Source organism: Ammospiza caudacuta, chromosome 7, assembly GCF_027887145.1.
Source record: "Ammospiza caudacuta isolate bAmmCau1 chromosome 7, bAmmCau1.pri, whole genome shotgun sequence".
Classification (NCBI taxonomy): Eukaryota; Metazoa; Chordata; class Aves; order Passeriformes; family Passerellidae; genus Ammospiza; species Ammospiza caudacuta.
Genome location: NC_080599.1, coordinates 25,229,764 through 25,369,723, shown reverse-complemented (window position 1 = coordinate 25,369,723; position 139,960 = coordinate 25,229,764). Strand labels below are relative to the sequence as shown.

The 139,960-nt window shown below is 46.2% G+C and overlaps 4 protein-coding genes across 7 annotated transcripts in view; all 4 read left to right on the top strand.

Annotated features, from left to right (window-relative positions):
* NPL (N-acetylneuraminate pyruvate lyase) overlaps positions 1 to 6,234 on the top strand; it is an 8,493-nt gene extending 2,259 nt beyond the window's left edge. The window contains exons 4-12 of one of the 4 annotated variants that reach the window (XM_058808201.1): positions 118 to 205; positions 1,259 to 1,316; positions 1,397 to 1,472; positions 2,411 to 2,494; positions 2,805 to 2,953; positions 3,144 to 3,190; positions 3,980 to 4,064; positions 4,363 to 4,402; positions 5,493 to 6,234. In XM_058808201.1, the coding sequence (XP_058664184.1) occupies positions 118 to 205; positions 1,259 to 1,316; positions 1,397 to 1,472; positions 2,411 to 2,494; positions 2,805 to 2,953; positions 3,144 to 3,190; positions 3,980 to 4,064; positions 4,363 to 4,402; positions 5,493 to 5,644 (779 nt within the window). In that variant the 3' untranslated portion in view covers positions 5,645 to 6,234. Of the gene's footprint in view, positions 1 to 117; positions 206 to 1,258; positions 1,317 to 1,396; positions 1,473 to 2,410; positions 2,504 to 2,804; positions 2,954 to 3,143; positions 3,191 to 3,979; positions 4,065 to 4,362; positions 4,403 to 5,492 lie in introns of all 4 variants that reach the window. The other 3 variants (XM_058808200.1, XM_058808199.1, XM_058808203.1) reach the window with 3 other exon arrangements.
* Positions 6,235 to 8,561: 2,327 nt separating this feature from the next.
* DHX9 (DExH-box helicase 9) lies at positions 8,562 to 34,438 on the top strand. The gene is made up of 27 exons (XM_058808072.1): positions 8,562 to 8,728; positions 10,781 to 10,921; positions 11,951 to 12,065; positions 12,310 to 12,422; positions 12,771 to 12,916; positions 16,571 to 16,617; positions 17,029 to 17,159; positions 17,796 to 17,885; positions 17,980 to 18,141; positions 19,427 to 19,504; positions 19,824 to 20,015; positions 20,637 to 20,778; positions 21,268 to 21,350; positions 22,459 to 22,615; positions 22,787 to 22,887; positions 23,480 to 23,693; positions 23,887 to 23,981; positions 24,129 to 24,202; positions 24,823 to 24,975; positions 26,327 to 26,487; positions 27,946 to 28,057; positions 28,676 to 28,837; positions 28,924 to 29,051; positions 30,141 to 30,370; positions 31,858 to 31,973; positions 33,253 to 33,453; positions 34,180 to 34,438. The coding sequence occupies exons 1-27, from the start codon at positions 8,618 to 8,620 to the stop codon at positions 34,436 to 34,438; spliced, it is 3,714 nt and encodes a 1,237-aa protein (XP_058664055.1). The 5' UTR covers positions 8,562 to 8,617.
* A 16,766-nt stretch (positions 34,439 to 51,204) lies between these two features.
* On the top strand, positions 51,205 to 116,029 carry LAMC1 (laminin subunit gamma 1). The gene is made up of 28 exons (XM_058809010.1): positions 51,205 to 51,595; positions 94,355 to 94,659; positions 96,610 to 96,740; positions 98,180 to 98,346; positions 99,248 to 99,436; positions 101,354 to 101,471; positions 101,563 to 101,661; positions 101,768 to 101,904; positions 102,749 to 102,871; positions 102,959 to 103,148; positions 103,340 to 103,452; positions 104,727 to 104,948; positions 105,037 to 105,225; positions 106,537 to 106,782; positions 107,051 to 107,204; positions 107,638 to 107,780; positions 108,484 to 108,662; positions 108,817 to 108,973; positions 111,231 to 111,436; positions 111,827 to 111,906; positions 112,245 to 112,382; positions 112,571 to 112,715; positions 113,056 to 113,205; positions 113,593 to 113,707; positions 114,052 to 114,251; positions 114,476 to 114,634; positions 115,104 to 115,203; positions 115,561 to 116,029. Exons 1-28 carry the CDS (start codon positions 51,205 to 51,207, stop codon positions 115,815 to 115,817), a joined length of 4,803 nt encoding a protein of 1,600 aa, XP_058664993.1. The 3' UTR covers positions 115,818 to 116,029.
* A 7,425-nt stretch (positions 116,030 to 123,454) lies between these two features.
* Positions 123,455 to 139,644, top strand: LAMC2 (laminin subunit gamma 2). The gene is made up of 23 exons (XM_058809011.1): positions 123,455 to 123,530; positions 127,328 to 127,516; positions 127,702 to 127,831; positions 128,700 to 128,798; positions 129,255 to 129,391; positions 129,831 to 129,953; positions 130,064 to 130,253; positions 130,605 to 130,717; positions 130,987 to 131,205; positions 131,988 to 132,167; positions 132,622 to 132,855; positions 133,066 to 133,202; positions 133,483 to 133,633; positions 133,755 to 133,960; positions 134,230 to 134,309; positions 134,635 to 134,769; positions 135,525 to 135,669; positions 135,881 to 136,030; positions 136,496 to 136,610; positions 136,698 to 136,897; positions 137,441 to 137,599; positions 137,687 to 137,786; positions 137,995 to 139,644. The coding sequence occupies exons 1-23, from the start codon at positions 123,455 to 123,457 to the stop codon at positions 138,243 to 138,245; spliced, it is 3,519 nt and encodes a 1,172-aa protein (XP_058664994.1). The 3' UTR covers positions 138,246 to 139,644.
* Positions 139,645 to 139,960: the final 316 nt, after the last annotated feature.

The window sequence follows — 139,960 nt, the reverse complement described above, 5'->3', positions numbered from 1 at the left end:
GAAGACTGATCTGAATGATTCTTCCCAACTGAAAAATGTTAGTTCTTGTCTTCAGTGAAACCCATGTGTGTAGGTGAGGCCTCAGCCAGTGTGCTGTGTTTTGTTGTGTTGGAACAGTGAATGGCACAACAGGAGAAGGCCTATCCCTTAGCATCCAGGAGAGGAAGCAGTTGGCAGAAGAATGGATGTGCCAGGGAAAAGACAAGTAAGTAACTGAGAGGGAATGGGGGTTCCAGATCTTATGTTATAATAATGCCTGATTGGAAAATAAAGTGTGCTGATGCCTTTTTTTTTTTTTTCCTTGGTGTTGTGTTGCTGGGCTTTGTTCCCCATCTCCTTTATCACAGAAGTGTATTTTTGCCACTGCCAGTTAGCTGGTGTGTGTTCCTGCTGCTCATGAGCTTGTGAGAATCCTTCTCTTTGGTACACTGAGAGATGGGGGAATGAGAAAGGGCTTGGCCTTTTTATATATTACATTATTTGGTGTGACTGAAGCTGAGGTGTGACATGCCCTAAAGGTACAAAATTAGTAACAGAAGAAAGAATTCAGTCTGGATCTGCAGCTTTGTATCCAATTGCAGCTTCATTCTCCCTTTCTTGTACCAGTCACACCCTTATACCCCTCACTGCTGCCTTTTTCTTGGATGCTGGGTCAGAGGATGTGCAGAGGAGGAGGTGTTTTGGATATTGAGGAGAAATAAACTGGTGTGAAGGATCATGGCCTTCCGATCCATAGCCTTTATATCCATGTCTCCTATGGATATAAAGGAGAAAAACAGCAGTGGGGTTGATGGACTGGAGCATGGAGGATTCCCTTTGCAGGAGCAGACAAGCAGTCAAAGGTGCTGTTATGAGGTTGAACTCTTCTGGTAGGTCTAGAGAAATAGGTCTAGAAAGTAAAGATATGCTTTGATTCCCTTTAAACTTCCCAGCCTCCCCTTAAATCCTTTATGTCATAATTTCAAATTTCCTAATAAAATGCTAATATTCATCCCTCCTGACAGCCTTGCAAGCACTACAGCAAGAAGTCCAATGTGATTCATGTTTACAAATGTTTTTTTCTTTCTTCCACCAGCACTTGTCACTGTCAGCATTAATCCATGTTTCTGGTCATCAGGTCAATCCAGGCTCAACTCTTTTTTTAGGTTCTTCTTCTGTGGCTGCCTGGGCTGAAGCAAGTAATTTTGGCAGCCTGGTAGTTCATCATCACTGTACCCTCCCCAAAATCTTCTGAATTTTTTTTTTTTTTTTTGTGCAGATTGGACCACGTGATCATTCATGTGGGAGCACTGAATCTGCCAGAGTGCCAAGAGCTGGTGTGTATATATTTTTCACTCTGTGTGTGATAAATAGAAGCAGATGTACCATTAGATACTTTCCACTCTGTCTTTTATAGGCAAGACATGCAGCAGCCATAGGTGCTGATGGCATTGCTGTCATAGCCCCCTTCTTCTTCAAACCCACAAACAAAGGTGAGTAGATGAGATTGCTGAGGCCTTTTGGTCACAGATAAAGGATGAATGTCATGTGCTTTCTTTGGAAAATATTCTGATAATAATGTTTGTTCAACTGTAATGGAAAAGCAAAACCTGCAAGAAGCATTTTTTAAAGAGGAGAGATAGCAGAATTGTCCTGGTAAGAAATGGGAAGGATGTCTTTTGGGATGTATTTTGTTAGCTTTTTGTAAGAAGAAGAATTGCTTTTGGAAAGAATGGTCTAGTTAACTAGTCTGTGTTCTGAATGGATAGTTTGGTGTTCATGCTTGATCTGGGCCTCACTAAGAAGCCACTGGTTCCATGGTGACCCTTGCTGGGCACTGTCCAAGTTGAGCAACTGCTGATACACAGGTGTGGCTCTTGTTACTGAGGTGATCAGGCTTGGTTCTGTCTGTCTGTCTAAGGTTACCTCAAAACTTGCAAACTGAGTTTTTTGTCCTTAAGATCCTGACAATAACATAAAAGAACCACATGAAGTGGAGGGTTGTAAAAGAAATATTAGAAGTTGTCTGAATGAATTTGAATGGAAATGTGCATGTGAAAGCACCATACCGCAGGGAGGTGAATGTGAACTTGATCCCTTGTCCTCTGTTGCACACAAGTGATCCTGCTGAGGCCACTTGGCACACAGACCTGGCACATGTGAGAGCTTGTCTGAGTTACACCTGTAAGAGAATGAGTGGGAGCTACTGGAACTGGTTTGGTTTGAAAGAAATAATGTCTTTGCCTTTCTTAAGGTCCTCCCCTGATTTATGTCACATTTAATGTTTTATGACCTGTGAAGGGTTTTGTATGACTTGCTGTGTGTGTGCACAAGCTGAGGGCTCTCCACAGCCCCCGTGCTGTGAATCTGAACTGTGTCTCCCTATGGATGATCACCTTCTCTTACGGGATCCCTGCTGGTTTCCTTCTAGATGAGCTGATTGCTTTCATGCAGAAGGTTGCATCTGAAGCCCCTGAGGTGCCATTTTATTACTATCACATTCCTCCTCTAACAGGTGTGAAGAGTAAGTACAGAGTACAGATCTTTGGTCATTTGCTCTGGGAAGCAGGTTATATGGTGTTTCTGAAAGCATGGATTTATATTTAGTCTTAAATGTGTTGTTGCTGGTTCATTCCTAAACTTTTTCTGATCTAGTAAAACAGTTTTACTCTGTCTTACTCATTGTTTTGGAGCTGTGTAGTTTACTGGACTTAGGCTGAAAGTGAACAACTTGTAAAATATGAAGTCTTGCTCTTGGGGACAAGGCAGGGAACTGTCCCAGAACAGGCCTGTGTTCCCTCATATGAGATTGCTGTTCTGCACAGTTCGTGTGGAAGAGTTGCTGGATGGGATAAAAGCACAGATCCCCACCTTCCAGGGTGTGAAGTTCAGTGACACAGACCTCTTGGACCTGGCACAGTGCATACACAAGAATGAAACAGGGGAGTTTGAATTTCTTTATGGGGTGGATGAGGTAAGAAGCTTCTCTTAAAAGTAATTTCTTCTAAGGTACTCTCTTGCTTCAGCTTTGGGGAAGAAGTAACCCTGGACACTCAGTGCAAGGCAGTTTTGGTGCTCCCTCCCACCACCCCTTTTTTCCCTTTATTTTATTACATGAATAATTTTTTTTTTTACTTATTTTTTCTTCCTCCACCCCAAACTAGCAGCTGTTGGGTGCACTGGCACTAGGGGCAAATGGAGCAGTTGGAAGGTCAGTATATCTTGGACTCCTTCCCCTCACACATACACTGTGCTGTTTTATCTTCCACTACCTGCATAGTATTTCCTTGACTGTTTTCAGTCACAGCAATGGAGGACTTTGCAGGATAGGGATGTACAGAGGCAAACAGACTCACAATCTAGCTCCAGGCCTAGTGATGGGACAGTCATATAACCCAGGATCTCAGATGATGTTCCTTTGGATGATCATTGCTGTGGTTTCTAAGCTGACCCAAAGATTTCAATGTAATTTTTGTCCTCATGGCAACTTTTGAAGTAGGTAATCACTTCTATCTGCCCTGGGTAAGGAACAAAATCCCAGAGAGGGTAAAATTGTTAGTTCACATGAGCAGTCTGTGAAGAAAAGGGCTGTGCTGAGTTTAATTTCTAATTTATCCTCTGCCCGTCATATCAGGCTGATGAGATGATTACTATGTGATACTTGTGTTCCCATCTAGGCAATCCATTAAATCAACAAGCAACTGGAAAATTAAGTGATTGACTTTCCTTATTGCCCAATGATGTATTTTTATTTCTAGTTTTGGAAAGCAGTTCCATTTGGAAAGAACTGGGAAGAGAAATCAGCTCTCTTAATTCTTCCATGGAGCTTGGCATACTTCACATGCTTGACATTAGATTGCACCCCACATAAATTCCACTAATTTCTCTCATAATAATGACAATGTCAACAGCAAAAGCCTGTGGTTACTTCTTTTGTTTCACTGGTTTTAAGTTCCTTCTTTGCATTTACCAAATCTCTTTTGGTTTGCTGTTTTGGCAGTACATACAACTATTTAGGTCGACAGACCAATCTGATGTTGCAAGCCTTTGCAAAGCCAGACCTTGCCTTGGCACAGCAGTATCAGGTACAGCATCTTCCCCGGCCTCCCTGGGAGCAACCTTGTTTGTCTTTGAGCTTTCCTGTGGCTGTTCTCATCCATGCTGAGACAGCTTTATCAAAGAAAAATTCTTTCATCTCTGACCCCCCTTTTTATTATTCATCCCTCCACACTTTTTTGACCATTCTTCACTACCTTTTAACCACTTACCCTTCAACTCTGATCTCATCCATGCAAGTGAGCAATGATATAAATGTAGTAGCTTTAGATGCTTTTACACCTTCAAATTTGAGGGTGTTAATAAATTACTGTTGGTCTTTTCTAGTTTCTCACTGGGGAATTTCTCAACTTTGTCATCAAGCTGGGTAAGTAAACTGGGTAAACACTGCCTGTTTCCCTCACTATGTCTAAAAGTGCAAACTTTCTGCTTCTCAAACTCTCATGTTGCTGTACTCTTAGAACTTCCTTCCTGAAAGATTTTGCAGTGAAAAACTGTTGCATCTGCTGTTTCCCAACTTAGTACAGTTGGGAGCTCAACAAAGGGAGCTGACCAAGCATCCCTGACAGATTCCACTCTCCCTTCCTTCCTTCTGCTGTGAAATCTCAGAGGTTTAAAGCTGTGGCTCTGTGATTTACCCTTGTTCTTATCTTGACTCTTTCTGTGGGTTGATTTTTTTGTTAGGTTTTTTTTTTCCTTCCATCTCCAAAAGCTAATTTCCAGCTTTATTTCTACAGTAATTTTTCTGAAATGGTGGTGCCCAGGTAGAAGAATAGCTCTCATACTTCTCTCTCTTGCCTTGCTGTAATTAAACAGGAATTTTGTTGAAGACTGTACAAGGCCAAAACATTTTAAAATTAAATGATTTCTAGAAACAATATCAAGTTTAAATATAAAAAGCAATTAAAACCAGCAGAGTGATCTAGGGAGACTGAAACAGACAGGAAATGTTTACACTAAATTATATCAGACATTTAATGAAGAGAACTGTTTGCTGTGGGTTTGCTGTACGTACACAAGCCCTGATGAATCTCACCAAGCTTTGGAGCCTGTTGTATTTCTTGGGTTCAAAGCCAGAGGAATTGCATTATTTTTTAGCCTTTAGATGAAGAGGCAAACACTAAATATCCAAAGGTACAAAAGAAGTTGTGAGCTATGGCCAGAGAGCAGGATGCTGCTACTCCCAAGGCTTGGCTCTGTGTGAGTCTGCACTGGGGGATGCTTACCTATGAAAAAATGTAGTGAGTGGGTGTCATTTTTACTGTAATGCCATTCCTGTCTGCAAGCACAGTTACCTCTTTTCAGTTATCCTCTTCTCACTTCCAAGAAGTGCTTGAAGCCTGGTTGATACTGGATTACACAGAAAATCCACACTGCTGCTTTTTTGCACACCTGTATTGAGGCTGCTTGAAGGAAAGTGGTCTGCAAATGTCCTGATTTTGCTTTTGTCTGCCCAGGTTTTGGTGTTGCACAGACTAAAGCTGTGATGACCTCTGTTTCTGGCATTCCCATGGGACCTCCACGGCTTCCTCTTGTTGCTGCCTCCAGTGAGTTCATCATCAAGGCCAAAGCCAAGCTGGACAGCATTGTGTGGCCTAATGGTAACTGATCATGGAGTCATGGGGTCTTTACACTGAGAAGGACCTCTAGGATCATCAGGCCCAACCATTAACCTGACACTCCTGAGTCCAACACTGAGCCACATCCTCAAGTGCCACGTGTATGATGTTGTTCGTTGTTCACTTCCATGCCCATCTGGAGGTTTCTTTTCTGGGATTCTCTGCCATGTGACACATCCCCCCACATGATGGGCAGGATTTCTTTCAGGGAACTGGCACTGTGCCCAAGCTCCTTCCTGTTAGGGCTGGCTTTGCTGGGGCACATGTGGCCTGACATTTTACACTGCTCCCCTGGAGCTTTGCATGTTCCAGGACTGACTGGGATTGTTTAATAAAAAAAGGAAATGTTTCCCAGTTGGAGGAGAGGGCTGATGACTTTTGTCTAGAAAGGAGGAAGATCTGTCTCTACCCCCTCTCAGCTGTGTTTTGTTCTCTCCATGAGGACACTACATTGTGGGTTTAAACAGCAGTATGACACCATCATTGCTCAGGCTGGTATCTGTTCAGCAGAGTCACTGGGACACTGTATGTGCATGTCTGATCTGTGTGTTTATACACCTTAATGCAAAATTAAAAAGAGAAACCCCTTTTGTAACAGCAAGCTTTGGATCACTAATAAGCAGGTATTTCTCCCTTTTTTTTTTTTTGAGCTGTGCACCTCCATGTGTCAGTGCAGAATGCTGTCATGCAGGTTAGGAAGGCATAGAATCATAGAAACCTAGAATGATTTGGGATGGAAGGCACCTTAAAATCATCCCATTCCATCTCTTGCCATGGGCAGGGACACCTTGCACTATCCCAGGCTCCAAGCCTTGTTCACTATCCTTGCTCCAAGCCGTATCCAACCTGTTGTTGGACACTTCAGGGATGGAGCAGCCACAGCTTCTCTGGGAAACCTGTGCCAGGGCCTCCCCACCCTCACAACGAATATTCTTCCTAATATTCCATCTGACCCAGCCCTCTGGCAGTGGGAAGCCATTCCCCCTTGTCCTGTCCCTCCATCTCTTGTCCCAAGTCCCTCTCCAGCTCTCTTGTGCCCCTTTAGGCACTGCAAGGGGCTCTGAGGTCTCACCTGAGCCTCCTTTTCTCCAAGCTGAGCACCCCCAGCTCTCCCAGCCTTGTCTCCAGAGCAGAGGGGCTCCAGCCTATGGACAATCATCAAGGCCTTCTCTAGATTCGCTCCTGAAAGGGTTAAAAGCACTGTGTCCGGCATACTCGGGCAGGAATAAGATACATCGTAGCCAATATAGAAGCTAGCAAACATTAAGCCAGAAGCGAAGGATGAAATTTGGCAAGAAACAGGGACCAAAACTTGCATAAAGTGAAGGACAGAGCTTGCTAAACCCAGTGAGAAATCGCTGAAACAGCTAACAAGAGACTGCCCATGCCTAGAGGGGAAAGGTGAAAAGGGCACGGCGAGGAAGACGTCCTGCCTTCATCAAAGGAGCATCGAGGAGGATGCGGAGCCTTCCTCAGTGCGGCCACCAGGGTGCACTGCGCCTGCGCCTGTGCTAATGGTAATAATTCTAAGATTTACTTTGCATAACCACACCTTTTCTAAAGAAAACAATGAATATGCATAGTGTATAACCATATATTGTAGTTTGCTGCGTGCCTGGTGTGCACCGTTAGGAGGAGTGATCCCGGCGCGCTGAGTAAAGCAAATCCCCACGGTTTGGACTTTGGCTTGGAAGTGTCTCTTGGCCCGGGTTGGGGCGATTCAGCAGCTCCATGTCCTGATGTTGGGGGCCACAGAGCGGGAGGCAGCTCTGCAGGTGGCGTCTCACCAGAGCAAGTCATCCGATGTCACCTGAAAGGTGCATTTTGTTGTGTCCTGGGCTGATCCTCTTGCTGGCTGATGATCCTTGTGGCTGAAACACAAGGAGGCCAATGCCCTGATTACTCCTCGTGAAAAGAATGACTGCAGGGTGGCTGGTAGGAGGGAAGAGAGATCTGGGATGTACTGGGGCACTTGAGTGGTTTTGCCACAACCAGTGGCACCACGGATGACAACAACAGAATTGTGACGGATTGCCTCCAGAATTTTACTTTCAAAATTCTTCAGAGGTAAAGCCTCTCTCTCTTCTTGGATCTGGAAAAAAAAGTTCAGGACATTTCCAAAATCTCCAAAAAACAGTCTGTTCCGCCCCACATCTATACTTTGCCTCACTTTTCTACACTTTTCCCTTACTCAAAGGAAAAACTGCCAAAGAACAGGTCATAGTTTGTACTTTTTCCTGGCACAGCACAACTCACCCCCACATCCACCCCAGTGGAACACCCAGCACTGCTGAAAACGTGCTGTGTATTTGTGCTGAAATCCAGCCTGATACACTGTGTGTTACGTTCCAGCCCTTCTGGAAAATGCAGAGCCCATGGCAAGGATGACAGGTGACAGGACACACACTCACCCTCTGCAATTGCTGATCCTGCTCCAGGCGGTACATGAAATCACTTCTCAGCTCCGCGCTGATTTGCTCCGGAGTGAGCTGCAAGTGCAAGACATCACTTGGAGGCTTTGTGACCCCTCTTCTTATCTACAGCCTAGCTTCAGGATCAGATCAGTCACACCAACAGTGACCCCAAATATCCCTAAAGGATCATTTCCTGCAGAACTCCCTGAAGTCAGTTATGCGTCTGAGCTGTTTTTTTTTTTCACTCATTCCAGCGTATTAAACATTCATCTCCTCAGAAGTCTCTCAGAAAGACCGAGAACACTGAAAAACAACAATTGTTTAAATTGAAACATTTTGACCGCTTGAGAAACACACTCTATTCAGCGGCAAGCCAAGAAGGAGATGGTTCAGACGGAGCCGGCGGAGGGGCGCTGCAGGGCGGGCTGGGGGAACGGCCCGGCCCCTCCCGGCCGCCGTCCGGCCCCGCGCAGGCGCTGCCGTGCGGAGCTGCCGCGGGCCCGGCGCCGGCTGGAGCGGGCGGCCGTGCCCCGATGCCCCGGCCCGGCCATGGGGGACGTGAAGAACTTCCTGTACGCCTGGTGCGGCCGGAGGAGGGTGATGCCGGCCTACGAGATCCGCGCCGCCGGCGGCCGCGGCCGGCAGACCTTCCTCTGCGAGGTGCGGGCCTGCCCCGCCGGGGCAGCGGGCTGGCCGTGCTGGGGGCTGGCGGCTGTGAGGGGGTGTCTAGGGCTGGGCCGGGGACACAGAGCGGGACTGGCGCCCTCCGGGTGCTGGGCGGGCTCCGGCCGAATTGCCGGGGCTTTGTCGGAGATCTGGGGCCCTGCCGGGGGTTGTGCTGGGGACTGGAGGCCGCCACGGGAGCCTGGGCTCTACCGGAGGGAGCTTGGGCCGTGCTGCGAGCAAGGATTTAGCTCCGAGAGGGGCCAGGAGCTCTCCCGGGGGTCTGAGGACCCTGACAAAGGGAATGTGGGCCCTGCCGGGGATCTGAGGTTCCTGACGGGATCTGGGCTTTGCCGGGGGTCTCGGGAAGATGCCGAGGACCGTGCAGGGCCGGACCCGGGGCTCTGCCCCAGGGAACCTGGGGTCAGTGCCGGGGTCTGGGAGCAGGGCTGGCGGCTTGGTCGGAGGGAACCGTGGGCCATGCTGGGGGTGCTGCCGGGCTCTGGGCTCTGCCAGAAGAATCCTGGGGTCAGCACCGGGGGTCTGGGGTCCTGTCTGGGGTCTGGGCCGTGCCAGAAAGAACCTGGGGTCAGCACCGGAGTCTGTGGTCCTGTCTGGAGTCTGGGCTCTGCCAGAAGGAACCTGGGGTCAGCACCGGGGGTCTGGGGTCCTGTCTGAGGTCTGGGCCCTGCCCAGCCTGCGTGAGAATCACTGGAAGCCGAGTGCTTGGAGAGGGCTGGGGCACTTTGAGCCAGAGTGTCCTGGATGAGTGTGCACTGAGGTGTGAAATGAGTGAAAGGAGGGAAAAATCCCAAATGATGTTCTTAGCGGGAAAACAGATTGGTTTATTTAAGGGTGGTGTGTGTCTCTGCACTGTGTGTGACCCTTCTTGCACTTGGTGAGGGGTACTGTATGTCACCTTTGTCAAGAGCTTTGGTCTGCTCTTGAAGTTGAGGTGAAATGTATTAAAAGAATTTTTGCAGGAATGGTTGCTGCTCTGCACTGCTCTAATGGTAGTTTACTCCTGCCTGTATGTATTGGGGATGTGGGAGCTGTGAGGCCATGTGTAGAACAGATCAGTTCATGAGTGATGCCATGGATTTGCACTAAACACCTTAAATTTGTCATTTTACCCTTCCCTCCTCTATTTGTCTTCTGTGTCCATAAGAAAACAAAGAAACACAGTGGCATTAAAGGAATTTTCAAGGTATTATTACTGGTTAAGCAATACTCAGATGGAATGGTTGTGTGAATAGATATATTCACAGTATCATGGAATGGTTTGGGTTGGAAGGGACCTTAAAGCTCATCCAGTCCCACCCCCTGCCATGGACAGACACCTTCCACTATCTCAGGTTGCTCCAAGCCCCATCCAACCTGGCCTTAAGCAATTCCAGGGATAGGGCAGCCAGAGCTTCTCTGGGCAACCTGTGCCAGGGCCTCACAGGGAGCAATTTCTTCCTAATATTCCATCTAACCCTGCCCTCTGTCAGTGTGAAGCTGTTCCCCCTTGTTCTGTCACTCCATCCTTTTTGTAAAAAGTCACACTATACATATTGTGCATTATACAATATATCAGTATTGTAGTGGCTTTGATATGTTGACGTCCCATGATTATCCATGGAAGCTTAACAAGTGAAAGGATCAGTCTCACTGAAACACCTCTCACTGATTTTTGCAGCCTGGTAGGATGGCTGTGAATCCTGTATGGTTACTGTGTGGTTGGAGGTACCATTGTCCAGGGTATAGAATTGCTGTTTTAAAGTTTAAAAAATCAGAAATAAATCACATCTATGTAGTTGGAATAACATGGAGCTACGGCTGAGTGGACCCAGAGCCCTTGTGCTCTGAGAGGAGAAGTTCTCAGAATGTGAGGGTTTGCTTTTATAAACTTAGAGAAATATACAGCAATATATAATGATATGTAACAATAGTTAGCAATATTATTTCTCCTGCACTTAGCAGCAGCCAGGATTTGGTGCTCCTGTGGGTGCTGCTGGCCTCCAAGCCCCTTTCAGCTGCACATGAGCAGTGTGTTGTTCCTTGCAGGTCCGAGTGGAAGGCTTCAACTATGTTGGCATGGGCAACTCCACCAATAAGAAGGATGCTCAGAGCAATGCTGCCCGAGACTTCATCAACTACTTGGTGCGGGTGAATGAAATGAGGAAGGATGAAATCCCTGCTTTTGCAGTAAGCTGCTCTTTCTCCTTACCAAAGGCTACTCTGTTGTTGGGCTGCCATGCTCCTGGTTGTGTTTCATCCCTGGAGTTCAGTCTGGTGCCCATGTGCAGTGAGTAATGTGAGGGGGGCTGGGGCACATACAGAATATCGTGGAATTGTGGAATCATTTAGGTTGGAAAAGACCTTTGAGATTATCAGGTCCAATTGAATGTTGTAGGATGATCTGGCAAATACAGCTGCACGTTGTATTTACCAGATCAAATGATGCAAAGCTGATCAGGCTGGGAAGAATTCAGAGTGATGCTGTGAGGTGCAACCTGGCTTTCAAAGTGCTGAGTACTCACACCTGGCACTGTGAAGTCTTAGAGCCATGTTCTAATATACATATAATGTATATAATATATATAATGTATATAATGTATATAATATATATAATATATATAATTCTGTGTGATTTAAAAATAACTAAAGCCAAACCCAAAAGTAATAATCACATATATATCAAACCAGACATTGAAAATCTGGCATTTTAAAACCATAATTGCTTCAGGTGTGTAATGGGATCACTGCTTTTTGTGATGTTTTGTGAACACTCAGCAGTGACTATCATTTAAAGGCTGAGGAAGAGGAGGGTAACTCTGTCATTACAGCAAGTTTAGAGAAATAAACAAAGAGTGAAGTTATGTGTTACCTGTTGAGAGGGAAGGATCTTCCTCTAGTGCTCCATTGAGGATACATGAGTTTTCTGAGTAGAAGCAACCTCCCAGCCTCACCAGCCTAGGTGGAACTCAATGGGAACAGGACTGCTTGTTTTGGTTTTAGTGTGCCAATTAGTTTCTTTGCAGTTCAGTGTTAAAATATTTGCAGTTGTGTTACTATTGGGATTGCTTCTGAGTAGTAACTATTGCATATTTACTGGGGATAACTGTTGCATGAGGTTGCCTGAGGTCTTTAAACTTCCTGAACAGTTTCTAGCTAAGTTGTAAAATGATTGTTCTGCACCGAAGTGCTGAGGTTTTCCTTCATTCCCTTCCCTAGCCAGCAGCAGGTGATATCCTCACTGGAGGACAGCAAGCAGCAAGGGATGTCACTGGTTCCAGTTCAGCTGTGGGGGGACCTCTTCCTCCACATTTGCTATTAAAAAGTGACATAGGTAAGACTGAAAACTGTAATTTCTGTGTATTTGAATGTATTTTGGCAGTGTTTACTCCCCCAAATTGCATCACTCTGCAAACAGGCCACCAAAGTCATAGTTTTGAGGCAGAGGTGTGGGTGACTGCATGAGATCTGAGGGACTGGTCATGGCCTGTCAAGATAGCCAGGCAATGCCTCTCCATTGCTAAGAACATGTTTGGGGGACTTATTTTATTTAATTTATTTTTTTTTCTGTGTGGTAGGCAACGGACCAGGTGCAGCACCTGGAAACTGTGGCAGTCATGGAACTCAGTGGGATCGGGGTGCAAACTTGCAAGATTATTATTCCAGAAAAGAGGAGCAAGAAGGGCAGCAGGTAAGTCATGCAGAGGTGTTCTCCTTTACTTCTTAAACAGGTATCTTTCACCCCCTTTGTTATTTGCATTTATAATCTAGGTTGCAGTTTTCTTTTGATATTTTGCTGTTAGTTTAAGCTGTAGATTTATTTGTTGACTTTTAATGAAGTTAATTTGTTTAAGCTAGGGACAAATAAATCACTCTGGATAGTCTGAACATCCAGGACTTTGTATAGACACTTTATTCTGAAAATAAGAATTACTGAGGACTTTTTAGCATTTTCTGTGATGTCTTAATTATTTTATAGCATACAGGTGAATTACTTAATCTTTAAACTGGTAAACAATACTCTTTTTTTCCATATTAGACCTCAGAGTCAGAAGTGGACTTAAATGCAGATCTTCACGGGGGTTGGACCTTGGAAAATGCCAAGGCACGTCTGAACCAGTTTTTCCAAAAGGAGAAGATCCAGGAAGAATATAAATACACTGAAATGGGGCCTGATCACAACAGGTTTGGTAGTTTTAGTCACTGTCTGTTTATGAAAGATTCAAACTATTTTTGACAGTGGTTGTTCACACTTACTTGCCAAGCTCTGTAGAGCCATAGTGTTCTGTGCCAGGACCAATAACATCCCTAAATATTGATATGGGGGTGAGGAGCCTCAGTGCAGAGATCTGAGGGATTGTAGAAATTCCTGAGAAATTCTGGATATGCAGCTTTTAAACTGATTTCTGTCCTCTAGTCATCTGCTGGGGTGTCAGTTTCTGTGAAAAGAGCTCAACTGCTTGTGGTAATTGTTCTGTAAGTGTTGTTGCCTTTGTGCATTTTAAGTAAATATTAAATTTGCTTATGTAGCAATGTGCCTTAAGGACATTTCAGTTATATTTTTATTTTATATATATATAATTATTATATAATATGTATTTATTATAATTAACTTTTTTGGCAATAGAATCTTCTTTTGAAAAAAACAGTTTGGCAGAATCATCCCGAAGGAGTTCTGAGAGTCTTAAGTTTCAGTTAAGACCAACTGGATAATACTCTTTTTTGACTTTTAGTCTTTCCACCAGAGAATTTGCACGTGCTTCTCCCAAATGAAAGTAGTTCATAACAGATTGTGCTTAAAGAATTGATGTTTTTTTATTCTTTTATCTCTATTAGGAAGAGTCTTTACAAATCATCCAGATGTTAGGACACTATTATTTCTGGTGAAATACAATGATGTTTTGTGACTGGAAACAATGGCATGCTGCTGCTGCTGGATTCTCCTCATTAAGTTTGGGGTTGGGCTTTTTTGCATTATATAAATTCGTGTTCTGTGAGAGTTATATTTTTAGAAAGACAGGAGAATTTTCCTATTACAGCCTTTTCAAGAGAGTCTCACTTGCAGGACTTATAGTATTCTTTTGTTAATGAGTCTTTCAATCATTTGGAACATCTAAAACTGTCTGTTGGTACAGAAAGTTGTAAATTCTCATTTAAAAGTTGTCTTCAAGTCACTGCATCTCAATTTGTGTGTCTCAGGCAAGGCCATTTCCTTCACTCAAGTGAGTGACATAAAAAGTTAATTTGTACAGTACGAGGAATTTAAATTCTGCTTGTTGCAGGCATAGCTTCTGTACATTTCTTCTATCTTGTAGTGTGGGCACACAGTGTGTGGTGACTGGGAGTGGGGCTGGCCCAGCCTCATCCCCAGTGGGTGCAGCTGTGAGCAGCAGGTGAGCAGCACTGACAGCAACGAGCCATGGAGTGCCCAGGGGCACTGAGCAGCCACCAAAGGGAACAGAGGGCACACAGGGGCAGGGCACCAACAGGAGGGGATAAAAGGCTGGGCTGGAGAACAAGAAGGACAGAGGCTTGCAGCCTTCTGAAGTGACAGGGTGTTACCCTGTATGGGTGAATGCTTAAAGCCTTCTGAAATTGAATGATGACACTCTGTGTATCATGATCATCTCAACTTTGATATATGCTGTGACATTGTAGCTTAGGGATTATTTGTGCAGCTCATTTTTTGTTACACCTTCTGCAGCGTTAAACCCCATGTATTTAAATTTATCTAGTCTTGAGCAGAATGAAATTATACTGATGGCAGTATGTTTCTCAGCCTGGCTATTGTTCTCCTGGAGTGCATTTCAGAGTTTCCTATATACTTTTTGTTCAGGGAAGGGTGTGTGGATTGCCCTGGATGGAATGGCAGAAGGGGCTATTCACTACCTGCTGCAATAAATCAAATAGGCATGAAACAATCCTAACGTGTTATAGAGCTCATTGAGGGACTGTTGGATTTAACCCTTCTGGTGTGTGTAACAGGAGAGAGATGTTTTTGGAGTTTTGAGAGCATAATAAAGTTTAGGTTGTTGGGTGTTTTTAAAGAAATACTAGTTGTGCATCTTGCCACTCTGTTTTGGGTTTTTTTAAGGTAATGATCAGAGATATAGATTATAACAGATATGCCAGAGGTTTGTGGCCAATTAATCATACTCATGGTCTGAGAACTTAGTAATAGCTGGAAAATTTGAATTTGGAAACTTTAACTATGATAGGCGGGTATAAGTTGTAAATATAAAGATGGCTGTCCTAAAACACAAAGCGTGAGCTCATGTTAAGGGATGGGATGTGGCTTTTCTGTGTTGGGATGCCTCCTACTTTGCCTCCTCCTGTTCCTGCTGAAGACCTACACCACAGACCTGTGCCTGCTCACACATGGGCTGCTGAGGCTGGACTAGGGAATCATGTGGGATTCTGCTGCAAACTGATTTCTGGTGTTGCTGTTCTCCCCTCAGGTGGAGGAGAATGAGATTGAATGCTGACTGTAGGCCTGGCTGAGAAACATACTGTCATCGGTGTCTTAGGTGGCTGTTGTGTCCCTGAGAGCCAGTGGCCTTCCATCCCTGAAGCCACTGTGCCTGCAGGTCAGTTCACTGATAGCACAGGAAGGAGGGCTAACCTGAAATTTCAGTCACTCACTTAACCTTTTTTATTGTTTGTTTGCAGCAAAAAATGAAGGATGCAGGTGCAAGGCACAACCTCCACCTGTGCAAATGCCAAGCCCTAATTTCCAAAGAGGATCTCAGTCCAATAAATTCCAGTCATGCACCTTCAGTCACACTGGCCAGTTTAAATCCTGTCTTACAAGAATTCAGCTTTAATATTTCATGTGGCAAATACAGGCTTAGGTTTGGGATTCTTAAAAACATGAGTCATGATTGCTATTCTCCTCTGTTGAGGATTTTTTTAAAGCCTGAATTCTTCCCTGTGAGGGTGGTGAGACCCTGGCACGGGTTGTCCAGAGCAGCTGTGGCTGCCCCATCCCTGAAGTGTCCAAGGCCAGGTTGGATGGGGCTTGGAGCAAGCTGGGACAGTGGGAAGTATCCCTGCCCAGGGGATTGGAATGAGATGGTCTTTAAGATCCCTTCCAACCCAAACCATTCCATGATCCTATGATTCTTTGATGAATATGCTAGTTAACCTTTAACTGAACTGGTTACATGTCTACTAAGCAAACTGTTGGGTTTGCTAACCAGAGTTACCCTTGAGTAACTATTACTCTGTTACTCAAGTTTTGATGATTCTAGAATATGTCAATAAGGAAATGGAAATTCATGCAAATCCAAATAGTCTGTCTCCTGTTCAGATAAGTACCGTGGTTTTGGCTATATGACCTGGTTTGGTTTTGTTTATGCTCTGAGCTGATCAAGTGTGTGGTGAAAAGCAGACTAACCATATTTAATGTTGCATCTAGTCACTAAACACAGGCTGTTGGTGGGTTGCATTAGTGTTATACCAATATTTATGTGGCATACAGTTAATGGTACATTGGGATGCATGTTAATGTTACTTCCCACCTGCTTTATAACTGTTGCCTTAAACTTGGACAGCTCAGAGCATATTTCGTAATAATGTGGCTGTAAATTTCAGTGCTGAACAGTGGCATATTCAGAGCTCTTCTTATCAAATGTACTGGTTCTGTTGATGACAGGTCTATTACCTACTACCTTGGGGTTAAAGGGACTAAAAGCAGTAATACTTTACCTTGGTCATTGGTGAATTGAGAGTTTCTGACTGAGGACAGAGATCTTTGCCTAGAAATATTGGAAAGACTAAGTATGTTTGCAGAGTCAGCTATTGGTAGTTGTACCTTTGTGCTCTTTCTTTCTCTTGCAGGAGCTTTAATGCAGAAATGAATATTTATGTAAGGCAGCTGGGCAGAAGTAAGTGCTCCTATTTATTTTTTAACTTAGCAAGAGATGGGTGTTGGTATAGAGGAACATTTGTGGGTGCAAAGTTTATTATAGTTATGTGTTGGAGCCACTTCCAGAGGTAAAGGATCACTTGCATGATGCTGCTGGGTGTTATTGGGCAGTCATACTTCCTTAGGCACTGAATGCAGAAAAACTTCAAAGGATTATTTAGCAGGAAAGTAACATCACACAGCCAGTGTGAGCTGGGCAGAGGAGGGGCCTGGTTGGGGTTTATGTTGGAATTCTGGATTTATCAAGATTTGAGACTGTCCATGAAACCTGGTCTGAGTGTACAGTCAGAGAGCCCAGTTCAGAGTAGTGTCTTCTGTGGAAGCTGCCTGACTGCCCTGCTGCTCCAGCTGTGACCTTTGTGTGCTGCAGGGATTTTCAGTCGTGAGCACGGATCAAACAAAAAGCTGGCAGCACAGTCCTGTGCCCTTTCCCTGGTCAGACAGCTCTACCATCTTGGTGTCATTGAGCCTTACTCTGGGCAGAAGAAGAAAGGAGAATCGGTGAGTTTGGCAGGAGGGACAGGAATTATTGCTTTCATTTCATAACACAGAAGCACTCTCATAAACAGGGGTGAGTTAAGAGTTTGCTCTCCATATTTAACATCTTAGAAGTTATTAATAATTTTTATTCTTTAGCAACTGTTTCTGTTCTGGTGAGCGATTTGGATCAGAAATATAACTTCATGTGGTTAGAACAGTAACTAATTTTACATTCTCTTAAATGAAATAGGATTTGTAACAAATGCTATTTTCAGTATAATTTTTCTACAAGCTTGAATATTTCTGTTTAGGCTGGCTGTTTGGATTAATTGTCTGTTATGTGATCATTTCCTGGCAATTAATATATATATATATATATATATATATATATACATACCAAGGAATATGTGTTGCTTAGGTATTTGGTTGCAAGTTTGGGAACATGTTCCTCTGAAATAAAACTCAGATATTCTAAAATAGCCTACAAATCCTTATTCAATGAAAAGTTGGCAAAACATTCCAAGAGTGTGAATGCTGAACTGATGATACTGTTTGGCCTTGTTTCACAAGGAGGTGTTTGATGGTTCACCTGTAATAGCCCACAGTTCTGGCTTCCAGTGCCTGTATAATGACATGTAGTTTTTAAATATTTCCTAGTTGGAACCCTATGAGGTGTCGCTGTCTCCTGACTTAGAAAATAATCTGCAAAAGACTGTACGGGAGCTGTCCCTGGAGATCGTGCCTGTGGTGAGTGTGTGGTTCAATACTCGAAGGATGGAGCATCACACCTGCTCATTTAATCATTTATCTGTCTTTGCCCACTCTGCTTTTGGATTTCTAGCCTGAAGATCCCAGTAACCCAGTTCTGATCAACGTTGGGAAGTTGGCCCATTTCGAACCATCACAGAGACAAAGTCACATGGGAGTTGTTCCCTGGTCACCACCTCATTCCAACTGGAACCCTTGGACTGGCTGCAATATTGATGAGGGTCCACTGGCAAATGTAAGACAACTTAAAAAATGGTTCTGTTACTTGATTTTCTCATGCTTCCAGAACGTCTAAATGCTTCTCCCTCACCAAGATTTAAAGTATGAGCTGTTTCAAAGGAGAAGACAGTCCATTGGTAAATTTATTCCCTTCTTGACCTGGGGGCAGAGAGTTCTTTGTGTTTACTTCATGTGTTATCAGGTCTTGACCAGCAGTGTCTTGAGTGTCCCAATTTCACCTTCTGCCTGCTATCGTGCAGCCCACACAAAGTTCATAATTGAAATTACAAGGAAAGTTCATGGCCATGTCATTTATAATTCTCTGACCTTTCTTTCCCGTACTTCCATGCTCAGACCCTTGTTCTGGGAGGAGAAACTGCTCCAAGCCAGTGCCACTACACAAGTAACCAGCTTCCTTTTTGTCATTTCTAGTCCCATTCAGCACAAAACAAATGAAAAGCAACAGTGTGGCATGGTAAAATTAAGGTGAAGGGAAAGAGTGACTGGTTTGCCAAGTTCAGAGAGTAATTTGGTCTGATTGGAATAAACTGGTCAGAAAAGACTCTTAGGGCAGGAACTTGATTTTCCTACAACATTCAGATTGCTTATGGCCATAATAATAATTTAATTATTTCTCTACTGGAGTTTTTTGTATAAGTTACATTGATTTAGTATTGATTGTTATATGTTGGATTTTTTTAAATTATAGAGAAGTAAGGTAAATTTAGATGTTGCTGCATGAAATACATAATCAATATGGACATTGCAAATTGAGTTGATTTCAAATCTCTGCAGGATTTTCCTGTACAGGTCCTGACTGGAACAGCTTATTTGCTCTAAAAACAACTATCCCTTTCATACCAAATTTGCATTTCTTCACATTTCTTTTGCAGTTGTTAGACAGGGTTTGCCTTATGAATTCTCTTCAAACTTTTACCTTTTCAGCTACTGTTTAAAGGGTGGATTTGTGTTTACATTAGGTCGTTACTTATATTAAAAACTCCTGTTTAAATCATCTTCTTCTGGGCTTACTGAACAGAGATGTTTCTCAAGCAGTCTAAGTATTTCAGTTTAAACAATTGTTAATTTCAGTGTTGTTGGTCTTTCTGAGAGACTTGTTTGAAGATGAATGTTAAATATACTGGAATGAATGAAATAAAACTTATTTCAGGGAGTTATACAGGACATGATCCTTTAGGGATATTTGGGGTCACTGTTGGTGTGACTGATCTGATCCTGAAGCTAGGCTGTAGATAAGAAGAGGGGTCACAAAGCCTCCAAGTGATGTCTTGCACTTGCAGCTCACTCCGGAGCAAATCAGCGCGGAGCTGAGAAGTGATTTCATGTACCGCCTGGAGCAGGATCAGCAATTGCAGAGGGTGAGTGTGTGTCCTGTCACCTGTCATCCTTGCCATGGGCTCTGCATTTTCCAGAAGGGCTGGAACGTAACACACAGTGTATCAGGCTGGATTTCAGCACAAATACACAGCACGTTTTCAGCAGTGCTGGGTGTTCCACTGGGGTGGATGTGGGGGTGAGTTGTGCTGTGCCAGGAAAAAGTACAAACTATGACCTGTTCTTTGGCAGTTTTTCCTTTGAGTAAGGGAAAAGTGTAGAAAAGTGAGGCAAAGTATAGATGTGGGGCGGAACAGACTGCTTTTTGGAGATTTTGGAAATGTCCTGGACTTTTTTTTCCAGATCCAAGAAGACAGAGAGGCTTTACCTCTGAAGAATTTTGAAAGTGAAATTCTGGAGGCAATCCGTCACAATTCTGTTGTTGTCATCCGTGGTGCCACTGGTTGTGGCAAAACCACTCAAGTGCCCCAGTACATCCTGGATGAGTACATCAGAACCAACCGAGCTGCTGAGTGCAACATCGTGGTGACACAGGTGAGGAGTGTGTGACCACTGCTGTTCTGTGGTGAATATAAGAAATCACCTGTTGGTTAGGATAAAATTTACAGAGCCATGGAATGGTTGGGATTGGAATTGACCTTAAGTTCATCTCTTTCCAACACCCTTCCATGGTCAGCAATGCCATCCACTAGACGAGGTTGCTCCAAGCCCCATCCGACCCGGCCCTGAAGGGGGATTGAAGGATGTATTGAGGAACCTATTATCATTGCAGGACATGGTTCTTAAAGATATCTCCTCAGCAATATAAGTAGGAGAAACCTCAGCATCATGTGTCTTTTTGTTTGGAATGTTACTCTTGCATGGATTTACAGTTTGGATAACGTGGCTTGAATCTTGCCCAGGTGAAAACTCTCAGCAGACTAAGGGGAAGTGATTTGGGAAATAGCAGCTTGTAGTTGCCATCAATCCTTATATCCCTCCTTTGTGAAAAGAACCCTGTGCTGTTACAATATTATTGTTTAACAATTACTTTGTAAAGCAATCTTAGTTCAGGACACCTGTAGCATTTAGGATTTCCTTTATCCCTTTCAGTGGTATTGTGATAAACTTTTAAAACCTCTTCATTAAGTTAGGGAAAACTTTTGCACCCCCCAGCCACGGCGGATCAGCGCGGTTTCCGTAGCGGAGCGTGTGTCCTACGAGAGGGGGGAAGAGCCTGGCCAGAGCTGCGGGTACAGCGTGCGCTTCGAGTCTGTGCTCCCTCGGCCCCACGCCAGCATCCTGTTCTGCACTGTAGGTCTGTATTGCTTCCTAGGCTTGGAGCTTATCGTGGGTCTGAACTCTGAGTCAGCAGCAAAAGCAGAAATATGGTTAGACTGAAATTTTTATTAAAAAAAGTCTGCTTAGAAGATGGAAAAGGTTTTTTTGGGTAAAAGTTTGCTGACAGGCCATTGTGCAAAGAAAAATTCAGATTTTTGTTCAGAAGTCTGATAATACAGGTGTGATAGCACACAGAAATAATCCCATGAGGAGATAAAATTGCCATATATTGATTGTCCTTAAAAGACAAAAGGGGAAACAGCATTGGGTGGGAAAGATGGAAGAGTGTCTCTTGTGGTAATGCTTTGTGGCCTTGCTGTCACTTGTACAAAGGAAAGCATGGCAATTAGAGATGAGGTTGGAAAATGGGCTGCACAGCCTGCCCACTTCCTGAGTTTTAAACCAGGGACTGGGAGGGGAAAGGTTGAACTGTTACATGAACACTTACCTTCTGTCTCTGGTTTAGGTGTTCTTCTGAGAAAGGTGGAGACTGGGATCCGCGGCATTAGTCATGTTATTGTTGATGAGATCCATGAGAGAGACATTAATGTGAGTTAGCTGGTGATGACAGTCCTACTCTCTGTATGCTTCTGTTCTGTTTATATTCTGTATCTGTTTGTCTGTCATAGCCAACAGGCAGGAGGAAACTTTGTCTTAATGAGTGTCAGATGTAAGTTTTCCTTCTTGGATAAGATTTTTAGAACTCTTAATTATTCCTTATCTAAGTAGCAGAGCAAGGATCTGTGCTTCCTTGCTGCCCTCTGACTGTTCTCCTGTTAGGATCCCCTGTGTCCTGGTCCTCTCTGGAAAATGGAACACTGCAGTACAAACACATCTTGTCCAAGTGGGGGAGCACGCTGAATGACACTGTTATTTTGCAGTGCTGTTTTTACTGACATTGTTGTATTACTGGTGGTATTCACAGAACCTGCAGTCTTGATAGTGATACATTGAAATTCAGGGTTTACTTGAAGTAAAATACAATCTGATGATAGAATTAGGAGATGTATATAATTTGAAATGGCAAACATTTTCTGTTCCTTTGATTATTCTGTATAGTTTTCAGCTTTGTCATAGCAAGAGTGAGAGAAACCGTGAAGTTCTGACACAGTGTTTGGACAGAATTTGGGGACTCATTTGAATAAAATTGCACGCATTTAACACACATTTTTCTGATGCATCTCTTCATCTATTAAATGTATGCTAATGATGTAAAATACAAGTTTGGAAATTGTGAGTGAGATTGGAATTTTGTCTGTTGAGCTAAGTGCATGCCTAACTGTATGGCAGAACTAGATAAATGCCATATTTAAACAGAACTACAAACATCACACATACCTATTTATTTTATTAATTATGGCTACTTTATACGTAAGCCAAGTTTAAAAATACCTGAGGTTGTAATGTATTGTTAGGAAGGAAGCAAACTATTTTTGTAGAAAAGAAAAACCCTTCTTTACACTGGAAATCTTAAAAACCCCAGGCATGGCAGTAGTTTCAAAATAGAGCACTGACAACTGTTTCTTGTTTTAGAACAGTTTTGCTCTACTTGTTACTTCTCTTGCTCAGTAAATGTGTAATTCCTTCTGGTTTCTTGGGAAGATATTGCTTTTTATAGCTGTGAAGTTAATGATGCCCTTATTCTCTTTCTCTGCAGACTGACTTCCTTTTGGTGGTGCTGAGGGATGTTGTTCAGGTGTATCCTGAGATCAGGGTTGTCCTCATGTCTGCCACCATTGATACCAGTATGTTTTGTGAATACTTCTTCAACTGTCCCATCATCGAGGTCTATGGCAGAACCTTTCCTGTCCAAGGTAAATCCTTGCTTGCACTTCCAGAAACTGCTTGAGTTTTTATCAGTCTTGCATTCATACTCTGAAATATCCTGGTTTATTTCAGGAGACTCTTGGGAAGTGGTGTAAAGAGTTATGTTCCCTTGCACAGGCTTCCAGCAGTCAGTCCTTATCATCTGTCTGTCCTTGCAGATTATTTTCTGGAAGATTGTATTCAAATGACTCAGTTTGTCCCTCCACCCAAGGAAAAGAAGAAGAAAGAGAAGGATGAAGAAAGTGGTGAAGATGATGATGTATGTTTGAGTTTTAATATGAGAAAATAAACAAGGGCCATTTTTAGTACTCCAGCTTGAGTGTAATTCATTTGGCACTGTTGAAGTGAAACATCTCTAGCAGCTTTCCTATTTTTAATATATGAGATTGCTGTTAACTTCAGCAGTGGAACTAAATTTTTTTCTTGCCCTTGTAAACTGAAGAATTTCTTTTTCATTGAAGCTAAGGTTATCATGTTTCGTCAAACTACTTCTCTTTAGAGCTAAAACTGAAGTGCTTTTGAAAGTGAAGTTTAGTAACCTTGAAAAAGAAATAGAGAAACAGGAGCTTGGTGGTACCTTCTTAGGGTGAAAATATAAATTCTTTCCCTTCTTCCCTTGCAGTTGATATTGTCAGTGCTTACATACATTGTCAAGAAAATAACAGTTTTATTCAACTTTTAATTTTGAAACTTTTGTTTGGGCCACTTAATTGAAATCTTCTTTTAATGGCCATTTTATTCTTGAAAGACATCTACCCACATTTCATTTTCTTATTTGCCTGGCCAGCCAGTCTCTGTAGTTTGAGTAAATTCATTTATATGATTTCCTTTGTGGTATTTTTCTTTTGTAGGCCAACTGCAACCTTATTTGCAGCGATGAATATGGCCCAGAAACAAAGCACTCCATGGCTCAGCTGAATGAGAGAGAAACCTCTTTTGAACTGATTGAGGCTCTGCTGATTTATATCAGGACTCTGAATGTCCCAGGAGCTGTCCTTGTTTTCTTGCCTGGCTGGAACTTAATCTATACCATGCAGAAGCATCTAGAAATGAACCCACGCTTTGGTACAAGCAGCTGCTTTGTTATATTCCATCTTTTCCCAGGGAAACTACTGACTGAGTGAAGATGGGAGTTGGATGAATGCCTTGGGGAGCTAATTTGGTGTGAGAGTGAATGGCCAGAAATTTTTTTGTTGTGGGAAGAAGAAATGAGATTCATACAGTAGTAGTTACCAACCTTTTTGTATTCCTGTTGTAGGAGGTCACCAGTACAGGATTTTACCTCTGCATTCCCAGGTTCCTCTGGATGAGCAGCGTCGGGTGTTTGATCCTGTGCCTCCTGGGGTGACCAAAGTACGGAGCCTTCTCTCTGTGCAGTTCTCTTGGGCTGTTGGGGAACATATTGCAGACTTCTTTAATAAATTCTGTAGTTTATCTTGCTGGGCATTATCAGTTTTTTCAAACCAAATAATGTCACTTTGCATTTCCTGGTTTTTATAGGTTATTTTATCTACCAGTATTGCCGAGACTAGCATTACCATCAATGACGTGGTCTTTGTCATCGACTCTTGCAAGTGAGTTCATGAAGCAGCTTTTTGTTTCATAAACCCTACCCTTGGGAATGCAGAAGAGGTTTTGGGAGTGCACAGAAGTGCCTTGTGTTCCCATGCTCCCTGAGCTGAGTTTGAGGACTGCAACTCCCTCAGGACAAATCAGCATTGTCTTTAGCTGGTCAGCACAGTGACACACCATGCTGGCATCTCAGGGGAGTGGGCTGGTCATGCTGGCACTATTCATGTGAGGTGTCACTGGGTCTCCACACCAATTTGGTAGACGTCATCTGCCAAAGGAGTTTTACAAACTCTCAGTGTCTGGCTGATGATAAAAAGGAAGGTTTTTGTAGTCTGTTACAGTTCCTGCCTCACTGTGCATGCTCTCTGAGAAAACTACACACAGAGAGCTCATGAATTCATGAGAATTTTTTCTTTTTGTACAGTTGTTAGAACATTACTCTGTGCAATAGTCTGGGGCACTGCTTTAGAAAGACTGTGATGCTTTAGTTTCCTGACTAACACAAACCGAGGGTGGTTGGCTTCTTAAAATCAATGTGGCTGCAAGCCATAAAATAGAAACTGATTTGGCAGGGCTTAAGATGAAGCATGTTTGATCTTTAGTGGTGTTTTTCCTGTAACAGGCAAAAAGTGAAGCTGTTCACTGCTCACAACAACATGACAAACTATGCCACGGTCTGGGCATCAAAAACCAATCTGGAGCAGCGGAAGGGCAGAGCTGGGCGCGTGCGAGCCGGCTTCTGCTTCCATTTGTGCAGCAGAGCTCGCTTCGAGAGGTGAGGCTGTGGTCTCCAAAAATACCCTCTGGGAATCCTCTCAGAACTGTTGGGTGCTGCTTTGGGTCAAACTGGGGAAATCATTGCAGAAAGCACAGAGAGGAGATGGATGGTGTTGGCTCAAAAAAAATGTACATATGTTATGCTTTTACCCATAGGATGAGGTGGATACATATTTCATGATTTTAGTATTAAGGGTGTCACTGCAACCTACCAAACTTCTCAGGAAGAGAGCAATACTGCTTGGGAATTGAGGCAAGGAAAAGAGCTTTGTAATGAGGGCAGGGCTCTAGTCTGCCTTCAAACACTGGGGGCACCTGGCATTGCCATGTAACAGGCCATTTTGTCATGAAAGTGGTAAAAAGCAGGGATGGCAGATGTTAGTTTTCTCTCCATCCCCATTCTGTGGCCAGGAAGCCCCTTCATGGTGCTCTGGCACGTTTTCTGTTGCTGAAACTTTTGACCTCTGCCAGACTGTTTTTCCATTACTAGAGCCTTGGAAATCTGTTTGCTGGTTGGAGAAGGCAACACAGCTGTTAGTTACACTCTTATCTGCCTCCTGGAAGTTTCAGTGCCCCTTTCTCTGGCTGTTACAGCATAGCTGTGTTTTGATGTTCAACTTTTTGTAAACTCTTGAAAGTCTCAGTTGATCGAAAACTCTCATTGAATTTCTCAGATTTATTTAGATCTGTTATTGAGTACAGTGCAATGATTTTAACTAATAATTTTTGACAGTGAGCTGATTTTAGGCTACTGAAGTAATCATGGTTTTAAGGTTGCCTTCCTTCAGAGAATATAAACCCAAAATATACAAGTTCCTCTGTGCTTAAGGAAGCGTGTGTGTGGACTTGTACAGATAGTTTTTTGAGAGAAATCATCTAAATCTTGTGCCAGCTGAATCAGGGTATTGGTTCAAGGTGTTTTGAAACCTTTTCTAGCTGCACTAGAAAAGTGCTTTTATGTCCAGCAGTCTGAAAGCAGGTTGTCTCCCAGGAGTATAAGAGCTTCTTTTATCAGAGCAGGAGAGGATTGTAAAGGACGAATGTGGGGCTGCTAACTGTGCTTCAGCCCTGCAGGCTCTCTTTGGTCGGCTCATGCTTGAACCCACAGTGTGCAGTGAAGATGTGAGGACTATTCCCTCTCCATTCCAGTGTGAATTTGCCCCAAAGGATAATGGAGAAGTACAGAACATTGTGGTAGAATAGCCCAAGTTCCAGCAGCACAAAGAGAGCCGATGGGAGGGCTTGGAGACAGAGTTTGCTTTGGAGGGCAATGGTTTGTGCTGATGGAATGATCCCTCATGGTGATCAAAGGCTGTGTTCAGAGAAATGGGTCTTTGTTCTCATTCCAGACTCCAGACTCACATGACACCCGAGATGTTTCGAACGCCCCTCCACGAGATCGCTCTGAGCATCAAGCTGCTGCGCCTGGGAGGCATCGGGCAGTTCCTGGCCAAGGCCATCGAGCCGCCCCCTCTGGACGCGGTCATCGAGGCAGAGCGCACGCTCAGAGGTACCTGGTGTGCCACGGGGCTGGGCAGTGATCCTGGGCTGGTGGAACTGGCTCCAGGTGTTCTTCCATGTGTGTGATCTCTGCCAAACAGCCCTCATGTGCCACGGGGCTGGGCAGTGATCCTGGGCCAATGGAACTGGCTCCAGGAACTGGCATCCATGTATGTGATCTCTGACAAACAGCCCTCATGTGCCACGGGGCTGGGCAGTGATCCTGGGCTGGTGGAACTGGCTCCAGGTGGTCTTCCATGTATGTGATCTCTGGAAAATGGCTTTACCACCTCGGGGTGGATTGCTGGAGCAGCATGTTCTGGCTGACACAGCAACCTGGAGGCATCGTGTGGGTGGCATGTGCAGCTGAAGAAATACTTGAATTCCCAATGGAGTGTCATTCCTTTAAGAAACTTGAGCCTTCAAACTCGAGGCTTGTTTTGTTGTTTTACCAGTAAGTTATGTTAGCTTCCAGCTTCCTGTTTTCCAGCTGTGGCACTGCTGTGTTTGGCTAGACTCAGTCCAGTGCTTGAGGCATTCACAAAGCTTCTATAAAAGTACTGAAAAACAGAAGTTGCTAATTTATTAATTAATTACCACTTTTTACAGTTTGCTGACCCAGTATCTCAGATTTTGTCAAGAAATTAAATCTTCAATTTATTAATCCGGGTGAAAAACAAAAATCTGATGTGTGGGTTAGGTTGTCTCACCACTCTCTTCAAGGAACTAACTAGACTATGAGTAAAATAGAGCAGGGAAGAACTCTAAATTTGTGCTTTAGATGTAAAGCATGAAAGTGACCTCAAACCTTAGCACACTTGTAAATGTCACTAAATAAGCACTTCCTACAATTTTTAACAACGGAAATATCTATTTCATTGTTTATTTTATGGTAGAATTGTGTGCTGAGCCTATGTTGCTTGTATACAGGAGGGAGACCAGAATGAAAAAAGACAGGGATATGTAGTCAGGTTTAATGACTTTCTGTTCTGAGAATTATTAGTATTTTTCATACTGTGCAGCTGAGAACTGCAGAGCCAGGGGAAAAGGCAAACATTTTTGGTTTTGACACCAAATAGCTGTGTCTGCAGGTGCCTCCTTTTCCTAGATGACCTGTGATTTTCAGTGCACGTACAGTGCTAGTATGTTCTTAGGGAGGTGAAACATGTTATTCTTCAAAGTATTCTTTACACTTTTGGCTTCAGTAGAGACCAAGAAAAACTGATTTTATGATGGTCAAGGAATTCTTTGTGTTTCCTTTCCCATTTAATTGCTGAGGCTACAAAGCTGCTTTTTTTTTATTTTATGTGAAAAAACCTTTGGTAGCTTAGAGGATGAATACAGGTGATAATTTTCAGGTAATTGGAAGAGCAAAGGCAGTAAAACCTTCAGGAAGAGAATTTGTGGTATTATCTAAAGATTTCTATTGTTAGTTAACTCTCTTTGATAACAAGGGATCTTGTTTCAGAGCTTGATGCCCTGGATTCCAATGATGAGTTGACACCTCTTGGAAGAATCCTGGCCAAACTTCCCATTGAACCTCGTCTGGGCAAGATGATGATAATGGGCTGTATTTTTTAGTAAGTTCAGTGGTCTCAGTAGTCATGTTCTTGTTTCTCTGAGTTCCTGAGCCTCTTGCAAGAGTGTAAAACCAATATATTTAGATGAGCAATAAATGTAGCAGCTGGGGAGAGGTGAGTGAATCCTCATGGGAGCAGAGAAGAAATAACTTTCAGTGTAGGCCATAAAGTGGTCATGAAATTCAGTTAAAGGCAAGACACCAGTGGAGGCTGAGTATTCTGAATTAGGAGTGGGACTTGAAACACCTAGGTTTAACAGTGAACTTGAGGTGGGGAGATATGGAATTTAATAATGAGATAAGGAGAAAAATCAATCTCCATGTTTTGCTTTAGTAGGAGAGGTCTGTTCTTTGTCAGTGTGATGGCTGTAGGGTCCTGTGATTACTGTAGGCACTTTTCACCAGAAGATGGTGGTGTATGGATGGAGGGGAGGGCAGATAAAGCTAATTTAACATCCACTTCCAGGGAAGTTTGTTTGTTTCATTGAAGAACTCTAGCAGATAAAGGCCAAATTCCTAAGGTCTCTAGCAGAGGAGTTTTCCCTGGTATCTGCAGCCTGCAGCAGGTGCTGGCAGCACTAACTGTGAATGATCCTGATCCCTCTGTGGTTCCTTTCAGTGTGGGAGATGCTGTGTGTACCATCTCTGCAGCCACCTGTTTCCCTGAGCCTTTCATCAGCGAAGGCAAGCGCCTGGGTTATGTCCATAGGAATTTTGCTGGGTCCAGGCATTCCGATCACGTAGCTTTGCTCTCTGTCTTCCAAGCCTGGGATGATGCAAGGTACATTGGCTGGGAGAGTACAGCTGAAGAACACAGGGTGAGCTTTTTCTTGCCTTGTCAGGCTTCTAATTCTCTCTGTTTTTCAGAATGGGTGGTGAAGAAGCAGAGAAAAGATTTTGTGAACACAAGAGACTCAGCATGGCCACTCTTAGAATGACTTGGGAAGCAAAAGTCCAGCTAAAAGACATACTCATTAGTTCTGGCTTTCCTGAAGGTGATTCTGATTAAGTTCAATAGTTTAATGGTTGCATTTTTCATTCAGAGAGGATGAATAAATAACCAGGATAATCTGTGTTGAGCACCCAAGCACAGGAGGAGTATAGTGGATTTGCCATAACACTATTCCACTTTTACAGCTGTGTTCAGGTGGACTTTTAGTGTTCTTTCCTAAAGTTGTGGTGGCTGTGGTGCAACATGGAGATTTTGGAGGTTGAGGTTAGAGCTGCAGGATTAAAAATCTATTAAACAGGTGTCCTTGGAGTGTTACCTCTCTGGCTTGCTTTCTCTTTCACTTGTTGTATCTCCAAAATGTGCTGTGGTGTGCTTTCTCCCTTCTTTCCATAGACCTTAGTGGGGAGTCTGTGTGATCTGAAGAGTGCTCTGTTCTGTGACTTCCTGTTTGTGCTGCAGGAGGGATGTGTAGCAGTCTGCCAAATTATTCCGTTTTCTAGAGAAAAAAAACTCTTAAATTTGACCAGGTTCTGAATTTGCCTAATGTTGCTGAGGAGCTCAGTGAAATGGCATGACTGCGTGGATTAAGCAGATGTTTATTTCCCCTCCTTTTCATTTTTTTTTCTCTTTGAATTCCTTTAATTTTTTTCTCCTCATGCTGTTAGGATTACTGCTGCATTTATCCATAACTTTTTTCTGGGCAAGATGACTTGAAAACAAGCCACCAGAGACCCCGGGGGAGATTTGTAACAAAGGAACTAATAAAAACATCCATTTTAACCTCCCCCAAAGATCTGTCTCCAAAACAAATGCAGTAAACATACTATGGTACAGCACATTCTGGGCAAACCCATTTCTTCGTGTTTTTGAGGAGTTTGGGAGTGGAAAATACCTCTTTGTAGTAGTATTTTTCAGCTTTTCATTCTCCATTAAGATAAAAAATTGAATGTAGAACTTAAATGCTCTGAGTGCAGAGGTCATTGGAGATAACATCTAGCAGTTGATTTAATCAGAAAAGGCATTGATCCAAGATCCTAAACAGCTCTGCATTGATCCAGGATCCTAAATAGCTGTCTTGTGCTCTCCTTCATGTCCCATGGATTTGAGCCACTCCTCTGTTCTCTGCCAACAGAATGTTTGATGACTCAACCATTTAACAACACTGGCCCTGATAACAACCTGGATGTTGTCATCTCCCTGCTGGCTTTTGGGGTCTACCCCAATGTCTGCTACCACAAGGAGAAGAGGAAGATTCTTACCACTGAGGGGCACAATGCTCTCATCCACAAATCATCTGTCAACTGCCCTTTCAGCAGCCAGGACATCAAGTATCCATCACCCTTCTTCGTTTTTGGAGAGAAGGTAGAGATTTTGGGTTTATTCTTGATCATGTGCTGCCAAATGGTTCAAGAGGCTCTTTTTTGTGAAGAAGTCTTAAGAAAAAACTTTGAAGGCAATATTTAGCTAGTTTTAGTGGGGAGGGATGGAGGTGTTGTTTGTTGGTTGGTTTTCTTTCCAGAAAGTAAATGTTATATGGTCCTGGTGTCACTTGGACTCCTAGTAACTTCCAGTCAAGCACTTTCAGTAGAAATAGAGGTGCACAGAAAGTTCCTGTGAGTTTTGTTACAACAGCCAGGTCATAGAGAAAGATCTAAGTCATTATCTTCATTAACAGTTTGTCTTAGGAGCTCTTCCATGCTAGTTAGGCATCAGAGAATTTTTATCCTTATCACTTCTGCTGCTTATGAATCCGGGGATAAAACAGGAACATGGAATATGGCAGTGGGGTTCTCCTGTTCTGGCCTGTGTCATCTCCCAAGGACAATTCTCATTTCCCAAGCATCACCCAAAAGGTCTCCATGACCTCTTCCTCCATCCTGTGAATTTGATGTACATTCTGTGCATGTCCACGTGCTCCAGTGACAGCCATCATGAACTCAGCTGCTGCTGCTCAAGGAGCAAAGGAAAACAATGCTTTTGGCTTTGGTAGTAACCAGAATTTTAAATCCTTTGGGTACAGGGATTTTGTCTTGAGAGTCTGGATTCCCAATCCATAGTTCAGAGCTGTGGTGAGGCTTTGCTGCTTCTTCACCCTTTGTATCAGGATCCCCAGGAGGGTTAGACCACCTTGACCATCTCTCCCAAGTGAGATTCCCCTAAACCCAACAAAAGACTTTGGAGCTGAAAGAGTTTTGCTTTATTAAATGAAAGTACACACAGCAAATGGAGAGTGACTAAGATGGTGGCTTAAGAGTAGCTTAGCACCTGGGTGAGGCTGGGATGCAGGAAGGATTTGTGTGTAGCTGTCTGCCCATTAGATACCTCTTCTGTTCCCCTTTAAACTGAGGGGCAGGAGCTGTGTAGCAGGGCTGTTATCTCTGGCTTGATGTTTAAGTTGACACTCAAGGTCAGTGTAACATGACACAGCAGTGACTGCATGGACATCTGGCAACTTCATGAGTAGGAGCCCACTGAAGGTTTTCATCACAGCCTCAGTAACTGAAGGGTAGGAGGAAAATTCAGATGTGTCCTGGTCATTTTAAGGCTGGCAAAGTGTGAGGTGGCTCTTACAAAAGCTGCATAACTGCAGACACAGAAAATTAATATTTTAAAATGGAAGATAGTTTTTGTTGAGATTTTACACCAGTGTGTGCTGAATCCCTGTAAACCTCTTTCTGGCATTCAATTTTGCATGTCCACATGCTCTTGTAATTTCCTAATGCTATACCTAGCTTTGTTGTGTGTTGTTTGGGTATTTTTTTTTACAAAATTCTCCAGTTTCAGTGTCCAGAGGAAGGTGCAGAGCTCTGTTTTCCATTTCAACAGTCATTTTCCTCTTTAACTTGCAGATTCGAACACGAGCCATCTCTGCCAAAACCATGACCTTGGTGAGCCCACTGCAGCTGCTCCTCTTTGCTTCCAAGAAAGTCATGTCAGATGGGGAGCTCATTCTGGTGGATGACTGGTACGGATCTGCTTGTGCACAGAATTGTGGAATCATGGAGTGGTTTGGGTTGGAAAGGACAAAACTCATCCAGTTCTGACCCCCTGACTGAGGGGAAGTGCAGCTAACACAGAGCAAATGTCTGTAGAACAGGGATCCCAGAGCAAACTGTGCACCACAGGTATGTTGGGAAGGCATCACCTTTCCTTCTGTGAGGAAGGGACAGGTTCATTTGAGCCCTGTTTCATGCAGATTATCTACTTAAACTGAAAACAGGACAAGGCAGTTTCCATAAAAACTGCTGGTTTTGTCCTCTTTATCTGAAAGGTGAAAGGCACTGTGTGTTTTGGATGTCCTCCTGAGGCAAAGGCTGAGGAAACCTTGTTTTCAAGGCACAGAAACAGCTTGAGGAAAGAAATGTCTCTGGCTGTGTAAATTTTTTGGCCATCACCAAATAACATCTGCATGGTTGTTTTGGGTTTTTTTTTGCTTTTACCCCCTGGTCAGTAAAACAGAGACAAAGAATTCCTTAAGCTTAATTTACTAGCAGTTTGGGGGTTGGACCTTTCAAAATCTTGGAGCCTCATGTTTTCAGTTTGCTTTATATTTTTGTATCTTGCTGTTTTGATGCAGGAAGTTACATGCTGAATTTATCCAAGTGTAGAATGATAGAATCACAGAATGTTTTGGGTTGAAAAGAACTTTAAAGCTCATCTCAGGTCGACACCTTCCAGTAGACCAGGTTGTTCCAAACCCTGTTCAACCTGGCCTTGGACACTCCCAGGGATGGGGCAGTCACAACTGACACAGGTTTCTCTGGAAACCTGTGCTAGGGCCCTCACCACCCTTTCAAGGAAGAATTTCTTCCCAATATCCCATCTAACCCTGCCCTACAACAGTTTAAAATAATTCCCCTTGTCCTATCAGTGTCTGCCTTTTGAAAGCTCTCTTTAGGCAGTGGAAGGGGCTCTAAGGTCTCTCTGGAGGCTTCTGTTCTCCAGGCTGAGCACACCCAGCTTGTCTCCAGAGCAGGAGTTTCAGTCCTCAGAGCATCTTCATGGCCCTTCGTTAAATTTCAAGAGCCAATTTTACCAGAAGAACAGCTATGTTTTAACAATGCCAAATTTTAGGGATCTTTCAAATTTGCCTCCTGAATATGTCACCTCTTCAGTGACAAATGAGAACTTCAGAGATGATAATGCAGGTTTGTGGCTCAATGAAAAGCCTCTCTGCAGAACCTCTTCTTTCCCAGGTGCTGCCAGGCAGCCGTGGCAGCTCTAACGCCCCGTTTGTTCCGCAGGATCAAGCTGAGGATGCCGCACGTGGCGGCCGCCTGCATCGTGGCTCTGCGCGCCGCCGTGGAGGCGCTGGTGGTGGAGGTGACCAAGGAGCCGGGCATCGTCCGGCAGCTGGACCCCGCCCACGAGCGCATGCTGAACGTCATCCGGCAGCTGTCCCGGCCGGCGGCCGCGGGCGTGGCACTCACGGCCGCCAGCCCCAGGTAAGAGCCCCGGCTCCGAGCTGGGCATGGGCACTGCGGGCTGGGTGTGAGTGCCGGTGAGCATGAGGACTGCAGGCTGTGGTTTGAGTGCCGGTGAGCATGGAGACTGCAGGCTGTGGTTTCAGTGTCAGTGAGCATGGGGACTGCAGGCTGGGGTTTGAGTGCCGGTGAGCATGGGGACTGCAGGCGTGGCTTCAGCACCAGTGGGGATGGGGACTGCTGGCTGTGGTTTCAGTGATGGTGAGGATGGGGACTGCTGGCTGTGGTTTCAGCCCCAATGAGAATTGGGACTTCAGGCTTTGGTTTCAGTGCCTGTGCTCTGAGCGTGTGTGAAATGCTTGCACTCCAAGCCTGATGCAGAGACATCACTGCCTGTTTGCACAAGGACACACAATTCTCAGGAATAAAAGCTGTCATCCCCTCTTCCAAAACACAAAACACAAATTATCTTTTAAAGAAAAGATAATCCATATTTATTTTGGGCCTATCTTTTCCTAAAAAGAAAACACATATTTGACTGGGCTTGAACCCCTCTGTTGCCCCTTGTTTCTGAAGCAAAGGAAGCTTTTCTGAAGTGGAAAAGGTGCAAAAGTGCAACTGTAGTTGAACCATCGCATTGTGTTGACAGAAAATCGAGGTGGCTTAGCTGAGGATGGTGCTGTTTGCCATCTTGTAGAGATGCAGTTTGTGAGATTGCCTCACGTGTGTGGTGTTGTTGTTGGCCAGGTTCGGGGACGGCCCCCGCCCGCCCAAGATGGCTCGCTATGACAACGGCGCCGGCCCTCGGGGCTGGGGAGGGTACGGCCATGGCTCCGGCCCCAGGGGCAGAGGCTACGGCGGCTACTCCGGCTGGCACCCGGCGGGAAGAGGATACCCAGGCGCTCCTGGGGGAGCCTACGGAGCTGGGGTGGGCTGCCGAGGAGGAGGAGGAGGGTACCGAGGAGCAGGCAGGGGCTACCGAGGAGGCTACCGGGGAGGGTGGTAGTGATAGTTCAGCGGAGTCTTTCCACTTCAGCAAAGGTGTGTTTCCGTCCCAAATTCCTTTTTTCCTCTTCCCAGTTTGTATGCCTTTTTTGGTTCCTTAGTACAAGTACAGCTCTGTAATATATCATGCCCTTAGGGAATTCCCTGCAAGTTGTATTATTTTTAATAAAGAGTTTGTTTCTGAAGACTTGCAAGCTATACCTTCAATTTTGTGTTTGCATTTGAATTTCAAAGGCTTCTGTTCTAATTGTGATTGTTGGAGACTCAAGGCATTCGGAGGAACCTTTTCGGTGTCAAAGACTATTTCCTGCCAAACAGATTCCAAACCACATCTTGGGCTCAGTGGGGATTTCACTTTGTTGTCTAACAAGCTGTGCAAACAGTCTTTGCTGCAGTGGTTTTCTAACCACGCCAGGCAGCACCAGGTTCCTTTGCAGCCAGCCTCCTGCATGCTGTGTGACCCTCCATGGTGAGTTGTTTGGGTGATCCAGATCACGCAGGAACATGGAATACCTTTTCCAAGACTGATGTGATGCTGCTGCTCTCTGCAGAGCCTGGAGCAATCTCAGAAGCATGAATTGCTGCCTTCATCCAAGACAGTGTTCACTATTCCCAGAACGTCAGGCTTCATTCCTCCACCTCCATGTGGAAGAGGACAGTTCTGCAATGGGAACACATTGGATTCCAGACACTGAAGCTCAGTTGGCTGCCTGTTGCTCACAGAAGTGTATTGACACAGAGGGGGTAAAAAGCCTTCCAGCCCTGTTCTGTTGCCAAGTCTGACAAAATTAACCTCCCCACTAATGCCACTGCAGAAACTGATTATTTATGCCTGCTGGGCTCTGGGAGATGGTGGTGGTTGTGATGCAAGCCCAACATTTTTTGTGTTCTCATGAGGAGTTCTTAAAAACTAGGTAAGGGTGAAGCAGTGCTTCTTTAATCCAGCTCTGAATTATAGAGGTTAGATATTAATCTCCAAATTTAATTTACTGTGGAGCATATATTATCTCCTGCATGCTCTACTGCAGTAAACCCCACACTTCCTTCTGCTGATGCAGACTTTTCTGTAGGTTGGAGAATGGATGGATGAATGAGGAATTGTCATTCCATGCCATGTTAACAAAAAACATAATTATTTTTCTTTTCCAGTTGGGCCCAGGAACAACCTATGGGGGAGTCAGCAGGGATGGACATTGGAAGATGTGCTATAGCATTAGCCACCTTCCCTTTGCACATTTGTAGTCACTGCATCCAGAAAAATCTGCTTTCCTTGGCTTGCCCTTCACACATGCTGTTCTCAGTCATGTTACTAGCACCAAACTGGCAGCATGAAGCAGAAGCACAGTGGTTTTAAAGATAACTCTACTTAATTTTAGTATCACACAAGTCTGGACTATGATCTAGTGTCTGTTAAAGCTGTCTAATTTCTTCTGGCTGTTACTGGTCAGCATTTAAACAGGAGGCAAGAGATGGATGCAATGTGAGGAGGTAGAATAGGATACCAAGGATTATCAAGTGTATGTACAATATTCAGCAATACTAGCAAAACATGGTTTTACTGGGGTATTTGATGTTAAAGGAGTGAACTTGATCTTTCTATAGTCTATTTATATAATTGTTTCTAATTAGTAACTGTAAAGCTATTATTTACTATTACTAGAAAGAAAAGATTTAAAAATGTGACCATTAATACCCTACTGGTTGTCCTGGGGGGTCTTGCTGATTCTGGTACTGGTGCAGTGATTAATTTTGTAGCTCCCCAAGACATCTGTGCATCTTGGGTACAGCTCACCACCACAGCCCTGTTCATTCCCATAAAGATCTAATTTGTGTGATCCTTGGGGTGTCCTGTGCAAGGCCAGGAATTTGGCTCAGTGATCATTGTGGGTTCCTTCCAGCTCAGGACACTCTATGATTCTAATTTCATGTTGCTTTCAAGAACTGGCAGAAAGGTTAATGAGCTCTTAAGGGAACAGCCAGGTGTTGAAAAAAGTGAAAATGTGCCTGGGAGCTCAGCCACAGGTTGAGAAGGGAGAAAGAGCCATGGACTTTTTAGCATCTACAAATGACAAGTTATGGTTTTATTTATGTGCTTAGTGCTTTACATATTAAGGAGTGTTGAACATGAAAGTACTGCTTAACAACATTCAGTCTGGTTTTTAATATCTAATCCATCATGGCCAGTTAAGTGGGGAAGCAATAATCCTTGCCTGCACTTGATGAATGGCACAGTCTAAACAAGGATTGACATGCTAATGAGGAGCTTAAGCAGCCGGGATACAGAAAACCCAAAATTAACCTGAAATGACATGTACATTTTCCCAGTAAAGACAGAGCCAGCAGTGAGTTTACTGTGCATGGATCTGTGCTTTGCTTCAAAAAGCCAGAGTGTCAGAGCACTCATGGGTCTTGAGCAGCATACTGAATTACTGAAATTCAAGAAGAAAGAACTGCCTGAGCCACGGTGCCATCAACTGCTCTCTGCTGCACCCACCTGAAGCACCTTTATATCACATATATAAAATACTTTTGGCTTTTGATATCACTAAGTTCTTATAAGAGGATTTGGAAACAATAATGATTTCTTCTGTTTTCCAGTTCCAAGTGGAAAAGGAGAAAAGCAATATTAACAATAGCCTCACAACTATAATATGAAGGATAACACTTGACAGTTACTTGAATTTTTATCTTGGAAAATTAGGATTTCAGCTCACTAACTGATCTATTTTTTCTGCCTCCAAATCAAAAGAGTGAGGAATGCCAGCCAGAGGAAATCTAATGTCACAGGTACAACTTGACCAAGGTGAGTGGCTTAGCATGAAAGATCATGAGGCTTTATTTAAGTCTGAAAGCCATATGTTTGAGATGACCCCTCTAAAGCTGGAGCTGCTCTGCTCACCTGCAGCTTTGATGGGAAAAGTTCTGGAAATGGCTGCCTGGAAACAGTTTGGCAGTTCAAACATTGTCTGTCATAAACAGATTATTTGTTATATAATCTGTGATTCTAATTTCATGTTGCTTTCAAGAACTGGTAAAAAAGTTAATGTTAGTTAATATTATTTGATGTTAACGTTAGCATCTGGTATTTGAAACGTATTTGTCACTGAATTCCTGTTCTCTGTATTCCAGCAGCAGTATTTTTTGCTTAGGCAGTAGCCAACAAACTCTCCTCTGCTGTTTGTTTTCTCACCGAAAGTTTTTAATCCCATTAAAAGCCCTGGGGAACTTAACAGTTCTCTATCTTTTGCTAAGAACCATTAATCAGAACTGTGTTGAGCTATGGTACATAAAGGTAAATTAGAAGAGAACATAATACCAAGGCTCAATAATAATGAGTTTAGTTAACAGGGATAAGTTTACAGCCTCACATTCCCCTGGGAAAATTACCTCATGGTCTCCACTGTACAAATTCATAAAGCCACATTCAAATTATGTTGCAGAAATGGAGGCTGTGTAGGAAAATCTTTCACCTCCCAGAGTTGAGTACCACTTCCTACATTTGAGCAACTAAAAAAAAAGGAGCAAAGTTTCCAATTTAAGAGCAATCTATAACTCTGCCCCACCCTGTTTCCTGCAGTCAGTTCCTTTGGCAAAGAGGTTTTAGATACCAGGACTGTATTACAGAATTCCAAGTTTTCCTCCTGCCATCTGCAAAGGGTTGTTCAGAAAGACTATACTGGAAAATACATAGAGAACTGGGTTTTTTTTTTTCCCATAACTACTGGTTTCATGTACATCTCCTAACCTATAGTCAGTGCCTGATGTGTATTTCCTCACTTTTACTTTCTACTAAAGGAATTAACAGCCATGTGGATGTTTTGGGAAAAAGGGGAATAAGAGTTGTCCCAACTGCATCAGTGCATTTTCCAAAGAAGGCAAGTGCAGGAAATCTCCATTATGGTGAGCAGAAAGAATAATAATATCAATATATAAAGTTATGTGGCTCTATTGCTATAATGCTGGCCCAAAGTTCCTATCTGTGGATGGAGAACAGGAAGTCAAAGCTCTAGTCATAAATCATAGAATCACAGAGTGGTTTAGGTTGGAAAGGACCTTAAAGATCATTCCATTCCACCCCCCTGCCATGGGCATGGACACCTTCCATGACCAGCAGAACACAGTCAGTTGCACACAAAATAAGTAAAACTCTCTTAAAGAGAAGAATTTGAGATCCAGTCACATTATTATCTGTTCCAAGACATCTCCCAAATATATCCCTGCAGAGATAAAACTGAAGGAAGTAAGAACCTGTAAGCTCTCTGCAAAGCCCACTGTGGAAGCAGAAGGAAAGGCCTACTAAACTCATAATACAAAAATTAAGCACAGCAATGGAAACTGCCTGGTTTTCTCTTAGGAGAAGCCAAATGAGAAGTTTTCTAGTACATCCCTGAATGTGAGACAGCTTTGGACTTCTAGATATTTATAATCTCCTGGAATGCTCCCATGCTTATAAACAAAGAGACCCAAGAGCCCCAGGGCTTTCATGGATTTATGCAGGAAAGGCAGAATGTGTATTTTCAGACAAAAGTTTTCAAGTATTTCAGGTCTTGAGACCCATCTCAAACAGAATAACCTGTCTCCCAGTGGATAGAGCAACCCCAAATTAATGAATTAATTTTGCTAATTCTCTAGTTTGTAATGTGAACCTCACAAAGCCAGGAGAGAGCTTTGAATCACTGACTCATAAAAACAACTCACACATCCAAGCTGCTTGGATGGCTGGGAGAGCAGATGAACAGCAGTGCAGGTGTTTACTCTGTGACCTTTTACAGCTGCCATGAAATGGTTCATCCCCTCCCTTATGGCTAGTGCAGACATTTGCTTTGGCTAGTGGAGCTGGCAGGCTGCTCTCAGGAAGCTCAGCAATGCTTCAGGAATGGAATTTGGCTTTGCTCATCCTTTGGGCGTGGCAGCAGTCTGCCACAAGAGAAGAGAGAAAGAAGAGGGGGTAAAAAATACCAATCCTGTGTCTATGAGACCAGTTCTGTGCAGTCACAGGGGAGAGATGCTCCTGTATGAGCCCAGCAGCTGCACAGTGGCCCTGCTGTGCTGGTAAAGGGGAGCAAGGGCAATGAAGTCAAGAGGGGCTAAGCCATGCTGACTAAAAAGAACAGAACAGAAATAGACAGCAGTGGGTCAGCATCTTCATCTTGCACCAATCCTGCCCACAGCAGAGACCAACAGTACTTTTCCAAGGGCTTGCTAAGGAACTTGAAACTTTCCTATGCCAGGAGAGGCACTGGAGAGGTTGTCAGCCTCAGGAACATCTCCAGTGCATCAATTATAGAAGATACCTTTGTTATATGAACAAAGATAACTGTGCTTCCAAAGACTTTTCCTTGTTTTCAATAGGAATGCCCATGGTAATGGTTCACAAAGCATCTATACCAGGACATGGATAGCAGGTAAAAGTTGAACGTGCAACACACATTGATGTTGGTTTGATATAAATTAGGATAAATTGTGCAGAAAGATATTTCTCTGCACATGCTAATGACTGCTAAGGATCACATTCATCACCAGACAATGGGAGAATCAGAGCAAGTCTCTACATCAGTTTGTCCCCAAAACACCAACACCTGTCCATTAATCAGGTGAGTAAAGGGTTCTGTAGGGCCCTCACCTGCCCTGCTGTGAGGTTGTGCAATTGTGGCCCTAACACATAGCAAAGAGAGAAAAAGCCAAACCCTGAGCAGAAACAGCTTACAAGTTGCAGGCTGCTGTTTGATAATCTTTATTCAAAGGGTGCAGCACCAATGAGCAAAACAAATCAACAGCTGAATGTGAAAGCATTTTCAGGTTTGCAGACTCTCAAGACCTTCAGATTAAGATTTCTTCTTCCCTCACTCAGGACAAAGTCCAAGAATAATTTTTTCAAAACTCAGAAGTTTTGTGTTTTAGTGTTTGCAGTCACATACACTCAACAAAGTTTTAAAACTATTTAGTTGTTTGGTTTTTTTTCCCCCGAGAGAAACATCTCTGGGATTCAGACTGATTGTGTCACCGTAAGTGACTGCAAAGTCACTTTAAACTGTCACTTTAAATTTATCACTGGGACCAAGCCAATGTTACAACAACCTTTATCTCCCTGAATGGCTCTCAATCATGAGAGCCATCAGGATCCATGCCAATATTGCCTACTTGATATTTTTGACCAAAAGGATGTTTTAAAACATCTTGTCAGCTCTCGAGATAAATTGCTATAGCCTTAAAAACACCATGCACAGAGAATAGTAAAACAACATGGAACAGTGCCTGTGGAATAACAAGAGCAAGGTGGAAAGAAGACACACAGCTGGGGTGAGATATTGAGGTCAGAGATTTCTGTACAGCCAAGACTACTATGGTAGATATTTCTGTGTGAGGTCAACTGAGCCAGAGAAGTTTCTGAGCAATGTGACATTAACATTTCCAGGCACATGAAGAACCAGAGTGATGGACATAGCTGTATGATCTTGTGATTCAGCTCACAAAGCTACTTACATGAATAGTCTGTAATGTAAACCAAAAATCAGCATTTGTGGGAACAGCATCTTATCCTTCTGCAATTCTTTCCAGGTAGAATACTTGCTCAGACTCAAAAATATTAAAAAATATACATTAAAAATAATGTCTACATCAGGTAGCCATAGTAACCAACATCTAGAAGTGGACAACAAAGAGCATTGAAGCTGTCCCAAATGCTGGTTTCTGCATTTACTTTTTAAGGGATGGCTCCTTTCCTCATTGCCCACAACTTCATCTATCCTAAGCTGTCTAAACAATGCAAGTAACTTGGCTTTTTCCCACATTATGTAACTTAATTTGCTTCCAGCTTCCATGGAGCCTTTGCTTTTGGACTGAAGGTTTCCAGGTTCAGCCTCAGTAAGGTGACCTTTAAACTGACTAGAGACTCTCCAGAAGAGAGCCATGGAGAAGAAGTTACTGTGAGCTTAATTACAGACTCAGGTCTGGTTTGGAAATGTCAATGAGCTTTGTCAGGAAAGCAAGTTTAGTAAAACCACATCTTCAGAAAGCATTGTCTGAAAAGGGCTTTAAAATCATAAGTAAATAAATAAGGCAAGAAAAAGACCTGAATGCATAGTGGCTGCAAAGATATTTGTATAAAAACATTTCTATTAATTCTGTGTATCATAATGAAAAGATTACTTCTAAATTGTACCCAAATCTCACATCCAGCATTTTTACACTGTTAAAAATTCGGAGAAAGTTCAAAGTGGTAACAAAGTATCTAAATTGGCAATCCCCACCACAGGATGCAAAGGGAGTAACACACTGGGAGAACATCTGCTATCCCAACTGTGACCTGGAAGGGAATGTGAGTGACAGTACTTGAGTTAAACATAAGAAAAATGCCAAATGTCTGCTGTATACTTCAAGGGACTAACAAAGTCATGTGTCATCTGTTTGTGCTGCGTTGTTCATTCTGTTTTCTCTGTTTGCAAAACCAGATGTTGGTAAACTGGGACCTGGCCTGCTGGTCAACCTTCCAGTGAGGGAATGGTTGTTGTTGCCTCTTGTCCTGAGAAAGTGAATTTGTTAAAACTGGGGGTACCTGTACTTGTCCACAGGTGAGCTGGAGATGAAGTGAAAATGAGTAAAGCTTTCCAGCATGAATTTTACAGTTAACAAACCAGCAAAGTCTCCTGCTGCTTAGCTCCCTTGGACTTGAGGTGTCACATCCAGGAAAGCAAAGAATGACTGGAAGACATAAAAACAAGGTGGGACAAAAAAATAAAGAAAACTTTAAATATTTTAATAGAATCATAGAATCCCAGAATGGTTTGGGTTGGAAAGCCCTTAAAGCTCACCTTGTTCACCCCCTGCCATGGGCAGGGACACCTTCTAGTAGACCAGCTTGCTCCAAGCCCATCCAGCCTGGCCTTGGACACTTCCTAAATTTAGGTGAGCTGAAAAGAACTCTTGGTGATTACCTGGAAGCTTATGATGCTTTCAAGTACTGTGTGGAGAACTACATTTTTATTTGTGTAAATTAATTGGAAGGGAGCAACCCTGAGGGTGGTGCTGGCAAAACTCATTGAATCAAATTTACCTGTTGTGGGATCAACTTCATTGTAAGAAGAAACATGGGTAGTTCAGGAAAATGAGGGAGAAGCTGAATATTTCTGTGGATTTGTAAAGCCCTCAAACAAGGGTATAAAATGAATATAATTGTTATGTGGTGGTGTCAGCTAAATCAATAACATTCATTATGGCAGCCTTCCCTGCTCATGGGCACACCTGGGGAAATTTCTTAATTTTAACTATAGGAAAATGCAGGACAAACACATATAAAGTTTCCAATATGATTTTGGAGCTTTGGGAGTTGCACCAAAGCATTGATGACAATGGTATGGTATCTGTTACTGCATAAAGATGTTTATGCTCCAGAGCCTTTTTGTTTTCTTAACCCTTGAAGTCAAACAGTTCAGGTGGCAAAAATTTTGTTGCCACAAACCACTGGCTGATGGGGAGGTGTGAAATGTGTTTTGAGAATGATTCAAGTAAAAAAGTAGTCCAACAGAAACTACATTCTAGGTTAAAAAAACACTGGGCAGTCACAGTGAGATGCTATTTTAGAGAGCATTTTGTGATTTAAAATAGTATCTAAATCTCCAATGTTGATTCAATGCTACTTAAAATACCTTTCACTGACAGGAATCTGAATCTTTGTGAGAAAACAGGAGCAGAAGAGATTGACAGTGACATTCTAAAAAGATGTAGGTTCTCCTCTGTAACCTCCCCTGGTGTTTATTGTAAGTTAACTCTATCACAAACAATTACAGTTCATTGTTTAATAAGTCAACATGCTAAATCTTGATTTTCCTTCTTCATGTGATTTTAAAATAATGGGTTTATAGCTGGAGGTAATTTACTGTGTCAAAGATAAATGTTGCAGTTGATCTACTCAGAGAAATGCTTTTAATACAATAAATATGCTGCTTTTAATATAATTAAACACATGATGTAAAAGTTTTCCAGAGCTCCAAAATGTAAGAAATGAATAACAGTTCCAGAAGCTACAGATTTCCTATTCTTTAAAGATCTGAGAAGTAAAGAACAGGATGCAGGGTATAGAATTTCCCATCCCTTTAAAACCACTCCATTTTGCTGAACACTTGACTTTGTTCCTCTGATATTTCCATAAATTGAGTGTCAGGGATGAAAATGTGGGTAGTATGCTGAGGTTCCCAGATAGCAAAATGCAGCCAACAGCTATAAAATCTGCGTTTTTTCTTGCCTACTGAGTTCTTACTTTAATAATAATAATAATTTTTAAATCTCCTCCTTAGGTAGTTTGCTAGTGGAACTTTAAAAAAAAAAAAAAGATACTTCAGCAGGAAACAGTCTATTTATAAAGTATTTTATACATTTTCCCATTGTTTATGGTATGCAGTGATGAGTTTAAAAATATCATTTCCTTTCCAACAATCTTGATTTTCCTCTTTGCTTTGATGATCTGTAAGTAGCTGTGTGAGTGTTTACACAGCATTTTGCATACCTCCAACCAACAGGAAAAATCCTCTTGTTATTAAAAAAATTATGGATACAGAAGGAAACAGGGATTCAGTTCCTCCCAATGAATGAGGTTCCAACACTCTGCCTTATGGATCAAGATTAATTGTAAATTCAGTGCTTTATTTTGCACATGCAATTTATATCAAAGCCACTGTAGATATTTCACGGTGACTCTGTGTGATCTGAATGGCAGTTTGACATGGGGATGGTATTGATGTTAAGAATAAGCTTTCAGTGTTCTTGCAAGCATCTACCTAAGGATGGCTGGGTTAGAAACCTCTAAAAATTGCAGTTCATGTATGCTCTGTAGCTTTGCAAAGACTCTGTAGAGATAATAGCTGTATTTTCAGAAGATTCTGTTCATTCCAAGTATTTTTTTTTCATTTTGGTTCTTGGCTACAGAGACCAGACAGATTTTCCCTCAATGGCTTCTTTTGTCTATTTAGTCTTTGGTGGCAGGGGGGCTTTGAGTTCAGAGAATGTGTCTGCTGTCCTCTCAACTGGTAGTTGTCTGACCATCAACAGAGTGATGCAGGGGAGCCATAGTGAGCTGGGGGTACCAAGATTAGAACTGGGACATGCTGCCAGACAGCCAAGGACATGGGTATGAGTCCCAAAAGCAGCCCTCTAGGTCAGATTCCTTGAAGCTGCTCACCCTTCACTGTATTCTTCCTGTCATGTGTCAGGGAAGCAGCTCTGCCATAAGTCTGTGTGGGAGCAGAGACAAATTGTTGAGATATGTGGGGAGAGACAAGCAGCTGGCACAGATCAGTGATCTCCAGATCCCAAAATTACATCTAGTGTTCCCAGCCTCCAGGTGGACATCCAGGTTTAACTCTTCTGGCAGAACAGCAAACCAGACTGCAGCCTGCTTGTCAGGACAAACTATTTATTTAGCAGGGGAAACAGGAGCTCTGCTCATTCAAAGTCTGTCATTGAAAAGACTGGGTTTCTCAATTGGCTGTCGGAGAAGCACAGGGTGGCTTCAGTTGGAAAAGAACTTTAAGGTCATCTAGTCCAACCCCCCTACAGTGAGCAGGGACATTGTCCATTAGATCCAATGTTTCAGAGCCCTGTCCAGACCGACCTTGAATGGCTCCTCTATCAGATGATTGAGCTGACCTTGACTAAGAGTCATTAATCATAAGAGTCCAAAGGCTAAGAGAGACCTTAGGCTAAGAGCATAAAGTATACAAGGCATTACAGGTTTTTTACAGGAAAAATAAAGATCTAAAAGAAGATGGAGTTTTTCAGAGACTGCTTTTTTCTTTTGTTTTTGAAAAGCAAAGGAAAGTTCATGAAAACTAGGCTTAAAGAACATCAGACTGCAAAGGTGAGGTCTTGTAATGAGGGAGACACCTGAACCAAGGTTGCTCTCAAGAGCCATCATATATGAAGAAATGAAGGGTTTTACATATGATAGAACATCACAATTCACTGATAATGAAATTATAGTCATGGCAAGACTGACTGGCAGATGATGCCATGAAAAGACAGGCTGTGACCATAAAGAGCTGGGATGAAAATTTCATCCCTGTTGTTACTTGCCAAAAGAAGTTAGCCAGGTTTCTGTTGAAACAATCTTGGGAATTCTGCTGGAAGGCCAGGAAGTTGTTTAACAACTTCATTGTGGTCATGCACCCTGCATGGTGAGATCCCCATGAGCACCTCCAATACACACACCACTTTCTGGGATGCATTTTATCAGGCTTGGAAGATAGCTTCACTGAGAATGTTTTGGTGTAGTGTAAACAGGCCCAGCTCATGCATTCGAAGGATTTGTGTAGCCAAGCAAGTTGGTGAAGAACAGGGCTCAGGCATTATCCAAATGGATTAGGGTAAATGAGTCCTGCTCTTTACAAAGCAAACTTCATTAGCATGTTGGAAACCTAAATATTGCTGGGATTTTTTGGTGGCAGAGACTCCATCAGCAGACCCTGCAGTGCAAGGATGACAGTGGTTAAATTCTCAGAGTAGTGTTTCTATACTGTAAATTTAATACCATACAGAAATAAACCAATTCCCCTGGTGCACTTTCATCCATGCAGTGCTGGTGTACTGTCTGAGAATGGAGTGAGAAGGGAAGGGAGAAGAACTGCTGAGGAACAGCTCTTCTCCAAGAGATCCACTGGATGTTTCAAGGCTGAACACACCTCTCCATGCATGTCTCTCTCTCCATGGGAAGGTGTGGGACAGGCAAGGGGAGAGCTCAGAGAGGGGATGGGAGCATAGTTTGGTTACTGATGTTACTGCCACAGTCTAATGTAGACTGCAAGATGTGTTTGATTAAATTCCACACAGGGGTACATGGCAAAATAAATGCGGGAGTAAAGGTAAAATATACAAATCTTATCTGCTAGGGTTAAAAGATTAAAAATTCAATTTATATACATGAAAATAGTTATAAGGATGAGCTGTGTTTGAATCCACAATCGGAAGATGGAAAGCTGCACAGGCCTTTCATGTTTTGTTTGTTTTAGCACATTTTTCCCAACATTATCAGTATTAAGAAGAAAAAATGAGGCTACATCCCAGACCCACTTGAGAAAACAGATAAAATGATCCCCTTACATCTTTCATTTCTCCAGGGTTTGCAGAAACTTGCAAAGAAGCAGCTTACCTCATGTGAACAGATTCAGAGATATATTTTTATTCACCTTTACAGCAATTACCCACAATTGCCATACAAGATTATTTAGGACATTCTGCAAAAGAGTGATGAAGAAAGTAAAACCTAAATAAACCATTCTATGAAACCTTCTGATTTCATGGCTAATAGCTCTGTTTTTCAGTTCTATTAATAAGATTAACTTTCTGCTTCCATAAAATTGTGATGAGATATGAATAGTTAGTAACTAGTATGGTTGTCTGACTTACTCTGTATTTGTACTGATTGTGACTACAGTGACTACAGAAATTGGGCCATTTACCAAAAAAATTCACATTCCTTTCCCACCTGCCCTTGATTGTGGAGGAATTTCTCCTGAGCAGGATGTCTTTAAGGCCGATTTTAATATAAAACTGCATTTCTCATACATTGTGACATCAATCCTGTGCTGTGTTAGTCCCAGGGCACGACTGGAGACTGCAGATGGGTTTCTTTTTGCATCCACCTGTAAGAGCAACTGAATTGTCACCAGCCTTTCTGAGTTTTAAGTCATCCTCACCAACTCTTTAGTGGATCTGCTGACTCACTTGCTTTCTTTTAAGTCTTTTTGGCTGTTTGGTGGCCAGGGGATGGATGTCTGGTGTGATTACTGTTGTTTTTATTGGGTCTGCTGAGAAAAGTGCTGGGGCCAGCGGGAAGCCCCCTGCATGACAGAGAAGGGCAGGAAGCTGCTGGAAACTTCTTTGTTGCCCAAAGCAGCCAGATTATGACAAGTGACATTTCCTACACTTGCTTGGGTGGCTCCTCCACTGGCTGATGACTCTATGAGGCTGATGGTGAGCATGGGGCTTTTCCGTCCTTCAGTTTTTAGTGAAAACTGACATCTACTGGTAATGAAATGTTGGGGTGTACAGCAGTTTTAATTTGGGGATCCTAAAACTATCTATTTGCTTTTATTAGTAAAAGCAGGGTTTTTTCTCTATGGGCATTACTTTTACCTGTTTTAGTAATTAACAGACATGGAGCAACCAAGGTCTGCTATCACAGTCTGAAATTTCTGAGTTTTTCCTTATTTCCTTAGCCTTTTCCTTTCCTATACACACACATGTTGTCCTTGAATAAATGCTGATACTAAATGAGTATGGGAAGAGTGAAAATTAAAATGAGTGCTGCCCTGTGACTCTTGTGAAAAACATTCTGGACCTCTTAAGCCCCAAATGGATCAAATATCTTGGTGCATAGGTGTGCTAGCACTTGTTTTGAGCTCCTGTAGAAGGACAGAGGCCAACAGTGCTCCTAATTATTTTTTTTTTTATCAAAAGGAAAGAAAACACTGCTTTTTCCTTTTTGGCCTTTTTTTTTTCCCCTAAAAGGGGTCTATTCTAACAGGGAGACAGCCAGCCTTGAAAATTCTGGCCTTCTGACAGAATTTCCTGTAGGAGTGGCCTTTATAAAAGCTGTTTCCTATCAGGTTTTTATGTTGCTTTTCCTTTTTTGCATTTCTTCTCTTTGTTCTTAGTCTCTCCCCACTTTTTCTCAATCATTTAACCTGATATGTATCTGTCAAAAAAGAACTGAAGTAAGAACATACCCATTTAGACAGCTAACTTACAATTAACTTACAGTCAATATGTGTGTCTGATCTCAGCACAGTCATGAACCTTATCCACAAATACTCTTATTTTACAGCTGCTTAACTGTAGGTTCCATCCTATCAAATAGGATGTCACTTCCTTCCAGGCCACTTCTGCCACACAGGATGACTCATTCTGCATCAGGGGTGTTGCCAGCTGTAACAATTTATTTACCAATGTGTTTTTAATATTATTCACCCTGTAAGCATTGCAAAGTCACAGAAGTTCTCTAGGTTCTATGCTTTTAAGGCACAGTTATTTTACACAAGGATGCTTTTTTTCTGTGTTGGGAAAAAATGGGTTAAAGGGAATATGTCGCAATGCTTTGATAGATTATTTCAGGAGGTTAAAAAGGAAAAGGAAAGCACAAATCATGTCTTCACAGGGATATGAGATTTAATTCTGGTTTCAGTTGAATGAGTGTAGGTTTACTGAATGAAATATGTAACTGCATCACTTGATCTGTCAGGGTGTTTTAAGGTGAAATTACATTAAGAGTACAAACTGGATTTTGATGGCAAATAGTAAATATCAGCAAATACCTCTTTGTCCGGATTTGTTACAATCAGTACCATTAAAATGTCAAGGAAGACTTTAAATAAATTGTGGTGCATTGTCTTACACAGGTACTTTAAAATGTTGGAAAGTGAATAGTTAAAAAACCCAAGTTATTTGGTTTAGGTGCTAAGACTGACTATCTCTAAACCCAAGAATGTTGTGCGAAGCAGAATTTTTTCCATTACCCATGGGAACATTCTGCATATGGACAGATGATCTCATTGCATCGCTGATAGGGATTTGTGGCAACACCCTTTGATCCTGCTTGTGGTCCCTGCCCCCCTCTCACCTCTATCCTAATCCTTCCCTTCTTCACATCGAGTTTCCATGTGCTTTCCTTGTTGCCCATCCTGCTGTGTCCTCTCTCAGCTCCAGGCACCAGCCAGGCTGCTGCTGAACCTGAGGAGCTCCATCAGCATGTTGTTTTCAGAGCTTCTGCCCTGATGGCATCAGCTCAGCACTGCTTTCACAACAGAGGGCTTGTTTTCAGAAAAGGAGGAAAAGTGGGGGAAGCAGCGGAAATCCAACTTTCCACTGGAGATGTGTCATCCCAGCCTGAACAATAGCGAGGCAGCGGTGACTCTGTGCTGCTCTGTGTCCCTTCTGCTGCCCCTTGGGGTGCTGGGGGAACCCTCAGCACAGACATTCTCTCCGTGGCTCTGTGGGGAGGCAGAAAGAGGAATCACCCCACTGATGTGCAAGAACAGCCACACATGTAAAAACAGCTCCCAGCAGCAGGACAATTTCCAGGCGTGCTGACCAGTATGTGCTGTGCAGACCTTGCGAACAGTCCAGCTCGGGCTCTTCATGCAAGGACTTCTGTAGGATACATGTGTTTACTTTAAAACAACAATGTGCATTTTTTCCCGGAACAGACTGTATTTTTTCAGCTCTTTCAGCCACAGGCTGCATTCAGGCTTTCTCGGGATATAACCAAGTTTACAAGGCCTTTCCTTGACTCCCCTATCAATTTTTTCTCAAGGAGTAGTTTCCTGTTTACCAAGAAGGCTTCTGGAGGCACTTTCTCCTGTAAAAGCAGTTTTGTAGATTCACAGAATGCCTTGGGTTGGAAAAGACCTTTTAAGGGTCATCAAGCCTAACTTCCTGCTGTGGGCAGAGACATTTTGGCTTTACAGGATTTCTGGATTTTACACAATCTTTACACAATTCCTTAACCTGAAAAGTTGTGGGGAGATCTTAGGATAGCTAAAAACCATAATGCAGTGTATGGCCAGGTCTGGCAGAGCTGATGCATCTAAGCAGCAGAGAGATCTGGGTTATGGTAGGGAAATAACCAAAAGTTCATTAAAAATTACAGTAGCTGAGGTGTGTCCCCTGAGATCTGCTTAGAATCATGTCCTTGGATGGCACAAACCATCCAGGTTTGGCGTCGCTTAGCTGGCAACCCACAACCGGTTTTCTTGCATTTCTCAAGAGACTTTTTATTTTCCCTATGAAAAGCATTTAAATGAACAAAGGACCTGGTGGTGGTGTTTGACAGCTGGCTGAACATGAGACAGTGTGTGCCTGGGTGGACACCTGGAATCAGAAACAGTGAGACCAGCAGAAGCAGGGAAGTGATTCCTCCCTTACACCGGGCACTGCTGAGGTACCCTGAGAGCTGTGTCCCTTTTAGCCCCCTCAATTCAGGAAGGCCATGGAGGGGCTGGAGCACGTCCAGGGAAGGGAACAGAGCTGGGGAAGGGGCTGGAGCACCAGGAGGGGCTGAGGGAGCTGGAAAGGGGCTCAGCCTGGAGCAAAGGAGGCTCAGGGGGACCTTGTGGCTCTGCACAGCTCCTGACAGGAGGGGACAGCCGCGGGGGTTGGCGTCTTATCCCAGTAAACAAGTGACAGGATAGAGGACATAGTCCTAAGCCAAGCAGGGGAGTTTGAGGTTGAACATTAGGAAGAATTTCTTCATAGAAGGGGTGTTAGACAGTGGAAGGGGCTGCTGAGTCCCCATCCCTGGAGGTGTCCAAGAAACGACAATGGACGTAGCATTCAGGGCTCTGATCTGGTTGGCAAGGCAGGGATCGCGGAAAGGTTGCACTCGATGATCCTGGAGGTCTTTTCCAACCTGAGTGATTCGGTGACTGTGTAAAGGGCGCAGTTTTGGGGCTGTGCCGGTGCGGGTGCGCTGGCAGGCCCGGCGCTCTGCCGCGGTCACTCACTCGGCGCTGCAGTGAGGGCGAGGGCAAGAGCTGCCCATGCTGTGGGAGCGGGCCCACCGCCGTCATCGCCGCTTTAAGCCGGCGCATTCCGCGAGGCGGGGGCAGCTCCAGCCCGGCTACGCTGCGGGACTCCGCTCCCGGCCTGCTCCGCGCCCGCCCCGCCTCGCCTCGCCTCGCCTCGCCCCGCCGGGCCTCGCCCGTCTCAGCCCGCGGCCGGCGCGGAGCGGTGGCACCCGGCGAGCGAGCGAGCCTACTCCGTGCCCACCGCAGCCCCGCCATGGGGGGCGGCGGCGAGCGCTGGGCGCTGTGCCTGTGGCTGCTGTGGCTGTGGGCGCCCGCGCGGTGCGGCGCTGCCATGGACGAGTGCGCGGAGGAGCGGAGCGGGCGGGCGCAGCGCTGCATGCCCGAGTTCGTGAACGCGGCGTTCAACGCCACGGTGCTGGCCACGCACACGTGCGGGACGCCGGCCGAGGAGTACTGCGTGCAGACCGGGGTCACCGGCGTCACCCAGTCCTGCCACCTCTGCGACGCCGCCCAGCCGCACCTGAGCCATGGCGCCGCCTTCCTCACCGACTACAACAGCCCGGCCGACGCGACCTGGTGGCAGAGCCGCACCATGCTGGCCGGCGTGCAGCACCCCACCGCCGTCAACCTCACCCTGCACCTCGGTAAGGGCGGCAGCGGGCACGGGGCGAGGCACCGGGGCAGAGTTAGCCTGGGCTGCAGCGCAGGCTGGGCTGAGCTGCCGGAGGGCAGCGCTGCGAAGGAGAGCCGGGACTCCTGGAGGACAAGGAGGTGTCCACGAGCGTGCCCTGTGCGCGGTGGTGTCCCCGGGTGTGTTAGGACCAGCACAGTCAGCTCTTCCAGGGCTAATCCTGCCCCTGTCCTCAGGCCTAGGGAGGCACATCGGGAATGCTGTGTCCAGGTCTGGGCTCCTTAGGACCTGGAGCAGGTCTAGCAGAGGTTTTGGAGATGATGGAGAGATTCGAGCATCTCCCTCACGAGATGGGACTGTTCAGCTTAGAGAGGAGATGGCTGAGAGGAGCCCTGTCTGTCCCGGTCTGCAGGGAGGGCTCAGAGGCTGGACACAGCATACTGCTCCCTGGGTCCCAGCAATGGGACAAGAGACCATGGGCAGGAATGGATGCCCAAGAAGTTCCACCATGATGGAGAGGTTCTTTCCTGTGCAGTGACCAAGCACTGGAACAGAGACCAGAGAGGCTGTGCAGTGTCTCACTGAGGATATTCCAGACCTGTCAGGACACAATCCTGTGCCATGTGCTCTGGAATGTCCCACCTTGAGCAGAAAGGAAGGACCCAGTGACCCACTCTGGTCCCTTCTAACCTGCCCCATTCTGTCGTTCTGTGCTGAAAGGTCACCTGGACAATGGGCATTGCTGGGGCCATGCCTGGGTGAGTGCCAATAACCAGGCCCTGGGTGGTCCAGTGTTCAGGGGCTGTCATTGAGTCCCTGCTCTGGAGGTCCTCAGCCATGCTCACCAGCTCTAAATCAGTGCTGCCTGCACCCCATGGCTGTGGTGGGATCCTCAGCCAGGGGTCTGGCCCTGTGCTGGTTCTTCATCCCTCAGCTGATAGATTACTCACATCTGCTCAACAGTGCTTGGTAAACTTGATTTTCATCATTCTCCAATGAATATTGCAGGGGTTGCTCCACTGCAGTCTGCATTGGAGGTGCTGTTGGTTTGTGAGAGGAGAGGCCTCCCTGCCAGAGGCAGCTGGTGGAGCAGGTTGCAGTGATCGTGTCCCACCCCATGCACCAGGGATCATTGAGCCATTTAGGTTGGAAAAAGAGTAGAAAGAAATTGTTCCCTGTGAGGGAGGTGAGGTGCTGTGGATGCCCCATCCCTGGAAGTATCCTAGGCCAGGTTGGACGGGCCTTGGAGCAACATGGTCTAGTGCAAGGTGTTCCTGCCCATGGCAGGGAGTGGAATGAGATGAGCCTAAAGTCCCTTCCAACTCAAGCCATTCTATGATTCTGTGCAAAGACCTTTAAGATCGAGTCCAGCTGGTAACCCAATACAGCTGAGCTCAGGACTGGATTATGGAGTTTTCCAGGCAACAAGCTTTGGATGCAGGTGGGAGATGTTGGTTTGGAAAGTGGCAGGCACTGTGGGGAATCACGTGTGCCGGGGCACATCTGCCGTGTATCCTCTTACCCCCTGGGGCAGCATTGTCCTGTAATTGCTGGGTGGGTTAGGCGTGTCTGCAGCCAGCATTGCTGCTGAACTGTAACAGCCAGGCAAAAAAGGAAGGTAAATTTCCTGATTGGTTGTCACTTCCAGAGGTTTCTTTGGGATAAAGTGTTTTAGCCTTCACTTTGGTTTGTGGACAAGCTTTTCTTTTCTGTTCATTCAGTTATTCAAGCTGTCATGACATGGAGGAAGGGTAATCATTTAAGAACTGGAAGACAAGACAGCTGAGAGAAGGGTGAAACCACAACTTATATCCTCCTGTCATTAAATCAAATAAATATTAAAGAAAGCCCCACTGCAGCCATTCACAGCTTCCAATCAAGAGCAGATGTTGAGCATTAAGTTTAGTATCAGTAACAGTCTAATTCAGGGGAAAAATGGTGTTAGGGCTTGGAGAGCTGGATCTTGTGAGAGCTCTCACCTGCATTGGTGAGATGGAGTTGATGGCACGGAGTCCTGTACTGGGGTCACCTGATGAGCACATCCATGTGCCCCAGAAGTGTTTCCTTCTGTTTGGAGCTTCAACATAAATATAACACATAAGCATATCTAATAGTCCCTCTTTGTTTTCTTTTCTTTGCACATTAGGAATTTTTTTTTCAAAAGTCCTGGAAAGCAAAGATTTGATCTCAACTTCTTTTTTTAATAACAGTCATTGTAATTCTCATTATCAAGGCAAGACTCACACACCCATCTGTATTACTGCTGTGCTTGGTTTTGTGTACCCATGTGTATATGGGTGTTCTTTGAGAAACAGTACTGGGAGCGTTGTGCTGTGTCCTGAGCTTTGAAGAAATGCACACATTTTGCTGAAAACATCTGCATCTTCAAAATACTGTAGCACTGCAGCACTTTCACTTGTGTTCCAGGTTTGTTTGCAGGCTCTTGGAGCTTTGGGAATTTGCTTTGCCATGTTTTTTGAGTAGAGTACAACTTTAAAGCAGAAGCTGCCTGACCGACTTTGATGTATTTGAGTGGTTTTTTTGGCCTGATTTTTCCTAGTTAGGTTTTTGAGAGGGATATTTTTAGTATAAAGCCTTTTAAGAATCAGAAGCTTGTTGTGGCCTTGGTGGTGGTGAAGTTGGTTTTAAGATGACAACAGCAAAGCATTTATCTCTCTACACATGTGCTGTGTGATTCTCTGCATTGCTGAGTTCGTGGCAGGTTGAAGAGCTGCTGAGTACTAACAGCTCCTTTTTAGCCTGAAATGCCCCAAACTTCTCTGCAGCATTGCTCTTCCCTACTTTTGTGAGGTCTTAAAACCACCTTTGTTTGAGTGAGCTGCTGGGTGCTGCTTTTGGGTTCTGTGTGCCCGCAGGCACTGTGGTCTGTGGGACACTTAATTATTGTCATCACTAAGAGGCAAGGAGCTTGACGAGTATTTATGCACTGGGTAGGACATAAAGGCATTCTGAGGCACAAAGCCCTTTCATGCATTTAGTTCTGCCTGGTCTTTGAGGATTAAGCTCTGTGCTCAGACCCATATCCTTATTTGATGCTGCAATTGCCTTCATTTCTGAAAGTGTTGGTGTCCTGAATGGTTAATGCTGTTTTGCACCTGGTCAGGACCAGCTGCCTTGACTCTGGGTTTTATGTACATGCTGCCCTGTGCTGAGTTTTTTGGCAGTTTGAGATGTCTTGATTAACATCCAGCAATGTTCAGTCCATGTAGAGCAGAATTAACATTTCACAGGGGCCTGCAGCAGGTCAGTAAGAACTGCAGGTCTGTTGCCAACATGTGGATGTGGATTTCTTTGAATCTCCTTACAATGTGCAGTTCAAAGCAAGTTTAAAAACCTTTAGTTTTGGGACTAGGTGCCAGCACAAAGCCTGATACAGGAAAACACAGCACAGATCACTATTACTGAGTTAAAGGCTCAGATCCTGGCAGTGTTTGGAGATGACATCTGTGCCCAGAAGTTAGGGTGCTCCCTGGGGAGAGAAGAATTGGGGTAATTACCACTCCCTGCACCAGGAACATTAGAGTTACACAGGCTATTTCTCTTTGTGTGAGAGGGTATTAAGACTCCCTAAGTAAGAGTGGGTAAAAGGCCTGGAGACACAAATTTGCGGCTGTAAGTCAGGAGAAGGGGGAGCTGAACCTGTTCATAGGGTGGTGTCTGGATAATCAGGTTAGTGAGTGAGAGGAGGGGAGAGCATTGCTGTGTCCTTTCTTCCACATTTCTTAAAAGTATCCCTTGGCTTCCCCATTTTCCATTTCCTCAGAATTTATTACTTATTTAGACATGACCCGGCCAGTCTTTTTTTTTTTTTTTTCTTACTGCTCTCCTACTATGTTTCCATATACTCCCAAAAAAAGGCACTTTGAGGCAGTGGTGCCAGCTTTGAAGTAGAAGATGGAAGCCAAGGCCTTACAGTGCGTTGTCTGCTTTGTTTTTGGAGCCAGGGTGTCACGTTATTTTTACTGTCTGTGCTGTTTGCTTGTCCTGGGAGCCTGGGATAGCTCTGGCATCTCCCCAGTGCTTTGTGTGCATACACTTGAGCACAGCATTGCTGTAGACCCCTGACACACAGAAGCAATGCTGTGCTGTTGGAGATGCTCCCTTGAACACTGGAAGAAGGGGAAAAGAGACAGCATGGAGGTACATGGAGTATTTTTGGTTCTAGGTGCTCTTGCTGGGGCAAAGGTTTGTGTTTTTTCAGAGCAGATTCTCACTCTTTCCTTCTGCAGCTCTAATTTCTGTGTGCTTTCTGTTGTTTCTACACTTTTTAAAATCCACTTCTACATGTACCTTTGTGTTCCCAACCAGCTCTGCTAGAGCCACCTCTCATTTTTCCCCACCACTTTTACTTTCTGGACACTCTCACACCTTGGTTTCAGCTGTTGTGATTTGTGACTATCCCAGGGTTTTGTTCCTCAGATAAAGAGGAAGCCTCCTCAGCGTGCTGGTGGCTGTTCCATGGTGGGGTGGCTCCATGTCCACTGAGAGCAGCCATGCTTTTATCAGCTGTGAGCTCAGAGCAGTCCAGTTCCTGGGGCAGGTGCCTGTGCTCTGCATCTCAGCAGGGATGGTGTCCAGATGTGCCTGACTGATGATGCTGGTGGCCTAACTATGGATTCAGGGCTATCTGGAAGGCAGACAGGATCAATTCCTTCCTCTTCTGTCATTGCCTCAGAAGACAAGACAGTGTTTGGTGCTGGAAGCAGCCCTCTGGTAGGCTGCCTGTCAGGAAGAAAGATGAATTTTCTGGTTGCCTTGGTTAAAAACATGTCAGCTCCTGAAATCATTGCTATAGACTAGCCTGGAAACTCATGTCACCAAGCTGGATGGTGTCTTGTATACATAAAGAAAAACTTGTGAAAGCTGTTGGTTGCTGAAGAAATGAATTACCCATGTCCTTCCCCTCCCCCTTTCCCACACGCTCAGTCCTTTATTTGGCTCTGAGGGAGCGAGGGTGCTTGGTTATATATACACTTTGCCGGCAAAGCTTGGTTTGAGGCATGACTGCCATTTGAAGGCATTTACAAGGAAACCCAGGCGAGTTGCCAGTTCTTGTGCTCAGCCCTGGCTTCATTTGCCCGTTGTTTTTAGCAGACCAGAGGTTTTTCTGAGTACAGAAAACCAGTGTGTTTTATTTTTTTCCAGAAGAGAGAGCTATAAAATGTGACTTAAATCAAGTAGATAGTTTATAGCATTGGGATGCAGTTGCTGTGTTTTACTCAGTGCAGTGATGCCCTCAGTTTGCCAGTTATCCCATTAAAGCTTTATGAGGCTGCGGTTTGCTGCTTTCCTTAGGGAACCACGGTGGTAAAACCAAGTGCAAGCACGCAGGGTGTAGGTATGCAGGTGAAGCTGTGCCTAGTGTAGCTGCAGTTTAAAGACTCGCTGGTAATTGAGGCGCTGGGAGGGCATTTCCAGCTCCAGGGCCGGTGTTCAGGGCGTGTCAGGAGCCCGGGCTTTGCCGTGGTATTTGTGGAGCCCTCAGGGAGACGCTATTTTAGTTGGTCTGGCAAAGGCTTGATTTACATTTTGCAGGTTTCAACACGAGTGCTGAAGAGATCGGGGCTTTTAGTGGCCAGCAGTTATTCAGTGCAGTTATATAAAGCTATCACTTCCTGCATTCACCTCAAATTCCCAAGTTTTTCTCCTGCTCTGTCTCGGGATGCTGATGTTGCTGCCTGATGGAACCTTTGGGTTCCATCCTTTGGGAATGCTGTACATGGCAGAACACTTACTTTGGGGGATGGAGAGAGCTGGAGCTGTGTGGTATTTTGCTGCAAAACCAGCTGCTATATGTGGTGCTTGCCCTGAGTTGGTAGAAGAAATAGTCACAGGTTTTCACACACTCAGACAGTTCCTTTTGTAGGTTTAAACCTTTGAAACAGTTTGCTGCTCAGAATTGTTGGCGTGCTGAAAAGCTTCTGGCTTATTAGGTACCATTTCTCTTGTAGCCTGAGGCCTTGGGAGGCTCTTGTGGCCTCTCTGAGTCTCAAGTGAAAATCCCAGGCTGCCTCTTCCCATGGAAATGAAAACCAGGATTGCTCTGCAAACAACACTTGGAGAAAAGAATTTCCAGTGTGGATGGATGGGATGGGAAACTTGGATCTTGGGTTCACCATGAGAAGGAAGGCTGTGAGCATTATGCTTACCACCTTTGTCTGGCTAAGACCTCCTGCTTGTGTCCTGGGGCCCTAATTCAGTGCTCACCCCCTCTGGTGAGGCCATGCTGAGTGAATTTACCCTCTGGCTGCATGCTCTTCCCTGGGCTAACTGGGGTATGGGATCTGGCATGTTAAACATCATAAAAGTCACCATCTCTGGTCTGTAACAACCTTTGGAAGCTCACCCTGGGCTGCTGCTCCCCATGTAAGCTCTGGCATGCAAAGAACCATTCTAGCCTGCTATTACATGTCTCCTAACCATGAGCTCTTACTTATTGGTGGCTACCACGGTGTGTTTTGAGCAGAAAATAACATGAGTTTCGTAGTTGCATATGAATTGCACAAATCTTGCTGGGTCTGCTGTCCCACCACACAGAAAGGAATATGTTTTCTCCCTCCCAGATAGCCCTGTGTGTCTCAAATCAAGCTTTACAGCCCTTAAGTCAGGGATGAATGTGGCTGCTTGTGTTGAGGACACCACTAGCTGTGTTTGAAACTCTTTGTGCAATTAGGATAATCTCTTAGCCATTTCCAGAGGGTGTACTGGGGATTGCTCTCACTGTCCACAGCATTCATGAGTTGGGTTTTTAGCAGTGTGCTGGTGGTGTTGGTTGTCACATCAGCATTGACGAGAGCTTCCCAACAGCTGCTAACAAACATGAGATCAGGGAGCTGCTGCTAGCAGGCATGTGCAGGTGCCAAATAGGACCAGGAATACTGAGAGGAGAAGCTGCCTTTTGTAGCTTGCCAGACCAAAGGTGCAAGCTGCTGGTAGCCTTGGTGGGCTTTTAGGTACTTTTGAGGTAAAACATAATTTCTAGGAATTGTTCTCATGTAGAAGCTTGGAAAATGGTGAAAACTCATCAGCTGTAACAGGATCTGAAATAGCAAGGTAATTTTATTTAAATTTAAAGAAAGCCTCAGTCTTTTTTTCTACCAACACAGCCCTATCTGAGAGCTCTTTCACCAAAAAAACCTAAATTCCCACCAACCATCTCATATATTATTCAGTGGTCTTCAGCATTCTGTTTGAAACTGGGTGGCAAAGCACTTTTTGTTTCCATGCTTCTACTTGTTTTAGATATTCCAGTGTGATAGTCATCAAAGAGCTGTTTCCAGTGGTAATCATACCCGCAGTTCTGACACAACACAGCTGTGTTCAGCAATGGAGAATTTCAAAATTTCCTCATTTAGAAATATTATCTAAAAACTATTATTGGACTTTTTTCTTCTTCTTTGGCGGGTAAACTAGTACCATCTTGTACATGGGAGGTACATTTCCAGGGAGCTTGAGGCCTTATTTGTACAGTTGTTTGGGGATTTGGTGTTTTTGTGGGGGAAGGGGAAGACTTTTAAGATGTTTGTAGAGATGATGTATTGAGAACTTGAAAAGACCCAGGGTTTGTGAGTTCTTGGCTCAGCTTTCTGCAGTGTTCTCATTTCTGGTACAGACTTTGGTGTGCTTGGGGAACTGTTTGTCTGACTTGGCTTTGCAGTGGGTCCTGTGTTTTACAGGAGAACAGGGTAAATGGCCATTTCATCCTTGGCGGCTTGGGGTGCTCCTGTGGGAAGGCCAGGGTGCAGAACCAGGGTTAAATGGCTTCAGGAGTGGCACCTGGCCTGACCTCACCTTCCATTGCTCTTAACCCTCTGTAATGGGAAGATCACCTCTTAAAAGAACATCCCTAACCCCCTTAAACCTATCAAATATTCAAACCTGCTTGGTGACAGAGATTGTTCAGCACATCTGTGCTCGAGTGGGCAGTGGCTGGCTGGACATGGTAGCCCTTGGTTTCCCAGTGAGTTGCCTGAAATGCTCATTCCTTTTGGTGCTCCAAGGCTGAGGGAGTGCTGAGGAGTTTGGGCTTGGCACCAGCCCAATTCTAAGCACTCTGCTTTCTTCTTACAAGTTTGTTTTTTTTTTTTTTTCAAAGTCTGCTTTATAGCTCAACCTACTTGACATCAAAAAAGACCTTGTTCCTAGCACAGTGAGCAGCTGCTGGCCCAGCATGCTGCACTTGGTCCAGTTTGGTTTATTGTAGTGGGGGGAAAATATCAGAGGTGCTCCACACGTTGTTTTTTAATTTTTAAAAACTTTTCCTTTCCCTGTATACTTTGTTTAAGGAAGGGGAATCTTTCTTATCTTTGAATTAAAAGATAATGTGTCTTGGAGACTTTTTAAGGAAATGGTTGCATTGAACCTCCTCAAGAGGGATAAAGGCACTGTTGGTGCCTCCACAACCTTGTAAATACAGTATAAGTCATGTACTTTGAAAGGCTCAGTTTGTTTTGGGTATATCTCCTATTGAGATTAGTGGAATGAAAAATCAGTCCCTTCTGGAAAAAGTCCCATTAAAATGCTTCTTGATGTCAGTTTTGTGCGGGACTGTTTGACTGGGAGAAAAGAAAATGTTCTTGTCCTGGGTCAGCTCTGATTGCAGTGATTATTTATAGTCCTTTCATCTGCAGTGCTTTGCATGCTCCTGTCTGCTGGGATATTGCAATGGGATTTTCTTCCCAGCGGCTTGCAGGGCTGGTCCCTGGGGAGCAGCCCTGGTCAGGCTGCCCTTGCTTCTCAGCTTCTGAAAAAATGTGGGTTATTTATGAGGATGCAGCGTGTCTCCCTCTGTCCTGCTCCTGCCTGTGGCTGTCAGGGTGCTGAGCTTGGCCCACAACCTCCTTTTACTGTGTGGCAGCAGCTGATGCTCCCCTTCAGCTGCTGCTTCCTCTGCCTTTGCTGGCTGCCTGCTGTGCTCTCATGGCTCCTGCTATCCTCCCTGGAGATACACAGGACAAGGGATTTATCAACACTGAATCTACTTGATGAACTTGTTAAGAAGCCGTTGATGAAGTCTGTGGTTGCTCAAAGCTTGCAGATCTCTTTACTGTCCCCTTTCTCCCTTTTTTCTCCTTCCTGAAGCTCCTTGCAGTCTTCCTGGGTTTCCCCTGCTCCCCACTCCTGTTTTCCTGGTGCTGGTATGTCCCTGGGCTGTGCAGATTAGGAAGGTAACCCCCTTCTGGGATGAGGTTTTTTAGCTGAGATCTCCCACAGTTGTAGTCCTGGCAGTAGCCTTGGCCTGCCTGGAGCATTGGTGCAGCCCTCGTACGCTCACTGATTTATGCATGTGCACAGACAAGGTGCTGGTGGTTTCATTTTGGTCCAATGGCCTGAGAAATACAGTGCAAGTTCAAAATTTATAAATGCTCAGTACTCCAAAGTTTCTCATCTTGCACGTGTTAGGGACTGGGCAGGGATGGGAGCCCCTCATCAAAGGGCAGTTACAAATTTTCCTCAATTGAAGCCATTTTTTTTGGGTCATAAAACCAAATGTTTGTGTCTGGTGCTTCCCAGCAGGGTTGTGAAGAAGTTACTGAAAGTAACTTTGGAGTAAAGAGAGTTGGGGCTGCAGGGATGGGGCAGCTGCTGCAGAGCCAGTGCCACTGCCAGAGCAAAATGTGAGCTCTGAATAAAGCCACAACCCACTATCATTGTGCAATGTCTGCTTAATGACATCTAGTTTTTAGCCCACTTGCCCTCCCTGCCTTGTTCTTCTGGGGCTGCAGGTGGAGCTGGGAGGGTTGCTGGGCACTGGGATGGCTCTTGGTGCCCTCCATCCGTGCTCTGCAGGCACGAGTTTACTGATCAAATCAGGGGCATTGCACGAGTCACTGCCCTTCTGCTTTCTAAGCAGAGTGACTCTGCACCCTGTGTTCTGCCCCTTTCTCACACCCTCCCTCCCCAGGGCCAGCCCACGTTGCAGGGGGTGAGCAGGGATGGTCCTGGGACACCTAAACCCTTGTGGAACAAAGTACAGATTATTTTGGAAGTAATGATACAGAGATGAGCTTTTCCAAAAGCTTTGTAGCACTTTCAGGAAGTAAGGGCCTTTTTTACTGTTAGCAACTTCAGATGTATTTTCTCTGTGACATATTTCCTTGTAGCCCTATTTTCCTATACTTCTGTTCCTTGTAGGATGTAGGAGCTGTGTCAGGAGAAGCCACAGCTTTTTTGGGAGATGCTGGAAAGGCTGTGAATCATGAACTTGGGAAACTCCTTTGCACCCCACATTGGTTCTCCCAGTTCTCTGGCAGACTGCCACAAGTTTTTGAGCACAGAGCACACAATTTCATAAAAAGATAATCCAAGAGGCACTCTTAGAAGATCTTTAATTTGATATCCAGTTATACATTTAGAGCTCTCTAGGAAAATGCATTTTTCTGTGGCTCTGAAAGTACAAGGGTAGCCCCTTGTAGGGGAAAGAATATCACAAGATTGCCAAAGATTGTTTGTTGCCTTTCTGTTCTTTGATTTTCTTCAAATTCAAGCAAAAACATGGCAGTAACATGGTTTTTTGATGGTAAGTCATGTTTTGCTCATAATTCATAGCCCCATGGTGTTGAAAATTGCTTGGAGCAGCTATGGTGCAGCTGTGGCATTGACAGCTCATGAACACCACGGTCACCAGCTGAGTACAGGCCTTGTAAAAACTCTTGTGTCAGGGAAGGCACTGGGCTAGTTATGTGCTGCATTTGAAGCAGTTGGTTCTGGTTTTGTTGTAGTTACTCAGCAAATTAATGGTTAATTTATCAAGGATTTGGATTTGCAGTTAGAGCAGCGCTGTGGTCTGGCTCTGATCTCTGCCTGGACAGTGACACTAACGATTGTGTGGAAAAGTTTAAAAATGTTCGTAGGAATCTCAGTTCTTCCTGTTGTGAAACCTTGTACTGAATATGTCTCCTCATTAATTTGTCTGTGAATTTATCACTTTCTTCACATCAGCCATTCAGTCTGTTTTGTAACTTCAGGGCTGTGCTGTGTTCTTTTGTGAGCTGCGTGTTAGAACATTAACATGCTGCTCTGCTGGGTGGGAGGGACCCTGTCTTGCAGCCTTTCTGTCCTACAAATCCTGACTTTCTTTATTGCTATTACCCAGAAAATGTCAAAGTTGACTTGAAAGCAGTGGGAGGGAATGAAGTGTTTTGAAAAAGGTTGATGCCATGGATGGGAGCAGTATTGAATGCTGGGGTACAGAGATGGGCTGTGGGAAGAGAGGTGGTTCAGCCAAAGGGACAGAATTTGGAGTTGTTAATCTGCTTCATTAGAGCTGTGTACCGGAAAGTTTGAGCTGTGCTTTGAAATTCACAGCAGTGCTGGCAGCCCCTGGCGTTTGTCCTTCCTGCAAACAAACACACAGCTGCTGGGACCTGGCATCCCCGGGGCTCAGCACCCCACTGTGGCCTTGGGCCCTGCAGAAAGCTGCCCTTGGCTTCTGGGAAACCACAAGAGACATCCAGGAAAGGAGGTGGTGTTGCCTTTGGAGCCATGAGGACATGAAAGCAGGAAGGGTTTGATTCACATCTCTGCGTGTGTGATTGTGTCACACGGTGAAATGTTCTCTGCTGAACCCCTCTGAGGGGTGACATGGGTGCTGGCTTGCTTAAATAATTTGCTGGTGAGAGTCTGAGCTGTTGTTGGGGTTTGACACTGGCCAAAAGCCAGGCACTCACGAAAATCATTCACTTCTTTCCCTCTGCTTTAGCTGAGCAGGGGAGAGGGGAAAAAAACCTGAAAGGCTAAGTGGTAAGGATTAGGAGAAAAACACTTTGAGGACAAAACAGGTTCAAACTTAAACAGTGTAAAGAAAATCTGTTATTAACAGAATTAAAAGTGGGTAATGAAAGCTAAAATAAACTTTTAGAACACCTTTTTCCCCTTCCAGCCCCTCCTTCCTTCCCACCGACAGCACAGGGGAAGAAAACATGGGGTCTTTGATCAGTTTGTCACTTTTAAAAATCTTTCTTCAGTTCACTTAGGGAGTGGAGTGTCTTTTGCTATGCTATGGGGCCCTTTCCATGGGAGAGGAGTTTCCTGTGGACTTCTCCAACATGGTTCTAATTTTCATGAATAGCAGTCCTGCCTGACCTGCTGTAATGGGAGTCCCTTCCATGGACAAAAGGTCTTCCCAAACTATGTGGCATGGGTCCTTCTAGTTCATGGTGTAGTCTATTAAGGATGAGCTGTTCTAGTTTGGAAGCCAGGGTCCTCTATCTCTGGAAGCAAAGGCCTTTCACTCTCTATTTGGGTTTCTAGAGCTTTATAGCATCCGCTTGCTCTAGCCATGAGCACCTTTTCTCATGGGCTCCAGGTTTATCTCTGCATCCCCCCATACACTTCACCAAGTACATGGAGACAGTTGTATTCTAGTCCTCACCATGGCTTGCAGAAAAGTCTCAGCTCTGGTGTCGGAGCACCTCCTCCTCTTCTTTCCTTTCACTGATCTGAGTGTTGCCATGTTGTTCTCATGTGTCTTCACCTTTTCCTTGTCTCTGTTTCAGGAAAATATTGTTGTTCGTAGGTTTGTGTGTTCTCAGACTCAATCAGTTGAAAAGTTCTTACAGGGTTTTGTGGTGCTGAAAGGTTGTCTGGTCTCCTTATCGGGGAATTGCTCACTGTGGTCCCCACCGCGGTGCTGGCACCATTCAGCTCCTCTCTTCATGCCACCTCTGCCCTTCTGCTCTCAGCATGGATGGCTAAAAGCAGCTAAACAGGCCAAGTTCTCTGTGAGCTGTGCTGAGATGGCAGCAGCTGTGTGGCTCTGGCTCTGTGGCCCCGGCTGTGTGGCTGCTCCTGGTGCTGGGAGGGCCTGGACCCCACCACCCTCAGAAAAAGAAGAAAAAAACTGCATGTGTTATTTTTCCTTCTTAAATACATCATCACAGAGGCATTGCCACCTTCTCTAACTGGGCCAGCAACGTGTCCATTGTCAGAGCCTTCAGAGATTGACTCTGCTGGACACAGTAGAAGCTTCAAGCAGCTTCTCTCTCAGAAGCCACCTCTGTAGCTTCTCTCACCCACCAAAAAAACCCCCCAGACATACAGATAGAAATTCACATTTCTAACTAACAGAAATGTGAATGGAGAAATTGAGTGTGTGCTCCTGTAACAGTCTCTGGTCTTGCTGTGTTCAGGTACCTGTGCTCATGGGAAGCTTATTTTAAAGCATACAGCTGAAATCTATCAACCTCTGGTTTTCTCCTGCTGATGTCTTAAAGCTGACTTTCAGCAGAGGTAGCCCTCCAGAAATGGCAATGGATTGCAAAAGGTTTTGGCTGGATAGTAGGCATGGAGCCTGTTAAGGGTGTTGTATGCTCCTCATCCAGTTACCTGATGTTTGGCTACCCTTGGGAAAGAAGTGGCAGTTGCTTCAGTGGTACTACAGGGTGTCTTGTCAGGTGTAAAATAAGAATAGCCTCAATAACAAATAATAAAAAAGCAGTGGTGGCTTTCCACTTGTCCTGCTTCCTGAGGTAGATGCTGAAGTCACTTTATTCTTGCATCTGCTTGCAGAGAAGAAAGAGCCTTTAGGCCAAGTGACCATGACTTGCAGAGTGGAACATCATGTGCTTTTTATCATAGAGGTAATGGTTAATTAATTAAGTTCTAGTAGCCGAGGTTTGCTTTGAAGTGTAAACAAGCATTAGTGGTTGAAAGTGTTTGTAACTCCTTGGTCTGTGTGCTTTTTTTGCATCCTTTAGAAAGGCATGTTTAAAGATTCTGAAGGGGAAGATTCATATCTGCATTGGAAAAGATTACCAGTCATTCTGAATCAGTAATTAAAAAAGGATTAATAAATAATTGGTAAGGAATTCCTGAAACATCTTCATTTACTGTGCCTAAAGAACACATGCCACACTGTTTTTTGAGGTATCTTATCAAGGTAAAACAATCAAATCATCATTAAACTTCCTTTCAGTACTTAATGGGAACTAATAAGAAAGGTGGGGACAGACCTTTTAAGAGTGATAGGAAAAAGTGTGGTGTTTTTAAACTAAGGCAGGGTTGATTCATTTAGATACAAGGAAGAAATGAGGGTGGTAAGAAAGTGGAACAGGTTACCCAGAGAGGAGGTGGATGGAAACATTCAAGGCTGGGTTGGGTGGGGATCTGAGCCACCTGCTCTAGTTGCAGATGTCTCTTCTTTTTGCAGGGGATTGGACTGGGTGGCCTTTAAAGATTTCTTTCAACCTAAACCATTCTGTAATTCTCCAGAGTGAAGTATAAGCCATGAGGATGAGCTGGTGGGAGCTTGGGTTTTCTGTCAGGAGCTGCTCCAAGACTTGCTGTGTAACTCTGTACTGTATTGCCAGGCCATTTTTGTCCTGCGCATCTGCTGCTTCCCCTCTCTCTTCTTCCACCAGCACCCAAGGCTTTCATGCTGACAGTCATGCTTTGTGTTCAGTTGCTGTGACAACAGAGTGCAAGGCAGAAGCATTTTGTGTGTGAATTGTGCAGTGCCCTTGCAGAATAGCTGTCCTGGGGCTCAGTGGAGTGCTGGAAGTCTGGGCAGCAAGGAATGAAGGTGTGACTTCACAGCCTCTCAGGGTACACTGCTGTCTCTCAGCCGTGCCCACTTAGTGCAGCTGGGGGCAAGGAACCACTCAGCCCTTGGCTGGTAGGATCAGCTTGCTTGCTTAAGTGCCAGCAGTTAATTTGATGGAAAGATAACCTTTTGGTGGCCTTGGGGATACTGAAGTGTGCCTGTGGCCAGGTAAGTGCTGGCTGGTGGGAAAGAGGCACCAGGGTGCACAGCCCAGGGATGGGGGACGTACTTAGACTGGTCACAGACAACTTTGAAAACATCCTAAAACTTTTTTTAGAACTGTGTGATGAGAATTGAGGAAGAAATTCCTCCCTGTGAGGGTGGGGAGGCCCTGGCACAGGGTGCCCTGAGCAGCTGTGGCTGCCCCTGGATCCCTGGCAGTGCCCAAGGCCAGGTTGGATGAGTCTTGGAGGAGCACAGTCTAGTGGAAATTGTCCTTGCCATGGCAGGGGGTGGAATGAGCCTTAAGGCCCCTTCCAACTCAAACGGTTCTGGGATCCTCTGATGCTAAGAAAAACTCAAAAGTGTGGACTTTGGATTATGAGAAGCTACTGTGAGCTTTCAAAACTCAGACTTCTATAAAAGGAATTTGAAATTTTGACTTTTATGTCTTGCACATGGGAGCAGCTCATTAGGTAAAGCAAGAAATGAGAAAAGGTTGAAAGAGATCACAAAACATTTCTGGGGGAGGGCTTTCTTAGAAAAGACATTCATGTCTGTATTTAAGTTAAAAAGCTGAATTCTTGCTGTTTTACTTCATGCAAAACCTCTTTATTTAGAGATTGAGCTGTCCTAGCTTGTTTAAGCTGACTTTGCATAAGGAATAATAATGAATTAATTTTTTAAAATAATAGCCACTAAGTGGGCCAGGTGATATTTATGCATGTGCTTGACTAGCCTAGAAGCAGATTCAAGGGCAACAGATGGATCTACACTAAAAAAATAACTTGATAGATGGTCCACTTGTTTGTCTTCTTAAAGCTTTTCATCACTGTTAAAAAAATAATGTTAAAGTAAAAATTTCCCATAAATGATGTTGAAGATGGGGCTAGTGGATTCCAGTGCAATTAGAATTATAGGCTTATTCATTTTAAAATTAATAGCACTACAATAACTTGCTTTTTAGTTGGTAAGTTCACAGTTTTCATGGTGATGGATGAGATGAAGCTCATGAAGGAGTTTTGCACCTCTGATATTCATTGCATATCTAAGAGTTAAACATAAGGAGAGAGGGAGGCTGAAATGATTTGGTTAATTACTAAAACAACTCTTGCTCTTGCATCAGCATTTTTTTCTTTTCATCTCTCAGGAAGCTTTTCAACAAAAGTTGGCATATGTGCCTCCCAGGAGGAGGTTTTCTTGCAAGTCACCTGCCACCTGTACAGAGCTGCTCTTCAGAGACAGCCAATGAATGGTGATAAATCTTTGCAGTTTATAGTAATAAAAATGGTCATGCCTTCTGGTTTTGGGGACAAAAAAAAAAAAAAAAGGTGTTCTTTGATCCGGCAAATGAATTGTATTTATTGGTCCTAGAGAGAGGATTGAGGGTTTTTTTGCAACTTTCACCTACTTGCTTAATCTTCTGGGTGCCTGGAGGAATGGAAAACAAGTTTAGCATACCTGAGGGCTTTTCTTACTGAGGTCTCCCTTTAGTTCTGTCCTGCCCACACAGAGCTGAAGATGAGCAAGAAAACCCCCAGAGCAATGCATTTTTGCATGGGTATGCAGCAGTTCCTGCCCAGTCAACTCTTGCTGCAAAGATCCAACCCATCTGCTGACCTGGAGCTGCCTCTGATGTGCTGGGAAGAGGTGCTGAGATCCCAGTGGGGTGTTCAGGTTCTGGGGTGCTTGTGTAGGGTGTGCACCAATGACATTTTTGGTTTAATCCTGGTTGGAAGCAGAGCATGAGGACAGATGCTGTTCCATCAGATCAGGGGAAGCTCCTTTGCAAGGCCAGGCACAGCACTGTAATGCAACTTCATCTTTCCCTCTCACTTACATTTGGGGGAAAGGTGGTGAAGAGTCAGCTCCCTCCTCCCCAGGCAATGCTTGAGAGCTGTCCCCGGTGGGCTTGGTTTCAAAAGCAGTGTCAGGTCCCTGGAAGATGTAAGCTGCAGAGTCTTGTTGGGGCTTTTGGAGTGCTGAGCCCTTTCTTCCTGCTGGGAGAGACTGAAAAACCTCTGTATCTTTTTATTTTTGATACTAAATGCATCCTCACCTCCAAAGGCAATGAGTGTGTGACTGCTCTGGAGCAGGGTGTCTCCAGCTCCAGCACAAGCTGAATCCTGCCAGCAAGGCAAGCAAGGGCTTGTTAGCTAAAGATAGTGTGCACACATGTGCACAGGCCGGGGGGAGAGAGCTCTGCAAGCACTCTGATTTACAGGCATCCTAGACATCCTCAGCAAAATTAAAGGAACCAGATGCATCCAATAAATAATGAGCCATTTAAGGTTGGCTTTATCCCTTATAGCGCCTATTTTCAATGGCAGCCATACCAGGTGACACTGCATCACATGAGCATATAGGGCACTGACCTTTGCATCAGACTCAGCTCCCATGTGCCCCCAGGAGACCAGGCACAGGTTTTTGGCATCTCTCCTGTCTTTGAGGTCACTATATGTTTGTAATTCAGTAATCCCTGCAAATCATTTGGGCTGCCTTCACTTGCGGCTTGTGCTGATGTGATTTGGGCTGGCCCTGAAGAAAGTTCTGTTCAACTCTCATTTAGTTATACTTCCTTTAGATTTATTAAATAGCTGTCTTTTGCGTGGATGGAAAATGTTAAAAATAGAGCACTCCAGCCAGGCGGGGCTATTGTGTTGGTGCTGACAGGTTCACTGAAAGCTGAAGCATGTCTTGTATTTTAAGAAGCACCAGGTTTTGGAAGGAGTTCTACTAGCTGATGTCCTCTTGACCCCATACTAAGGAGCTGCTTTTCTGAGCTAAGAAGAGACTGTCTCTTGGATAAATTGGGGTTTAGTGTGTTACTATTCACTAGGTCATGTGATTATTTTAAGCAATTGACTGAGCTTGGGATTTCTGAAGAATTGGGGTTTTTCTTGTCGATTGCTGTGCAGGCATATATTAGGCAACAAGGCACAAGTGATGATACAGAGAAAAAAATGACAGTGTAGTGATCGGTACCATACCAAAAAATAAGTTTTTGCAGTTTCCCTTTCCCCAGTAGTTGTAACTGCTGTAAAGACCAAATTCTTTGTTTTCAGGACCCCTAACTTTGCCGAGCTTGCCCCAAACTAAAGCCATGGCTTTCAAACAAGAAGGTAAAGGCAGGCAAGACCTTTATTTCGTGGGATTCTTTTACTATGAAAGTATGTGTGTCCCCAAACATAAACCTGAGCCACAAGTATCTCTGGCCATCGTGGTTGCAGAGACAAGATTCCAGATGTAAATAGTGCAGGGAATGATGGAGAGCGATTTCCTGATTCTCCCAGCTCAAGCTGTTTGCTTTACAACAGCTGTCAGCTGCTAATATCTGCATTTTGTCATTGTGGAGATCTCAGCAGTGACCACACAGCTTTTATTGCTCTGTGTCTGGTGGTACGAGCAGACACACAGGCTGATGTCAGGCCTGTGTGGGCGCTTGCCAGGTGTTGTCCTGTATCCGTCTGTCTGTCTCTTGTGCAGCTGTGAAAGTCACCTGTAACTTGTGTGGATTTGCAGTTCTGTGGGAAACTGGGATATGGAATAAACAAAAGGGAAAGGTAACAAGCTATGGGGTTGTGCTTTTTTTGTTTTTCTTTTTTGTTAGCCTTCCTAAAATGGCAGGAATAAGGGGAGGTTTTCTGAAGTTCAGGTTTTGACAACTTAGTCGTGACTCCCTTCTGCCTTCCATTGCACTGCATAGATGTCCTTTTTGCCTTCTTGTCCAATGAGAATTCCCTCTGATTTAGTAGGATCATCTAACCTTGATAAAAAGAACTGGATTACTTCCTATTGCTTACTGGTTGTGCCTTTGTTCCAAAAGTGCTGAAGTTTATTGCTTTGTTGGCTGTGGCTGGTGTGTGGCAGTGCTGAGGCTGGAGCTCGTGGGCAGCACTGCTCCCTGACTTCACATGGAGCACAGCTAAATGTGTTCAGAGTGAGTGCATACATATACTTTCCATCTGCAGAAGTTAATTGTAAAATGATTTTAATGTATCTGGAGATTTTTAGTTGAAGAGCATTCAACTTTCTTTAAAAAAACAGTGGGGACTACAGGTTTTTTATGAGAAAATGCGATTAATGCTGAGGCTTTTTTTGGAGTTCAAGTGAGTAGCATGCTTCTGTAAGCCTTTTTTTAAAGCTTCTATTTATCCTTGTGGTCATAAGTTATGAAATAGTCACTGCCATAGGTCATAGTATTTCTGTGCTAAATTTGGGTATATAACTGGCAGCTTGCATTTTCCCTGGGAACTTTGTTCTCAGGTTGGTACAGCAAGCTTTAGCTCCTTCACTGTTGAGGGGAAAGAGATTCTTCATTCCATTCCTTTTTAATATTTTTCTTTTTTGCATCCAATGCATTTCTATTCACTATCTTTTCCATAGCTGTGGAAGACACTGCGACTCAGTGGAGCTGTTGCAGCCACTTGGTTTTAGTGTTTGTCTTGCCTCTTGTGTCCAAGATTACCTTTCTTCTTTGTGGTTCCTCACTTTGTTTTGCCAAACCCCTGTATTTCAGAGCTGCTTCTTGCTTGTGGCTTTGTACCAGCTTGGGAATCTCCACATAATTGTTCTTTGCTTTTAGTGTGTGATAGAAGCAGAACTGTGCCAGGAGGTGAAAGTGTAGAAAGCAATGAAAATCTGTGAAAGAGATCCAGGGGTTTTCCGTGATTCTTTCCAGCTTTTTGCATATGATTATTTTTCATTTAAAAACCAGCAAATAGCACTATTTTATTTTTTCCCCTCTGATATTATAACTAGTCAAATTTTTATTAAAAGAAATAAAACTAAGAAAGGCAGACCCAGAGATCAGTGGTCTTCACCTGGCTCTAAGTGCCTGGACTTGAACAGCCATGGCAAATGATGTGGTTTCCCTTGCAAAAGTGCAGTAAAAAGCCAAGCTGTTCTTCATGCCTTCCTCTTTTGTTTACTGGTGATTTTCCCAAAATTAAATGCTGCTGACGAAATTATTGCTCAACACATGGGAGTAGTTGTCCCTCTGGGTCTGTGGATGATCTGCCCTTCTGGCAGAGGCAGTGCAGGACACTCCATGGCCAGGGCTTGGCTGGGTTACAGTTTCCAGCTGGGGCATGTTGGGGGTGACGTGTGGTCCAAGTAAAAGTGACTGGGGATGCTCAAGCAAGAAATCTTTCCAAGGTACTGCTCTGGTGAAAAGAGTAGAAATGGTACTGGGCCAGCTTGAAACCTCAAGGCCAGGTCCATGCTGCAGGTAGGTGGTGGGTGGAAAACCACCATGTCTGGCTTGGTGCCCAGAGTGCGTGGTGTTGGAAATTCAGGTGTGCTGCAAAAAGTCCTTTATGTGTTCTACTTATTGCTTGGCTTTCCAAAGGTGTCATCATTTGGGCTGCTGCCAGCACCAGGTGGACACCTGAACAAAAGAACATTCAATCCCCCCAGACTAGGTTCACTTTATCCATAGTGGCCTAAGTGCTGTCACTTTGTGCTGGAATACTGGAATACCCCTTGCCAGGCTCACCATGGCCCTCAGAGGCTTGCAGGGTGTGTTCCAAGGGTCTGTTGTCCAGCCCAGCTGCCCTCTGGTACTCCAGCACACTGCTGGAAGCTAAGAGGCTTTCCCTGAGGATTTCTTAAGCACATAAGCATTAAAATTCTCTCCAAAAACACAGGGAAACGATTAGGTGTAAAACCCTAGGAAAGGAACCTGGCTGATCCTATTGTTTCTGGGATCTGCAGCTTTCCTGTTTACTCAGCCGGGCTTTGAAATTTTTGTCCTGCTGCTTAGAAGTAAAGTGCAACCCAAACCAGTGTTTAGTTCCTTCTATTTTTCTTTGTATTCTAGGGACAGCACAGCCCCTGAAAGGAGGCTTTGCAGAGCTAGAAATTTCCAGGTACTGATTGTTACTGTGCTTTTCTGCTGGAGACTTGCTGCCTTTGAGGTGAATTAAAATGTTTAAAAATTTCAATTATATAAAGTCTTCTATGTGTATGTATTGGGAATTGACATACATCTTCATTGCCTGACCCTGCTCTAAAAAAGTTCAATGGGTGATGGAGAAGTAGAAGATCCATTGGACAAGACTGAACATTCTTTAGTGCTGTCTGGTAACTGACCATCCAAATGGCCTTTGCCCCTCCCATCCACTTGGTCTGTGTGGGTGAGGAGAAGGTTCTGATTTTTGGGGATCTGGGAGTGGCAGGCAGCTCTGAAGTTGAGGGTTTTGTCAGCAAGCTGAGATTGCTGGGGGCTCTCAGCTAGATGCTTCCTTCCTAACCTCTTCAGCAGAGCACTCTCAACTAAATGAAGTTTTGCCAAAATAAGCATTCCTGCTTAATAGCAGTATATCACCAGGAATGGCTCTGACTTTAAAGCCTTAGGAAGAGGAGTTGTCTGGACATTGTAACAGGATAACATTTTTATGTACTTATTTTTTAAAGCAGAAGCCTGGATTGCAGAGACAGATTTCAAGTTCTTGATCTGAAGTGAACTGGTAGGGAAAATGCCAAATTATTTTTCTGGAGTAAGAAATGCTTTGTACCTCTACCCAGCCTACTCATGGGATGATGCCCCTGGAAGGAACAAGGTGCTGATCTACAACTGTGATAACTGATTACAGCTTTGTTCCTGAAAAATGTCAGGGACATTCTGTTTCTGTCCCAGAAAAAGAACAGAAACAAACTTCAAAACCGTGGAGGTTGCTATGAAACAAAGTGTCTTCCCCTTGGCTCTATTAATAAAGCCTTTAAATATACTCAAAGCTGAATTCCCTTGCCATTGCTGGTGAGGTGCAGTGTCATGTATGACTGGTAGGTATGCATCTTCTCTTATCACCAAACATGTCTTGGTTGTGGATTCACTGAACTACTTCAGGCAGAATTAGGGTCCTGTGTGCTGCCTGTCCTGTGCTACTGGGTACAGAGGAGGGTGGCTTTCTGTTCCTATTTTGTGCAGGTGGAGAAAAATAATTTTGATCTTTTAATACTTCAAAAATTTTTGAAAATATACTTATTTTAGAAAATATAGCTGTCCAGCAGATAACACTTCTGGTTATGTTTTTTTCTCTCTGGCTTTCACAGTTTCCTTAAAAGGGTTTGTGATTTCTTAGTGACTTACCTTTGGAAAGCTTGATGCAGTTTGTAGGAGGGACCATGTTACCCCAGACACTGCCCTGTGTGTTCCTGCAAGACCCAAGGATGCAGCACTGCCTTTGAGTCTGCTGCTTGCAGACTTCCAGCAGGGGCAGGTTTGGGTTTGTAGGGCAGAGATGGGCTGAGGGTCCTGGAGCCAGCTCAGAGGATGCAGCATCTGTTTCCATCTGCAGTTCTCAGCAGCAGTCCTGTTCATTTTGGATAATTCTGTGTAAAAATCAGACCTGAACAATCTATTCTATGCAGGACGACAGCCCTAATGAGGAAACCTGTCTGTATGCTGCCAAGGTGCTGTGGAGCCCTGTGTACCCAGATGTTTGTCCCCAGCATGGAGGGCTGTGACAGTGGAGCACGCTGCCCTGCAGCTGCAGTGTGCTCTGGCTGTGTTACTGGGCTGGATGCCCTCCCAGGGCGGGTGTCCATGTGGAGCCTAGGATTAGATTTTGGTCAGTGAATCCTGAGGCCCCTTCAGCTGACTTAGTGTGGTTGCTCTTCAGTCTCCTGGCTGCCTTAGCTTGGGTGCTACTAATTGTCCCTGGAGATCAGCCATGTATATTCTCAGTCTGTCTGTCTGTCTGCAGCCTGGACCTTAATCCCTTTCTGCTTCTGTTCATAGTAGAGGTGAGTCTAGAAGGGACCACAGACCCTTCTGGACTTCTAATCCATACTTCTGCTTGGAGCAGGATCAATGTTGAATTCAGGCCAGGTTACCAGATTTGTCCAGTCCCATTTTGGAAACTTCCAAGTTCTCCTCCTGTCATTTGTTCATGAAGTGATACAGTAACTCACATTGGTGTTGATGCCAAGGACATCTCCCCGTGTAGTTGTGCCTCTTTGGATTTGCACAATTTCTTGGTCATGACAATCATGATTTTCCAGGTAGCAGTCACAAAGCAGACTGCTGAGCCCTTGCTTGTTAAGCATCAATTACCAGATGACTTTTCAGATGTGGTTGGTTTGGGTGCTTACATCTGTGTAACATGGAGATACTGTCTTAAGAAAAAGCACTTAAGTGACTGGAAAGAAGGAAAAGGAGAAATTGAATTGGTGACCTCCCTGCTGGGTCACTTATTTCTGTAGCTGACTGCTTGGGAACATGTCATTCAGTGCATGTGCTGGGCCAGGGTTGAGGGATGTCTTGTTGCCCCTCCTGGTCCCCTTGGTGGGATGTGCTTGCTTTGAAGGTCTCTGGACTTGATGCTTTCCTACTTGGAGACTTTCTTGTCAATTTTTATTTTCTGCAGAGCTTCATGCATTCTTTCAAGGAACAAACACCTAACTGGTAAATTTACAAGAAATGAGAAATGTTTTTCTCTTTAGGTGTTCCCTGAACCTCAGTTGCAGTAACTGTAGCAGTAAATGAAAGGTGTGAGTTGTCCTGGTCTCTCCAAAGGGTTATTAAACATCGGAAGACAGCAGTGGTGTTTGGGCCCTGGAGCTAGGGAGTGCTTCTGACATGGCAGAGACTAACATGCAAGGTGAGTGTTGCACAACTGGATGTTAGGAAAGAGTAGATGGAGCTGACCCTTCTCATAGGTGAGTGTGGTGGAGCAGCTGTTGAATCCTGTTACTGGAGCTTGGAGAGGACCTGAGCTGTTCTGAGGTACCTGAAAAGCCTTAATTCTGAATCTTTCTTTAAAGCTTTGAAGTTTTAAACTGTTTGAAAGTAAAAAGATGTGGCTAGAAAAACCTGGAATGAGATTTCCCCTTCAGGCAGTTTAGAACCCCTCTCCACATCACATCTTCCTGGGCTGATTTCTGCTACTGTCATTAGCATGCTGATCTCTGAATTTGAGTTTTTCTACTGTTCTGGAAAGCAGAAACTGAAGTAGAAGTAACAGCTCAAGAAAAGTAGGAGGTGTGTATGGAGTGTTGGCTGAACAAGCCTGTACTTTGTGTGTGTTTGAAGGTGAGGGTGATGCAGAAGGCACCTCTCCTCTCCTCATTGCTGGAGCCTGCTTCAAAGAGCTCCCCCAAGCTGGAAGAGGAACAGATGATGCTCATTTCTGAATTTACAGTGTTTCCTCCTCTGTCCCCACCCCATGCAGACATATGAAATTACTCACCTTATAATTCCAGAGACTTTAGTAAACAGAATGTGTAAATACATACAAACATCTACTTGATCTGCTCTGGTTTGCATGTCTAGGGGCAGTGCTTTACAAAACTTTGCTCCCAACCTTGGGCAGAGGAGGAGGAGTGGGAGAAGGAGCTCAAGCATGCTTCTCTTGTCTTTGCTCTTGTCTTTGCTCAAGTCCACTCTAAAGCAGCCCCCTGAGCTGGTCTGGTATGGCAGCCCTTTACCCAGGGCAGGGTCACCCCAGCTGTTTCAGCTGGGCTGGGGGGCTTAAAGCCCATCTGCCCTTTTGAACCTTGGAATAAAAATGCTCTGTTGTGATGGAGTGGAAATGAACCTTGGTCGTGGTTTCATCTGCCTTCTTAGCATCCTCAGGATGGATCACTGTGTGCTAGTCTCCCTTTCCAGGTCACCATCCTTGTTTTTGCTGATATTGTAGTTACAGCTTGTGAAGTTGAGCTCCTGAAGAGTGGATGGCAACAGTTAGATGTGTTTGTGCCACTCAACACTGCAGGTGTTGGCAGGAGCCCTGCTGGGCAGACATGGGGTCACTTTGATGACCATCTAGTTGGAGGCTTGACTTGGTGTAGAGCAAGTGATGCAAAAGCTGTTTTCTGCCCTTTGTTCCTCAGCCTCAGGTGGTAAATTCTGCCAGATGTTACCAAGGGAGGGCAGTCACTTTCCTAATGAGTTTAACAGGGTTTGGGCACACTTATCCATCCTGGGACAGCCATAGTGGCACCTCAAATTGTTGTTCCAGTGATCTTAAGGATTTTTAAAATGAAAGGGTAAAAAAGCCCAGTTCCTTCCTAATCCTTCTCTGCAGGTAGGAGGATATTTGGGTGAGGAGCAGGTTCTCTAGGAGAGAGAAGGAACAGACTCATGGCCAAGTTGTGCTGGGAGTATGGTAAGGGCAGATCAGTGCAGTGATGCTTCTAAACCTTAACTTGTGCCCTTTCAGTGAAATTAAAAAACCAATAAATTGTCTAAGGTGTGTTCTGGGATTAAAAAAAATCATGAGATTAATTGCTAGAGCATGGGGTAGGCTTGGAAAGCTTTTACACTCCAGGTTTTGCTTGTGGTGAGGAGGGAAAAACTGATGCAGTCACTCATTAGAGGTTAGAAATAGGTTTCTCAAGAACCTCTGTTGGCATCTGTGGTTTTTAATCTCTTTAGAAGGTGAAGAGGTAATATTTTCAGATAATAGAGCTACTGAAGTTACTGCTAATGAAGTTGGTTACTTGGTTTTTGAGGAGCATAAAAGGCTAGAGCAAAATCAGATTGTTCAGTAGCACCTCAGCAGATAAAAGTACCCCATGGATGTGTTTTGTATGCTGTGCTGGAAAGGAAACATTGGAGTTCTTCAGTTCTATTGATGAGATCTGAATATACTCTGGGAGAAACACATGCATTATTTGGTGTAACTCCAAGGGTAAGTGGGATTAATGGTGTCTCATCTCTAATTTTTGTCATTTCCAAGTGATAGTGGGATTGTCGATACACAGTACCACTGTGGCTGCTCCACAAGCTTTGTGTGGCATCTGTAACTCTAAAGAGCTCTCTGCTGGTTGGATTTGGTGATTGACTTTAAGAAGGTTTTTGGGGAAGCAAGGGGGTTGACAATATGGATTAAACTTAAAGAAGTTGAAGAAAGGGGGGGAAAACTAGAGCAATGGGAAGACCTGAGATGAAAAAGTTGATATAGGAAAGTGGCATCTTGGATGTTTTTGGGAATACCACAGTGATGTGGTATTGCTATCTGTGAGTGGAGTCTCACTTCTGGGGTTATGGGGCTCTGGTAGCATTTGGCAGAGTACCTGGTGCAGAATACCTTATTGCCCATGGACCACTGCTGTAGGTCATTTAAACTCTGCTGACTTCACTTGGAATATCAGTTAAAGCTCTCTGGACTGATTATTTCTGAGACTCTATGTGCCTATATAGTCTCAAAACTCCTTCCTACCTTTTTCTGGAATTGGGATGGAGTGGATGGTGACTTGCTGAAAGGAGCAAAACATCTTAAAACACGTTAAGTGCTCCAACTGTGAAGCCAGCAGCATGATGCTGTGATTTGCTGGATAATGCCCTGATGTTAAACATAAAATGCTTGAATGAATATGAAGTCTTCTGCTGATGTTTTTTGGGAGTAAAAAAGTGACCACCACTACCCCCTATAAACACTTCTCAAAGGAGATGGCCGTGTGGTCAAAGAGAGAAATTTCTCTTGGCTGCCACTCCTTGTGGGGAATGTGCAAGTCTGGAGCACACTCTGACTGCAGCCCTGTTTTTCTGTCCCTGATCCGTAGCTGGAATTGGCTTCAGCTCCCTGCATGTTTGGTAAGGGCCTGCAAGCTGCAGCAAGAGGAAAAGGGAAGAAGCAAATGCTTTTCTTGTGCAGAAGAGGGATGGGGCATGTCCTTTAGGGTGGCACTCTTTCATTATTCTCCAAATTTGAAGGACAAGTGATTTCTCCGTTGCTCACGGCCCTTGGCAGTTGCCCTGTGAAATGTGGTCCTGCTGTCAGGATGGGCTCTGGACCCTTGGCTGGAAGTTCTGGACCTTGTGCTCAGTGGGGTGGGGTGAGCTGAGCCTTTGGAGCTGACACGTGGGAGCGGAGATGCTGGAGTTGCTCTACGTGCTGTTCTGCAGCTTGTGGCCCAGTGGGGCTGCTGGGAGGAGGAGAGACTTCCCACTGCAGCTGCAAGTTTAAGGGGTAAACAGGAGGAAAACCAAGAATGTTAGTACAGTTTGTGCTGGATTGGGCTGTTGAGACTGTGAGTGATCAAAAGGGAGCAGATGTGGTGTGTCTGAGTGGATTTGGAAGCCCTGGTCATGGAGCACGGCCCTTCTTGGGCTTGCAGACTCAGCTGGATGCAGGACATTAGGCTTCTGCCTCTGAACCACACTGCAAACCCGAACTGTGGTCGTTTCTTCTTAATTTTTTAATAGTTTCCCTTGGGGAGAATGGTGACTGTCTTGAGGAGTGGTGGTGATTTGTCTGAGCAGACCAAAGATTAAACCAGCTCTTGCCTGCAAGTTCTGTATAAAGCTTTTGCTGGTTTATAATTTCCTTTTACATAGGTTTGAAGGTACTTTTTCCCCCTCCTGAATGATGTTTCATTTGAGTACACTTGTAAGATCTGTGGCTAGTGGCGGATATTAGGCTTGAGGGATTATCCAAAGAGCTGGAGCTGGAAGTTGGAGCACTTCATTGTTAGACTCAGAAGTGGGAACTGGGAGAATTAGTGGCTTATAAAATGATTTAATAGCAGTGTGAGAAAAGGGGGAACTGTGAGTTTCCTTTCTGTGCTGGCACTCAGCATCCACCCAGTCCTGGAGAACAAGCTCAGAGATCTCAGAACCAGGACTTACTGATATTTTTTTTCGTTTAAACTAAAAAACTATTGCTACTTTAAACACTATGTGGAAACTATCCTGTGCAAATAGAATTGGGACAGCTCCATGTTTGTTTGCTATAGAGATAGAAATATTTAGGAAAACTTTGCCTAGCAAAGCCACCTTTTTCAGTTGTAAAAGTCTGTGTCAGAGGGACCTTGGAAGCTCAGTGTGTTTTGGAGAGAAGGAGTTGAATCTTGAGAAGAACTGATTAAAAAACCCAACAATTACAATTATTTTCTGAATTGCACTGTAATATATGACTGCAGCTAGACAGCACAGCGATTTTCCTCTACGTCCTCATGCTCACAGATTTATCTGTTGAAGTTCATCTTATTTCCAGAGCTTATTGGTGTTTCCATGAAAAGGCTGGGAACAGCCTGGCTGTGTTTTCTCAGGAGCTGTGGGAGACTGAGCTGGGGGAGCATAGATTACTCTTCAACCAGCAAGTCTGGAGGAGGATATGCTCATGTTGGGCAATGTGGTTTAAATTTGCAAGCTGTTACTATCTAGTCACTTGGTTAATGAAGCAGTGAATAATTTGTGTACTTAATGTTCCTGAGAGATTGAAGTGTACTTAAGAAGCCAATCTGTCCAGCTGCTTTGTCTTTTTGCCGCAGAACTTAGCATAAAAAGTAAACAGACCTGGTTAGGTGACCAGCTCAGTAATACCTGAGGAAATGAAGCAGTGTGTGATTAGCATAGTGATTTATTTCCTTATCAGTGACCTTGACATGGATGAAAAATACTTTGTGTACAAATTTTTAGCTGCACTCTCTCAGACTTCCATACTTTTTTTTGGTTTTTTATGCTTTTTCCCCCCCCACTCATGTTTACTTACCTTCAGTACTTAGGGTTCTAGATCATTTCCACTCTTGGAGCTGAAGTGAGAGGTAGGAGGTTAAGCATGAATGCATCCTAAAACTCCCTGAAGGTCTCTTCCCATGTTTTCCAGAGTCAGCTCTGCTTAATCTAGCAGTATTTTACCAGAGTGATACTGCTCTGTGAAGTATATGGAAGGCTCTTCCCATATCCTCAGCAAAATCAACTATTCCATGAAAATCCCCCCTGCTAAATGGCCAACACTGTCAACGTCTTGTCCCTCATTTCCACTGTCATCACTGTCCTTCAGAAATCAGCAGTGCAGATCTGGATCTCTTTATACACTTGTTAAAAGAAATGTTAATTGCTTGGTTTTCATGGACTGAAAATTTACTTTTTACTGCTATCCTTAGATTGCCAAAAAGTAATTGCGTTAAAAGTTCAAATAGTTTCTTGTAAAAGTAAAACAATGTGATCTGGAAGTGATTAAATCATTGCTGGTATTGATATAAGGCTTTCTTCTTGTAATTTGTGTTAAATCTAGTGTATCTAATCATGGGCCCAGAGCTTCTTTTATCTTTTAATAGCAGTGCTTTTCTTTGCATTGGCTTGTATAGGGAGACCTGAAATTAAACTAGACTGTACTTGAGTCTTTTTGTTTGTATTGGGAAAATTCAGCAAGTATTGGGTAGAACTATGTGCTGGTAGTAAAAATGTTGAATGAGCTTAAAAATTACTTCTTTTTCCTGACTTGTAAAAGAAAATAGGATATTTATTACATACAAAGGCTTTTTGAGGTAAAATACTATGGTTTTGTTTTGGGGGTTTTTTTTTGTAGTAGTACAAATAATCTACAGATCTACAGCAAATATAGGGTCATCACACCTTGGTGGAGGGAAATCTGAGCATGCAACTTGTCCACACATTTGAATACTTGAAGCTTCCTTTTTGGAAACTGCTAACAAGTCCATTCAGTAAAACTGCTCTCCAAGTCTTTGGGAGGAGTTAGACATCCAAGAAGGTTATCAGTGTCCATTTAGTCATGCAGAGGGAGGCAGCTCTATCTGATATTGCTGCATAACTTTGTGTGCTGAAGCTTTTTTCCTGACAGTGCCTCTGAGAGGTTTATGGAGTTATTTGCAGTGACTCAGGCAGGCATGGCTGTTAGCTGACTCTTTGCAAGCAGCTGTGTTCCTCCTCCTGGAATGCACTGCCCTATGGAAGTAACCTCACCTAAGAATTTGGTCTGTGCCCTGTCATGTCTTGCATAGTTTCTGAACCCTTTGCTCTTCTGCTTCAATGGGTAGAAGGAAGAAGCTCTCCACAATCATGACAGTTATTTTTTAGTGTTAGGGAAAAATTCAGCCAAAGAGGGAGCTGGCATTCAAACATCATCTCTCACAACTTCTGGCTTCTGCAGTCAGATGTGACTTTGAAGATATCCTTGTTGTGGAGTTGAGAAGATGCAAGACTTGACTCCTAAGACTCAACAAGGAAGCTGACACATAGAAAGGCCTGTGTTCCTTTGCTCTGCTCCCAGGACTCCTTCTCACCCCACTTCTCCTGTTTTACCAAAACTGGGAATTCAGTGTTATTTTGGGTGAGTGGCTGCAAATGTCTCACTTTACCCACTTGGATCTTGGCAGTCATTAGTATTTCTTCTGCTTGTTTTGTGTCCATCTGCTGCCTTGCGTTTAAGGAATCCTTCATAAGATTTTAATCTCTAGCAAGTCTTCTCTTCAAACTGAAGTAGAGCAAGGCTTTTCACGTTTAATTTAGTGTGGAGTTCTATAAGGAGAAGTTGGAGGGTAGAAGGAAGAGTCAGTGTTGCATGTGTTTGTAGTGAACCAGATCCTTTCACCACTGCTCCACTGCACCTGCAGCATTGCCTTTACATGGACAGACCCTGGGTTTGACTCATTTTCTCCGTTCAGAGGCTCTTACATCTGATGAATCTCCTGTTTTGGCTCTAAATTTTATGTCATTGAAGTAGAGACCCAACATGAAATGCATTGTGCCAAAAGAAGAAAGCTGTCTACCATGGCTGATGTATGCTGCTCTTAAGGGTTTAAAATTAGCTTTTAGGGTTTTTTGCCTATGAGTGAAAATTTTGCCTTATTAAGTGCTTTAAGGATAAGGACTGATACTCAGTTGAAATCAGAAGTCTACTGGGAAGTGGTAAACTTTAAAAATAACTACCTGATCAGACCACCAAGGAAGCAAACTGTTAGAATTTGTAGTGTTTGATGTATTTTGGATTTTCCTCCATTTCTATTGCACTGTTGTACAGATCTTTTTTTGAAGCGATGCTGTGAAGATTAACATTTGGGGTTGTGTGGTGGTAGCTTTCTGTGAATCCTGAGTGAAGTACCTGTCTAGGCAGCTGTAGAGAAGCAGAGACATGGAATACTGTGCAACCTTGGAAGTCTGAGCTTTTGGAGAAGCCAAACCCTCACTGCTGAGCCTGAGCAGTAGATTGAGGAGTGTGATGCTCATCATCTTTCTTGGGGTATCTGTAGATTGAAGGACCACAAGTAGGCTGGTTTGTTTTAGTTTTATCACTAAATTTAAGAATTAAGTGAAAACAAAGCCTTGAGAGCACTCTATTTTTGAGACTTCACAAAGGCAGGGGCTTTACAGATGGGCCTACGTGGCTGTTTCTTTTCCCAAAAAATACTATCAAAAGTGTCAGCATGTAAACTAAGGACCCTGAAAGGAGAGGGAAGAAGAATTCTTTTGACCCCAATTTTTGGGCTTCTACTGATGGGCAACAAATTACTTGGAAGTTTTAATGCATGGTATTTTACATTACTAACTGAGTTATGAGAGCTGTCATCTAACTTCATAAAAAGTTTTTTAATTACCTAGGGATTCAGCATTTTTAAAATGAATGTACTTAGCAGTACTAATAAGAAAATGAATTTTAAAGTTCCTCTCCGGAGAAAAATATCTTTTTCTCTGGTAGAGTTCCTTTAGGCTTCACAGCAGTGTAATGTGCCTGAAGAAAATCTCATCACTCGGCATTCAGTGCAGATGGTTAAACTCACTTTCTGAGCAATGACCCTGTTTTGGGCAGTGTTGTTACCTCAGGACATCCCTGCTTGCTGTTCTGCTTGAAGAACCTGTGCAGGGCTGGGATGAGTGTGGTGTGGTCCAACAGGCTGTGGCACGTGAATCTAACATAGGGCTCAGGGATGTGGCGTTTGTCATCTCGTGTGCACAATGGTCCTTGGTGTTTGTTGGGAGAACAATCTGGGCATGGAATGCATTTCTCTGCACAGCTCCCACCAGGCTGCTCAGCCTCTTGACAGCACAGCTGCCTCACTGCTCTGCTGCTAACAAGGTGAATTAATTGCACATCTGGAATTCCCAGGGTTGCATTGCATTCCTGCCACTGGGAACCAGGCACTATCATTTAGCTTCCTACCGCTGTATGGCCCAAGTTTCAACACCGCCACATAAGCTCAGAAAATTAGAAGGTCCTGCAGAAGCTCTTTTAAATCCATTAAAATACATTTTCTTGTATCTGTCAGGAAGCTCATTTGATGTTATACTGTTATACTGTCTCAGCAGTATCCCAGGTGGTGTTTGGTCCCACTTCAGCAACTCTGTTGGTATCTTCTCAATCCTTCCTTTACAAAGCAGCAAAAGTCTGTAAATCTCCCTCATACAAAACAGTAAGGAAAGACTGTTCATGTACCCATTATTTTCCTTTTTCAGTTTTCTCTGTTCCTGGATGGTCAGTCTTTAGCTTGTGGAAGGAATTTTGATCTATAGGTAGCTTTCCAAATCAAGGTCCGGTGTGGATACATTGAGGTGTTTTGGAGCCTGATGTGAAGCAGATCTTCTAATCTGTCAATTAAATCAAGAGCTGCCGATTTTGCAACTGAACCTATCAAGAAGTCTGGACTTAGCATTACCAGCAGGGAATCATCCAATTTTATTCTCTTTGTTCATGGTACATGTTCAAAATACTCTTACAGAATGGCTTCTGTCCCTTCATGTTAAGCCATGCTAACTTCTCAAGCACTTGTGTTTTTTGGCTAAAATCTTTTCTCAGAAATAGCCATTGCATTAAGTAGTACTTTGTCCTTCATGTGTCTCCAGATGGGATGTGTGGGGTGAACATGAATTCACACACTTGTGTGCTTAACAGTGACTTCCACAAGCACTGGCAGTGTGTACAGATTATTCTCCAGAGGCAAAGTTGAAGGCATGTTCTGGCTGTTACATGGGAATCAGGATCTGGAGTGCAGCTCCTTCTCTGCTTCAGTAAAAATTTGGAAGAGCTTTGCTTCCAAATTCCCCAAACAAATTTGAAACATAACTCAGTGGCAAGCTTTGTTTTGACCTCTCTCCAGCAATGGTTTTGTCAAGTCTGTTTATCCCAATTTCTTCCCCAGCTTAATAGGCTGAGAAAGTAAAGCCATTGTGTGGGTGGTTGAAAATGGGCTCTATGGATATTGCTGCAATTTGTGTTTCATAAATAATGGTAGCTTGTGCATAAGCCTGTAATTGACTGGAAATGCATTAGAAGTTAGAATCAAGGCAGGTCCACTGCTGCTTAAAATCCATTGCTGGAGTCTCTTGGGAGGAGGGGAAGATGGAGAGGCAGGAGATACACAAACTGTGCAGTGTTAAACAGCACATTTCAAATGTGATCAAAGTTAGTTTTCATAAATGTTTACTGAAGAGGGCAAAACTTAAATACTTGAGAAAAGAAAGCTGTTGATTCTGCATCAGGCCAGGTGATGGATGCTCACAGCAACAATCTTATTCCCAAATAACAGTGCTCTTAATTATGGCCTGTGTCTGAAAAAAATCTGGGGCTGGTGAGTGGGAGTTGGAAAGGCTGAAGGGAGAGTAAAACATCAAAATTCCAAAGAATTCAACGTTCTGTGTGAAGAACATTTCTGGCCTCTCCATGGCTGTACAGCCAGCAGTGCGTGAGTCAGTCTGCAGGGTCATGTTACTCCCAGAGCTGCTCAACTTGCTGCTGCTTAGAGCACTCATTGTATGTAGACATATCACTTAATTTGTTCTTAATTAAGCTCAACAATACGAGCTGTGTGTTTTTGATATCTAATTCAGATAGGAGCAAAGCCAGGTGTTAGAGCTGTTGCAGGCTGTGAGCACTTGTGGGTCAGGGGTGAGTGGGTAAAGTGCTGCCTTTTGACAGGGGAAAAGGCTTCAAAATGTTATTTAGTAGAAATTAGTGGCTGATTGTCATAAGTGATGGAGCCATTGAACTGGGTGGAGCAGCTGTGCTCCAGTGGAGCTGGTGTGCCCACCTTCAGGAGTGCTGGGCCTGGAGCAGGGGGCATCTTGCCTATATGGGCACTATACAGAATGATTTTCATGCTGCCTTTGGTCAGGACACCTTTGGCTCTCATCATCTGGGTTTGTTGGACTTCTGGAACTGAAGCATCACATGCTTTGACTTTAGGTGTGCTGGTTGAAAGAGTGGGGGAGGACTTTGAGCTGCAGAAGGGTGAGGCTCCTGGAAGGGCATGCAGAAGGGAAACAGGCCTCAGGAAAACCTGCCATTCCTGAACTAACAACATTCACAACATGCTTTTTATTTCTTTTTTTTTTCCGTCAGAGGTCAGTAAACTCTAGTTTTCCTTTAAAGAAATGGTTTCACAATTCCCACCAGACTATCTGATGCTACATTTCTTGCAAGGTACTGCACTGCAGTCCAGTATACTTTTTTCTTTTTACAGGAAATAATGTTTTTGCCAGTTGGCCAAGTACCATATTTAAAGAAGCTATGAACTCAGTTTTCTTTAGCTGTTTAAACTTTTGGAGTTTGAAAGTAGTTTTTAGTCTCTTTCTTCTCAGCCATTCTTCCACCCCCACATCTCTACCTGTGGAAAAGTACAGTTGGAGCTGAGCATCAGGAATACTCCCTCCAACACCTCCTACTGTCATATTAAAATTTCTGAGGAGAAATTATCAAAATGGGATTTGCTTTTTAAGTTGAAGATTATGAGAATGACTTGAAAGTGGGTAAGACTTGTTGCTTTCTTGTGATTCCTGTGGAGATGTGGTCTTGCACAAGAAGCATTCATGAGAGATGCCTTTCTGTGTTGCTGAGGGTCAAGGATGGAAAGTGTCCAATTCGATGGAAAGGTTTTGGTGCATCTGCTGCCACCAGCTGTGATCTTCCTGTGGCTGTGGTGCTGGTGGTTGTTTGCTTCAGATTTTACTGGATGGTAGTTGTATCTCCACCATGAGACAAACTCTCTAGAAAATGTAACCTTGCTTTGTCACCAGGGTCCCACAGTGACTTGGAATGGGTGGGAATTGTCAGTTTTCAGGGGTTGTTATTACTGCATGCACTGTTGGTGTTGTCATTGGCCTGTCAGTAATGAAAGGAAGGTAATAACTGCATTCTTCTGCCAGGAATAAAAGCAGAAGACAAGTTTTGTCTTTTCTGCATACATAAATTTTTCTGATTTTTTTTTTCTTTGCCTCTTGGGTAAAACTCCAAGTTTTGTGAGCGTAAACTCCCACTTTCCTGTAATCCTTCAGTTGTGGGAGTGACCTGTTTTCACCTATACCAGTTGTGTATGGGTTGTGGAGGAGCTTCTGGACATTTGATACAAGAAATGAGCTTTCCAAGGATCCCAACCCACAGTAATACCAATCCAGCTTATTTGGATGCTGATACTGATGGCAGGAGGTAGCTTTGCAGTCCTGATATGTGAATGAGATGGAGCCCTCCCCAAAATGGCCCATGATATCCTTGATCATCTGTGATCTGCTGTGGTTGCCAAGCATAAAGGGCCTTTTAAAATGAGCTTTTATCATTTGTGCTGAAAAAGGACTTTGAGGCTTCCTGTGCAGCCAGGATTTTTGTGTTGGACATGGGATCTTCCCAGTCCCCTGTGAATAAACACAGCTGGCTGTTTTGGGAAATGGACTTAACATCTTTGCATCAAAGCTGTACAAATAAGGCATCAAGCTGTACTGAATTAATGGATAAGGTTTTCTGAGTTTTTCACTGACTTGAAAGTGATCAAGGAAAAAAATGCCTTTTTCGCAAGGCTGCCTTCAGCCCAGAGCAGGGGGAAATGAGCCTCCCCCCTTTGGATACATGACTAAAACAAGCAGCCTCGATGGCCTATCAATGTTGGATTATCATGCAATAATTTACTGGGCAGCCTTTTGCTGTCCAGGGCCGCCCACGCACGGGAGTCAATGGTGCCTTTGTTTGGGAGTGCTGGAAGAATGCATGATCTAATGGGGTGGTGGGAGTTCGCCTTCGTTCCAGCATGCTCCAGCCTGTGCTCATTCCCCCAGTGTCCCAAACACATTTCCTTCCTCTGTCCCCATCTTAGAACGGGCTCCCAGAAAAAACAATCCATGTTTGTGTCTCTGTCAGGCTTTTTTAAAACCCCAGCACCCATCTGTGGTGGAGCTCCACATGCCAGAATCTCTGGTTTGGTGGGGCATGGTTTAAGAAAAGACTTTAAATCCTTCAGGCCTTTCTTGTTCGTGATATAGGCACATAAATCTTGAGGCTCTTCGGGTGAGGACAAGAAAATAAACCTCAGATTTATTCTTACTAGTTTGTGTTCTGTAAAGCCCACAGCTTGGAATGTGAGACCTGTTGTCTGTGCTTCTGCATGGAGTTATTTTCTCTAGTGGAATTCCTCAGAAAGTGGAAATTACAGAATCACAGAAGTTCAAGACTGGAAGAGACCTATAAGATCATCAAGTCCAGTCGATGTTCTAACAGTTCAACTAGATCATGGCAGCAAGTCATTCTTTACTTTCCTTTTTCAGATGCTGGATATTCCATTTGCTTGGGCAATACCAGTGCTCTTATCTTCCTCTACAAACTTTCTCAGAAAGCTGGGATGTAGTTGTAAAGGACATTTGCTCTAGAACTTTAAAAAAAATCTTGATTTTGGTCATAAAAGCGTTTTTTTTCATGTACATGTGATGCAAGTGATATAATTTAACACTCATGTCTTGCAGATGTTGTTTAATGAAAGTACTTTATTCTGAAGGAACAAGTGTCTCCAGGTGTTTCTCACTCTCCTCCCCTCCTTATAAACTCTGTCCTGCTCTTGTTATCCATCTGCATGCTGAAAACTCCTATCCCATTCCCATTAGATGGGATAACTCATTCTCCTTAAATGTTGCCCCCGTGATCCAGGAGGGAAGGCTCTGGCAGGGTTTCCAGCATGAGAGGCTGAACAAAATACTGCAGTAGCTGAGAACTTGGAGTGGCCAGTTGGCTCAGGATGCAGTGACTGGTCTTGAAGAAGACCTTGTGAACTTGCTGGCCCCTGTCTGCTGACATCCAGGTTTCTGTCCCTTGCTAGGAACACACTGGTTGTGTGAGGTTCTGGGATCTGTGTGTCTGGAAGAGTCTGAGCCAGTCTGTTTTGCTCATGGCTGGTCCAGCATTGTGCTGGGAGAGCTGATGGTTCAAGAAGGGCAGAGTTGAGGCAGGAATAAGGGTGAATGGCATGGAGCACATTTTGGTCTAGTAGCAGGGAAATTTGGCATGTCTTCCTGGGAATGATGGGGAAACAGGTCAGAAGAAAAAAGCAAAGTGAAATGCCAGTTATATTTGATTACTCTCTGTCCTTCACTGCAAAATAGAAATGAAATCCAGTCAAAAAACACTTAAGTAGGCTTTATTTGTTACTGTGTTTGTTTTCAATTCTTTAACCTTTACTGAGCCATAGGTTGTCAGCAAGTACTTGTGTGAGAAAAGCTGCCTTGAAACAGGAGCCAACCAAAAGGGAAACAGTCAAGTTTAACCATTTCATTACTGCCCAGTGGATTTTGTGGAAAAGAAATCTTCAAAGGTTTGGTTCTTTGCCCCATGCAGTCTTCTCAGGTGGATTAATTTTTGCCTTAGCAAAACTCAGTAGCTGTATGCAGGAGAAGTAGCATCGATTCTTTCCATGTGCCAGTCCCATGTGCAGGGCATTCAAGTGAACAGGCAGAGTGTCCTCTGGGCTTATCTCACCCAGGCATCTGCTCACAATTCAACACTTGTAGTCACCCGTGCCAGCTGGCAGGGCAGTTTTCCTGATGTAAATTATCCATCCGTTCTGAGGGGCCTGAATACAAGGAGGTCTTTTGTGTGTGGAACGAATTCCTAACTTCAGGGAAAAGGGAGGAGTTTCTGAAGATCTAAATGGCATGGGCTTATATGGTTTTAGCATGGCACATTTCCTGGTGGACCTTGGGATACTGAATTTGGCAGTGACCCAGCGGAGGGAGGGCTGTAATTGCTGATGACAGCTGGGCAAGCCCAGCAGTGTGAGCAGGCTCTTGGGGCAGTATCCCCTGAATGAAACAATGCTGAACATTTTCTGCTCCCTCTCCAGGCACAGGAGTTGCTCGTTCCTTTGAATCTGTAATTGCAATATTGTCTTGAAGATTTGTATGTGTGTCTGCTTACAGTAGAGAAAAAGATAAAAGGTTTTCTTCATCATCAGAATTGTCAGAGGGAGCTGGTTATCGTGTCATCTTGTCATTTGCTGGTGAACAGCTCCATGCCTCAGAAAAGATGCAGTTTTTAAATGTGTGGCTCATGATTTTGAGCTCTGTATGCTTTAAAACACACATCACTTGTGTGTTGCACTTGGGAAGTGCTAAGTTTGTGGTCACTGATTCCAGCATCTGGAGTTTGTCCTGCAAAACGGATCTGTCACTTCTCAATACACACAGCGAAATAGTACCTGACAGTTGGCACTGTCAGACAGTTCTAAGCCAAACTGAGCTCCAAGTCAGTACTGGCTTCTAGGAAGAGGAGAACAATGTCTTTTTGTCTTCTAAATGTAATGTTTAAAACTGCCTTTCACCTGGTTATTTCTGTCACCATTTCTTAGTGTAATAGCTGTATACGTTTATTCAGCCCAGCAAGACATGAAAGCAACCTGGGCTGCTTATCTGTGCTAGAAAAAGTCTCTGCTGCCTCAAAGAACTGCCAGGCTGTTAAACACAGTATTTATGTTCAGTGTGAACAGTGGGGAAGCACATTTCCACACTGTGTCAGCTGGGCTTGGGTAAACTCCTTTGTTCCAGCAGTATTTACCCAGCAAGGCACTGCACAGCCTCTCTCTGTGCATTAACTGCATTCCTCTGTAATGCCATTAACTGCACTGCTCAAGGAGTTAGGCTGCCAGCTGCCATAAATGTCTTTCTCACGTGGGTTGCTCACTTGGGAGGGGTTTGAATGCATTTTCTTGGCCTGCCATGTAAAACTGGAGATGAAAAAGGGAGGGTCATTGCCATTTAGCAGAAGGGGTTCCCAGGGATAATGTTTTCATGCTGCCCAGAGCACAGTTGGCATGTGCTGTGTCTTCAGCTGAGCTGGGGCTTTCACAAGGAGCAGTAGGAGACCTTGTCAGGAAACAGGGATCAGAATTCAGTTATAGTGGAGAGTGAAAAAAGTAGTTATTTTCTGGGGCAAGCAGCCTGTGACCCTGCCTTTCATCTAGAGCAGAAAGTTGTGTGTGTGAGTGAAAGCACATGCTCAGCCCCCTCATCATTCCCAGGATTCTTTTGAAGCATTTCCTCCCCATCTTGATGAAGCCTGAGCACAGGGGTTTTGCTTCACACCAGAGGAATGCAGTACTAGTAGAAAACTAACTGCCCCAATTCAAAAAAGCTGGGTATTCCTAACAATTCGGCTGACACTGTTTAATGAAGTTGTTGTCTCTGGCTTATTTTTTATCCCCTCTTGACTTAGGGAATGGCTGCTCTAGCTTGATGTTTTCCTATTTTCACTTGTCATTAAAGTTGCCCAAAAAAATTGCACCAGGGCTGACATTCAGCATTAGATTTTGCTTTATCTTACCATGTGAGCTCTCTCATTAAGCTGATGACACTTTTACTAGTGATAAAACTATGATAGTAGTTGTGTTTTTTAGTTGCTCTCCATCCAAGATGTTGGTGAAGTTCTGGGATAGGCTGCCAAGTTGCAGATCAACACACTGGGGTATTCCTGCAGAAGGAGGAGTATTTGCTTCCTGGGCCCCTTGCCTTTTACCTGGAAAAGGTGTGAAGTGTATCCTGGGTTTGTGTACCGTGGACCTGAAAAAGATGTTTGTGTGTCTCCAGCCTATTGCCTTGTGTCTGTCTCAAGTTCCTCCATGTGCACTTTGTTCCTACCTCAAGCATATTTTGCCTTCAGTGAGGAGCTCCCTTTGAGAAGAGCCCATGTAGTGAGAGAAACAGGAAAGCTGGGAGGGTCTGCTCTGTACACAGGATGCCTGCTTCTTACCTTTATTGCAATCATGAGAAAAACACTCCAAATACACAGGAACAGAATTCATCTCTTGTATTGGGCAGGAAGGGGAGGGAATGCCTAAGCTAAGTTAGTGCTGATCCTTTGAAAGAAAGCAGTTTGGCATTAATGGTGGGGCTTGCTTCTCACTTGTCTTCTGTGTGTAAGATCTCATTAAATAATCAGCCCCAAACCAACAGTGAGCTGCTACTGAGCAAGAGCCACGACTGAATGTCTGGCTTCCAGTCTTGTGCTTAGGTCATCCATAATACATGATCCATGCACACGTGATATAAATAGGAAAGGGATTTTGTAGGAAGTATCAGGGGGCTTGTATCTGTATAATGTCCCAGCTGTCCTGCATGTCACACACAGACAATACTATTTAGTGGGTAGTTTATACACCAGATTGGTCTTTTTCTATTCTTGGGTGCCATGGTTTGATGCTGGCCAAATGCCAGATATCCACAAAGTTCCCTTACTTTTGTTACAGCTGAGCAGAGGAGAGGGGGAAAATTTTAACAAAGGACTTAGGAGTTGAGATAGGGACTGGGAGAAAACACTTTAAAGGCAATAGTTACAAAAAAATTATAAAGTAAATGTATTGTTAACAGAGTGAGGGGAGGATGATGAGAAATTAAAGATGCCTTTAAAGCACCTGTTTTCCCCCAGCCCCTCCTTCTTTCCCACCAACAGTGCAGGAGGACAGGACATGGGTGTTTTGGTCAGTTCATCGTTTGAGATCTTTTTCTGTTCTCTCAGGGAGAGAAGTCTTTTCTCTGCTGTGCCCCTCCCATGGGCAAATAGTTGTCCCAAAACTGTTATGGCATGGGTCATTTGTCCACAGGGTGCAGCCTTTTAAGGATAGGCTGCTCTAGTTTGGAATCAAGGGCTTTTTCTCTCTATCTCTGGAAGCAGGGGCCCTCTCTGTCTCTATTCAGGTCTTCCACTGGACCACAGCTTTTCTTGCCATTCACCCTCTCCTCTTTTCCCATGGGCTGCAAGTGGATCTCTGCATCCTCTGTGGACTTCATGCATTCCAAGGGCACAGTTTGTTTCGCCATAGTCCTCACAACAGCCTGCAGAGGAATCTTGGCTCTGATGCTTGAAGCACCTTCTCCCCTATTTCTTTTCCACCAACCTTGGTGCCTCCATGTTGTTTTCCCTCACATGTCCTCACTTCCTCCTCTTCTCTGACTAGAAGAAAAACTGCTGCTTGTAGGTACCATTGTCAACAAGTTCCACTGATTCAAAGATTTTTGTGAGATCCCACAGTGCTGAGAGGTTGATCTTGCCTAAATTCCATGCCAGGGAGTCGCTTGCCATGTTTTCACTGCTGACCATGCGGCCCCATTGCCATTGCAGGCAGCGATGGCCGCTGTGGCACTGATGCTGTTTGGTGCCTCTCTTCATGAGGGGCACCAGGAGGAGAAGCTGCCAGCCCTGCCCCTGTGCCTGCAGCACACTGGCTGGGGTGGCCGGGCAGGCAGGGCTCGTGTGGCTGCCCTGAGATGGCGTTGGCCGTGGTGCATTGCCACACGCCGTGACAGGGCTGGCCCCAGCAGCGGCGCTTCACCAGCCCTGGAAAAACAAACTGTGCACGTGCTGTTTGATTTTCTTCTTAAATATGTCATCACAGAGGCTTTACCAACCTCTCTAATTGGGCCAGCAGCATGTCCATCTCCAGAGCCATCAGAGATTAGCTCTTTGTTGGAAATGGTGAAAGCTTCTAGCAGCTTCTCACCCCTGTGGGCCCCTGCTATGAAAAACCAGGCTGTCCCAAACTAACACATTGGGGGACGTAATTTTTCAAGTGCTGTATATCTTGATTTTTACTTTATTTTTTTCAGGTGTGTTGGTTTCTGGACCCTTTGCTGTGCTTCTCCTGCTACTTTGGCCCCTCCCTTGTGCCATGCAGGCTTTGGGTGTGATGTGCCTAATGCAGGCTGGCCCCTGGCCTAATCACTGGGGGCTGCTCCGTGGTTCGTGACCTAATTCATGGCTGCAGGGTTGTGCGTGTGTTCTTTGAGGACACTCTGTTCTTGGTCCATGGTGCCTCTGGTCTGCTCTCACGTGTGGAGGTGGTGAACACTTGAGCAAGTGCCAAGCCTCATGTTAAAATTTAACATGGTACAGTTCATTCATTTTACAAGTCGAGGTTAAATATGTGTGACTTTTGCAGGTTGAAAAAAACAGTTTCTCAATCAGCTGAAACTCTTCTAGTAGCTTTTTTTTTGATCAGTGAAAGAACTGGTGATGGCTGCAAGTTCTGCTTAGAGCACTGTTTTTCTTGGAAGTGGTGGGAGCATAAAAGAGCATGGCAGGGACTAAACACCCGAGGTTTTATTCCAAACAAACTCAACGTTGTTTTAGCAAGCCCCCTACATGCTCCAGGATGTCCTGATTGTACACAGTCTGCTTGCTGAAGTGGAGCAAGAACAGCTGGTACACAGCTGTGTGCCTCCTCCTGGGAACCCCTGGCCAGCCCCTTGGCCAGTGTGGATAGCAGATGAAGGTGGCTGAAGAGTGTTGTGTCCTTTTCTCCTCATGGGTTCTCTCAGAGATGTGACTCCCCTGGGCACTTGGTTTATGTGCATGGGGGTAGATGCTCAAGTCACTGGAGAAGAGTAATGAGGGAGGATGATGTGCTGATTGCCACAGACCAGTTAGGAGGGGAACAGAGGGCAAGGAGGTGGCTTTTCTTTCATTCTTCTAGGAGGTGGAGAACATAGGGTAGCTTAGAAATCATTGCACTCTGATCTTAAAAATACCTTGGTGACTTCAGTCAAATGATGTGGGAAACTTAAACCTCATTTTGTTTTTCCCAGGGAATGAGTAGAAGAGGGCTGTAGTCAGTAGGTTGAGGAAAAGCTTTGTGAGCTGTAAAAGGAGATTGAAATATTGTCTATTTAGGGAGGAAGCAGAGGTAGAAACCAGGCTCTACTGTGTGACTTACTCCTCTCTGGTTAATACTGTTTCTCCCGTGCATATATTTGGGAGAAATATCATCAAATGTCATTATAAACTTGGTCTGGCCTTAAATACACACAAACTCCTCATGGGTCTGATGTAGTCTGTCATCTGTTAAGGATGTATGCAGAAGAGAATTGCAGCTTCTGAAATGCTTTTGATTGCACAGAAGCTTGTAGGTCTCTTTATTTATCTGTTCAGCCTGTCCTCAACTTCTGCTTTCAGTTCCTTCACCTTGTCTTTGCTTGGAGATACCATACTGGACTGGAGGAGATACTTGTGGTGTTGCTGGACACGTTCATCCTTCTGCATCATGCTGGGAGAGAAATGCAGTGCAGCTCTTTGCATTCTCTCTCAGTTCTGAGTCTTTCTCACAAGTGTCTCCTGTCCCCCCCAGGAAAAGCCTTTGACATCACGTACGTGCGCCTCAAGTTCCACACCAGCCGTCCCGAGAGCTTTGCCATCTACAAGCGCACGAGGGAGGACGGCCCCTGGGTGCCCTACCAGTACTACAGCGGCTCCTGTGAGAGCACCTACCGCAAAGTCAACCGCGGCTTCATCCGCACGGGCGAGGACGAGCAGCAGGCGCTCTGCACCGACGAGTTCAGCGACATCTCCCCCCTCACCGGGGGCAACGTGGCCTTCTCCACGCTGGAGGGGCGCCCCAGTGCCTACAACTTTGACAACAGCCCTGTGCTGCAGGTAGGTCAGCGGGACTGGCTCAGGGCTGAGTTGAGCATTCCTGTTGAGTCGCTGTTCATGGTGGGTTTGTGCCGACTGGGCTGCACTGCAGCCCTCACTCATAGTGAAAGGGCCTTGCACAGCTGAGTTGGGGTGGACAATCCACAGAGATGCTTTTGAAGGAAAAGTTGAATTCTTGAGTTTATTGATAGGAAGATTATGGAACAAAAAAGCAAACCTGGTGGCATGAAGGGTTTGCATTAAGGATTTGTCAGTAGGGATGATGGACATCTTCAGATCTCTGCCAAGTTAGAAAGCAGCTGTGGACATTCTGCTGTTATTTCACATGCAAGGACACAGGGAAGGTAAAGTCTCAGTCCAGTTAATATTTGAAGCATCTGCATGTGTATTTCAAGCAGAAAACAGTAAGAACTATAAGATTCTTCTAAATACATAAAGCATTACAGGAATCCCTACCCTATTCTCTTACATGCGTGTTAAAGCAGAGAAGTTTGATTTTATCCTTGGTATTTTTCTCTTACAGGTGGCTTGGCAAGGGGTTTTTGACAGGGGTTTTTTGTTGTTGAACATTCTTGAATGTTTTGGATTTTTTTACATTCACAGGAATGCTTGGGCAGTGGTCAGGAGCATACAGTTTATCTGATTTACTTGCCAGTTTCTGTGTTCTGCTTGATGACTTCTCCAGTTTTTATTGCAACAAGGAGCTAAAGCTGTGGGGTTTGCCTCACTGGGGCTCGTTGTCTTCCTTTCAGAGCTGTAATTACCATCACTTCCCTTTGCTCTTAGAGTTGCAGGAGTAGTCTGAGACAGGCACCCAGCAGGCTCAGGGCTTGCCTGTTTCCAGTTCCCAGGCAGGAGAGCAGAACCTGGTGGGGTTGATTCTGCAGACTAAAGTGAAATGAAAAAATAAGATGAATGGGAAAGGACAAAGAACTTCTGAAGTGGAAAAGAACCAGTTTGGCCACCTCATTGATGTAGCCAACCCTTGCAGAAAACCATGTCTTATCGTTAAGGTGAACAAGGAGATTGCAAGTTAGCAATTGTATAATTTTCTGATAAGCTTCTCTATGTAAGGAATAGAGATCTGACCACCAGTTTCTTAAAATACATACCAGCTCCTGGTGTTGCTTTTTAGAACTGAAGTAAATGTGTATATTGTGATTAGTATTTCCATGTGTTTACATCAGTGTAATTCAGTAAATAATCACGGTGTTACTGGCTGGGCAGTGACTCAGGTGCTGCACAGTTGTACATACAGGGATGTTTCTTTGTGTTCTTTTTTATTGTGTTTGAAGGAAAACAGCTTTGTAAAGGGTATAATAAAAACAAGGAGGTGCCAATGTCAGTGACTGGTAGAATGTGATATGAAATTTGGCAACAGGCTGTGTGTGCTGGCTGCTGCTGCACGAGGGCAGGGCAGCGTGTTACAGACACTGTATAAATATTATGAAAAACTCTTGTGTTGCAAGTCAGATCTGTCTGTTTTTCTTCCTCAGCCTCCCCCAGCCTCACTCATTTGTCTGTCTGTATCTTTTAGTCTGGTTCAATATGCCTGCAGACAAATATACCCTAAAGCTTTTCCCATTGGTGCTGCATAGCTTTGCAGGAAAACTACAGCCAGACAGATACATGCAATTAGCAAGCTGGCATAATTGCCTGCCCTGCACTTTGTGCTGGAGAGGTTACTCAGTGCTTCCAGCTGAAAGCACTCAGGAAGAGGCATTGAAAGGGTCTCCAGAGAGGAGAAAGGGTCAGGAAAACCCATTTGAACCAAGAGGATGTGGCAAAAGGCTTCTGGGACAGGAACATGTGTGCTCCCAAGGTGCAGAGGGGAAAACAATGAGGAAGGGCCCAGCTGCTGAGGAGGGACTTCGTTAACAGAACTGCTAATGACTGGTACTCTCTCAAGGGAAAGGGTGTTTCATCTGATGGGATTTCTCTCTGCTCTAGGAATGGGTGACAGCTACAGATATTAGAGTGACCCTCAACCGTCTGAACACATTTGGAGATGAAGTTTTCAATGACCCAAAAGTTCTCAAGTCTTACTACTATGCAATTTCTGATTTTGCTGTGGGTGGTAGGTGAGTAGACAGTAAAACTCTAAAGTTTACTAAAGTTTTTGGTTAGTTTTACTAGATTGCTTTGAAGATACTGATTGTATTCACATCATACCAATAGGCTCTGGTCTTTACTCACTATCCTAAATCAAAATGCATTAGAATGAATTTGACATAATTTGCAAATATTATATATAAGCTTTTGTGGCATAACTTCAGGGCTGGCAGAGATATTCTTTTCCCTAAGTAGATTAAATATTAAGTGATTTGAGAGGGTAAATGGTAAAAAGAGTTAACTGAAATGAAAAACAAAAGAGGAAAATCTTTTCTGCTCTGTGGTTTGTGTGGTTTTTAATGTGTTTTTCAATTATTCTCTCCTGTGTCTGTACTCTTGAATAACAGTAAGTAGAAAATCTCAGTGTCTCTACTTCACATACATTGAATAACAGTAAGTAGAAAATCTCAGTGTCTCTACTTCACATACATTGAAAGAAGCTATCTCCTTTGGAGGTCTGGAACACAGTAAAACATGATTGTGGTTTTCCTTTCCTTTTGCTAATGTCTATTATAGAATGTTTTAACCTTAAGTAGTTGATGATAAAATGTTTTACTAAACAGAGATGAGACCACTGCAGGGTTTTGGCCTGCTTGCATATGGCAATCCTGAGAGTGGGATTTGGCCACTTGGAGATTTGTATTGGCTGCACCACCAGTCTGGAGGTCCTTGGGCTTCTGTATTAGTTCCCTTTGTGCTATTTAATTTCCTTCTGATACCACAATAGCCCACACTCTGTGAACATACCATATTCTGGGCTCTCACAAAAGAGAAGTTGTGGAAAATTTACTAACATTAAGCCAGCTAAACCTTTGCTTCTCCTACTCAGGTTAATCTGAAGACTGCAAAGGAGTTAGTTAACTTTCTTGCCTTTCTAAATGCCGACCTCGAGCAGGCTGCACCTCTTTGTTTATAGAATGGTTTGGAAGGGACCTTCAAAGATCGTCTAACCCCCATTGTGGGCAGGGACACTTTCCACTAGCCCAGGTTGCTCCAAGCCCATCCAACCTGCCCTTGGGCACTTCCAGGAACAAAGCAGCTGCAGCTTCTCTGGGCAACCTGTGCCAGGGCCTCCCCACCCTCATTGATTCCTTATGTCCGATCAAAATTAAAATTTTGAGATGTTTACAATTACTGCCCGTTGTCCCAGCACTACATGCCCTGATAAAAAGTTTCTTTGTTTTGTAAACCCCTTTTAGATATTAGAAGGCCTCCATAAGATATCCATGAAGCTCCCTCTTCTCCAGGCAGAATGATAGCAGTTTTGTTCTCGATTTTGTTGTAATAATTTACCTTCAAATTTCTCTCATCTCAGATTTTGAGATCTGGGCCCTGTTTTTTGCTGTTGCTTTGTGAGTGACCCGGAGCCCTGGAGTTTTAATACCTGTTCTTACCTCACCTCAACCAGGTGCAAGTGCAACGGGCACGCCAGTGAGTGTGTGAAGAATGAGCTTGGCAAGCTGGTCTGCAACTGCAAGCACAACACCTTTGGGGTGGACTGTGAGAAGTGCCTTCCTTTCTTCAACGACCGCCCATGGAGGAGAGCGACGGCCGAGAGCGCCAACGAGTGCCTGCGTACGTGAGCTGTCAGGGACAGCCTGGCTGGGGCAGGGCCCTGCCTCTGCTGCCAGCCACAAGCTGGCCCTGCCTGCTTCCAACTTCAGTTACAGCCAGCATTAAGCACAGTTCATGGGGCTCTTGGTCATTCTACTCCTGTCCTGTGAGAGCTTTCTGGTAGATCCCTAGGAATGGGCATCTCCTTTCTGCAGAAGGATGTGTACCACCCGTCTTTCGTAAAGAAATGTACAGGCTTGTACTTCATGAGGCCCATGGGAAAAAAATCTGTTTACTATGCTGGAGTATAACTGCCCTTTCAAAAGCTCCTCATTTAGCATCAGCTGATTTTTGTGTTTGGGTTATTGGCTTTTACAGTTACTTGTTGATTATTTAACCTAATTTCCAGACCGCAGATGCAGGTCTCTGTCACAGAACACCAATTTGCTTGCTATTTTGTTCCAGACTACAGCTCCTGGTAGTTTACTTTATGGGGAAGCTTTTTGAGACAGAAAAGTTTTCTTCCTGTCTGACCTCTGTGTGTCTAGATAGGTCCCAGCTGTCTGTGGCTTCCCTCAATGGGCTGGTGAAGTTGGGATGTTCCGCTCTCTAGGGATTTGCAATACGGGGGAGAAGCTCTCATTACAGCGTGGAGCAGCCTCATGTTACCTTTTCATGCTTGTTTGCATGACAGAGATCGGTGCTGCTGTGTGGGAGGACAACATTTTGGCTGCACATGGCAGCCTGATGTTGAAAGAAGTGGGGTAGCAAATGCTGGTTTTGTTTTGGGCATTGATGAGCATGGTGCCATCTTGGTCTCGGAGTGGTAAAAAGCTCCTTCCCCAGCTCGCCCAGAGCTGAACTGAGGGTGGGATGTGTGCTGTGGGACAGGCTGGTCACTGACAGTGCCGTGTCTTTGCAGCGTGTGAGTGCAGCGGGCGCTCCCAGGAGTGCTACTTCGACCCCGAGCTGTACCGCGCCACGGGCCACGGCGGGCACTGCACCAACTGCGCCGGCAACACCGACGGGCCCCGCTGCGAGCGCTGCCGCCATGGCTTCTACCGCCTGGCCAGCGAGCAGGGCTGCCTGCCCTGCAGCTGCAACCCCGTCGGTGAGTGAGCGCTGCTGCTGGCACACTGACAGCACAGAACCCACCTCTGCTCTCCCTCATGCTGCTCGTTGTGGGCTTGTTTGGATTGCTTGTCTTTTTTCCCATGTAGGAAATGTTTATTGGATTGTATTTTGGTTTAAGTTGTCCTTGGATCTAAATGGAGTTAGGGTGGCAAGGGCAGATGGGTCACCTCTGCAGCACTTACTCCTTTGAATTTATTCTGAAATAGATTTTTTTTTTCCCCACTGTGTATGTGTTACCCTGGATGCTCCCAGTACTAAAGAACTCATTTAAATTCTTAATAACCAAGATGATGTGAGTGGGTATTTCTGGAAGTTGTTCATGCTGAGAAATTGTAGTGAACTTTAGCTGCTGCATCAGTTTCTCCTACCAAGTATCCAAGCACTATAAATACAAACCAGTGAAACATTAAACACAAAAGAGGGTGGGGTGAGATAGAACAAACTCAAAATGTGTAGTTAAACTCCTTTAAAATAAATGGGGATGGGGGTAACTGTGGCAGGAGACTATATCTTTTATTGTGTAGGGAGCCACTTAAACTGTAAGGAGTGATTCCATAACTACACCAAGCCCACAGCAATAAGGTGGAAGGAGGGAAAAGGGTAGCAAATAGTAAGATATGATGTGAGGTTTCAAAAGAGAAGCTGACATAAGTCATTGCTTGCAGCATGCCCTAAAAGCAGCCAGGGAGAGATCTGCCAGGGTACATCTCCCATCTAATTTTGTCAAGGAGTCATTCACTTGTGAAATTTTTGACCAATAAAGGCCTTTTCTTCTTCTGACAGCTTTCCTGGGTCCTTGTGTTAGACCTTATTTTAAGAGGAGTGTGGGTTGGTGTGAGCGGAGATGGTTGAAAAGATGGAGGGAGGTGACTTCTCAGGTCTTTAAGGACAGCCTTTATAACTTAGCCATTAGCTTGTATGCCATGACTCACTGACACCCAGAGTCTATTTCAATCTCCTGGATATGTTTGGATTGGTATTTTTTATCAAGTACTGTTTCTTCCTAAATAATCCTAAGTGGGACTGCAAAGGGGATTTGAACTTTGGCTGTATATGGTAAAGGTTTTGTGAGTTCTTCTGTCCCGTCCAGCCTAATCATCTTATAACTCTTCACTTTGCTGTAATCTTCTGGTGTGGATTGAAGTGGAAACAAGCAACTATTTCTGTATATTAAAATATTTTTCTCCTGCTAGTTAACTCTTACAGTGCTGACAGCTCCGAGGCTGGCAGCTACATGGATGCTTGGGAGAAAGCATTTTGTCCACTGTGGATTAAAGAAACCTGCTGCTGCTTTTTGTGCAAGACCACTTGAATAGAGCAGTACTGAGGAAGGCATACTTCCAAAAATTAGCGTTTTGCTCATGAGTTTACTAGGATTCATAGTGGCACGTGCAGCCTTGTTCCAAAGAGGTAGTTTAGTCTTTAAATACAGCTTAAGAATCAAGGAAGGAAATTGGAGCGTGAAAGGGGGAGGTCAGGGTAAGGGGAGATGCTGATTACAGGGAGCACAAGGGATTCAGGGAATAAAATCTTGGAAATTACATATTGCAGAGTAAAACAGATGTGGAATTGGAGGCATGCAAATATAGCACTGAGAATGAAGCAGGAGAGGGCAATTTGGAGTTAAAATTATATTTTATATATAAAGAGGTTAGTTGTTAGGAAAAAAAGGCTGAATATCATTTGGGAAGACTAGATAACAGCTCAACTGTCTAGAGCTGCCAGGGAAAAATCCCTGGGAGCTAGAGGCAGTCTTTAGGTAAGCTGTCACTCATCAGCTTGAGGCTGTGCTTCGCTCTTTCTTCTTCCTTATTTCTTGGCCATTGTGTGAAGTGTGAGTAGCTGATGGAGCCGGGTGTGTGTGCTGAGGTGGCTGTCCCTGCTGTCCCCACAGGCTCCCTCAGCACACAGTGTGACAGCTATGGCCAGTGCAGCTGCAAGCCCGGAGTGATGGGGGACAAATGTGACCGGTGCCAGCCAGGGTTCCACTCTCTCTCCGAAGCTGGCTGCAGGTAAGGAGGATTGCAGCTCTCTAGAGGAAAACTAGTCTTTTTTAAAAGCTTTCTCTGTGTGCCTCTTACTGAACTCTCCTGACACCCCCAGGCCCTGTTCTTGCAATGCTGCTGGCAGCACAGGGGAGTGCAATGTTGAGACAGGGCGGTGTGCGTGCAAGGACAATGTGGAAGGGTTCCACTGTGAGAGGTGAGTTTTTCTTCCCATGGCTTTGTTTTCAAGAATGAAAAACATTTGAGCAAGGACCTGGGGTTAAGCATCAGGGAAATTAATTCTCTTTCCTTCACATCTTCAGATGCAAACCTGGATTTTTCCATCTGGAGTCCTCCAATCCAAGAGGCTGTACCCCCTGCTTCTGTTTTGGACACTCTTCAGTCTGCACCAGTGCTGTGGGCTACAGTATCTATAGCATCACCTCCAATTTCGAGTTTGGTAAAACTGAGCTTTCCTTTGTATCTCAGATTGGGCTGTAGACTCAAGTCAGAAGCTATTAAAAAGCCCCAACTCCTTCCTTTCTGTGCAAGACCACAAACCTTGGGCAGACAGGGCTAGGATCCCTCTTTTGGAAGTGCTGAGGTTTCTATGTCTGCAGCTTGTTTGTTCAGATGGGGAGGCATGAATTCACAGCTCTGGCCTCGGGCACACAGTTATTGTACACCATGCAGGTGCGAGTGGGAATTGCAAATAGAAACCTTTTCTGTCCTGAGAGGTGTGCTGACAAAGCAGAGTTTCCTCAGTTCTAGAATCAAGTCAGGACTTTCTGATTGAGAGGATCAAAATCACATCAGATTTGGGGTTTACATGGCTCTGAATAAAATGCAGTTGTGTTTCCTATGAGTGTAAGCCCAGGAAAAATCTGTTCCTTTCATGCAGTCAATTTCATGTGTACGCGTGTTTTTATTCTGCATAGTCTGAAAATAACATCTTTTTAATTAAAATTCCACTGGAGAACAGTTCATACAAAGGCTGTAGCTCTCAACAAATTGTAGTGGCCTGCAGGTTTTTCTATCTCTGCTTATGCTCTTTAGAAAAGAAGGTTTTGGACTAGTAGTCATCAGAGAGTTCAAAGTTCAGAGGTTTCAAGTCAGCACTTGAGTCAGGGGCTTAAATTGGAGAAGTGGTGTTTACTATCTGAGTTCTTCTGCACAGCTGCTTTCTGCAGCCTGTCAGTGCCCACACACATTAGATTAGCTAAGACACGAACAGTGTGATGCAAGAAGTGTGTGCAAATCTCCATCTTCCAAGGGTATTAATTCTTGCCTGTCTGATTGTTCAGGAGAGGATGAGTGGCGTGCTGAGCAGCGAGATGGCTCAGAGGTCCTGCTGCAGTGGAGTGCTGAGACGCAGGATATCTCCGTTATCTCTGACACCTACTTCCCCATGTACTTCGTTGCACCACGTAGGTCATTCCAAAAGCATGGCTTTCTGTGCTGCTTGTGCCCTTTGTGTTCTGTCCCCTAACTGTAAGGATTTCTTCCCCTTTCAGGCAAGTTCTTGGGCAACCAGGTTTTGAGTTATGGGCAAAACCTGACCTTCTCCTTCCGTGTGGACAGGCGGGACACGCGCCTCTCTGCAGAGGACCTGGTGCTGGAAGGGGCTGGGCTGAGAGTGTCTGTGCCTCTCATTGCCCAGGGCAACTCCTACCCCAGTGAGAATGTGCAGACCTACACCTTCAGGTACAGTGGGAGCAGCTGTCACCTAGCCTGGGCTGTCTTTGGCCTCTGAGCTCTTGAGGAAACGGAGATCGTTGGGTTTGAACTTATGTGGGTGTTGTTGCAATAGCACAGCGCTGTTGCAAAGGGAGCTTTTGAGAGGGTGCAGCTGTTAGCTGCAAACTGTGCTGATCATGCTTGGCTCTTCTCCCCAGGCTCCATGAGGCTGCAGATTACCCATGGAGGCCTGCTCTTACAGCATTTGAATTCCAAAAGCTTCTCCACAACTTGACTTCCATCAAGATCCGTGGGACATACAGTGAGAGAAGTAAGTCACTGAACAGAACGTCACATAAGAGGGGGTAAACTGGTTTGTTTGGGTTGCTTCATTGTAGGGCCCAGCCATAAGCAGCTGTGGCAGCTTATTTGGCAAAGCTTGTGCCAATGGCTTTTCACCTGGTTTTCCTGTGTAGCATCTTCTCCCAGGCCTCCTGAAGAGGATATGGGAAAGAAAAGTGTTGTCTTTGAATGTCTGAAAGCCGAACACTTACCAACTGCTGATTCCTTGCTCTGGACATGGGAATTTTTCTTTGTTGAGTAGCCACTATCCTCCAGTGGGTAAAAATACATAGTACAGAGTACTGAAGGAGGATGTAGGAAGTTTACAGCACTTGGCTTTAAGTTTGGCTACACTGAAAATGGTTACATCTCTTTCTGAGTCTTGCCTTTACATGACAAATGGGAAGGACAAGGTCTAAAGTGCTGCCTGTGCAGAACCTGAGTGAAAGTTCCTCATAATGAAGATTTATAAAAATTGGCATGAATTAGAAGCAAAAATAGGTCCTTAGTTAATGCTGTGTGATGAAGAATTTTTGCAGAAAGATGCAAAGGATGAATTTGCATTTGGGAAAGGTGGGAAAACTGCAAGTGTTTCAGAGAGGTGGCCCATAATGAGGAATGTGCAGCTGTGAAATGGAGGCGTAGAAAGGTGTGGAGCAAACCATCTGTGAGTGCTGTAGCCACTGCTAGTATGTAGGAACTGGGGCTCTGCTCAGTGCACTGGAACTGCTGCAGTGGTACAGACACAGTGATACAAGTTTAAAGTCAGCTGTATCTGAACTCTGTTTTGCTCCAGGGAAGGGGCTGGGAGTAGAGGAGGGAAGTGCTGAGATTCCAGAGGAAGGAATGGCTTGAGAGGAATAGTTGGCGAGTTTGTCCCGAGGCGTGGTTTGCAGACGGTGTATTACAATTGTTAGAGACATGTTCTGGCTTGAAAGCCAGGAATGGTTTTGGTATTTGATTTGGAAATGGAAACCATACACATGTAAAATATAACTTAATTTTAATAGACTGTACTTGCTGTTCTCAGATTCTCCTCTGTATTGTCATTCTCAGCTTTCCTACCCTGCATGTTCCCTTGGTGAGCTCCAGTGCATCTTTGCTCATCTCTCTAAACCTTCCTGGAGGGTTTTGCATATGATTCATTTTTCCAACTGCAAACACCCTCCTGTCTGCCCCTCATACCCCTCGTTCAGCTGTGTTTGGAGAAGAGGTGATGATAGCCTTTGTGGTTACAGACGGTTTTCCCTTGGTGCTTTCTAGGTGCCGGTCACCTGGATGATGTCACCATCACAAGTGCTCGCCCTGGACCCGGTGTGCCTGTGGCCTGGGTGGAGAGCTGCTCGTGCCCAGTGGGATACGAGGGGCAGTTCTGTGAGCGCTGCACCTCCGGGTACCGCCGAGAGAGCCCCGGCCTGGGGCCCTACAGCCCCTGCGTGCCCTGCACGTGCAACGGGCACAGCGAGACCTGCGACCCCGAGACGGGTGAGAGACAAACGGGGAGCAGCAGGAGCGTGCTGCTTCTCCTCTGGGTTGGACAGTGAAGCAAAACTCACATCCCTCTCTGTTGCAGGTATGTGCAATTGCAGGGATAACACGGCAGGAACTCACTGTGAAAAGTGCAGTGATGGGTACTATGGCGATGCCACGGCTGGCACAGCCTCGGACTGCCAGCCCTGCCCGTGCCCGGGCACCTCGAGCTGTGCCATCGTGCCCCGCACCAAGGAGGTGGTGTGCACCAGCTGCCAGGCTGGCACTACAGGTGTGTTCCTACACAAAACATTTTTCTCTACATCCACATGCTTGTGGAAATGTCTCCTGCTAGTTCTTGTTCTCTGATCCACAGTGAAAGCTGCTGCATCTTCTGGTTCAAATCCTTCTCCCTTCCTCAGCCCTATTTTCTATCCTGTGTGAGGCTTGGGGTTTCACAAGTTTTTCATGCCTGTTTCTTGAGAACAAAAGGTTTGATCTGCAAAGTCTGAGCATTTCTGTGCTGTATATGAGAGACATGCTGCCTTCCAGTAGAGCTCTGATGATGGCATGGTGTTGGGCAGAAAATAGATTTAAAAGAGCCAGGAAGGCAGGTCAGACTGAAATAAAATTAGAAGGTGCAGTTTGCCAGCAAATGAGGCTCTACAGGATGCTTCCTAGGAAGAGCAGAAAGGCTACAGTGACTCACGAAATGCTGTCCAAAAAAATAGAAGATCAAATTAGTGCTCAGCAATTTTAAGGAGAAATACGTGAACAGATACTGATCTTTTTTTCTTAGCAATAAGCTGTGAAGTCCAAGCATGTAACTGAGTTGTTAAGCAGAATTTTTTGTTCTGCCTGCAAGCAGCAAGGAAGCCATAGGATGATTGGCAGCCTTCATGCTTCTCTGCTGATTTCATGCTTGGCATGGCAGAGTCCAAAGTACAGAATACCTGTACATTCTTGAGTGCTTAGGAAAGCCTCTGACCAAGCACATAAGCAGCTCATGGGGGTTCCTGTGAGTGCCACTGAATTGTGAACCAAAGCAGGGCCCTTCAGCTCAGGTGTCTGTAGCAGCTGATCATTCTTGTAGCTATGTGATTGCAGAGGAGTTTCTCCTGTCTCATGCCACCTTTTTGGGAAAAGGGGGTTTGTTTGTGCAAGAGCTGCCTAAGAAGGGGAACTCATAACTGGCTGGGGAGGTCAGATCTGCAGTAAGTGTAGGCAGCTGCTGAATTGGATGCTTCAGTGGCTGCCTGTGGAGGTTTGGCAGGTCTCATTGGCAGAGGAGCTTCCTGGAGCAGTGATGCCCCATGGAACTCTACCTCTTGGGATTCTTAAATTAACAACAAATTGCAGCAAATTGGTTTGGCTTAAAGGGATAAGAGGGGAAGGAAGAATGGAAATCAGTCATAATGCAAAGTTCCACCAAAAAATCAGCTTAAATTTAGAGATGGGGAGGGATTTGTGTCTGGCCCCAGCAGAGGGATGAAAGGGAAGAAGCTGAGGAGTTTACTTTTCAGAAGGGAGGGCAGAGGGGATCCATGTGAGATGGCAGCACAGGGCTTTCTGCTGCAGCACCCGTGTCTGTGTTGTGTCCCAGGCAAGAGGTGTGAGCTGTGTGATGATGCCTATTTCGGAGACCCGCTGGGCAGGAATGGTGCGGTGAGGCCGTGCCGCCTGTGCCAGTGCAACAACAACATCGACCCCAACGCCGTGGGCAACTGCGACCGCCAGACCGGAGAGTGCCTCAAGTGCATCTACAACACCGCTGGCTTCTACTGCGACCGCTGCAAGGATGGCTTCTTTGGGAACCCCCTGGCCTCTGACCCCTCGGACAAGTGCAGAGGTGAGACTTGCTTCTGGTTGCATTTAAAAATGGTTCTGTCCCCAGGAGCTGCTGTCCGGCTGTCACTTGTGCCCGTCAGCAGCAATGTGTGGCTTTACCCTGATTCGGTGGTTTGAGCTTGCTAAAAGCCTTATCTTTGTGGGCACTTAGTGTGATGCAGGGGCTGGGTGGCCATGTGGTTTGGATTGAGGCCCATTACAGTAAGTACCAACACCACAAGGGATTTCTAACTCTGTGCATGTTTTTCCATACCTTTTTATTTTTGCAGCTTGTCACTGCAATCCCTACGGCACAGTGAATCAGCAGACAATCTGCAATCAAGTGACTGGGCAGTGTGAGTGCTTGTCTCACGTCACTGGGAGAGACTGCAGTGCCTGTGAGCCTGGATTCTTCAACCTCCAGAGTGGACGTGGCTGTGAGAGGTGAGGTTTGGCTTGGCTTGTGTCACAGACCCTGGTTTTGGAGGGTCTGTGCTTACATTGTGCAGGAATGTGATGTTGGTCACAAGTAACAGGTGTTCCTCTGCTGCTGTGGATGGGGAAGAGCAGTGGTCAAGGAGCAACTACTAAGGCTGTACAAAAAGCCTGACTTATAAATAGCCTTATAAAGAGCTCTAAATCAGGGTTTTAAATAGAAAACTGCCACATGACTTCGTGATTGTAGTAGGGGCTCTTGGGCTCTTTTTTTAGTGCAGGCAGCAATGACCTTGCATGGTTCAAAAACTCAGTGCCTTGCCTGCTGCATCTTCACAGCAAGAAAAGTGGCTTTTGGCAAATGCAAATGTTGAGCTGTGCTCTTCAGAGAGGCCCCACTTGTCCCTTCTGTGTCACATCTGACGTGTTCTGCCTCCCCCAGGTGCAACTGCCACGCGCTGGGCTCCACCAGCGGGCAGTGTGACATCCGGACGGGGCAGTGCGAGTGCCAGCCAGGCGTCACCGGCCAGCACTGTGACAGGTGTGAGCCCAACCACTTCGGCTTTGGCTCTGAAGGCTGCAAACGTAAGTCTGAGGGGCTACAGTGAGGCAGGTGGGAAGGATGTTGCACACCCAGCCCTGCCTTTGCTTTCCTTCTGCCTCTGGGAAGGTATTTTGTCACCTTGCTCCTCATCACAGCAGAAGCTGGCACTTTTATGTCCACATTGTGTGTGACATAATTTGATTTCTGTACTACAGCTTATCCCTTTCTTCTTTTGTTACCTTTTTCTTGTCCAACTTTCTAGATATCCAAATTAGTAGATATCTACTTCTCCTTAGTGTAAATATATTCTCTGCATCTTGGCCTCCAACAGCGCTGTTTCCTAATGTGTCCCTGCACAGTTACACTGCAGGTGGCCTCAGTATCCAGGTTCTGTCTGGAGGAGCAGCTGATCATGTAAAAATGATTGCAAAGCAGGTTGATCCAAACTTTCCTTATTAATATCCCTGCCTGTGAAGAGCAGGAAAGCTAACTGCAGTTGGTTACAATGCAATATGGTAGAATGATGCTTTGTGGGAGAGATAATGGCAGCACTGAACACACACAGTGAATGATGGATCCTGCTTGTGAGTAGAAGCACTGTGATCAGGAGGGAGGTCCAGCTGTGAGTTTGTGCCCCAAAGCTCTTGCAGATGTTTTAGGATATTAAGCATATCCCCTTGTCCTGTGAGTTTTAGGGTATTTGTGCCTGTTCTGCAGTCTGACTGGGGTTTTCCTCCCCTGCAGCCTGTGACTGTGATCCCGAGGGCTCGCGGTCGCTGCAGTGCCGGGAGAACGGACACTGTGAGTGCAAGGAGGGCTTCGTGGGGAGCCGCTGCAACCAGTGCGAGGAGAACTACTTCTACAACCGATCCTGGCCTGGCTGCCAGGAGTGCCCAGCCTGCTACAGACTAGTGAAAGACAAGGTGAGGCCACAGACACTGCTCTTGGTACCACTGGAGATGGTGGCACATGTCCACTTGTGCAGCATTGCAGCCCGTGACTGTTGGTGGTTGCTGACAGCAGAGAGGCTCAAGGTGCTTTGCTGTGTCAGAGCTGTGCTCTGTCCCTCCCATGTAGGTGGCAGAGCAACGTCAAAGGCTGCAGGAGTTGGAAAATCTTATAGCAAATCTGGGTAGCAGAGAAGAAGGTGTAACTGATGAAGCCTTTGAAGAGCGGTTGAAGCAGGCAGAAAGAGAGGTTACAGAGCTGCTCCATGAAGCACAAAAGAGCAAAGGTGAGTTGACCTGATCAGACATGGACCAACTAAATGAGTTCTTTGCCTCATGTTCCTGTTCCCTTTGGAGACAGCATGTTATATTTCTAGCCAGTTCTGTGCTCCAGGATTGACAGCAATTTCAGGCAGCACTGAATGTTATCATAACAACAGTGGCTGTGCTTTTATCCATGCTGTTCTACCAGTGGTCTTTGTTGTACATGGAAGTAAAGATCTGCCTCTAGGTCTGCATGGATGGAAGTGTTTTATGCATTACCCTCTTCTCTCGATGCAAAGGAGGGTTTTATTTGTTACACGAGCAGAAAACTTTCCAGTACACTTATTATGTTTTAAATTTGCTCAGACATCTTGGGATCAAGTAGTTCTTGTTGATCTGATCATCAGTGATCAGAATGAAGGCTTCAAAATCCTGATGGCAAACTTAATTATTCCACCATCAAGTGTAGAATATTCTGAAGAATGTTGTTTTTCCTGTTAAACTCTGTTTCAAATTGATTCTTGTGTTGTCACCACTACCACAGGATGTTTGTCATGTCTGTGACAGTGGTTTGTCCTTAGGGTCTCTTTAATGTATAAGATGATGTGTGTTTTGGAAAAGAGAAGCCTGAAGAAGACTATTGACTTTGCAGTAAAAGATGTTCCCCTGGGAGCTGGTTCAGTGATTTCAGACCATTTTGGGAAAATTTGTCCCCTTTGTGTGAAGCTGGGAAAAAGCTAACACACATCTAATGCTGGCATTTGCTTGGGAAGATTCCTGCCAGTGAGAATGGTTGCTTAAGATTTTGTTAGCTTTAGCTGAGGTAGATTTTTATTGCCTAGATAATAGTCCTACATATGGGGGTAGCAGGGTGGGGATTGCAGAAAGATGAGGGAATGGATTTGGTTTTGTGGTGGAATTTTGATCTATCTTAGAATCATAGAATCATTTATTTGGAAATACCCTCAAGATCAAGTCCAACTGTTCCCTGCCCCCCAGCACTGCCAAGGTCACCATTAACCCATGTTCCCAAGTGCCACATCCACCCAGCTTTAGGATCCCTCCAGGGACAGTGATTCAGCATTTCCCTAGGCAGCCCTTTAAGTGAATAAATTTTTCCCACTATCCAAACAAATCCTCCCCAGGCACAGCTTGAAGCTGTTTCCTCTCATCCTGTCTCTGTTCCTTGGGAGCAGAGCCCGACACCCTGGGTGCACCCTCCTGTCAGGGAGTTGTGGATAGACAGAAGGTCCCCCCTGAGCCTCCTTTTCTCCAGGCTCAACTCCTCCCAGCTCCTTCAGCTGCATGAGACTGGTGCTCTAAACTCTTCCCCAGCTCCAGGTTCTTATCTTACTAAGAGGGCAAGGTAAATGCAACAAAAACTACCCTGGCAAAAATCTGTGCACACCTGAAGAAGTTTTTTCTGTTTTTCTGTGGTAGTATGTTTTTGAAATGTGTGAAATGTTCATGTTCAATACTTAAGATGTGCTGCAAGGTCAAGGTATTTGATCAATCTTAATTTTGGAGTTCTGTGGGCTTTGGCTTGCAGTTTAATCATTGGTAACACTCTCAGCTTTTCAAAAGTTACTGCCATGGTTGTGAGGCACATACCGTGCTGTGATGCCTCCATTATTAAGATGCTGTTGTGGAGAGTTACATGATGGTCCAAAAATTTGGTGAAGTGTGGGTGCCTTATAAATCCTACATATGTGAAAACCAAGGCTCACAGCTTTTGCCAGCCCTTTGGTTTAGGAGAGTTTGGAGTGGGTTTGCTATTTTACACAGCTCCTGGCTGCTCCATATGGAGCTCCTTAGGTCTTTCCTTGGAGTAGCCATTATTGCCCTGAGTGTGGAAAAATGTATGTCTGCACTATTCATCCACCTCTGCTCAATTTCTAGGAGATAAGCTAAAGGGAATTTGCCAAACAGACATTTCATACCTATTGAGGAGCAGCTCTGTTGTCATTTTAAGTCAATGAGAGAGGTAAACATGAGAGGTAAAACGTGATTCTGAACACAAAATCTCCCATCAGAGTCAGTTCCAACAACCAGCAGGATTGTCTTATTAACAGTTAATGGCTTTTCATTTCTCCTGTTTGGTGCACATTCTGATCATGACTTTGATCTCAAGCTAAGTGACTTGTGAAATGGCTTTGCCTGGTTCCCTTCCAGTAGGGGATTAACCTACCAATGTGGTGCCTGCTGTGGTAAGCTGCTGCTCCAGCTTCTCTTCCTGCTCTAATTAATTTTGCTTCCTCTCTTTTTTGTCCTGTGTTGCAGACGTAGATCAGGGCCTCATGGATCGTCTCAAAGACATCAACAGCACCTTAGTGAGTCAGCTGAACAGGCTGAGGAACATCCAGGGCACAGTGCAGGACACGGAGAGCCTGGCGGAGCAGGCACGGGTGCGGGTGGAGGACACTGAGGACCTGATCAGCATGGCTTCTGATATGCTGGAGAGGGCCAAGATGGCAGCTGACAACGTGGTGAGTGTGTGCTGGGATCCCACACAGCTGGGGAGGCTGAGAGCCTTTCCTTTTGGGCCTCCAGTGTGTTTCTCCACTTGCTCTCTCCCTCAAACAGCAAATTTGCATCAAGATCATGGGAAATCAGTGAAGGGAGTTCACCACTGTCAGTCACAGATAGTATCTTAGCCCAAACCAACATAAAAGTCTTAAATAAATATTAGCACTGTTGTTTTTCAAGTGGTAAACAGTGATGGAAACTGCATGGAGTTGAAAAAAACATATAGAGAAGTAGGCTAGATACATCTCTAAGCATTTAGATCATGACAATAAATATTTAAAGCAAATACAAATAAAATATGAAAAAAGAGCTTTAAGGGTTTTTTTTTTTCCTTTCTTTTTCTCTTCCAGTCCATTACACCTCCAGAGCAAAGTGGGGACCCCAACAACATGACTCACTTGGCCGAAGAGGCCCGAAAGCTGGCAGAAAGGTAGGCTGTGGCAAGACACACTCATTGTGGTCTGTGTCAGGGTTCTGCTCTTCTCTGCAAGGGGGAAGCAGAATTTCATTTGCTGGCTGGGAAACACACACCCTTTGCTGCTTAAGGGACTGGTGCTGTGGGATGGTGGCTGTGTAGCTCTGAGGGCAAACACTGCTCATGTGGATGACAGACATGGCAACCATCTTCCATTACTAGTGTTTCAGCATCTCCCATATGTAAATCTGGGAAAAGGAAAGAAGGAAAAGTAAGAGAGAATATAATCAAGAACTGAGGATAAAAACTATTGGGTGACAAATCTAATGGCATTATTTTTCTTTTGTCATCAGGCACAAAAAGGAAGCTGATGAGATTGTTCGCACAGCCAAGGCTGCAAATGACACTTCCACGGAAGCGTATCAACTGCTGCTGAAAACCCTGGCTGGAGAAAACCAAACTGCAATTGATATTGATGAGCTCAACCAGAAGTGAGTCAGTAACAGAAAATTGTTTTTATTTCCTGACTTTAGAGCAGTGCTTAAAACTTAAGGCAACCCTCTGTATGCTTTGGATTTTGTGGGAGGTGATTTTTGATTTCTTAGCCTCTCCACTCTCTTCCTAAGTTCAGTTCTACAGAATGTACTGTTTCATAACTGGATCCTTTGGGATTTTTTAGGTACAATCAAGCAAGGAATATTTCTCGAGACCTAGAGAAACAGGCCACCAAGGTGCTTGCGGAGGCAGAGGAAGCTGGAAACAGAGCCCTGCAGATATATGCTAACCTCACCAGCCTGCCTACTGTGGATTCCACAGGGCTAGAGGTATGTGTGGGCACCATCATGTGCACTATTTCTGAGGATTGCTAGGTTGCTGGCATGCCTTACATGTGCTCTGCTAATGTTCTCTGCATAAGAACGCTCTGTGGACAACGCTTCTTGTCCATCTAAGCATAATCGAGCTTTTATGCAATTGCAACATTTATGCAGGAGATATAAATGCAGAAAACCACCTACATAAACCTCACCTCCCCCAGTTTCTGAAAGACAGAAATCTGAGATGTTTGCCAGACGTCTTGGCTTGAATGTAGAAGTGGAAAAATTTACCACCTGTTCAGGAATTCTTTAACGTTCAGGAATCTCTGTGTGTGATTTCCACCTGCAGAATAGAGCAAATAAGATCAAGAAGGAAGCAGAGGAACTGGATCAACTAATTGCCAGGAAGCTAAAGGATTATGAGGACTTGAGAGAAGATATGAAAGGAAAGGAACTTGAAGTAAAGAACCTCTTGGAGAAAGGGAAGACAGAGCAGCAGGTCAGTTCCACTTTGTGCAGGCTTTTGTTCCTGGAAAAAAAAAAACAACAAGGAAGACAAGTAACTGGCCAGATGCAAATTACTTCATCTTAGTGTTATTTACTGATTATAAGAATGCTGAAAAATGGCTCCAAAAAGGAGATGCAGAAAGAGGTTAAAAGCAATGGCTTTGAGGCTGTGTGGGAAAATTGGAGATATTTGCCAGATGTGGTGTCAGCTTTGTATTCAGAGCAGTATTCCCAAAGTACACCCACTTATCTGGTCTCAGAGGAAGCACTGCTGTTGTGGATGGTGTTGATGTTTGGGGCTTAACAGTGCTTTTTGATACACTTGCACAATTGTCCTTCAGAAAGTGGGAGTGCATTGGTACATGTCCTGTCTCCTCAGACTGCAGACCAGCTCCTGGCTCGAGCAGATGCAGCGAAAGCCCTGGCTGAGGAAGCTGCTCGGAAGAGCAGTGGCACACTACAGGAGGCCAATACCATTCTCAGGAACCTGAAAGGTAAAGAGGAAACACTTGGAATGAATCCTTCAATTCCAGTGTGACAAGTCACTTGGCAGTAGGATATTCTGGTTAAAGAGGCCCTGCTATTGCCCTTATCTGAGTGTAGGGTGTGTTCTTTTGGCTTGTTTTTCTTTAAAGAAAAAGTATAAGCCTTTTCAGGGACTGGAAATTACCTTTTAACTTCCTTATTTAGCATCAGAAGATGTGCAATAGGGAGAGCTGACCCCAGTTTGCTCTTCATCCCTCCAGAGTGAGGGCAGCAAAGCCTTGGGTAGCTTGGTCAGAGGAGCATCCCAAGGCTCTCCTGGAGCACGTGCTAAGGATCTGCTTTGCCCCCTTAGACTTTGACAAGCGGGTGAATGATAACAAGACGGCGGCCGAGGAGGCGCTGAAGAAGATCCCTGCCATCAGCCAGACCATTGCAGAGGCCAACAACAAGACTCAGCAGGCAGAGCTGGCACTGGGCAACGCTGCTGCTGATGCCCGTGAGGCCAAGGCCAGAGCAGATGATGCTGAGAAGATTGCCAGCTCTGTTCAGAAGGTGGGTGTGCTGCAGCTCACTCCCCTGAGATCCTGCTGGGGGATTGCAGGAGCTCTTGTTACAGTGTTTCCTGGTGAGCCCTGTGTGCTCCCTGCTCTATTCCCCACTGCACATGCAAAATAAGGCAAGATAGGAAGTCAGTGCATTTTGATGAGAAGGATTGAAGGAAGTTCTGCCCCTGAATTCACCTCTTTTTTCCATCCTCTCCCACCTGTTGGCTGCAGAGTGCTGCTACTACCAGAGCCGAAGCCGACAAGACCTTTGCTGATGTGACAGGACTGGCCAGGGAGGTGGATGACATGATGAAGCAGCTGCAGGATGCAGAGAAGGAGCTGAAGAGGAAGCAGGCTGATGCTGAGCAGGATATGAGGATGGCAAATGAGGTGAGTACTGCTGGCAGGTGACAGCAGTGGCCAGGAGCTGCCTTCTCCCTGCTGTCCTGGCAATGGCGCCTTTCCTCCTGCTCTCCTCGTGCAAAGACAGAGCTGGGTCTAGGCAGTATTCTGGCTCTTCCAAGTTTTAAGTGGGACTGAAAAGGAGACAAGTTCTGGTGCATTAGCATAGGTTCCCTGCTGGAATTTGAGTGCTGCTTTTCCTTTTATTATAGCTAAAACCTGACTGTTTAGCCCTGTTGATTCCATCCTGCCCTTTACTGCAAAATCTTCCTCAGGGATCCCCATCCTGAAATACTCAGAAAACTGATTATCTCCCCAGCCCTGTGATAAAGATCTTTGTGCAGGATTGTTATCCTGGAGTGAGAAGGCAGTGATGTGCTAACTGCAGAGGAGAGGCAACAATTTTGTAATCCCTACACCTTTTTTGTGCTTTCATTTTTTTTTTAATATCCTACAGGCCTCACAGGCTGCCCAGGAGGCAGAAGACAATGCAAGAAAAGCGAAGAACTCTGTGAACAGCCTACTCACTGTCATTAATGACCTGTTGGATCAGCTAGGTAGGACTATGTTCCATGTTCTCTATGCTTTTCCTGATGTGTGCTGGGTTTCCTGCCAGTTTTGTTTGAGGAACCAGATGGATCTTTTGATCTCTTGAAATGGGGTTTGTGTGTATTTGGCAAGGACTTTGGGATTTTTCTTTCCCAAGTAGCCTCAGAGCTTGTTTGGCAATGCTCTGTGTTGGTTTTCAGCAAACTGAAGGCTTCTTGAGGCAGTGGAGATGTCACCCATGTGGTTGGTCCAGTTTCAGAGGCTGGAGATGCCCTGCTGGAGATCTGCTGTGGGCTCAGCTGTGTGAGCCCCCAGGGTGCCATAGAGGTTTTAATGCACTTCACTGTTTGCTTCTGGCTTTTCAGGGCAACTGGAGACAGTGGACTTGAACAAACTGAATGAAATTGAAGGTACCTTGAACAGTGCCAAAGACCAGATGAAAGACAGTGACCTGGACCAGAAAGTGTCTTTCCTTGAGAGAGAAGCCAAGAAGCAAGATGATGCCATACAGGCCTACAACAGAGACATTGAAGAGATCCTGAAGGACATTAACAACCTGGAAGACATCAGGAAGACCTTGCCATCTGGCTGTTTCAACACCCCGTCCATTGAGAAGCCCTAAGGGTGTGCTGGGGGTGGGGGGAATCGCCCTGGTGAGTGGTGTTTCAGCCATGGAGTGCCTTAACACACATTGCCTTCTCCAAATCCCCAACTCTGCTGCTCGCAGCCACTGTTTCCTTTCAAATCAGGATAAGTTGAAAGTTTTGGGGTTTTTTTGTTGGGTTTTTTTTTAATGTTTTGTTTTGTTTTGTTTGGGTTTTTTTTTTTTTTTGTGGGTTTTTTTTTTGTTTGTTTGTTTCTTTGGGGTTTGTTTTTTTTTTTTTTTTGAGAAGCAAATTAAATATCCGTCTTTGGGCATCAAAGGGGTTTTTTTATATAGATTGTTTTCCTGAGCACTCCACCTTTGCCCCTTCCTCAGACACAGTTTCCTTTTGATTAGTGCAAGGATGAGAGATGCTCTGGACTCTTTATACTGTGGTTCAGAAATAACCATGTGAGCTGTATACAGCAAGGCAAAACTAACACAACTTTCTCTCCTGTCTTCTCCCTTTGTAAAATCCTCAGTCCTGGAGCTCTTTATCCCTATGAAGGAAGGGGATGGCTACCAAAGTATTACTGTAATGGCCAGTATAGCTGCACTCAATTCAGATCCTTCTTCCCAACTTCTAACCCTGTGAATTTATTTTTTTCATCATTAGGTAGTGGCCAATCCAACAGTGTTGGTAGCCTTTGGCAAAATAGCTGAAGCCTCTTTCTGAAATGCTTTCTGTGAGGATGCATTGCTATGAGAGAAAGGCAGCCTCTGATTAGGGCTCTTTGGGAAGATGGGATACTGGTGGAGTGGTGGATCTTGCCAGCCCCACTTCTGTTCTGTGGAGCAGTTTTGGGTCTGGTCTGAAAGCTGCTACCTGCTGGCTAGTCCAGACTGCCAGAGTGTGGAAGCCATGAGCTGCATTCCCATCTGTTGCTACTGAATTTCCAGAGGATCTGTTTTTCTGGGCTGGGAATGTCAGACTGACAGATGAGTTTGTTGAAGCAGGGCAAGTCTTGCTGAAGAGGAGAGCTGCCTTCCAGAGAGTTCTGGCAGCTGCACTGGCCTCCATGCTGAATATCTTTGGGTGGGGAAGGAAGGAGGCACATGAATGGAAATGGAAAGGTCCTGTTTTCTCCCCATCTTTTTCCTGAAGGAGGACAGTGGGATTTTTATCTCTCCTGCCATTGCTCTGGCCTTTTGCCTGTTTCAAAGCTGGGAGGAAGAGCTGGAATTTCCTGGTGCCCTCCTTTCTTTTTGCCTCCCAGTCTCACAGTCACCATAAAGCTGCCACAGCACAGGGACCTCAGGCCAGGCTCAGGTGGCAGCTCTGCCTTTTCCACCAGTCCAGGGCTTCCCTGCAGGCTCCCAGCCCAGGCAGTGCTGCTGCTGGCTGGGAGCAGCAGGGAGCCCCCTGCTCCCTGACAAGAGCATCCTCTGCAGCTTCCTCCTTGCCTCCAGCCTGGCATCCCTCCCCCTTTCCCTGAGATCCAGTATATATCTATCCTTAAACACTATGCAACTTTGTACGTTTGCGTAGCGGGGAAGAAATTATTATCTGACACACACTGGTGCTATTAATTATTTCAAATTTATGTTTTTTGTGTGAATGTGATTTTTTTTCCATTTTTTTATCATGATTATGGTGTGAGGAAGTCTCTCGTGTGTGTGTATGTGTGTGTAAATATACTCAGCCAGATTTCCAGAGTGGCACAGCCTGGCCTCCTCTACGTGCTTTCCCCTGTAGCCATTGGGGCAGGTGCATCATGTATTGCTTCTCTCTGTATCATTCCCTTAAAACTTGGGCTTTCTCCTAGCTGGACTCCTGCTTGCTTCCCTCTGTTGTATCCCCAGCACCCATCCATAACCACTTTGCTTGTTGGGTGGATGCTTCCAGCCCAGTCTCCAAGGCCAGCCCTGCTCCCCACGGTGCCTGCAGCACCCAGTTTGTGTCCCCTATGCCCTGGGATGCTGTGCCAGCAGTGGAGCAGGGGCTGTGGCTTTGCAGCTGAGCTGGGAGCAGCTGTAGCTCTGTTGGGAGACCAGAACAGCGCTGAGGGGGTCAGAGAGCTGCATTTGGGGACATCTTGGTGCCTCTGTGCAAGGCAGGAGGCTTGGTGCAGACAGTGCTGCTGTTCCCAGCAAGCTCTGCATGGCTCTTGTATCCCTACCCTTCATGACTGTGGGATTTGCCTCCTGCCTGGAAACACCTCTGGAGGAGAGCTCCCTGTGCCTGCACACACAGGGACCTTGGGTCACTCTGGGAAGATAGCTGTGACCACATCACCTCTGCCAAGGCTGTGAGAAGAGCAGATGTGTGCATGCCCTGGCTGATGTCAGGCCTAAGGTTTCCTGCTCTCTTGTGTTGTTGTTTTTTTTTTTTTTTCTTAAACTGTTTTTAACAGAATTTTATTTTTAAATAAAAAAAAATCTTTATAAGCAATCTGTTAATCAGTACTGCATTACAGCCATTATTCATTGTATAAGTCCAGTTATTTCTTTACGTAATGTGATGATGTGACAGCTGCTGGTGGAGTGCTGGGTGTCATGGATGACATGTGACATCCCTTCATCACCTTATTCCTGACTGTGGCCCCCTCAGTATGTGCCTTCACTCCAGCTTTTTTTGCCTTAATCTGTGGTCTTGCTGTCTGGGGCGGTGAACAAAATGCAACACTTGCAGTTTTTATGTATAAAACAGTATTTCTTATTTATAATAAAGTCTGAATATTTGTAACCCCTTACACCTGGGAATTCTGTTGAGTATTACTTTATTTTTCGTGGTAGGATATTGAAGGTGATGTGTCTTGGTTGCAAGATTCACCTCTTGCTCCTTAGCCTGGTTTGGTGTGGGAAAAAGGGAAAAGAAACTTGGAAATGCATGTGGTGGGTCACAGATGGCAAGGATGATGGTTTTTCCTTGTATCCACTGCTCCACTGCCATGGCTGTGATGGATGTTAAGCTGCTGGTTTTCCAGGGCTTAAAAACAAACTGTGTTGTTGGTGCTGATGCTGTTGGAGTGGCACTGTCTTCCTGGAAAGCCCTGAGGAACTGGGGGAGTTTATTTATCCTGTAAGGAAAAATCTTTTACTAAACAGGTTGAAAAGGATAAGGCTCCTGGGAAAAGAAAAAAAAAAAAAAAACAAAACTGAATGAAGAAGCTGAACTTACTGGGAACTGCCACAAATCTGGGTGCTCTGTGTTGTTCCTGGGTCCTTTCTCCCAGAGCCTGGCCTGAATGAAGTAAATTTTTAAGGACAGATTGCAGTGATAAGAGATAGGCTGTTTTCTGCATTCACACTTGTCTTTCAGCTCCAGCTGGATTTCTGTTGTTTTTCTCAGCAGAAGAAAACACACAGGTCTCATTAACTTGCATCAGACCTAATCCCATCTCAGCTGGTAAATTTTTTTTTTTTTTTTGCATGTAAGTTGTGTACTTTCAACCTTTCATTCTTCAGTTGTCACTAACGAATTTGTTTTCTAAAATATGTAATTTTTTTTTTTCTTGCCAATGTTTTTGTGAAGCAAATCCCACCTGGTGAAATCTGGCTGAGGTTTCAGCTGGATTGTGGGGAGCAGACAATGGGTGGTGGGACAGTTGTGACCTTGCATGGGCTATAGGTTGACATGGAGCCTCTTACCATTTTGAGGTGAAAATGCTTAGATTAGGAAGCAAGTCTATGTCCTTTATTTTATCTTTAGGATTTTTATTTCCAGAAGATAAAGATTTATTTTTTTTAAGATATTTTTTGTGGGCATTGTGCAAATGTGTCTCAGGGGTGATGTTGAGCATGAGCCTCGCATTCATGTGGTTTTCAGAGGTACTGCTGGAGGACAGTGGACGATGACGAGGTAAGAGTACCCTGAGTAGCTGCTCAGAAATCTCTTACAGGGAGGAGCAGACCCAGCTCCAAGGCACCACGATAATGGCTTACAGGTTGCCAAACTGTTATACCAATATTTTGAAGCCCAAGTAGAGATGCTCTGCTCAGATACTCTCTGCTCAGTGTAGCCAGTGCCTGACCAAGGTGGGTGAGGCGGCACCTTGCTGAGCAGTGACCAAGCCATGCCCTGGTACCTTTATTCTCTTTCAGTTCCCTGGGTTTCTTCTCACTGCCCAGGTTCAAGCTCCATCTTCTCTCACATGCTCTCTGGAGAAGCAAGAGGGCCTGGTGAGAAGGTGGCAGTGGGGAGGGCTTGGACAGACCTCATCTGGGTTCCCTCTCATTTTGGGGAGGACAAGATATTGTTACAGGTTATAAAGTGCTGGGAATAACTGCCTCGAGGGAGATGTCTCTGGTGTGTTTGCATGGATCTGAGGAAGTGGAGGAGATCAGATCGTGCAGCTGTCACACTGAGCTGGCAATGTCCTGTGGACCCCATCTACAGCTGTGACATGCTGGACCACATTCTGGTTAGTTATTTTTTGTAATTGGCTGCTGGCTTGATACCTTCAGTGCCCCCATCCCAGAAACATCAGGAATGCCATGTAGAAGTTATCCCACAGAGGCTGGGCATGGGGACAGAGAGGGGAATGGCAATTCCCCTCATTGCAGTTGGATGGCAGTGCCTCCTCCCTCCATCCCAGTTTGTCTCAGCCCTCTCTGGGCCGGGCAGGGCACAGCAAGGCAAGGCCAGACATGACAGCCCTTCCGTGCTGTGCCAGTGCTCTGCCCTGCCCCGCCTGCTCCTGCCTCTGCCCATCCCCTACAGCTGCTGCCTGAACGATCCCTGCTCCAGCTGCCTCTGGCTGGCAGCATGACTTGTCCCAGGGCACCCCAATGTCAGAGGAGAGGCTGAAGTCCAGGCTCCATCACTGCACTGGTGTTTGGTGATACCAGCACGTCATGGTCTCTGATTTTGCACACTGTGAGGAAATCCCAGAGGATTTCCCCCTGGATGATGTGGCAGATCTGATGGGCCCTTGCAGGAGGAGGCTTGGGGATGCAAGGGCTGACCCGGGCTGCAAGGACTCACAGCATCATGGTGTTCATCTGGCATAAGTCACAAAATGGGTTTTCTCCCTTGCTTACATTAGTAAAACCATCAGTCCAGAGTTTTTACACACCCATCACTTTTAACCAGCATCAGAAAAATTTAGATTATTATGTTGTTTCAGACTGGTTCTGGAGTGGTTAATTCTGCCACAGCCACATCCTCAAGGACTGATGACCTTGTGAGCCACAGTGGTCTGCCTGCAGGAGCAGCTTTTTTGCCTCTGTGGGAATGAACATGAACCATCTTCAAGAAGGACTTTTCTTGTGTTGCAGATTGAAAGACAGGTTTTCCAGTGAAACAAAACTGCTTCATTGCAGTGTCTGGTGAGCAGAGCTGTTCTTTATGCCTCCCTTTGCTTACACTTTTGCTTACTCTAAAAGATGAGACATCTCTGGTGATCCTGTTGGTGTGAGACCTTTTCTAAGGGGTGCTGGCATAGGTTGCAGTGGGACATTTGCTCTGTGGAGGCTGGTGGGCAGCTGCTCGTTCCAGATCAGATGTGTTTAGAAATTCAGGGCCCCAGGAAATACATTCTTGGTAGTCTCATGGCATGTGGTTTGCAGAGGTCCTGTTGAAGCATAGGCAGGTGGCAGGGTGAGAGTAGTCTGAGTCAGCAAGCAGAAATGACTGAGGAGCGAGCTGTCACGGCCTTGTTTGCACAGGTGGGGTGGCAAGGGTGACATAAATGGGGAAACACAGAGGAGACAGGGGAAAGGCTTCCTGCTAGGGAGGGCTGGTTTTCCAGGAGAGAAGTCAGCCAGGGATGTGGTCTGGGTGAGGTCTAAGGGAGCTGCTGTTGTGGACCACGCTGCTGGAGATGCCTTTCCAAGGAGAGGGGTGTCAGCAGGAAGGAAGGACCAGCAGAGGTGGTGTGGGCAAGTGATGTACTTAAGAAGTTTACTCAGAGGTATGAGTGGGATCCTAAGAACTGCTGAATTAGTGGGAACACCATAAATAATTTTCTCTCACCTAAAAACTAGTAATGAAAACCAGATAAAAGAACCTCAGATGCCAAAGCCCACCACACCACTATTACTTTTGGGGAGCTGTGTTCCTTGTTGTGAGCTATATTAGGATCCAGCAAGTGAAATGAAAAGGAAACCTCCTGTTTATAAAAGTTGACTCAAGCAGCAGAGGCAGGTACAGTTGGCAAAGGGAGGTGCAGAGATGTGGTGTGTTTGGGCTGGCTGTGCCCCTGAGATCACCAGGAGCCAGAGGAAAGCCCTGTGAGTCAGCTCCAGGTGTCTGCAGTGTCTGGAGGCTGTTGGGCAGTGCAGGAGGTTCAGACAAGGAGCTCACTGTTAATCACCCTGCTCTGTCAGACCTCAAGTGAGCAGCATGTCACACCTGGGATTGAGTTTGAGTCCCTAGTGCAGAAGGGGACCTAAAAGGCAACGTGTGTCTCTGGGGATGCACTTGTTGGGTGTTTTCATTCTGTTTAAAGGACCGCTCACAGTCACTTGTGACACAAGGAGTCTCATGGCATTGGGCAGGGGAGCTGCTGTGATGCAGCACGAGGGCCCATCCCTCACTGTGCCCCTCTGATGTGCTGCTTTCACTGGGCAGGAGGATGTGCTGGAGTCCTGCTTGTCCTGATGTGTGTGGGATGTGGAGAACCCCTGCCTCCAGATTGCTCTGTTTCCCTGTAGAAGTGGTCATGTCCTCCTGCAAGGCAAAGGCAAGGAGTGAGCTGGAACTGGCCTTCATGCCCTGTGTGGCTTGTCAGCTGTCCTTGAGAGCAAAGTGCTAATGGACCTGGGACTGTGGAGCCTGGCATCTTCCTGGCCCTGTCAGCAGCCTCAGACAAGCATTTCTCCCCACTCTGTCTCCTCTCCTCATCCTTCTTCTAGCGTAAAAATAATGTAGTGGGTGAGGCCAAGGACCCATCTAAGCTGACTTTCCATCTCGGGAGCAAAAGTGGACAAATATGTCTGATGATTTTCACCTCCAGCTCATTTCTAGGTCCGGGGATTTCCTGAACTTGATGGTTATCTGGTAAAGCCCAATCAGGATTTGTTTTCTGGGCATTTATTTAAGCTGTTCTTGGGTCTCTTTGCATCCCCAGTCCTGCTAGTCACCTGTAAACGAGCAGGCTGGCTGGCTGGCTGGACCTGGCTTGGAGCAGGCAGCCCCCATCCACCCTCCGCAGGTTCCGTGAGCTCATCCTGCTCCACTTTGTTCCCTGCAAGCCTCTGGCGTGCCCGGACAGCCCGGCCGTCCCCAGCCAGCCCCGCGGCGGGGCGGGACGGGCAGGAGGGTGGGCAGGAGCTGCAGGGGGGTGTGATCCCCGCAGGAGGATGGGCAGGAGCTGCAGCAGTGTGTGATCTCCCCAGCAGGGTGGGCAGGAGCTGCAGGGGGGTGTGATCCCCGCAGGAGGGTGGGCAGGAGCTTCAGAGGGCTTTGGTCCCCCCAGGAGGGTGAGGGGGCTCTCCGGGGGTGCTCGCAGAGGGTGCTGTGCCCGTCAGTGCCCCTGTCCCGCTGGGGCCGGGCTCCCTGCGCTGCCTGGGTTGGGCTCTGCCGTGAGTCACGGCCGCTCTTCCTGTTGGGAGTGACTCAGGTGGGGCAGCGATAAAAAACGCCCCAAAAAAAGGCACGGAGCTGGCAGCGGGTGCGGAGCCCGCCGGGACGGGCCCTGCTGCTGCTGCTGCTGCTGCTGTGGGCACCGGCCATGGCCCAGCGCTGGCTGCTCCCCCTGGCCTGCCTGGCCCTGCTGCCCGCGGCCCGCGGCGCACACGGGGGACAAGGTGAGCCCGGGGCCGGGGATGGGGATGGGGCTCTGGAGCGGCTTTTCCTGCCCTGCTCCCGCCGCTGATCGGCTCGGAGCTCTCCATGCTGGAGAGGGCCGGGAGCTGGAATCTGGCTGGGGTGCGGGACACCCTGATGGGGCACTCTTCCCCTCCTGCCTTCGGGATTGGTACTGGATCTGAAGGTGCTTCTTAGCTTTCCTCCGAGGTTAGTTTTCCTCCACCATAAATAATTTTGTCAGTTTCTGTCAGTTTTGTCACTGGCATCCCTTTTCAATAACTCATTTGTGTGCAGTTACCTTCCTGCTGTCGGTGCAGGGCTTTGCTCCCAGGTGGGATGTGGGTGTGGGCACAAGCATCCCCCAGGCGGTGGCTGATCTGCCCATCACTGCTGGAACCAAATCCTTCCCCAAGCCTGGGGAAGAGCATCCAGAATCCAGTTTGCTGTAATAATGTGGCGGTGTTTGGGTGTTTTGTGAGTCTGTGGAACTCACAAAGTCCCACAGTCCTGCTGCATCCTAAGAGAGACAGGAGTCTCCTGCAGTCCACAGCTTTAAAAATGCAGATCCTCTGGGACATGCAAAGCTCATGGAGTGCAGAGTGTCACGGAGGGAGATTTAAACCTGTTCAGCCCAGTGGTAATTCAGCTATTTGAATTTCAGTTTCATTGGCCTGTAGTCTGGAGATGGGTATGTTTGGCCAAAATCAGATTTTTGCATGTATTTTGTAAATACAGTGTGATTTTGTAAATACTAAGTGATTTAATTTTTTTTTCACCCCAGTACTGATGTTCTGAAATAAGCTTTCTGGGCTCGAAGTTAAATTTTATTAGTTTTGAGTTTGGTGCAATGGGAAGTAAGTGCTGAATAAGTGTTTTGGTTTGGGTTTTTTTCAAAAGAAAAAAAAAATCTGTTTTGCTGTACACACTACTTGGGTTAATTATTACATCACCCTAATTACATCTACATTTTAAAATACTGATATCAATTCTTCCTCCGCTCCTTCCTGGCAGTGTGTGGGAAAGTGCTGCTTTCCCAGGGACTCTTGAACCCGTTTCTGTGTGTATGTAAAGCCAGTGGTTGGTAACAGCTGTGGTCTTATGGTGCAGCATAAAAATTCAAGTGGGTTCAGTGGTGTGACTGAGTGTGCTGATGGAGCCCCAGGCAGGTGTTCCTGCAGTGAGAAGCTGTGAAGGTGGGCACTGGGGACAGCCAGCCCTGGAGCAGCAGATGGCACAGCCTTGGGGTCACTGTCCCAGGAGCAGGGAATGGCTCTATTGACATGGAGCCTTCACTGCACGCAGAGCTCTGTCCTTCTCCTGATGGAGGGAGGGATCTTTGCAGGCTGGCTCATCTGTACAGGGCTGTCAGATCCTCACAGACCCAGGGCCACCCTCATTGCCTGGTTTTGTGAATTTAAGGTGACAGTTTAGGAAGCCTGAAGCTGCCTGTCTTCTTCTCCAAGGCTTTCTGATGTCAGAATTCATCTGAGCACAGCCATCAAGCACTTTTCATGCTTTCTTCTTGGGTGGGAGCTGGGAGAATGACATCCTGCTGAGTGTGTGCCATGGATCTCCTGCATCCTGACATAGCACTGAAGAAATCCAGCTGCAAAGCTTTTCCTCCAAGGGAACCTGATCTTTTCCATGGGTGATCTCAGAGCAGAGCCTCGGGGCACCTGGATAGAGAAGTGATCAGTTGGTCCTCATGCTCCAGCAGCTCCTTCCTGCTCCATCTTGTTATCAATTCCAGTGCCTTGCTCTAGGTAAGGATTAGCCTGCCTGAGCTGCTGGGTTTCTGGGAGAACACCAGGAGCAGGCACTCCAGTGCAGTGGTGGCACTAACTTGCCACAGTGCCATAAATGGCTTTGAATCAGCGAGACACGAATTTATTCCAGGGCTGGAGAGCTGGTTCCTGACATGCTGCAGCAGCAGAGAAACACTCCAAGAAAGGTTTTCCTTCCTTGGGGGAATGGTGCTCATGCCTGTAATTTAGCAAGCCAGTAAATCCTCTGGATTGCGTAGGGTGATGCATGGGTGGAGTTCAACTCAGAGATCCTTATTTGTCCTTCCAACTTGAGATCTAGCTGGAGTGTAGAGGGATGGGGAGTGGGATCAACCCAAGTGGGATCTTTCTGCTGCAAAGGTGAGCACAAAGACTGAAAGAAAGTCTCACACTGCTGCTCTCCAGTGGTCCTTTGTGTTGTCCATGCTCTTTGGTCACTGGTGGTGCTCTCTGAGGCTGGAGTTGCTTTCCCAAGCCCTGGAGGCAGGAATTGTGTACCCACAGGTCCCCTCCCCGCAGGTTAGGCTGGTAGAAGATCTCCTGAGCTCGGTCTCAGACTCCTGCAGCCAGACTGGGAGGGAAGAGCTGTGCTTGCTGGAGCTGGAGAAGCCTCTCTCGCTGTTTGCTGGCGCATGAGGTCAGCTCTCCCTTGGCAGAGGCTCCCGAGTGCCTCCCTCGGAATGCGGCGCCGATGGGTGTGTGGGAGGGCGGCGCCCAGGTGTGAGCGGGGAGCAGGAGGCTGTGCCTGGCCCCAGGAATCACAGTGCAGAGCACAGGGACCTTGTGCCCTGCGGCTGAGCTGTGCCAGGACAGGGCTGGGAAGGAGGAGGCGGCTCAGTGTGTACGGGCACAGGACACTGTCTGTATCCGTGCAGCAGGATTCTGCCCGGTTTTGGGCTGTCTCCCCCTCCTGTGCTCTCAGAGGTGACCTGGGCAGGGGTTGGGTAGCTGGGAATGGCCTTTCCTCTCCCAAGCAGTGAGTAGAGCTCCTCAGAGGGAGGTTGAGACACCCATGGCAGCATCAGGTTGGTCTGGAGCAGTTCCTCAGCAGGCTCTGTGCCCCTGAGTACCTGGCTTTTCCCTTGGGATGTTTATTTCTCCTGCCTGTCTTTGCCAGCCATTCTCTCATCTGTGCCTGGTCCCCTCAGTGATCCTGAGGAGCTTGTCTGGAGTAAAGGTCCTCAGCATTAAATGTTCCAGTTCTGGCCACTGAGGGACTGCCAAGGAGGTGCAAGGTGGCTACAAGGGAGCAGCTGGACAAGGCAGTGGGGTGCTGGAGCAGGCACATCTGGTGAGATGCCTGAGTCTGATGTCCAGAGGGATGATCTGTCTTGGCTGCAGAGGAATGCAGAATCTCACGCCTGTTCCTCCTGCCATCCCTCATGCAGCAGTGTGGGAGCTGCAGCTTTTCTTCACAATGAGGGAGGGTGGAGTCCAATCCCATCCAAACCTTTTTTGTTAATCCCCCTTGTGGCTGGCACACTTCCACCAAGCTCCTTGGACCACAGACCACTCCCCATCACCCTGCACTGCAGACCTGGCTGGGGGGACCTGGTGGAAGTTGGTTGAGCTTTTCCTACTCAACTCACTCCTGGCCAGGTGAAACAAAGGATAACTTCAGGAAACTTTCCCTTTTCTTATAAGTAAGGTTGCCTGTGCTTTTCTCAGGACAAGACTGGGTTTTTTAAACACCTCTGCTTATTCAGTGTCCTGGTTGTTGCAAGACCTGTGGAAGGATGGAGAACAGCCCTGGTAGTGCTGTTGTGTGGATTGCAGCTTCTTGGCTTGGGTCTGTCCATCCTCAGCAGTGAAATGGGGCATTCCTCCCCCGTGTGGGGATGTGGACATGGGTGGCACTGGGGTGGCTGATGGACACAGACACGGGGACAAGCACAGCAGCTCGCTGTGGCAGGGCAGGAAGGGGAGGTTTGCAGCACCTGCACCCTGCTCCCTGCCCCTCAGGGTGGGACTGCTGCACCACCTGAGACGCGTCTCTACTCTCCTCTCCGCAGTGTGTGACTGCAACGGGATGTCCAGGCAGTGCATCTTTGACTGGCAGCTCCTGCGGGACACGGGGAACGGCTTCCGCTGCCTGGGCTGCCAGGGCCACACGGAGGGCGCGCGCTGTGAGCGCTGCCAGCAGGGCTTCTACCGACAGCACAGGGGGCTCTGCTGCCTGCCCTGCCTCTGCCACCCCTGGGGTACGTGCACAGCCCTGCCTGGGCTCTGGGGCTCAGGGCACCCCCTGGGCAGGGCAGGCTCTGAGCCCCTGCCTACCAGAGCACAGGTTTCAAGACCCACCTGCCCTCTGAAGTAATTGCAAACTCTCAGAGTGGTGTGGGTTGGAAGGTGCCCGTCCCAGCCTCTCCCTCCTGTCTCCCTGCAGGTTCCCTTGGCCCACAGTGTGACAGCGATGGCCGGTGCAGCTGCAAGCCTGGAGTGATGGGGGACAAGTGTGACCAGTGCCAGCCGGGCTTCGAGTCCCTGTCCGAGGCAGGCTGCAGGAGGAGCGGGCAGTGAGTGCTGCCACCATCGGTGCCATGGGGCCAGAGGGAGGGCCAGCCTCCAGAGCTCTCCTGGGGCCTGTGCTGGCTGAGAACAGCCCCTGCAGGGGGAGCAGGGCTGGTTTCATAGCAGCTCGTGTTTAAACTTAAGCCAACCGTGCTAGGAGAGAGTGGCTTGAGTGAGGCTGGGCCTCCCTGTCAACCTGTAGGGCTTGGTGTCCTGCCACACCATCAGAATCTGAATTGGCCACTCTCTGAGGCGATGGCTTCATTGCCCAGATAATGCACAACAAGCTACAGCCCTGTAAAACAAAACCTGCCCATAGTGGGGCCGCCTCATGTTGGTGCCACTCACAAGGAGATGTGTATGCAAAAACCAACCCCTTTCTTTTCATGAAGCCCTGTTTAAACACCTTTAGAAATGTTTCTGATCTGGCTTCCTCAGCTGTGTCCTCTTCTTCCTCACCTCAGCCTGCCATTACTCCTTTGGGGCTGCTGGCAGGCAAAGAGTGTCGGGCTGCCTGCAGTCCTGGCCAGGCCTCCTGCCCAAGCCTCCCCGGGGTGCTGCTGCTTGCTGGAGCTCAGCCAAGCTCTATTAAACTCAGCCAGGGTTTATTAAGCTCTGTGGAGCTTCACTTTGAGCTTGTGGGTGGGTCTGATGCTCTGGGATGCCCTGTAGCAGTAGCAATGGGCACTGGCTCAACCTGGCACCCACAGAGCGGCAGATTCTGGAAAGAGGTGGCTGTGCAGCTTATTTCCCCACTTCTTGCATGGGAATGGTATCTGGGAGGGTTCTCTGCTGTCTCGTGTGGCAGCAGAAAGCACTGGCTCCCAGGCCAAGCTGGAATGCCAGGTAGAAGTTGGTGCTGTGCCTTTGCAGGAGCCTGCAGTGTGAGTGTGACCCCGCGGGCAGTGTGGGCGGCTGTCACTCCGGCCACTGTGTCTGCAAGGAGAGCGTCACTGGGGAGCTCTGCCAGAGGTGAGGGGCTGGAGCACGTGCTGGACACTGCCTGGCACTGCCTCCTTCTCTCTGCAGTCACTTCCCAAGTCCACCAAGCCTTAGAATGGTTGGGGTTGGAAAGGATGTTAGAGCTCATCCCATGCCACCCCCTGCCATGGGCTGGGACACCTCCCACTATCCCGGGTTGCTCCCAGCCCTGTCCAGCCTGGCCTTGGACACTGCCAGGGATGGGGCAGCCACAGCTTCTCTGGGCAACCTGGGCCAGTCCCTCAGCACCCTCACAGGACAAATTCTTCCCAGTATCCAATCTAGCCCTGTCCTCTCTCTGGTCAAAGCCATTTCATGTGCCCATCTCACCAGCCCAGTGATGACCTTAAACCCTGCTGATGGCTGTATTGCATCACAGGGATGGTTGTGTGGGCCAGTAAAAGGAGAAAATCACTTGAACATTGTCACCTTCTTGCATTTTCCCAGGTGCAAGCGACACTTCTACAACCTGGATGCCAGAAACCCTGCAGGATGCTCCCCCTGCTTCTGCTACGGGCACTCGGACACGTGTGTCAGTGCGGACACCCACAGTGTCCACAACATCACCTCCACCTTCCAGCAAGGTGAAGCCCAAGCAGGACATCCCCATGGCTCCTGGCCATGTGTACTTGCCATCCCTGCTCTTTAGTGGGCTGGAGGAACCACGTGGATCCCAACCCTGCTGGAAGTCAGCCTTGGGCTGTGCTTGCTCCTTGGGTGCTCATCCATCCTGCCTGTGGCTGCAGCAACCTTGCTGTGATGGCATGGCTTGGTCACAGGCAGAAGTATAGTCCAAGGGTTGAGGGGAGCATAGAATTTCTTCATTATGTCTTTCCTGCCACTTGGAAAGAGGCCTCTGTGCCCAGCCAGGCTGATTTACAGATGTGTGGGCACAGGGATAACTGTGCCCAGAGGTCAGGGTGGGAAGCTGGAGAGCTTTGATAAGACACAGCTCAAGAAAGTTGCTGGAATCCTGGAAACACCTTCCCTCTCCACACTGACTGCTCCTTGTTTGTGCTCCAGGTGCTGAGGGCTGGCGAGGGGTCCATGAGAGCGGCTCCCCAGCCCAGCTCCAGTGGTCCCCACACCACCAGGATGCCTTCATAGCAGCAAGGACATCAGAGCCAATATACTTCATGGCACCTGGTAGGTGTGGGGTCAGTGGTGGCCAGAGTGAACCCTTGCTAGCGCTGGTCCCATGAACTGAGCCTTTAGGAGGAAGGAAAGATTTTAAGCCTTTGATTTTCCCTCTGCAGCGAAATTCCTTGGGAACCAGCAGCTGAGCTATGGGCAGACACTCTCCTTTGGTTACCGCCTGGACCGGGGGGGCCAGCAGCCATCCCCACACGATGTGGTCCTGGAGGGACACGGCCTGAGAGTCACTGCCCCCTTCCTGCCCCAGGGAGAGGCCCTGCCCTGCGGTGTCAGCCACGTGTACACGTTCAGGTAAAGGGGGAAGCTGGGGTGCTTGGGGCAGGGGGAGCAAGAATGGCTGAAGCTTCAAGGAGGTCCTGGATTCAGCTGTGGTCCCTTGGTGGTGGTAAATGGCTGCCTGGTTTGGGCTGGGTGCATCTCAGGTGCTTCTGTCCTGGATAAGGAGGTTACTTTGTGAGAGGGGCAGGAAAAAATATGGCTTGAGCTTGGGTTGAGTTCTCAGCTCTGGATCAGTTGCATGCATGGACATCGTTGCCCAAACCCTTGAGCTCCCAGGTGGCAGATGGGTGAGGAATGTTGTGTTTTTCGGAAGAGACATCTCAGTTTTTTGAACCAGTTCCACGTCCCCCCTCTCCCTGGCAGGCTGGATGAGCACCCCAGCAGCAAGTGGAGCCCGAGACTGAATCACTTTGAATTTCGCAGGCTGCTGGGAAACCTGACAGCCCTCTGGATCCGAGCCACCTTTGGAGAGTACAGTAAGTGCAGAGGGAGCTGACAAGGCTGGCTTCTCCTAGTTGGTGGAGATGGATACACCTTTGCTAGAATTTATTAAAAGATAAAAACAGTAAGTGCTCCAAGGGGGCAGAATTAAATAGCAAAGAGATTGAGCAGGATAGCAACAGATGTGACTGCTCCACTTGCTGTGGGCACTGCAGTGGAATGTGCCCCCTGTGCCGGTGCTGGCTGTGGGGCCGGGCGGGTGGAGCCGCTGTCCCCAGGGGTCACTGTCCCTACTCCCCTGCAGGCACCGGCTACCTCGACAATGTCACCCTGATGTCAGCACAGCCCGTGCCCGGTGTCCCGGCGCCATGGGTGGAGCGCTGCCAGTGCCCGGCGGGGTACCACGGGCAGTTCTGCCAGAGCTGTGCCCCTGGATACCGCAGAGACATCCCCAGCCAGGGGCCCTTCAGCTCCTGCGTGCCCTGCAACTGCCAGGGGGGAGGAACCTGCGATTCTGACACCGGTAAGAAACGCCAGCTGTGCTTGTGGACTGGATGGGAATGCAGAGAGGCTGCCTGTGTCCTGAGAATAGGGCTGTGGGGAGCTGAGATCACTGGGTTCACAGAAATTTCTTCATGGAAGTGTCATTAGATATTGTAAGGGGCTGCCCAGGGAGGTGGTGGAGCCATCATCCCTGGAGGTGTCCAGGGAGGGACTGGATGTGTCACTCAGTGCTCTGGGCTGGTTGACAAGGTGGGAATCTGCCACAGGTTGAACTCAATGGTGTTGGAGGGCTTTTCCAGTCTTAATGAGTCTGTGATTCTGAGATTCTGTCTGTGATCATAAATCTGTGACTTGGGTCTGAAATGTGGGGAGCATCCAAGACAAAACTCCCCAGTGTCTGGAAGCACTGTGTCAGATGCATTTGGAACAAATTGGATGCATTTGGGAGAGAGAAAAACCATCTCCTGCTGCCCAGATAGCAGTATTTCTTCACTGGTGACTTCTTATTTCAAAGTTAAGCATGGCAGTGCCTCAGGCTGGATAGAGCTTGAGCAATCTGGTTTAGTTGAAGAAGTCCTTGTCTGTTGCAGGGCAGTTGGACTAGATGACCTTTAAGGTCCCTTCCAACGCTAACCATTTCATGATTTTATGATGTGCACGATGTGGGCATGCTGGGGATCTGAAGAGATCTCATGGAGTTTGCTGGACCGTGGGTGCTGTTGTTGCTGTGGCTGCAGAGCTGGAGGATGTCCCACCGGAAGTGTAAGCAAACTGCCCTGAGCCCTCTCCTTGCTCCTCCAGGTGAATGTTACTCAGGAGATGAACACGTGGGCAATGGTGCCAGCTGCCCCTTCGGCTCCTACCGGGACCCCCGGCAGCCCCACAGCTGCAGGCCCTGCCCCTGTGGGCCCGGCCAGGGCTGCTCCGTGGGGCCCGGTGGTGAGGAGATCATCTGTGACCACTGCCCTCCTGGAGCTGCTGGTAATTCCCTTTTGCTTCTGCTCTGCCTTTTCATACAGGTGTGCTTGGAGTGGGCAGATTCACACCATCCTCTCAGCCCAGCTTATCTGTGACACTGCCCCTCCTGGGGCAGTGGGGTGTCTGAGCCCCAAGGATTGGCTAAACACACCGAGATCTCTGGGAAAAGTTCTCCTCTAAATGTAACATGCATGGAGAAAGGATGGGTAGGAGAGGGAGTGGAGCAAAAAATAAGGAAAAAAAAAAAGAATGACTTGTAGAAGGTAATTTGTGGCACCCAGTTTTCAAGAGCATGTGTGGGGCATTGTGTGTTGGCCGTGGTGGTGCTGGCAGCAGAGCAGCTGTGGTGCCAGCCCTGATGGGGCTGAACACCCCCATTTATGTGGGGCACAAGCAGCGAGTCAGCTTCTGCCTCCCAGGCACAAGCATTACCTTCTGCCCATGTCTCCTTTGCCAGGTGCCAATTGTGAGTACTGTGCTGATGGCTACTTTGGAGAGCCAGCAGCTTCCCAGCCCTGCCAGCCGTGCCACTGCAATGGCAACGTGGAGCCCAACGCCGTGGGTAACTGCGACCGCCGCAGCGGAGAGTGCCTCAAGTGCCTCCACAACACCGCTGGCTTCTACTGTGACCGCTGCAAGGATGGCTTCTTTGGGAACCCCCTGGCCTCTGACCCCTCAGACAAGTGCAGAGGTGAGACCCAGGTGCTGTCTGAGCTGGGGATGAGGAAGAAAAGCCATGAGTGACTTTGGAGTGGTTTGATGGGAAGGAGGATGCTGGGAAGTGGGAATGGTGAGCAGGAACCAAAGCACAGGGCTGAATGGTAGGGGAAAAGCAGGGAGAGATGTGCTGTGGCTTGAGGTGGGGCCGGATCCCCTGAACCTGTGTGACTCTGACCTGCAGCCTGTGACTGTGACTCGGTTGGTGCCGAGCCCCTGAAGTGCAGGAGTGACGGGAGCTGCATCTGCAAACCTGGCTTTGAGGGTCCCCGCTGTGAAGAGAGTGAGTGCCCAGCTTGCTATGGCCAGGTGAAAGAGCAGGTGAGCATCTGTGCCAGCCCCAGGGCCACTTAGCAGCAAGGAGTGTTGATTTGCTCACCCTCAGGGTCTCCTGTCTTCCTCAAGCATCTGCTCGTGGTGCCAGTGAAATGTGAATTCAAGCTTTGGTTTTGTACCTGATTTAACTGATCCTTTGTGTCCCATCCTAAAATGAGCCTTCATTTTGGTCCCTGTCCTCAGGCCTGACTGTGGCCCTGGATTCCCCCTGGCCTTTCCCCATGGGGTTAGTGTGCTGCTGGCTGATGCCTGTCTGTGGTTGCAGGTGGAGCTCTACCTGCAGCAGCTGGCACAGCTGGAGCTGCTCCTGTCAGAGGTGCGAGCTGGCGGTGGGACCAGCCAGGAGCTGGAGGGGAGGATGCTGGAGGCTGAGGAGATGCTGAGGACCATCCTCAGGGAAACCCTGAGCCTTCAAGGTACCACCTGCCCACCGCCCTGGGATGGGGCCATCTGGGCTGTATCAGGGAGGGTTTGCTGCCTGGGCCTTTTTGCACAGCAACGAGTTTTTCTTCAGCCTTTCTCTTTCCTTCTCTCCAGCCTCCGACAGGTCTCTGGAAGGCCGTGTGGCCAGGATGAAGGGACAGGGGTCCAGCTCCCAGAGTCGCCTGGATGAGGTCAAGGCAACAGTGGAGAGCCTGAGGTCTCTGGGCAGGCAGTATGAGAGGCAGGTGCAAGAGACACAGCAGCTGCTGGAGAGAGCCAGGCTGGACCTGGATCGCAGCGGCGCTGCTCTCCTTCGGGTGGTAAGAGCATCCCGTGTGACACACTCCTGGTTCAGCTCAGGGATGGAAAACATCTACAGAGAAAGCAAGGATTTAAAGGATTACAGATGTTGTTTCGTGAATGTGGGTGTTCTGGTGGTCCTTTCTTTGGGGCCAGGACTTTAAGAGGAGCTGGCAGGAGTCTTTGGGGGCGGTGGAGGTTTAACTTGCTGTAGTTGCCTCTTTCACTGCCAAATTGGATGGAGAGCAGGGAAGAGCACTCACTCCTCTCTTCCTTCCTCCCTCCTCAGACCATTCCTGCTTCAAGCTTTCCCGGGGGTTCCAATCAGTTCTTGCTGCTGGCCCAGGAGGCTCTGAGACTGGCCAACAGGTGAGTTGCTCCCACTGTTACCAGCCCTGGAGCAGGGGAAGATAAAACTGCTGGACTGTCTTTGCTGCCCTATAGGCTTATCCTCAGCTGCCTTTGAGGATGTAACTGGATGTGATTTAGAAGCATCTTTGGGATCAGAGTTTCCCCTTGGATATGCAGTTGGAACAGAGAGCTTGTGCCCTCCCCAGAGCAAGCCAAATACAGGTCACCTTCACAGATGTGCTGTTTCTCAGGGGGGTGAATCAGTGAAGGCAGCAGTACAGGAAGATGGTGGAGGAAACCTGGGTGTGAATCCTTTGTGACAAGCCCCCTGTGTGCTCTGCAGGCACACTCAGGTAGCCAATGCCATTGACCAGGCTGCCAGGGCTGCACGGGAGGATGCACGGCAGGCGCTGGAGCTGCTGCGCGCGGCCGCTGGCGGAGAGGGCACCGAGGGCTCCCTGCCAGGGCTGCCCAGGAGGTGAGCACTGCCTGCCTTGGCCTCTGTGTCTCTGTGTGCACCTGGGGGGGAGCGGGGCATGGCCAAGAATCCAGGCCACCTTCCCTGCCTCCCCATCTGAGCTGCAGAATGGGCAGCTGGAGGCAGGGAATTCACTGGTGTGTGTGAGGGGTGCAGATGGAGGGTCAGCAGCTCTGTGGAGGGTTTGCTTCCCACCTCACAGCCCTCAATGCTCCTGAGGTCCTGCCTGCAGCTGGGCAAAGCATCACCACATGTGTGAACAGGCTTCTGGGGATGATTTCCACATGTGGTTGAAAATCTGGGCTGGGTTTAGCCCAAGGGAGAATTTAAGCCCATGGTGTCTCCTTTGGTCAGACTTGGCCTCTCCAGAGGCCACCACGATGGTGCTGGGACTTTGCACACCATGGGTGGGATGTGAGCAGCGGCCTTGAAGGAAGTTAAGAGATTAAACAGGGATGTGCAGGAGAAACATGCAGTGGTAGGGCAGGGATCAGCAGAGCCACCATGGAGCCTGTGAGGGTTCAGCTGTATGAAACAAGCTCTGATTTTGGAGCAGGAGTAAGGAGCCAGCAGATGCCCTGCTCATTGGAGGGGCTGGGATGCAGGAAATGTTTGTAATGGACTTTTTACGTGTGATAAATCTGTGTGGAGCTTTAGGGAACGTGAACAAGTCAATGCAGATGGTAGTATTAGTGCTGGGGTGGGAGGCTGGCAGCTTGGCTGGCACCAGGCTCTCCAACCTCACATCTGTACAGGTATGAGGAGCTCAAGTCACTGGTTGGAGGCCTGAAGGCTGATGCTGATGGAATGGCCTCCAAGGCAGACACGGCTTATCAGGGCAGCCTGGTGCTCCTCAGCTCCCTGTCCCGCCTGGCAGAGATGGACATCACCTCCTTTCAGGTGAGGGCTTCATGTCTGTCAGGCCTGGAGATCCCCTTTGGCTCTTCCTGATGCCCTCCCTGCTTATCCTGCCACCAGTTCAGCCCTTCCCAGGGCTCCATCCCTGTTGGAGAGCCCTAGATAGGCCTCTTCCCACCCTTTCCCCCCTTTGCCTCTGGTTCCTGGTGGGCCCTGGGGAGATGCTGGGGGCCTCACTGTGTCTGTGTTTCAGGAGGAAGCCTCGAGGCTGAAGCAGGACTCGGGTGCCCTGCTGGCCCTGGTGGACACGTCCCTGTCGCAGTACCGGGGCCTGCGGGGCCGCGTGGGGCAGTGGGAGCAGGAGGCCAAGGAGCTGCTGCAGGGGCAGGAGGGCCACAGAGCGGTAAGAGGCTGCCCAGTGAGGGCTCATCCCATCCCCAGCAGGAGCTGCAGCCTTGGAGGTGCCTGTGGCCCCACCATGTCCTTGTCTGGCTGTCAAAGGCAGCTCTGCCTGCCTGGTGCAGGATTGGGCCCTTCCTTGGGGCTGCTGAGCTCAGTGTGGGCAGGGAGCTGATGGTGCAGGGTCTCACCTGCATTCTCCTCAATGAAAGGCAGGATGAAGACCTGCTCCTGCAAAGATTAGAGCTAAAATGACTCAGGGTAGAGCTGGAGCTGGTTGAGGAGCATGGGCACAAGCTTCTGATGGCAGATCAGCCTGTGGTGGCCTTGATTAAGGGGCAAGAGCAAGCATTTGGGAACAGACTCTTGAGTGTCTTCCAGCCCAGCTCCTCTCAGACTGCTCTGGGACTGTGTGATGCTCCCATACCATGTCCTTCACCTGCCCTTTGTGTCCCTTGGTGCATTGCAGAAGCTGACACAGCTGCTGTCCCGAGCTACCCTTGCCAGGAGCACAGCCCTGCAAGCCGTGAGCACTGGCAATGCCACCTTCTACGAGGTGGAACAGATCCTCAAGAGCCTCAAGGGTAGAATCCCAGAAACCCTTCATTTTCCTTTCCATGTGGGATCTCACAAAGGTACTATGGCTTCATTTCCACATGTGTTTCTTCCAGAGTTCAACCTGCAAGCAGGTGACAAGAGGAGGCAAGCCAAAGATGCCATGAGGAGGCTGCCCATTATCAGCAGCATGGTCACCACTGCCAGGGAGAAGACAGACCAAGCCAAAGGGATCGTGGGCAGAGCTGCTTCTGAGTCCAAGGCAGGCAGCAGTGTGGCAGAGGAGGTGACAGAAATCACCACAGGGATCCAAGAGGTGAGGATGGACTCTGGTGCTATTGCTGGCAGAAAAGGATTGGGAAGGGGAAAACTGTGGAATAAGAGGAGATGGTTGGCAACCTCTTGGTGGACCCCTTGGGTTGATTTTTGAGCTGAAGTTTCTCTACAGTGGGTCCTGCAGATACAGTTTGGCTGTAGGTGATCTCTGCAGACACATTTCTTCCATGAGGATCTCTGTGGCATCTCACTGTAGCCACCTTTCAGTGACCAAGGGGATTTTTTTACTCCTGCAGCCAGAGTCACTCTCAGGCTTGTGATGTCCCAAAATGGTGTTTGTGGATTCACCTCCCCGATGTGTGCTGTAATTCCCCAGGGATTTGCTGATGTGTGGGGGAGGGATTGAGCCATGAGCATAGAAACATCTCTGGAGATGTTGGTGGGAGAACATGAGGACAGCTTGTGATCTTTTGAATCTCTTGTAGAAGGACCAGTTTCTACCAGTTCCCTATTAACGTGCACCCAGAATGATTTTGGTTGTGTTCTGCCCTCTAAAAGTGCTTTTTCCTCAACACAACCCCAGGAGATTGCCCGGCTGAGGGAGGAAGCCAACAAGACAGCTGATGGTGTCCTGGCCCTGGAGAAGGCAGTGGCCACCTTGCAGCTGGAGGCCAAGGAAGTGGATGAAGCATTTGAGAGGAAGCTCACTGAGGCTGAGGCAGATGCTGCTGCCATAGAGAAGGTGGGTTCCCATCTCCCTTGCCTTGTCTCCTCCCCTGTTGATTGTGGGCCTGATTGCACCTTACAGCTCCTGCCTTTCCTCCTGCAGACAGCTCAGGAAGCTCAGAGAGTCCACGACAAGGCTGGCCAGGCAGGGGCAGCTGTGCAGCAGGTGCTGAGTGCCCTGGAGGAGCTGCTGCGGCTCATGAGTAGGTTTTGTGACGTCTCTGTGGGGTGTGGATGGAGACAGGTCCCCTCTGGGGTCTAGGCAGGGCTTCTGGGAGTTTAGTGGGAAGCTAGATTATGTGATGCCTGTGAACAGGCTGGGCAGCAGGGTGGGGATGAAGTATCTGGGAAGATCTAGTCCTCAGCCTCCATGCGTGCTTTCCCATTCCTTGTTTTCCTTCTGTGCCAAAGACCAGCCTGGTGCTGTGGATGAGGATGGCCTGAGGCAGCTTGAGGAGAACTTCAGCAAAGCCCAGAGCAGAAGCAAGCAGCTGAAGGAGGAGATGTCAGAGCTGGAGCAGACAGCTGCCCTGCAGAAGGCCCAGGTGCGTACGCTGGAGAGCAGCATCGATGGCATCCTGGCTGATATTAAGAACCTGGAGGATATCCAGAAGAGTCTTCCTCCAGGCTGCTACAACACAAAAGCCATTGAATTGCCCTGAGCCAGCTCTGGAAGGGCTGCAGCACCTGCCAGGCTGAAGGCAGGAGGGCCTCCCCAAATCTGGCAGAACTGGCTGTGTTTGTTGTGTTAAACTGATCCTTACCCTCAAGATCAGTGTGGCACATGAAGTTCACAATGTTCCGCTGGCCCTGGAAAATCCCTAAGTTTTCAAAGTGCTCCGTCCCTTGCTCATGGGAGGAAGGAGACTCCTGGTTTGTGAAGGTGCTACTGTCTGAAGAACAGCCCATCCCTACAATATATCTCTGAGTGCAGGGTTAGGTGTCAGCCTGGTGAGTTTGCACAGTTTGGACCCTGAAGCTCATAGCTGACCGGTTCCCATCACCTGTGGCTGCCCTGTCCTGGTCCAGCACACACATAGTATGGGGTCTCTGTCCATACTTTTGATACTGCCACCACCAGCTCCTCCTCCTGTTCTCCATGGGGTTTCCTCACCTTTGGCAGTGACAGGGAGTGAGCAGTATGAGAGGCTGCTGGGAGAGATTGAGTTCCGAGTTGTGGCACTGGTGATGCTTCATGCAGTGTCTCCTCCCAGGCTGGAGTCCTCCCCTTGCTGGGGGTGGTGCTGGCATTCTGTTGCTCTTGTACCTGAGAGCCCCATCCCATTCTGCTGCAGTGCCTGTAACCTGATTCATTAGTTTAAAAATACTGAAGATGTCTTGAATGTGTCTCCACCTCTGATTTGGTGCTGCCTGTCCTCCCCCACTCCCTCATGGTTCTGCATGTTTATCAGAGGCCACCATCACCACTAAAGTAGCTCTCCACAGGGGTTTCCCACTGTTCACCTTAACAGAGCTTGGATGAGGCAAAGACCACAGTGCTCCCTTCACTGCAGCTCTCACGTGGGTCCAGCTGCATTCTGGGGCACTGCACACTGCTCCCACCTCCCTTCAGATGCCATGCAGGGGGAAAAAGTTTCAGGGGAAATAGGTGCCACCAAATGCTGGAAGCTGAAGCTCTGCTGGACCCCTGCCCTGTGTGCTGGTGAGAGAGGAGGTCCCAGATGGAGGACACTGGGGACTCACTCACCCCTCCTTATCTCTCAAGTCTCTGATAAAGTGGTATCTGATAAAGCACCATCCATGCTTTTGCTTCATGATATACTGAGTATTATGTCTGCTTTACACTTTTATTTAAGTGAGATGTATTTTAGGCCCTGGCATGTGTCCCTTCTCCTGTTGTACAGCACAGGGACAGCTATTATGGAACCTGTTTTTCCATGAACTGGCTTTTTTGAAAGGCAGGTGTAGGCACACGGTGTGTGGTGATTGTGAATGGGCTGGCCCAGCCTCATCCCCAGTGGGCGCAGCTGTGAGCAGCAGGTGAGCAGCACTGACAGCAACGAGCCATGGAGTGCCCAGGGGCACTGAGCAGCCACCAAAGGGAACAGAGGGCACACAGGGGCAGGGCACCAACAGGAGGGGATAAAAGGCTGGGCTGGAGAACAAGAAGGGTGGCTGCTTGCAGCCTGGTGTTATTCTGTACGGGTTGAAGCTTTCTCAAATTGTATGGTGATATTCTGTGTACCATGGCTGTCTCAGCTGTGACAGGTAAGAGGTCAATAAATGATCAATACTCTTGGCTAGATCTTGCTTATCACTTTCTTTTTCAGGCTTCCTCATTTGGGGGGATTTGGCCATGGGTTATCCCAGCAGTGCAGGCATTTGCTCTCTTGTTCTGACTCAGTCTTGGGACTTT

Excerpts from the sequence above, each read along its gene's own strand:
- LAMC2 (XM_058809011.1), top strand. The coding sequence starts at position 123,455 with ATGGCCCAGCGCTGGCTGCTCCCCCTGGCCTGCCTGGCCCTGCTGCCC. Across the intron at positions 133,634-133,754 it reads GGAAACCCTGAGCCTTCAAG|CCTCCGACAGGTCTCTGGAA; the intron begins GTACCACCTGCC and ends CCTTCTCTCCAG. Across the intron at positions 136,611-136,697 it reads GATCCTCAAGAGCCTCAAGG|AGTTCAACCTGCAAGCAGGT; the intron begins GTAGAATCCCAG and ends TGTTTCTTCCAG.
- LAMC1 (XM_058809010.1), top strand. The coding sequence starts at position 51,205 with ATGGGGGGCGGCGGCGAGCGCTGGGCGCTGTGCCTGTGGCTGCTGTGG. Across the intron at positions 105,226-106,536 it reads CTGCCAGGCTGGCACTACAG|GCAAGAGGTGTGAGCTGTGT; the intron begins GTGTGTTCCTAC and ends GTTGTGTCCCAG. Across the intron at positions 111,907-112,244 it reads GCCCGAAAGCTGGCAGAAAG|GCACAAAAAGGAAGCTGATG; the intron begins GTAGGCTGTGGC and ends TTTTGTCATCAG.
- DHX9 (XM_058808072.1), top strand. The coding sequence starts at position 8,618 with ATGGGGGACGTGAAGAACTTCCTGTACGCCTGGTGCGGCCGGAGGAGG. Across the intron at positions 17,886-17,979 it reads CCCTGGAGATCGTGCCTGTG|CCTGAAGATCCCAGTAACCC; the intron begins GTGAGTGTGTGG and ends TTGGATTTCTAG. Across the intron at positions 28,838-28,923 it reads CAAGCCTGGGATGATGCAAG|AATGGGTGGTGAAGAAGCAG; the intron begins GTACATTGGCTG and ends TCTGTTTTTCAG.